This window comes from Pteronotus mesoamericanus, unplaced genomic scaffold, assembly GCF_021234165.1.
Source record: "Pteronotus mesoamericanus isolate MK-2021 breed Mesoamerican mustached bat unplaced genomic scaffold, CSHL_Meso_final contig_65, whole genome shotgun sequence".
Classification (NCBI taxonomy): Eukaryota; Metazoa; Chordata; class Mammalia; order Chiroptera; family Mormoopidae; genus Pteronotus; species Pteronotus mesoamericanus.
In genome coordinates this window covers 15,457-159,635 of record NW_026555228.1, presented here as the reverse complement: position 1 = coordinate 159,635, position 144,179 = coordinate 15,457, and the positions used below count along the sequence as shown (strand labels likewise).

General features: G+C 40.0%; 3 protein-coding genes across 5 annotated transcripts; 1 reads left to right on the top strand and 2 right to left on the bottom strand.

The window, feature by feature from the left end:
• Positions 1–52,099: 52,099 nt before the first annotated feature.
• Positions 52,100–59,225, bottom strand: LOC129076885 (odorant-binding protein-like). Its single transcript, XM_054581024.1, has 7 exons — positions 59,082–59,225; positions 57,893–58,032; positions 55,764–55,834; positions 54,645–54,755; positions 53,617–53,718; positions 53,357–53,406; positions 52,100–52,295 (listed from the first exon to the last, which is right to left on the bottom strand). Exons 1-6 carry the CDS (start codon positions 59,151–59,153, stop codon positions 53,387–53,389), a joined length of 516 nt encoding a protein of 171 aa, XP_054436999.1. The 5' UTR covers positions 59,154–59,225; the 3' UTR covers positions 52,100–52,295; positions 53,357–53,386.
• A 28,724-nt stretch (positions 59,226–87,949) lies between these two features.
• On the bottom strand, positions 87,950–93,747 carry LOC129076956 (odorant-binding protein-like). Its single transcript, XM_054581172.1, has 5 exons — positions 93,697–93,747; positions 90,364–90,434; positions 89,257–89,367; positions 88,231–88,332; positions 87,950–88,005 (listed from the first exon to the last, which is right to left on the bottom strand). The coding sequence occupies exons 2-5, from the start codon at positions 90,410–90,412 to the stop codon at positions 87,986–87,988; spliced, it is 282 nt and encodes a 93-aa protein (XP_054437147.1). The 5' UTR covers positions 90,413–90,434; positions 93,697–93,747; the 3' UTR covers positions 87,950–87,985.
• Positions 93,748–113,903: 20,156 nt separating this feature from the next.
• Positions 113,904–123,268, top strand: LOC129076884 (odorant-binding protein-like). 3 transcript variants are annotated; one of them, XR_008529760.1, is made up of 8 exons: positions 113,904–114,054; positions 115,113–115,252; positions 117,290–117,360; positions 118,350–118,460; positions 119,380–119,481; positions 119,702–119,749; positions 119,917–120,202; positions 120,814–123,267. XR_008529760.1 is itself a non-coding variant. In XM_054581023.1 (7 exons), the coding sequence occupies exons 1-6, from the start codon at positions 113,983–113,985 to the stop codon at positions 119,722–119,724; spliced, it is 519 nt and encodes a 172-aa protein (XP_054436998.1). In that variant the 5' UTR covers positions 113,904–113,982; the 3' UTR covers positions 119,725–119,749; positions 120,814–123,268. The 3 variants fall into 3 exon arrangements, 2 of the variants coding, with proteins under 2 accessions (XP_054436998.1, XP_054436997.1); XM_054581023.1 differs by lacking the exon at positions 119,917–120,202 and having other exon boundaries at positions 120,814–123,268; XM_054581022.1 differs by having other exon boundaries at positions 119,917–123,257.
• Positions 123,269–144,179: the final 20,911 nt, after the last annotated feature.

Here is a 144,179-nt window from a genome sequence, read left to right as displayed (position 1 = left end):
ATGCCTTCTATTCAATTATTCAATTCAGTTCAAAAGAGGTTTTGTGAAGTCCAGAGCCTGCACCTAAAACAGCCCTAACCACTAAAACATAACTCTTATCTATTTATCATCTATTTATTATCTATCTGTCTATCATCTATCTCTCTCCCTATGGATCTATCCATCTAACTATTATTCATTTATTCATCCATCCATCTATCTATTTATTCTATGTAATAATTAAACAGCACATATTAACTCTTCAAGAGGTAAGTGTTAAAAAAATAAACAAAAGCAGCAATTAGTAGCTTCTTTTTCATGAACAACCTCATGAGTAAAGTTTAGCTGAAGATTAATCAGCAGTCTATCCAGCTCTTGTGTCTTTAACACATCACATATAGGCTTCGCTGAAGGAAAATTGTGGAATGGCTGGTTTGAAAATGGACTATTTACAAAACGTGTGCCTTGATTCAATAATGATAGAATAATAGCCATGCATCCATGCTGACTGTACATATATGAAAAATCAAAGAATCTGGAGGTGCAGGGAAACCTTAGAAATGAGGTGTTCTGGAATACATACATATTCAGCATGGTGATTATGTTGCACAACCATCCGAGCCACGTGTTGTGAGAGTTCCTGTTGTGGCGTTTTGACCCAAGATTCCGTCAAATCTGGGATCTGCCAGAAACAGCGTGGCTGAACGGCTCCTTCCCGATCACCGATCAGCACAGATGTAAAATTAACGATATGCCTGTGAACACATTGATGGCCTACAATGCAATATGCCTGCCCCACGATCAAATGGAGTTCATTTTAAGAAAACGTGCTAGCCCCCATAATGCTGGAACAGTTTTTAAAAGACAGTTCACCCACAGGGGTAGATCGATGGTTATGTCAGTTTATCACGTTACCATAGATGACAAAAAAGCCAATAAAATTCTGCAAACGTTCAAGAAGGGAGCTCTGAGGAAACTGGCATTAAGAGCTTCCTGGTCAAGGGAACAGACACTAGGTGACCTGCAAGAAGTTGCGTCCTTGAGATATTTGGGACAAATCCCTTGATACCCCCATGACTACCTCTAGTCTGTATTGGGTTGGCTAGAAGAGGCCAGAAACAATGGAGTCATGAATGGACCAAGGAGGAAACTGCCATGCTGCATGAAGGGCGAGGTGCTACACACAGACAGCCCACACGAATCAACAGGTCGTCGGTCACATCAATATGACCATGGGACACTGCTGTTAGATATAATGTAAGCTTATAAAAGTCATTTCCTTCCATGCAACTGCAGTGACCATTGAGAAAATGTAAATAAACATATAATTTATAGGGGCAACGACAGAACATAATTTCCTTGGCATACTATGCCCAAGACTCAATAAATAAGCATGTCGATTCCCTCCTCACTTAGCTTCAAATTCAGGAATTTTGGTTAAAAAGAGGAATTAAGCAGTGTGCCTTTAATTTGCCCCCTCTCCTGCCTCGGAAGCCCTTCGCAGATATGTAGCCCCGGGTCCTGAGGTCAGAAGGACGTCCTGCCTGGTGTAACGACCAGCTGTCTCTGTTGAAATTCTGACAGAGTCCAACTTGGAACTTGTGTTTTGCAAGTGGAGTTCGATGGAAAGTGAAGCCTTGCGTGATCAGACCATACGCGTGTCTGCCACCTCTCCTTGCTCCCTCGCTAGACGATAAGGCCCATGGGTCTTTGGGAACACAGGACTGGCTGAAGCCACAAGCTGTAGGAGTTTGATGACATTCCAACTGAGTGCAAAGTGACTGTGTTCCATCCGGGCTTTCTGTAGGAACAGGAATTTGCTCCTGAGACACACTCACCAAAGAGCGCTATCATGTCTTATATCCTTTCTACTCAGGTTACTTCTCTGACCAGGCAACTGCTTACAATACAAAAAGATGACACAGAAGGAAACAGAGAGTGACCCAAGATTGCTTTTCTTTTCCTCCTCCCTCATTCTTCAGTAAGCTGAGGTAGAGAGTATTGGTTGAACATGTGCGTATCAAGAATGTTGTTGTATGAATGGAATATTTTTGCCGTGGCCCGTGTGGTTCAGTTGGTTGCTATATCTTTCCATAAACCTAAAGGTCACAGGTTTGATTCCCTGTCAGGACATCATGTCTAGGTTGTAGGTTTGATCCCCGGTCAGGGTTCATGGGGGAGGCTACAGATCAATGTGTCTCTTCTCCTCTGTCTCCCTCTCCTTCCCTCTCTCTCTAAGGATCAATAAGCATGTCCTCAGGTGAAGATTAAAAAACAAAAGAATGGGATATTTACTTAAATTCTTTGATTTTGTAATGTAAAATTAGCATTTAGCCTTGGCATGGTGGCTCAGTGGGTTGGAGCATCATCCTGCACGCCAAATGGTTGTGGGTTTGATCTGCAGCTCCGTGTATGCAGGCAACTGATAGATATTTCTCTCTCTCTCTCAAATAAAAAAAAAATCTATCCTTGGGTCAGAATTAAAAAAAGAAAAAAGCTAGCATTGCACACTATAAAGATATAATGGTAGAAATCATGCCAATGATTGGATGTATTAAGCTTTCTTTAATTAGAACCTTAAATTTTTTAAATCATGGCAGGTTGTTAGGAAGTAGAATAATGCAAAAGATTTATATTTTAGTTCTATTAACAGTATGAAGAGGATTGGAACATTTTTCCTGGGAAGGGTCAGACAACAAATGTATCAGCTCTGTGAGTAAAACTCAGGTGCTATTGGCACTAACACCATACACAGACACTATCTAAAGGAATGGATGTGATTCTGTCCCAATAAAACTTTATTTAGAAAAACAGATGGTACACAGGATTTGGTTCATGAACCACACATGACTAACCCTTGGGCATTCTCAGAGAAACAATGTACTATGAAGAGTCCTTATCAATTTGAAGGACACAACGCATGCATCGGACCCTTTCCTCAAAGCCTCGCAGTTACAAAGCGTTTGCACGGTGTTTGATGTTAATGACAGGTATCATACTTGCCCCAATCTGTTCAGGGTTTGGGAGTTATAGATGCAGAGATTGACTCAGGAAGCTCCACTATGGATCATTTAGCCTACCTGAACGCTCATCAGGCAAGGCAGGGGGAAAATAGCGACACCATACCAACCTCCCCCTTCCAATATCTATGGGTTGCAGTCTCCAAGAACTGTTGTCTTTAAAACAGACCTGGGGAATCCGCCCGTACTTATTGCCAGGGGCATGCGTGTTTCTTGTCTTCCAGCAGCAGGTCTGGACCATTTTCTACCTGTTTGTCACTTTGGTTCAATAGCAGTATTGCGTGTGTCGTGCATACCTCACGCAGAGACCACGATTCAGGTCATAAATCTCAAGGCCAAGTACAGTGCCTCCCTCTCACTACAAGCAAGAGCGAAACATGTGGAGGTGCAAAGCTCCATTCACACATGGCGCCTTCTATTTTTTTTTCTCTTTTGAGGAGTTCAGGATGGATGAAAGTTGTAAGGCAGGAATTATGTTTGGAGTCTCCACAAGACTCCAGAACATTTCTTCTGACAACACTGGCCAGTTGCTTCTTTCCTAAAGGATTCTGTTTCTTCAAGGAAGTTTCTGGTTTAACCCATAATTTCTCTACAATCACTTGGGGTTGCAGCATGCATTTTTTTCCCCCAAAGCAGTATACATCTCTCCCAAGAGATGCTGGTTGGGGAAACTCATGAAAAAATAAATTGAGATGATTGTATGGTAGGAGGTTTAAAGGTTGATCATTTCAATAATTGGAACCAAATTTCAATAGCAGAACCAAAACTCCAACACTTGCTAGAAAGTTAAAGAAGACACTGAAATTGATGAAGGGCCCCCAAACTGAGCTTTAAATATGCTGTGTGATGGGGAGACGAGGCATTTATGGTACCAACTTTCCTTTTCAAATGCTGTGGCATCATTTTTCAGTGCAAATACCGTGTGACCTTAGTAAGTTAGTGAAAATAGAAATCTCTCTGAAAAGATGTTCCAGGAATATCATTGTAGAATTTGAAAATGTAAAGACACACACACACACACATACACACGAAATATAGATGGAGGCCACCATCTTTAAATCACATTTTCGTACAGGGACATAACTGTGTTCAGGAAAATGCGTTGTGGTGTGACCAGGGTTCTCTTTCCATGTGTACATTTCCTTCTCTGCAGTTCCGTACTTGAGACCAAAACACCTTATTGAGCTTTTCCTGTTCCAGAAAATAGGTGCGGTGTACTGACTGAAGACCAGAGTGGTATCTGTTTTTTTTGGAAGTTTCAAACTATTTTTTGTCGATCTGAGCCCTCCAAAGGAAAGACACAAGATTCTCAAGGTCCTAACTGATATACAAATCTTGCATTTGTTCCCAAAGACACCTTCTCCTGATACTATTCACTTGGCTTCTGTGAAAATAATTCATTTCGGTCTTGTGTGTCTTATGGAAGCCAAGGGGAATAGAGTGACGTTTAAATACAGAGTGTTGGATGTTGTTATTCTGGAAAATGGTTAAAAGATATGTGCTGCTACTGTAATTAGTATTTCTAAAAAATAAAGTATTTCGCATTTTTAAATTATAAATTAGTCAATTTTTAAAGCCTTAGACCACCGCTCAGGATTTTAAAACTATCACATCTGCTTTTGTTCTTTTCATTTACTCAAATTATCAATACTATCCAAATCCCTCCATCTGTAGAGGTGTTTTGCTTTATGAAATTCTACTGGGATCTTCTAATATCCAATCTTCTATTGTCACCAAAGATATACATATGGCTTAACCATACGTAGTGAATGTTTTCAAAATTTACATTAATGTGCATTAGTATGTGCATCTTTTTGCCAATTATTTTACTCTTCTTTTTGGTAATGCCAAGCTCGAGCCAGTTCTTGGAAACTGCAGTAAGGAATCTTTGTGTGCAAACCCTGAAGTTTACTTCCTCACTTTTCGTGTTAGATCTACGTCATTTCCAGTTTTCCTCACTTACAACAATATGGCCACGGACACATTACATTGTCAGTCTCTTTTTGTAGATGTGTTGGAGCATTTTCTGTTTGGTTTTCTACTGCTCTTTTGAAATATTCATTCTGTTGTCTTTGGAAAAACTCTGTTTTTCCTAATTTAGAAATTGGAATCGAAGGTGTAGTAACACAAGGTTTAAATCACACGGTGAGGGAGTGGGAAAATTAAGAGCAATCTCCGGTTGTCTGTCCACAAAAATCCCTGCCACTAAATTACATTGCGTTCTCACTGAAAGGCATTCCCAAGTCACAGATGAGAATGGAGCTTTTCTATTATATTAGGAAAGACCAAATTTCTCTTCAAAATCTGTGTACAAGTTTCTCTTGGCCACGATTTCCTATCAATGCATACAGGACATATTTAAAGTTTTGCTTAGCTGATGGAAATCACATTTTGTGTGGTTTTAATTCTTCATTTCTTCACTCACTAGTAGATTGGAATCTGGTGGCATGTGTTTGTCGATGTTTTAAATTTTCCTTACTGGGAGAAATTATGCCTGTTTCCTTTCCTTTTGTTAGTTTGTTGGCTTGAAGACCAAGATGCAGGTGTCCCTAGTATCCAACTTAATGGAATGTTTCTAATTAAAGTAAGAGAATCCACAGTCAAATTGACAATGAGGCACACATACTTTTATTTTCTAATTAAATGTTGATATTCCAGTAGGCACTCAACTCTATTCACAAAAGAAATAGTAAAGGTTGGTCAAAATGTGGGAACTGGGCCTGGAAAAGTCTCATTCTGCTTTGTCAAATGCTGGCACAAGATACATCGTCCCTACTTTTAAATTTAATTCCCTTCCTAGTTGTCAGCACAGAACTGTTTTTTATGCTTGAAAACTTTTCTGCTGGAATATGTTATTTATGAAGAAGGTACAAAACTTGTTATAAAGTAGGTTGCTGATTATTATACCAAATAGTCACATTGCAGGAAGAAAAGCTTTAAAATGGTGAAAAGCGACATTTTATTTACCAATTGCATGACTTGAGTGACATAAATTGAAATCATTAATATAGTTCCAAAACTCTTCTACTTTAAACCATTGAATTTGTTTAGTTTATTCCATAAACATAAATGCTATCTAGGAATATTTATTCACAAGTATGTATACAAAAATAAATATATTGAGAAAGAAAAAAACATTATTTTTGGTAACATGCTATTAAAGAAAGGCTTTGCAAACAATTTCATATATGTATACATTTTTAATCTTAATTTTCTGTTGAATTTGACATTTGCATGTGGGTGTTTGTTCCTATTCTATTGCTCCATAGTAAATCAACCCTATTTGAAAATTATTGGGTTGGCCAAAAAGTCTGTCTGTTTTTTTCCCATTAAATAAGACACATTTCTTTTTATTTTCACTAATAACTTTATCGATTGGGATATTTTGAGTATGTTGGCTCTCTGCCCCATGGTATGACATTGATTGGCCTCAATTACTCAGTTTTTTTGAAGTTATCATTTCAAATGCCACCTGGCCATGACTAATGCATTTAAGGCTATTCATATGATTCTAAATTCCTAGGTTCATATATTATGTCTTCCTTGGTGATGATAAAAATGTTATGACTTTATAAGTTCTTTGCCATCAAGTGTTTTCTCTTTCAGGTCACTTACATTGTGCCTTTTGAGCCCAGTGACTGAAAATCACTAGTTAGATAGCAAAAACACAAATCAGCTGCATTTTTATTTATGAAATGTGTGTGAAAGGAGAGACGGGAATGCTACCGGCGTTTCGTCGTTGCTATAAAGCAAATGAACGGCTGTGGCAGCTCTAGACCAACAGAAGAAAAACTCAACTAAACATACCCATAAACAAACAAAAGCAGAGAACCGTAGTGTCGCTAGCTGGGAGCGGAATTACTACTCTGTAAAACTCCTTTGTGATTCTTAACTCATGGGACACAATGTTAAAGCTCTTCGTAGAAATAATGAAAACAATACAAACATGCTGTTTATTGCCCAAAGCAGATCTCTTAACTCTACTAGGAGCTTGTTGGGCTGAGAGGTGACGCACTCAGAGGACAGCCGGTGGGAGCAGACGGGACATCGCTCCATCCCTCCCACTCCCGCGTCTGCTGCTGTTCCCGGCTTTGGGTCCCCACACAGTGACGACAGAAGAATGAGCAGCAAGGATTGAACCGCCTCATGAAAAAATTACCTGGTGCTGTTTACCCTTCTCTCCCAGGACCAAAGGGTTGCCCCTCTTCCAGATTTTCGGGGCCATGTAATAAAGCTCGGCGTCATCACCTGCCCGCGTTACACCTAAGTGCACACACACACACACACACTTAAACACATCTTTCTTTCTTATATTACCAGCACAGATTGAGGTGAGAAGGCCGATGTCGTGTTTTTGTGATGATAATTTCCTCATTCCTCTGCGTGTGTGTTTCTCATTTTTGTTCGTCTGCGTTTGAACTTGTGCCTGGCTCCAGCGCTCTTCCTTCTGATAAAACGCAAGGGAGAGCCTGCTGCCTGCCTCCCGGTCTGAGCCATCGGCGTCCTGCGTGCAGCTAAATCAGGAAAAACGGTGGCTGCCCCGGGGGTGGGGACATGGAGCCTGGCTTTCTCAATGGCACGGCCAAGGGGCCCTTGGTCACCTGCTTCCATGACATTCGGAGGACGGATGCCTGTCTCCTCAGAACTGTTTTCTTCCCTGTATGAAAAGCACTTGGGTCCTCCCCAAGTCCCCAGTAGTTAAATGAAGCTTGTGCTTCTGCCAGTTCTGGGAGACACATGGGACAAAAGGTTGTTAGGAAAGGGCTATGCGATCGCTTCCCCGCAGTCCTGGTCCAGGCCGAATGAATCAGCCACGTGTCCTGAAGTGACCTGGGGCGCGTCCCTGCAAACCCGCACAAGAGCGCAGAGCATCGGGTTGATGTCACCTGCAAAGCTCGCCCTTGGAATCCCTTAGCAGGAACCACAATATCCTCTTGCCTCCAGGAGTTGAATAAGAAGGTACACAAGTAATCACATCACAAAAATCCTCCAGTCCACAAAAGGATACTTGGGGGTAGGGAGGAGAGAAACTTACCACAAACAGTAATGCCTAGAGTATGGAAAGGAACCCAAGCTAGCACCAATTCACAGAGCACGTATTCCGGAAAAACAGGTGCTTTTTACTGAGAACAATAAGCTTTGCGAGGTCTTCAATTGGTTGCACTCAGAACTTGTCCCACATTTGTCGGTCGCCTGGGTGGGCAACATCTCACAATGCTGGGGGTACCCAGTGCGGCCTCACAGCTGCCAGAGAAGCCAGAAGCCCCCCATTCACAGTTGGCTGTCGCTGTGTGCTCCCTCTCCTCCCTCCCTGGAGACCGCTAACTCTGTTGTTGCAAAGGACATCATCTCCCGGATTTCACAGTGTCCACTTTAACGGTGTCACGGGACTCCAAACACACTCTCTTCATCACCACTTGGGGAAATGGCAAATCGGATCCCAGAGTGCCCGTGAATTCTATGTCTACCGCACCTGACATGAGTTGAGACTCATGGCCGTAGAAATGAGACTTGCGTTGCAGAATTAAGCGTAAGTTCTAGGTGACACAAAGTAACAAAATCTCCGTGGATGGGTGGAAAAATCGTTCTTGTTGTCCGCTGAGTGGAAGTGTAATTATATTTAAGAATTCTCCTTGCCTTCTACGCAATCTTGGGAACTCATGGAAGTGAGCCATAGAACGCCTTCCAACGCAGAAGCTTCCAAGGTGTCTTTCAAATGCACCTGATCAGCAGGACACAAATGTGCTGGATTCTACGCTTCAGCTCCTGGACCCCTGAAGCTAGCCGTACCCAATCGAAATCCCGTTTTTTCTTCCTTGACGGTGGGCTGCCATTTTAAAAAGGGAGTTGAAGGCATGCAGCCTCCAAGCAGATAAAACTGCTTTCTCTCTGCTCCCAACTTCCCATACGCAGCTCAGTGCCATTCTTTCTAACATGGTCAGTGAGGAAATAATAAAATTCACTCTTGCAAAGAGACCTGGGTAAGATGACTGGTATTGCATAAATCAATGGGTCGTCTATTCATGGAGTATTTACTGAGCATTGCTGTCTGTTAGTTACTCTGTTAGTGTGTGGGAAAATATATATACACACACATATATATTTTTTCTCCATAAGGAACAGTATCTTTGGCTGAACACACCATCATCTTGCAGCCTCTCTTCAACGAGAGTCTCTTTCCTTCCTCCTTTTTACGGAACATCCAATTCTCATAACACAGACACCAGGGGTAGTGAGAGTTCTTCTGAGATGGGAAAGGAATTGTACCCAGGGACTATTTGTGCCGTGAAGAAAGAGGACAAGTTGTACACATGAGCATTCAATTCCCCCATGCGCACAGGCCCCGGCAAATAAACCCATGGGCTGACCTGCAACAGCTCACTTCTTGTTTACAACAGGCTCAATCTGCTGAGCTGCAAACAGAAATGAACTCAGGCGTCTGAAGATCTCAGCCTGATGTCCTTCTTTGCCTGCTTACTGGTCATCTGGCTCTCAATGAATTATTGAAAGGACTATTTAAATTATTCAAATGCGTATTCCCACATCTATTTGAAAGAAGAAAACATGTGCGGAAGCAGATTGCAAATGGCCATGGGTGTAAGGCAGCCAATGGATTAGAGCTTTGAGGAAATTTAGGTCTTTTAATATTGAAAAGATAATGAAACTCGCAGGGGCCATTACTGCATTGGAGAATGAGAACTTCGAGAATGTGACCACTGCTTGCTGGGTTAGGAGTAGAGCGAGGGGCGTGAGGCATTTGGGGGGTGCACAGCATATGAAGGGGTCCTGAACACTCGGTCATCAGGAGACGCATTTTAAGGCAACATTTCCAAAAAGCACAATCAATGAGTGAAACCCATGGGGAGTGAAATCAACCAAAATTGTAAATAAAGAGTGGATTTCGCAGGGCTTGGGTGAGGGTAGGGGAACAGGCCGGGCCGCGTGTAATAGCAGGGACGGTGTGCCTCGCCACTCTCGCCTGGCTTTCAACACTCTCACCTGTGTTTTATCCTATGGATGGGAGTCCAAAGGGTGGGGAGGTGACCCCCATGGAACCCAGAAACACCATCCCACCTGCTGGATCAAGTCCTGCCTGGACTCTAAAGCAATGACGTCCCCAATGTATACTAAGTTTTCTCCAAGTAGCCAGTGAGATGGGATTATGGGTTTCATTGGGTCCCCCACAAAAGACACAATGAAGTCTGAAAATCTATGAATGTGAGCTTTTTGGGAAATAGAATCTTTGCAGATATCCTTTGTATTACCTAAGATGGCATCATTAGGGTGGCACCCTTAGCCAATAGGGTTACTCTTTTAGAGAGAGAGAGAGGAGGGAGACAGGGAGAGAGAGACATTGATATAAGAGAAAAGCACTGATCGCTTACCTCTTTTAGGCGCCCCAACTGGGGATTGAATCCACAACTTTTTTTGGTGTATAGGAGGATACGCGAACCAACAGCCAATGCTACCTTGGCTTTTCAAAAGGTTCCTCCCTTTTCCACTGCTGAAATCTTCACAAGAACACACGTGCAACGAATAGACCTCTGCATTATGTTTCTACAAACACCGAAAGTTGAACACTACATTGCTAGGTGAATGGGTTTACGTCTTTCTGTCGTAATGCAATGGGAAATTTTTTTTTTTTAAATTTTCTTCCTGTATAATTTCTGAACGTGTGTTTTAAGTTAACTTTCCAATTAAGCATTTTTTTTTCCCAGTCAGCGGCCATGCGTTTGGTGGAACTTCAGCAAGCTAACTGATGTTAAATATAATAGACCGCTCCCAAGAAATGGTGCAGACACAATTATCATCAGACCGCTACGAGGGAATGCTAATGAGGTATTTTCACTTTAAAAGTGTGACCTTTTATGCATCAAATGTAGAGGAACGCATGCGTGGAGGCTGTGTGCGGACTTTTTTTTTTAGCCAACCTTCAACATAAAAATATACCCTGTTCATTTCCGCATGCCTATTTTTAAGTCTCCTCTGGTGTCACAGTCTAGTTCTGCGGATGTTTCATCGGGAAGCAGAGAAATTTCTAATCTGTAAAGCCCAGGAGAGATAGACGTCTCAGGATATGTTAATGGATTTTAGAGAGAAAGAAAGGAGGGAGACAGAGAGAGCGAAGAACTGAGACATTGATCTCTTCCTTCCCATACGCGCCCCAACCAAGGATCGAACTCACAACTGAGGGAATACTATTACCATCATGAATATGAACAAAAAGGATGCTGAAGTATCAGTTGGGAGTATGAGGTAACCCAGGACTTCAACACAGGAATTCCAGGTAAACTCAATTTTGTTCGTGAACATGGGTAGACCATAGGGCTTTCGTTTCAGAAGCCTCTAAGAGTTTTCTCACATATTGAGCCTTGTCATGAATTCGTGGTCTGACTGGCAAATTCTCTGTTGCCTGGTGCATGGTCCAATGAAGTAAGATGCCTGGATGACGCAACATAGAGTACTCCTGATGAGAAAGCTTCACGGGTACTCAAAAAGCGTTTAGCTTTTATAATAACTAGTTGGCCTCTCTTCTCATAGTTCATGGGTCCAAAATGGAAATCCCCCAAGATTATGACTTGCACACTGTTCTTCTCTCTTCACGCCATCCATTCTGGTGATGAATGAGCTCATGGCATCCATGATAACATTTAGCCCTAAGTGAATATTTCGGAAACTATTGGATTTCAAAAACTTTGTGTGAAAATACATGTCCAATAATAAACACCAAGTTAGCTCCCTTTAAATCATCTGTCTACCTGTTTCAGGGTGAAAAGAAGCCCCAGTTGACTTACTATGGCAACAGAATGATGTGTGTAAATGGAATCCATGACATGTAAGAGACATTTGTTTTCTAAACCGTTTATGGGAAGATTTCATAAACACAAAGAGAGCTGTACTCCATGAAGATTTTATTTCAATATTTTGCTGAAGTCTTTTTCTATTATAGCATTGAGATATGATTGTCTGGCATTGTGTCAGCTGGATTTTAAAAGAGCTGACTGAAGTCAGAAACCATATCTAAACATGATTAACAAAGGGTGTGAAGAAAACGGCAACAGCTTTGCTTTAAAAACACAATAATTATCTGAGGGAATACTATTATCATGGTGAATATGAAGAGAAAGGAGGCTGAAGCATCTGTTGGGACTATGAATTAATTCAGATAAATTTAAACTTAACATGAGCAATAATAATTCTTCATTTCTATGCCTTACTCATTTTGTAAGAATCAGTGAGGTGTGAAACACAGATATTTCAGTATAAAAATGCTATACTCTGTTATTTTCCTGCTTTATTTTGAATTAAGCCAAGATAATTTATCAGGAACCATTGGTAAGACAGAACATGGATACATTAGCCTTCTCGGGCTGCCAGAACCAATACCCCAGACTGAGATGCTTAAGCACCAGACATTTATTCCTCTCCATCCCGGAGACTGGAAAATCCAAGGTCAAGGAGTGAGCAGTGCTGGCTCCCCCTGAGGCCTCTCTCCTGGGCGTGGGGACGGCCGTCTTCACCCTGTGTCCCCTCATGGCCTTCCCCCTGTATCCCCATCTCCTCTTCTTATAAGGCCCTATGTCCTAGTTGGTCATGGCCCACCCTCGGGACCTCCTTTCACCTTAATCTCCTCTTTAAAGGTCTGACTCCAAATGCACCCACATTCTGAGATCCTGGGGCTAGGGCTTCAACATAGGAGTTTTGGGTAGGCACCGGTCAGTTCATTCAAATGGGTGCATGGTATAGTTTTCATTTCAAACCTCACTGTTTTCTGGCATACTGAGCATTGTGATAAAAATATTGATGTTTTGCTCTCCAAACTTAATAATTGCACCTTAGCGTATATGTAAAAATGTAAGAGGTGGGCGAGGCACAAATCGACTACCTCATGACGCTTCTCTGAGAGGCTCCCCGCAAATTTGGAAAAGGAAATTGAGTAACTGTTGCATCAGAAATGGCATTATTTTCAAACTGGGGATATCAGAATAACCAGGAATTTGCTTGTTAATGAACTATGTCAGCAAATATTTTTTAAAAGATTTTGCTGATTTATTTTTAGAGATAGGGCAAGTGGGGGGAGAAAGAGGGAGAGAAGCATCGCTGTGTGTGGTTGCCTCTCGTGTGTCCCCACTGGGGACCTGGCCTGCAGCCCAGGCCTGTGCCTTTATTGGGAATCGAACCGGCGACCTTTTGGTCTGCAGGCCAGCACTCAGTCTACTGGGGCATACCAGCCAGGGCAGCACATATGTTATTAAGTATGTATGGACTTAGAATATTTAGATAGGTAGAATCCTAGACAGTTGGTTACCTAACATTATGAATTGTGAGGGATTGTATTGATTGAGAGCTTTGTGCTTCATCTTCCAATTTTTAGTGGTTCCCAATGAAATTATTTTGTCCCTCAAGATGCAGTTGGGCATGGTTTTTGTTGTCGTAACTGGGGGAGACGGTGCTTGTGACATCCAGTGCGTGAAGGCCAAAGATGCTTCTGTGTCCCCCCCAATGCACAGAGCAGCCCCCACAGCAGGGTTGTAGCTGCCCCCTCCCACGAAAACCCTAGTGCCAAGGCTGAGAAGTTCTGCACAGATTCTGCAACAATTTCTGCTCACTTGACATGTTGCCTCATCCACGGGAAGTCATTCTTTTTCCCTTTCTCTTTTTCCAGCTTTCCCGTTTCTTGCCCAATTCAAATGTACCATGAGGAGGCTGCAAAAATCCCTGTCACCCATGGCAGGGCAAGAGAGAAGTGTCCTCTGGTAAGGTGCTATTATGTCATTACCGCACCTTGTCATTATGTGGATCCATTTTCCGTTGCCCTGTTCCCATCGGCGTGTCCTTCTGCTTCTCGGGTGCAGAGCCTGAATGCACCTTCTCCAATTGCACAATGATGCCCTGTCCTGTTCTACCCTTTTCCATAGCACCTGAACGGATTTAAATGTCAGCTGGCACAGTGACTGTAAGAGGTGGATTGCATTTCAAAATTGCTCCTGCTATTATATTTTAAATAATGTCTAAAGGGAAAGGAGTTTAAATGTGTCCTATAAAAGCACATAATAAGAAGTTTCTCTTCCCTCCTGCCTCGTTATTACCGTGATTTATAGTCCGGGCTCCAATCTAATGAATAATAAATGGTGTCACTACACTTTCTTTTCAATTAGAGATGGGACACAAACCTACTTGTAAAATATTAGGATTTTGGAAATGACTTTGTAACTCCTGACTGGTTTTCCAAAACTTATTTCTCTGAGTTATGCTACGCAATAAACCTTGCGGTTAAATTGATGAAATCAAACCATATAAAAGATATTCCTTTGGGAAGCAATTTTGGCAGTTCTTCCTTTCCTTCTTTTCACTTTTTGAATTTTCTTTTTCTTTTCAATTACAGCTGACATACAATATTATATAAGGTATACAACAGAGTGATGAGACATTTATACAAATTCCAGAGTGATCACCCTAATAAGTCTAGTACCCACCTGACATTTCATGACCAAGTAAGCTGATGACAAAATATATCCAGTATGTTTTTTAGAGAGACAGGGGAAGGAGGAGAGAAGGACATTGAGAGAAACATCGATGGGAATCGATTGGTCACCTCTTGTAGGTGCCCCAGCCTGCAACCTAAGCATGTGACCTGAACAGGAATTGAACCAGCGACCTTTCACTTTACAGGACAATGCCCAACCCTCTGAGCCACGCTGGTCAGGGCTGTGGCCAGTATTTTTACAAAGGAAAGTTCCCCTGAATCATGAAGGATGGAAGCAGGTCAACAGCAAGCAAGGGAGTCTGAAAACAGCAATGGGTTATGGGGTCCCCTGATTAGCTGATAGGGCAGTGTACACATCAGAGTGAGCAGTGTTGTGAATGGGATGAGTCAGACAGGTAATCAAAAGAAGGAGGATGGAGTGGGCAAAATGTCATCCACTGTCCAAGGGCGTTGAGTATGTGCTGTTGTCGAACCCCTCCCCTTAGTCCTCTGTCTCGTATTGTACAGCTGGGACAGTGTCCTCAATAAGCAGGGTTGGGGTTGGGGCATCCTCTGGGCCATGGGTCCAAGTTATGGTATTTGTGTTCATCATGAGAAGAACTCAGGCTCCATCACTGAAGCACATTTCTGGAGCTTATGGGGGCATAAGAGGCAGCTTATGGGGGCACCATTCTTAAAAACGGTTAACACATCGTTTACATTCCAGCAAATACGACTAATTTGAATGGCTGTTGATGCTCCCAGAAATCTACTCTTTGGGAGGGGCATGGCTTCTTACCCTTGTTTGTTTCTCTGACAGGACATGTTGTGAGTCTGTCCGAATGCTGGGCAGTGGGCAACAGCTAGCTGAGTATTTAGCTTTTGCTGTCACACAATGAGCTGTGGTGTATACAGCAGCGTGTGGTCCAGATGTAGATGCATGTCTTCCTTTTCCAAAGGGGTTCAGAAACGCGGGTTCTTGTTCTTGTTTGCGATCTTGTGGCTGTTACCGGGACCCAGCTAATGAGTGCACGCATCCTTTAAAAGGAAATGGAAGGAAACAACGGCTGACAAGGAAACCGCAATGTCCCAGGTGAAATGCAGCCTCTGCCTGGGTCTGGAATTTTTATGATCATGATTATTCTATTTCAGTGACAGAAATGCATCTTGGGGGGGAAAAATAATGTTTCAGATGTTTTCCCCCAGAGGAAGAGAGATTATGCTCAAGTCAGCCTTTTGAAAAAAATCTCTTCTGCATAAATGAACATCTTTCCCACTCTGATCCGCTTGTCTCCAAAACAGCCTATTTTCAACTGAAAATTATGAAAATACAGGGTGATTTTGGTGCAATTAGAATCATCCAGAGGCTTCAAAGTTGTAATTTGTCCTACACAGAGACAAGTATCTCATGTCAAATATTTGAATCTTTGGGCTTCAAAACAATTTTGTAATAATGATACAGACATGGGGATATATCTATTTATATCTCAAGAGGAAAATGGTTTGGAGACTCTTTTATATACCCATTGCGAATTGTTTATAGAATCCATGTTTGCATATTGGCCAACTTGCTGATTCCTTGTAACCGCAAAAATGACACTCTTTTTTCATCAGTCTGGAGCATGCTTGGGAAGAGGTCATAGTTTATAAAATATGCTAGCACCTCTTGCCAAGCATTTGAAAGTCCAAATTTTTTCCTTTTAAATAGAAATCCATTTTATAAGGCCAGTACATAGACATCTCATTGTTTATTTGACAACAGTACTCACTGTACCCTTAATATGGATATAAATTACTGAACAAAATAAGAAGGTTTTCTGTTTACCCAATTGACAAAGCTACTTTCTGTAAGGTTTTGTTTAAGGTGACTAAAATGAGGTGAGGGATACCCATTCCATTCTGTCCTTGAAAAGACAAAGGAGCAAATGGACCAGATTTGTGGTGTCACTTTAGCTATTTTTGAAGCAACCAGGACATAGTCACGTCCCAGAAAAATTAGAGTTGATAATGACACAAAATGCAACGTTCAATCTGTGGTATTTTATGACCATCGAAACGGAGTGTGAATGGCCCAGAATGCCATCTGGAAATGCACCATTCACGGCCCAACTTTCGTGGACTTTCTGAACCTGGTGTACCTTTCGGGCTCAGGCATCAGCAAGAGGGGCTGAGGTGTAAACATGCCCAATGGCTTCTTTCAGCAGATTCCCTCATGGTCTGCATTGGTCTCAGGCATTTTATGGCTTTCGTCACTAACCAAATAAAGATGGCACCCTAGCACCTGCAGACACACAGCACATGCACACACACCATGAGAGGAAAACCAAGCGTTGCATCCTTGCCAAGACTTGGCCTAGGTCATCTTCACCAGATGTCTCTTGGGCTCTTGACAGCCAGTAGCGATGGGGTCTGGAGAGACATTGGGCAGAAGAGAAGGATGTGCGCCCTGCGCTCTGTGTGCCCAGGAAGACAGAGGGAGATGGAGAGCAGAATGAATCAGAACCTCCCCCCCCCCACCCCTACCCCCCATCGGCCTCAAAGGCACGGGCATCCTCTCTCACCCGCTTAATCCCCTGCCTGCATCCCTGGCTACCACACAGGGTGTGGTCCTTAGTTCTTCACCTTTTGCTTTTAAATACTCTCCATCCACATGACCTTTCCCCTCAGAGGGAAGGCATTACTATTTGAGAATAGCCTTAATTTCAGCTAGTTAGAAATATTCTTATTGGGAAGAATGAACACATGTGCTTTCTTCCTCTCTCCGTCCCTCCCTCCTTCTCTTCTTTCCTTCCTTTCCTTTTTTGTGTTCTTACTTCTGTTTCATGAAACTTTATGAGAAAGTGGCTGTCCCCCCAATGGACTACATTTCCCAGAATGCTTTGCATCTAGATATGGTCCTATGATTAGTTTTCACCAATGACTAAGCTACAGCTGATGGTTGGGAATGTGAGAACACATTCAGTTTTCTGTCTCTGAAAATCACACAGCTTCTTGGACAGTGGATTAAACTTTTCTATAAAAGATCTAAGCACAGTTTTTGGACACCCTGGATAGCCATCATATGTTTTTCAATGAAAGTGGGATGAAATAAGTCATATTGTTTTTTAATTTATGGAGTGATGATCATTAATGTAGTAGCCAGGCTTTCTTTGGAAAAAATTTACTTCAACAGCATTATTACGCTTAAGGAAGAAAGCAATCTCCTTATATTAATATGGTTATATTATATATTGAACACTTAATCTCTGTTTTATAAAGGAGAAATATAGTTACTAATACTGCACACAGTTTTAATAGACTTATTGGGTCAAATAGTTAGACAACATTAAGAACAAACATTTTAGACAACTTTTATCCACCAATGAATTTTGCCTGCCTTTACTTCTTCTGCTTCACACCTTTTCAGGGATAATAAATTTGCCTGAATTATTTTTTTACCGTCATTAGGGACCTCTTCTTTAGTCCAGTAGAATTCTAACTATTCAATTCATTCCATCTAGTTTTGATACATTTTCCATCAGTCTCCTATTTTTCAACTGATTGAAAAAACAGGACAGCTTGTAATTTCACATTTCTCTAAAACTTTTATTTCTTTGAAAAAACAGCTGGAATGTGTTATCTCTTTATTTAGAAGTTAAAATGTTTCTACAGCAATGATTTAATTTTGCTTTTTCCTAATAAAAGTCTCACATTTGGTAAATCAGTTGTCATTAAATATCTACTTACTTGACATATTTTGAATCTGATAGTCACTCAGTATTTGTGGCATTACAAAAATAACGAACAGCTTGGATGGAACATTAGAACGTCAAACATGAAATCAGGTGACCTTCACAGTGAATTCTGCTTCTATTTCTGATCTTGCCTATCTTTCCGCATCATTTCGTGTGCGGGTCAGGGTGTATGCAATTGTACAGACCTTCTAACTATCTTTACTGACAAATGGGAAGCCCCTCAAATTATTAAAATCACAGTTTTATAAATAATTACATATGAAGAGGAAAAATTAATAGAGACAGACATTAAATAAGGGGCATTATGCAAAGTGGCACACATGTGTTACTTGTAATCTTCACAATAGCCATGGCAGGACATACTATCCTTCCCCATGAGAAGATGAGGAGACTCAGGGATCTAAAGTGGTTGAGCCTCTCATGTTTGAATCCCATGAAATACAGGCAAAGTTTGTATCCAAGCCATTACCCTCTTGAGTAATTCTGTAGACATACGTCGCTGGAAGTGTGAACAGTATACCAACTTGTACACTCACAGACCCATGAACTTTCTGGAGACCCCACTCAAAGCTGCATTTGTGTTGCATTTGAAAAGCATGTCGCTAACAGGTGGGTATGCTCTGATTGCCCCTGGCATGGAAAGCGACATGCTGTTGATTACAAAGCAGATGGTTTCCTCTGTGCATCGTCCTGGTTAGATCATCCTAACTAAGGGGAGGGTGGGTCTCTACATACCCCAGTTGGTGTCTGCACGGGATGACTTGTGTTTTGTTTCACCCAGAGTTCATTTGTAAAAGATGGAAGGCTGAACGGGGAACTCTCCCATGCAGAAAAAATAGAGATGATTTATGATGTTTCTTTGTCCTTATAGTAATGGCGCTCACTGCGTCTACCCCAAGTGTCCCTTTTTTAAAGAGGACTTTATGGGAAGGAGGAAAGGAACACCCTGCATCCATCTGGGATGGGAGGGGATCCTGCCCAGCGATGTCTCATGAGTGGCTGTGCTCACATAAGGACAACTCGCCTCTCTCATGTTCTTCCCCAAACCCACTGGACCACTCCCATCTGGGAACACATCACGCAAAAACCAAGTGAGAGCCATGAGACAGATACAGGACTCCCACACTCTCCATACAGCACCTCCAGACTCTCAAGACCGTGAAAAACAAGGAAATTGTGAAAAATAGTCAGGGGGGATGTGTCTGCTTTGTGGGGTTGGAGAGTCTCCCAGAACTGTACCTTGGAGGGAAATGAATAGAGTTCTTGCCTGCAGAAGCCATGGACCAAATCAAGCAGAATGTACACAGAAGTTTCAGATGCTATGGCATGTTTTTAGAGATGTATCTAAACACTTGGAGATATATCTAACTCCATATAGTTCCTCTAACTTTCCTACCTTGCCCTAAACACGATATAATGTGTGTAGACCGTCTTTTTGTTAGTGTTGGCTAATTTAATTGCTCAGAAGATCAGAGCCTCATGAAGCAATATAGAATATTTCTCTATACTTCCACATATCCTTTAGAGCTTCCCTGGGTCATTCAGTTCTCTTTTCCCTTTATGAGACTCCAGTTTATCCTCGCAGGTAGAAAAGGTAGTCGGTCACGAAAGCACAGAATTCAAGGTGATCTGGTAACAGAACTTATTGACACCTGTTTGTGCAGGACGCTGGCCATGTGTACCTGTCCCTCATTTCCACACTCATAAGCCTCTTGTTTCTAAGTTTCTGTGCAGTTTGGGGCCAGCCCCTTGTGGTACAGCTAATGCAGGGGTTCTGTGAAACCCCTTAATCTCTCACATGGCACCCACCTCAACGACTCAGTCTCTTGACTGCATCTCCACGCCTTGGGTGCCCCTGAGACGCTCTGGCAATTTCAGCTTCTTGCTGTCTGTTCTCAGCCCTCACATTTAAACCCCCTTTAACACCCTTTTTCCAAGTTCAGCTGTCTCTTGGCAAGAACTAAAATCAGTTATTCGTGGCTCTCTGATAGTAGGCTGCATTTTATTCATCCCTGTTTTATTACATCCACCCAAAGAGGGCAATTTGTTGGATGAAATCGTAAACTCCAAAGAGGATCCAATAAACTCTGTGTCTTCCACATCCCCCTTGTGCGTAGAAACAACCTTTAAAACAAGAGCGTGGTGTGCATTTGTGTTTTAAAAGCCTATGTATTTATAGCTTCTGTCCACGGGACAAGCAGCAGGGTGGGCCCCCAAATTGAAATCCTCGACTGATCCCCAGCGCCCTGTTCACTGGCACTCTGCCTTCCCAGCCTGGACTGGCCAAATCCTGGTCAAAGGAGGACAGAGTCATTTGTTCATCTCTCCACCGGACGAGTCTGTTACAAGCACATTGTTCTCAGTGACCAGAGACAGCTTGCAGTGGGTTTTCCTGGCCGAAGAAAAAGAGGCGATGTTGAAGTTTGTATGGCGATTGTCAGAGAGACTTCCCTGGGTGAGGTGACATTGTGGCAGAAAAGTGGCGACCTTGCTCTTTTGACGGTGGCTTCTAAGCACTGCCGTTGGGTGCCATGTTACAGACACACAACCTTGTGAACTTGACAGCCAGCTGTGCATTCTGAGTCACAACATCTGCCTGAGGGATGTCTGAAGACATAGCGTGTGTGTAGAACATGGGAGGTTGCACCAGGCTGACAGAAATTGCCTAAAATGTTTTCTCTACTGTTGTCCAACTATTTGGTCCTATATGTCTATGAAGCCTGTGTACAGTGATAGGAACTTCACTTCTCCTCTATGAAACAGAGATGAATGAGCAAATATATCACATTTGCGTACGCCTTTGTAATCAAAAGAAATCTCCAAAGCCTTAGAGAAAATAATGGATTGATAGAACTGTGATAAAAACTGTTTTGAAACTTCCTCCATGTCCCTAGACTCCAAATTAATCTCAAAAGCAAATAGGACACCCTCATTAAGATGATGATTTTTTTGCCCTGGGCAAGATAGTAAATGTTTTAGAATTTCCAGGCCACAGCTTTCCTGTAACCAGCTGAATGCGTTACTATAGTTTGAAAACACTCAGAAATCCTGTGTAAATGAAGGGGTAGAGGAGGGGACACATCGCCACACCATGTGGGGTCCCACGCGGAAATGCAAGCATTGGACAGGAGGCAGAAGCAGAGAGATAAAGGTGGGCCGGAGCCTTGATGGTGGATGTCCATGCGAAGGGATGTGTGAGGCAGGTGGGCAGCCATAGGGTGGACTAGTTTAAGTAATTCCTGGGAGCACAGGGACCCAGGACTTTGTCCCTGGCTGTGGGGTGACCGGAGTAGATGCTTGGTGACCCCAAGCGTGAGAGCCAAATAAAGGAAGTGCTTGGAGGACAGCTCCCTCCTGCCGGTTTAAAGGTTTCTCCTTGCAAACCAATTTGCTGAATGGACTGACATTTCTATCTTCATAAAGATAACACTTTGGGGCGAACCTGTTTAATGTAACAGAGTATTGTATGTAGGTTACAGTTAAATAGCACACTGCCAAAAGCAGTAAATAACTGTTAAAGGGATTGAGTTTTTACATCATGTTAATGACTATGGTGCCATGTAATTAATGGATAGACATGACTATTACACTTGTAGCTTTAAAAAAGAAATTATGTGGCCACCTATATATTTCACTGCCCAGCTGCCTAATAATGGTAATAGCTCTTTTAATTCTTTTTCCTTTTATTGTTCACTTGCATTCTCTGAGGGACAAGAAAAGATGGTTACACTCTGACCACCGTGCTGAAATCCATGCTGAAGCACTAGAGTGGAATCGGTAGGGAAGGGTGTTTGACTGTGTCTGGTTTTTCATTTTTCCTAGTTGCTGTTAACAAAAGTTGAGTCTTTTTTTTTTTTTTTAAAGAAAAGTTTTTCTTTTTTATCCTGAGCGGAGGACATTTCTCATTGTGCTTTGGAGAGAGAGGAAGGTAGAAAGAGAGAAAGGGAAACATCCATGAGAGAAAGACACATGGATCAGTGGCCACCCCATATGCACCACACCAAGGATCCGCCCCCCACCTATGTGCCCTGGCTGGACCAGGAACCAAACCCATGACTTTTCTCTTAAGGGGGTGATGCTCCAACCAACTGAGTCACCTGGCCAGGCAAGAGTTGATTTTTCCTATCTACTAAGAAGTAGCACGTGATCTGGCTGATCAGCCAACCGGTGCACTGTTCAGAACGCCCATCTATTTAGGCGTTCTAGTGCTAGTACCCTTCCTTTAAGGTCCCGTGAAAGGATCACTTAAAATGTTTATTTACGCCGTGATGAAAGGCGCATTCCCCCTGCTAGAAAATGTTTGCCTACAGAAAGAAAAGGAACTGTTGTATGAAAGACTCCAAGTTACAAAAATGCACGGTTGATGGTGATCTAGGCTAAGCTGCCTTCAGCAGAAATTTCCTTTGTCCCGCAGACGTGGACGTGGCTATTGGATGACGCATCCAGCTGCTGCTGTGACAGCGGGACTGATTTTTCTGAAATCAGAGCAAAAATAACAGCCTGGAAGACTCAACATTTTAGGCGTTGGTTTACCGAAGCAGCTAGGTCTTGGCAGGTCCATTAAAGCTGAAAGTAACTAAGAGCAAATGGTAGGAAAAGGGAAAAAATACATTAGTTGGCACAAGAGATCTAGTCCGTGTTTCCTGACATTCACCCGACTGAGAAGTTAAAATACATATTGTTCTGAGTATTCTTGCATATATTTAAAGTATGAAATATTTATAGATAAAAAATAACTCACAAATACCTAACGCGTGTCATCTGCTGATATATGTATTGGATCAGTTTTTAAAATTTCCTAGACTATTACTGGTATTTATCCATTGCTTTATACCTGTTATGAACACTTTATTCTTAATGAGAGATCAGCAAACTATTGCCCCTTCTTTTGGTACATAAAGTTTCATGAGAACAAAGCTCTACCCATTCATTCACACATTATTTGTGAATGTTTTCTCTCTCTTTTTTTTTTTAAGGGTTTACTTATATATTTAGAGAGAGGGGGAAGGAGGGAGAAGGAGAGGGAAACATCAATGTGTGAGGGATACATTGATCGATTGCCTCTCACATGCACCCATGTGGGGACCTGGTCCACAACCCAGGCATGTACCCTGACCTGGAATTGAACTGGTGACCTTTGGGTTCTCAATCCACTGAGCCACACCAGCTAGAGCTATTTTCAAACTATAACAATTGTGTGTGGTTGCCACAGAAAACATGAGGCCTGCAAATTCTAAAATATTTACTACCATGCCTTTTAAAGAAAAAATACCTTAACCCTAATGAGGGTGCCATATTTGGTTTTGAGTTTAATTTGGGGCCTATTGACATGAAGACAATTTTAAATTAGCTTTTTATATAGTCATGTAAATCATTTATGTTCCTTATGGCTTCTCAGATTTCTTTTGATGAAGAAGGCCTACCCAAATATGATTACCTAAATATTATTAATAATTATATTCCAATATACTTTAGTCATCTGGTGATATAAATATGCATGGGTCTGGCTTTTATTTGAAAGGCATTCCCTGGATTGGGATTTTATATATACATAATTCATCAGTCTTTGTGTATATTCGTATTTCATGATACATACACATAAAGTCATTACTGCATATTTTATTACTAATCCTGAGACATAGTATAAAGGACAGTCAACGAGCTGAATAAAGATTAAAAAGGAACAGTTAAAACCATCATTCATTGCAGAAAAGCTCTTCATCTCCATGAAGAAAGAATACATATATAAACGTTTGTGACTCCGATAATAGAGAACCCAGCAAGACTGCCAGATGAAAGGTTAACTTAAACCTTCTGGTGGTGTTTTTCTACTCTGCAATAATGAAGTTCTAAGTAGAATGCAAATAATATTTATTGCAATATCAATTTGAAAGTATTAAAAACCTGAGAATTAACTTATGTCTAAGAGCATACAGGTGAGCAAAGGAAAAGGAAGTAAAAAAGATAACCCTGTGGGTCTGGGAAATTAATATATTAATATATTAATAGACATTTGCCTCCAAATTAAATCATGCTATCAAAGCAATGCCTATCTGAGTTCCCGTTGGTTCACTAGAAACACCAGTAACTTATCCTGATGTTTATATGGAGAAGAGAAAATACAAATGAGCAAAGTCAACACTAAAAATTTAGAATGAACAGAGAGCTACCTGTGCAATAATTATTTCACAAAGCCATATACTATATGTATGTATGCATACATATTTTGATACATATACATTCATGAAGATATACAATATGTACGTATACCCGTATGTGTGAAATATAAATATAATGAATTTGTAATACCATTTTTTGTGATTCTTTACCCTTAAAGTGACTAAATACTAGACTTTCTTTTCCAAAATCATATTGCAAAGGCATTAATGTGCTTTCAAGGACCCTGCATCAGGCCGACAACCTCAAGGTTGCCATGGAAATAGAGAAGGGTCCTTGATTATGAGTCCCGGAAGGAGGGTGGCTCCCTCCTGCCTCCTTACTTGCTAACGCAACCTCCCTGGCTCCTGGAAGCACTGCCGCACGGCATTGTGGGAGAGCTCTTTGCGTGCTGGCTCCATCGTTGAGTGGGGGGTCAGCACAGGTGGTGCTGACATTCCCCCGGGCACGGTGGGGTCAGGGACTGTCTGTTACCAAGTATTCAAGTGTCCTCTGAATCATTCCCCATGGCTGGGTGGGAACAGCTTCATGCCTGGAGGAAGCAGGCATCCTCCATCTGTTTGGGAGGCAAATGACAAAAGCTGAACTCAACCTGGAAAGAGAGAGAGAATGAGGGAGAGAGATTCAGAGACAGAGACAAAGACAGAGCATCTCAGAGACAGACAGACACACAGGCAGACAGAGAGGGAAAGAGACCAAAAAAGACCCAGAGACACAGAGAGAAACGTGGAGAGAGAGAGAGAGAGAGAGAGAGAAAGAGACGAGGCAAGGAGGCACTCTGAGACAGAGTCTCTGCAGGCTGAAACGTATACATTCACCAGCTGCAGGCGTGGCTCCCTGCAGTGGCACCCAACATGCTCCCCACAACATTGTCCACACTTCTCGGCCTCCTCAACCCATGTACTCCCGTGGTTGGCTTTACTTTTAGGTGGGTTCTTCTTCGGTGGCTGTGAGACCGCCTCTGGCCTTGTATCCTCCAACGCAGCAGCTTGGGTGCAAAGAAAATCTTGATGTACTCGAGTGTCCCCAATGTCTAGGAACTTACAGGGATGGCCCAAGGCCATCCAGTGGCTCAGTTCTGGATCCAGCCTAGAAGATACACTTTGAGCAGATGGCCACTCTTTTGTCCAATGGAGACTCACCCGTGACGATCATAGGCTCTCATCTTGGTTGGTATCCAATGAAAAGTCAAATCTGTATGTGAAGGCAGGTAGGGTGTGAGTGGCAAGCAGGCAGCGATACCCCGTGACCTCTGTAGATGACAGTGAGATTCAACAGCATCCACTGCTGACTTGGTCTTTCCTTCTGTGTCATGGGGGACCCTTCGCCACCCGGGGGACATCTGGAGTGCATCCGTGGCACTACCTTCTTACTGAGCTTAACAGGAGGTTCTGCCAGACTCAGGTCTGAAGACACCTGTCTCAGGCTCCTGGCATTGCCTTAGCCAGCTGTTATCTTCTGGCTCTTATAATAATTCAGGTATAAAATACCGTTTTCACAATATTATTTGTCTTCATCTCTTTGAGCTGCTCTAACAGGATATGACAGATGGGGGGTGGCATATGATTTATTTCTTATGGTTCTGCGCGCTGGAAGTTCAAGATCAAGGACACAACAAATGGAGCGTGTGCTGAGGGTCCACATCCTTGTTCCTAGGTGGCCAACTTCCTTTGTCCTGTTCTCACATGGTGAAAAAAGTAAGGGAGTTCTGGGGGTCTCTCTTATAAGGGTACTGATCACTTTCATGAGGGCTGCACCCCAATGTCCGGATCACCCCCAAGAACCCACCCTCTCGTACCATCTCTGTGGGAGTTAAGATTTGACATGAATTTTGGGGGCACACATGTACTCCATCTATCGTGCTGTATTTCTTCAAACTTTATATTCATTCTGATTACTGAACAGTAAACGTACCAACCTTATTTACCATTAGTTTATTACGAACATTCAACCAAATTCCATTTTCATAACCTTGGTTCTCGTAGTTATAAAATTAAGTACCTAATCTCTCAGGGAGTATTTCAGAGTTTTCAAATAAAAGGGATTAGTAATCTTTCATCATCGTATGCCAGACTTCACAGATTTCCCTTAAAATAAAAAAAAAAAAAAATTATGAGAAAAAGTATGATAATCCAGCACTATGGAATGCAAATGTGGGCCAGATGATACTTTCTTCCGTAGGAGTTAGGGCACTTTTCTCATTCTGTCCATGGCTGATGATATTACTGAATTGTCCCTTTTGTCTTCACGCCCTTCAATGTGAGGCCCACAGGATTAGCTGTCTCCTGCATTTTGGCTCACTGATGTGCCCTAGTTTTTAGCCGTGTTGGGGATAGTCTGTAGTGTTGGTTTTGTTCACTGAATGAATGAACAGGCCAGTAAAAGAAAAATAAATCTAATAAAAAGCTTTTTTAGGCTAGAGTCATTGTATTTCCAACAAAACTTCAAGATATTCATGATGACGTCAATACACAAAAGATAGTTCAATTTCACTGACTCCTACACATTTGCTCAAAATTTAGGTCAAAATGGTAGGAAGGTAGACTAAAACCCCCCACAAAGGTGACTGAATAGAATGAGTCATAAACAACTCCTGAGAGAAAATAGCAATTGAATGCACTGCTAAAGAAGATCGTCTGGTGGACAATGAATAATTTCCAGTAAATTGATGTTCGGAGAAGCTCTCTCTATATTTTTCCAAAAGTACATTTTGTGGGCTGGCTCCTCTGTGGCAACAAGAATGACCGATACAGAAGGATGGACCTTAAATGAAGGGGCTCCCTGAGAAAGGTCCGATGCAACGGAAAGAGAGTCACCTGCTATTGGCTGTGGCATGAAAACTCTTTCAGAGAAGTTAGGTTACAGCCGCACTCAAAGCACCAGCTGCAAAATCCAGGACCCAGCCACACTGCTAGGGCTGCAGAGAATGGGCTGGGATATCCATGCAGCCCCCCGACAGGACCCTGACTCCCCACCAGCCTTGGGTGTCTATGAAATTAATGGGCACACCATCTGCTTGTCTCTGAGAACACAGCGGATCCCTTGGAAGAAACCCCTGTCCCCCAATTTCCTGTAATAAGCTAGTGAGCGCTTTTACGTTGTTCCATTTTCTATATTTCTTTTCACGCTCAGTTTTTAAAAACCTTGTCCGGCACACGTGCAAGCACATTTACATATCCTGAGTGTGTTCTATGTTATGGGCCCTTGAGTCGGCTCCGACTTCTGGGGACCCTGGGCATGACAGATATGCACAACATTGTCATGGTCGCCTCTGCCCAGCTGCACTCCACTCATGCGCTGGCTTCTCTTTATAGGGTGTACCCACCGCACACTTGCATTTCTCTTTCCCTGCTGCCTTCTGTTTATGCCAGCGGTATCGTCTTTTTAAAGGAATCCTGCCTTCTCATCATAACGCCCTGCGCTTATGATGGAACAGCTTCCGTTTGTCATCATAAATGTCTTGTGTAATGAATGTGTCATGAAATAAAAGCACCCAAGCTGTGGAATAAAGTGATCCCCAATGAAGAAACAGGACATGAACACCGTCTGAGGAACCCTCCTCTTCCCTCCCTCAGTGACTGCCCTACTCTAGTCTTACCTCTGATACGGACCATTGGAGCTGTGTCTTGCTAGACTAGACAATCATCCATGTCTTTCTACGTAAGTTTTTACTTCATTTTTTGCTGATTCATTCACTTTGCTGGCATGAATATACATAACATTTAGTTGTACCTTCTTGGGAGATGGACACTCAGGTTGGTCCGTTTGGGGGTATTTTGGATAATCCTGCCGTGATTATTTATGTATGTGTGTTTCCAGAAATCACATGCTCATGCCTGTTATTTCCCTGCATTTTAATCTCATCTTTTAATGGCCTGTTTGAAAGAGGCAGATTGCAAATGTAATATATATACGTATTCTGAAAATGTTGTCAGAGAACTCATAGCTATGCATACTAATTATTCCTGTTACAAACCGAGAATATTGTGTTTGGGCTCAAATTCATAAAATCCCCTCTAAGACCAAGGCCCAGAAGTTTAGTACCTATGGTTTCTTCTATATAATTTATTGTTTTGGGCCTTGTATTTAGGTCTTTGTTTCATTTTGAGTGAATATTTGTACATGGGGACAAACAGAAGTCTTGTTTCATTTATTTTTTAATGTAGCTTTCCAATTCTCCCAGCACCATTTATTGAAGAAGAATTTCTTTTCTCCATGATGTGTTTTTGGCTTTATGGAAAGTTATTTGCTCACAGACATGTGGGTTTATTTCTGGGCTCCCAGTTCTGTCTCATTGGTTTGCATGTCTGCTTTTCTGCCAATACATCCGCTAAGGAATCAATCAGCATCTATTTGCAGGGGACACATGCTAGGGAAAATGAAAGCTAGAGAAGTCACAGGCATTTTACTGGGGAAGAGGGATGCGATGTACGTAGAAGATAGAAGGTGGAATTGGGGTAAATCCATGGTGTCCATGTGAGAAACACCCAAACCTGCAGAGAATTTTTATGAGTGCATTTGAGCTAAGCTGATGAAAATTGCCGGGAAGCAAATGAAGTAAATGGAGAAAGCAATGTCAAGGGAAACCTGTGAGACTGGATACAAAGTAAAATGATAGGCACATACCTCTTTTATGCAGGTGGGTATAGGCTAATTAACAGTCGACAATTAACATGCTAATAACAATGCAGGGATTTGTGGGTTCCCCGTGGGGCGGTGCCTGGGCTTTGAGGGGTCTAGGGATAAAAGGCAATGTGACGTTCCCAAGGTGTGTTACCACAGATGCAGAAACACAACAGACAGGCTCAGGTAAGGGAGAGACGGAGTATTGTTAGGGAAGATGCTGGAGTAGGACAGGAACGCTTGCCATGGCATGCTCTTACTTAAGAAGTTTCCATTACAGACCATCCCGTGTGGTTCCTTCGGTCTCTGCGTGTGCCCGAACCCCACGCAGGGCCCCCTGAGCCTCTCAGGTTGAGTGTTGCCCTCTTTCCTTGACCAGGGCTGGGGGCTGGCCTGGCAGATGTCCATGGGACCGGGGCTCCAGGGAGCATGTCGACAATGCCAAGGTTGCTACCGTGTGTAATGCAGGTCCCAACGGAAGGAGGAGGAAAACTGTTACTTATACTGAGCAATGACTATCCTATAAACTCCCTCAGTTCTTAGCATTCAGCTTTATTCTTTTACTAGTTTTCAGCCAATTTTTTATAAAAAGAATGGGCAGGAAGACAAGGCAAAATTTTTTTCTCCCTATCATATGTATATGTAACATTTACAATTTGTATAATTATGTGTAATATATAACATAGTATAGAACATATGTCACACATCAATGTGACATAGTTATATGTAATGTGTATTACATATAAATCTAACATAATTATGTTATTCACTTCATAGATCCTATTTAACAGTTCATTATCTATAATAAATAACAATAACAATATCGGCTTAATCATACATTACATTGTTAGACAGATATATACATTTGTCTCTAGAATGCTCATTATATTTCATTGATTTACTTGATTATTTCTGTGCTGGTGTCATGTTGGTTTAATTGCTGAGACTGCATAATGGTTTTAAATTTTTAAAAATTTTACAATTAACTTTGACATTTAAAAAATAAATAAAATCAATCTGCATTTAAGAAAAAGAAAGAAAGAAAGAAAGGAAGAAAGAAAAAAAAGAAAGGAAGAAAGAAAGAAAGAAAGAGATGGAACTCCTACCTTTTGTGACAACATGGATGGAACTGGAGACTATTAAGCTAAAGGAAATAAGCCAGTTGATGAAAGACAAATACCATATGATCTCACCTATAAGTGGACTCTATTTAACAAGATAAACTAACAAACAAAATAAACCACAGGCAAGGAAACATGGAGCAGACTGAAAGTGACCAGAGGGGAGGGGGAAAGAGGACAATGGTGGAAAGAAGGGGAAGGGACTAGACAAAGAACATGTATGAGTGACCCATGGGCATGGACAACAGAGTGGGAACTGACTGTGGGAGCGGGGGGTGGGGGTGGGATGGGTGGACAGGGGTAAAGGGGGAGAAATTGAGACCACTGTAATAGAATAAATATGATTTAAAAATTAAAAAAAGAATAACCACAACAGGCACTATGGGTGCAGCTATGGAAATCCAAATATGGATTGTATAATAGAAATAATTGCATCAATATTAAATTTCTTGAGTGTGATGATTGAAAACCAAACAATATAGAAGACATTTGATTATGCTTAATATATGATATATGTTGATGTTTAATATATAAATATATAATACTGTAAGTAGATACTGTAAATACAATACATTACATTATCAATATTAATAAAAGTAATATAATACATAGGATGCATATCGTATGTACTGTTGCAATATATGCAAAACATACCTATGCATATTCTTAAATCTTTATTTTCTTCCCAAATAGTTTTTCACTATTAAATAGTTTTACAAAGTCAAAAGTATTCATCCTTCTTTACCCATGGTGATTGGGGTTAATGCAATTTTTTATTAAACAAACAACACAGAATTCATGTTTCTCACTTTTGTTGTCATAATAAAAGGTTTTTAAAAATGTGGACCAGGAAATATATATTGGTTTTATTTAATCTATTTTTAAAAGTGAAATGTCTATGACGAAGACAGATGACTATTGACTAAGATTCAACATGAAGGTTTGGTACTCATGATTACTAAAAGTGATGAGGGAACTCAAGAGCCAGACAATTTTAGTTTAAGGATATAATGAAGAGGCTTGGTAGTTAACGCATGTAAGTGGCTATTGTTTCAAGAAGTGAAGGTACGGCTCATGCTGGAGACCACATGCAATTCCACTTCTCCAGGCGAGACCATGAGCAATCGAGGTGGCATCTGAGCCGTTGTGTTCCAGGGAGAGACGTCCTGCCTCCCAGGACACAGGACACAGGACTGAGAGAAAACCACCGGCCAACAGGTGAGAGGATGTTGGGGAAATTGCTGGACTGCAGCTTTCATCTGATTAACTTTCTCCTGAGGTCCAAATCCCTTGCCTACCCTTTTTTTCCCCTTGAATTCCAAATCCCATGCATACACTTTTTCCTCCTTTTAAAAAACGCTGGCTCGAAAGGACACCTAAAACGGTCTGTTAGGGTACAAACCTGCCATCTTCTCAGATCTCTGGCCTTTGGAATAAAGTGCCCACAGAGATACAACCCCTGTCTCTGCTTATTGGGTCTGCAGGGGGCAGGCAGCCTGAAGGTTGGGTTTTCTGGTTTCAAAAGGGGTTCATTTCAGCCTCCCAAAGAAAGTAATCAGCTCACATCTCCCTTACAGTTAAAGAAAATGGCTATGAAATAAGTTTGTTTGGCCAAGAGGCTATTAGCAAGCCAATTACTTTAACATATCAAGTCCGTGATAGAATATTATTATTTTAAAGCTAAAACGTATTAGAGAATTAGCTGCTTTTCATGATTCCCGGAAAAGAAGAATTTCTCCTGTTGAGTGGACAGAAGGAAGAGCCCTGTACAGAGAAGTTTTGTTTTATCCAGTGTGGTTAAAAGTGACTTTACACTCTAATTTCTGCTAAAAGAACAACGTGAGCCTTGCAAGGAGGCAGAGAGCTCTTGGAAAGCATCCTTGTCCTCAGGAATAGAAAAATAACTCCGGAGTTGAATGCTCAAACCTGGAGAAATAAGAACAGTAATAAAAGAATAGAAATGACCAAAAATTTCTACTGAAATAAGCGACCATTACTTTAACAGCTCCGTTCCCCACATTAAAATGGGACGTCAGACAGAACTGGGGTGGAATCGCCCACCGGGTGCATTTCCTGGGTTGGGGAGATCATAATGATGTAAACATCATGTTCTCTGCAAATCCAGTGTAATCGCTTTGTACCACATGCCATGCTGAACTCACCAAGGCTCTTGTCTTTTGGCAGGAAAACATAGAAATCTGTGCCCTTGCAAAGCCAAATGAATTTGGGAAGCCTGCGTGGCGGTCTTACAAACTCATAGACCTAAAGAAACTGCCAAAGAAGATCTGAAATGAAAACTTACTAACTCAAAGCAGGTCTCTGGCAGCCAGTCCTGGCCCCCAGGTTAGAATCTGCCGCCACTGAAATCAGCCTTGAGCTTAGCTGAGCCTGTCTATTGTCTCTTTGCATCTGTGATGGCTCACCTTTGGAATATCAGGTCACTTGCCTTTTGTCTCATCCCCTGGGGTACAACCACCCCCTCCCACAGAGCCGCGCCTGCGGGTCCGTCATTGTTATTGTCATCCTGTTAATTGTCGACTGTGCGCTGCCCTGTGCCCGTCTGGGTAGAAGAAGTGCATGTCGATCATTTTCTTTTTTATCCAATTCCATAGGTTCCCCCTCTTTGCTTTCTCCTGCCTCCCCCATCGATCCCCCATAGATTTCACAGACCCGACCCCCCTTTTTGCTTTCTCTTCTGATTGTGATGTTTAATGTCAGGTGCAAAACTGCCATTTTCAGGAGCATTTCTCAATTTGTTGAGATTTGGCCTCCTGACAAGGGGCGCCAGTTTGGGGTCAATAAACTCACCAAAAGGTCGCTGCAGGTTGGAATGTTTCTGATGTTTGACAAAAAATAAAAATAAGAATAATTGTCATGACCTCTGAGTTTAGAAATTAAATGTAATTCAATGTGTAACAAATGTGTAATAAAATCACATTTCTTCTAAAGTCCTATTTTTTGTTAGTTTTTTTTGGGGGGGGTGTTCATTTTCTATTTTGTTAGCTTTCTAGTGGAAGTAGCAACGATTTCAGGATGCAAATTTCCAGGTTATTCTAGTGACGAGCGGCGTTTTAATGGGCTCATTCTCCTCTTCGAGGAAAAAAAGTCTAGCATAGGGAATTATGCTACTATAAATGAACAGAATTTGAAGTGGAAAGAAATAATGCATATTTCGCATACATCCATAAGATCTGCATGAAAATGAGCTAAGGTTTAAATATAGACGTGCTTCTCTCATTTAAAATTAATTCGGGTAAAAGGGTGCGGCCTGATAGCTTTCTGACTTACCCGCTCACGTCGGGACTCCAGAGGCAGCAGCTGTGTTTCGGTGAGTGTGGAGCAGCGGACACACGTGGGTTCCTTTAACAAACAGGCTCAGAAGCAGAGGCTCAACCCTCTTACCATGTAGAGAATTCTTGTTTTAGAAAGTGTGTCTTATCTGCAACGGCTTGTTCTCCAACGGGGCCCTTTTCCTGTTGTTGACGAAATTAGAAACACCAGTCCTATTGGTTGCCGATGAATTGACGTGGATTTGGGCAGCGGGCGATTTTAAGGTCCTCTGTTCCTATTGCCGATTCCATATAAGATGTTATATGAGATCCTGTCAAACCCTGTGCTGCAGGAAGGTTAAGAGCCAGTGAATGGACTTTGATAATGTTTTGAAATGAAACTCAAAGCTGGAAGATCACTTCCTTTTTATTTCTTTTTTTTTCCCCCTCCCCTCCAGGCCTGAGATTAAAAGCGGGAGAGGGAGGGAGGGAGACAGCAAGGAGAGACAAAGAACAGGGACTGAAAGTTGTTAATGGTCCCTTTGTCCCTGGCCGGGGGACGCCTGGGGGAACGGCACTCCCGCAGAGCAGCCGATCGGCGCTGAGGGCTGGGGGCGAGGAGACCCGGCGAGCGAGCGCACCTGCGGGCAGGTGTGCAGTTCCTGCTTCTGGCCCCCTTCAGTCAGTTCCTGGGCGAATTCTTCTCCCTGTGGACTTGGCGGGTCGCGGTAGATACAGAGCCTTTGTCGCGCCGATATTAACGACCACTGCGCTCCGGAAAAGGATGCTAAATGTGTAGAGTCATCCTTTTCTCTTATCAGAGACCACGAGATGAAAGTTGGCCACGCTTAACGACAGGAATGCCCGAAGAGGAATGGGACATCGCCCGAGCTCCCTCAAACTGGGCCCATTTTCTACACAAAAACATCTCTTAAACAAACAAACAAACATAGAGCTAACACGCGGCGGGGTCGGAGGGCTTTGTATGTTCCAACCAAGCCTATGACTCTGCAGATTTTATATAGAGATGTGTGTGTGTGTGTGTGTGTGTGTGTGTGTGTGTGTATAAAAGCCCTCAACAGTTCTAAAGACACACCTTTTAAAGAACGAGTCCCCATATAAAATTTAGAATAAACAGGAATTGTAAATGGTGGTTCTCATTATGTTTGGCTTCTCGCGAATTCTCTTACATACATGAATATAGGTGAATTTAACTTTATGGTAAAAGAGTATCTTTATTTCGAGCAGAAAAATATTTATTTATTTACTTATTTATTTATCGCCTGAAGACACCTTTTCATAAATTTTAGAGAGAGAGAGGAAGGGACACAGGGAGGGAAAGAGAAACATCAATGTGAGAGAGGAACATTGATCGGTTGCTTCCTGGGACACAGCCCAACTAGGGATGGAACCTGCAACCCTGGTATGTGCCCTGACCAGGGATCGAACCCACAACCTTTCAGTTACAGAACGAGACCCAACCTACTGAGCAGCACCAGCCAGGGCCAGAAAATCATTTTCAATATTAAAATAAATATTATAATCTCATAGCAAAAACAAAAGGTTAAGGAAAAATAAGGCAGGCTTGTACTTGTTTTTCAAATACCAAGACTATAGACAAACAGTTCTTTTGGAAAACTAATTGAATGCTCTCTGATCTTTCTGATGATGTCCCTAAAAACTCCAAAGAAACCAACACTTACAAAAAAGAAAGATTTGAACTCATTCCAAGTACATTTCTTATAAAACTGATGGAATGTACAGACTTTATGGCATCTCATGAATTCTAGCAGGAGAAGTTGCTTATTCATTGGAAACAGTAACAGACACGTACTTGCAATGAGAAATGCACACCCATGTGTTTGGCCCCAGCCATCTGGGGGAAAAAATATTTTGTTTTAATTTTGTAATTCAATTATTTATTTACTTCTACGTAGAAACAAAACTGATGATCATATCCCAGGATATTATTTAGCATATGTATATTGTTATCACTCTCTAGAGTTACCCTTTTAATCCACCAATGTGAATAAAAGAATGAAAAACATCTCTATAGATATGGAATTCGTCCTACCCATGTGTGACACGCATCTTAATTTTTCCCTTACAAATTTGGGCAAAAAAGTGTACATGGTACACTGCAAAATATGGCAGTATTTGTTAATGAAGATATGCCCTTTCTCTACCTCCTGTCCCCATCTGCATGCATGTCCCAGGTGTTCAGGAATCCCTGCTTTCTTTGGGTCTTCCTCATCCTTGGAGCGTCACAAGGGAGACAGTACATGCTCTTTTCCGATTTTCTGCCTCTCAAGAGACATTCCACAGAGGTCCCAAGACTAGCACCCCACAGACATGCTCTCTCCTTCTATAACTTTCTCAGCTTCAACCTCATCACTTCTCTTGAGGAGACATGGCTGATGCCTTGACCCCTTTTTAAAAATCTTCACTTCAAAAAATGAATAAAAGAAATTAAATAAAAAACTAAATAAAAATCTTCAGTCTCCCCTTATTCCCTGTTGCTCTTCCAAATTCTCTATTTACACAATGAAACACCTGCATGAACATTATGAGCCAAAGGACCATGAAAATACACTGCATTAATTATTAAAAACACCCTGGGTTTAGGACAACCTACATGCAAAAATCAATGTTTGTAACTAACTGCTAGTCAGTGGTTCCGTAATTGGATTACATTTCTTAATAACCACATAAAAACTGTTGATCTTAAGGGAAGTTAATTAACGTTGGCTCTATCTTGTGGTGGCACAAACTTTTGGTAGCTGCAATTTCTTGCCAGAGTAACTCAAAAATGTACCAGTGACCCATGCAGTCCTTGCACGGGGAACCATTCAGCCATCTTCTAAAAATCATTTGACGCACGGTGGAAGAGGCGGGTTGCTAGACTATAAAATTGACAGTTAGCTTGTTCATTCTCATTTGCAATCGCTTGGAAATACCAACGAGTGCTTGTAAACAGAAAGGTTTACCTGTAAGATGCTGAAGGTTCTATCTGCGTCTGATCCTCACTGCAGTTTTGCGAAGACAAACAGATGTCTCTGTGTTGAGCCCATGAGCAGGTGGGAATGAGACAGGGGATGGAATAAGAACAAGTCTGCAGCCAGTGGTTTGACCCCCATGAGCAAGTCACGGGGACACAGCTATTTAACGGCAATGTCGCTATATTCCCTCTTAGATATTGCAGAATTGCATGTTATCGATCTTCTACTTTTAACAATACACTAGAAAAATGTAAGTATGGCGCCCTTCGTCTGTTCATCAACAATTTTCATTTTAATTAGAAACCAAAGGCATTTTTCGTGGGGCCCAATAATGCCAAAACACCTTCTGCAGACCCCTTGTTCAATGATATTGCTACCTTCTGCTTATTTCCCCCTCATTAGAAATGGGCCGATAAAAGGTCAGGAGCATTTCTGGTTTTTCAAGCAGGTACCCCGTCAGCCATTATGGATGTTCTGTATTTATTTTCCTAAGAATACATTGTTATTAAAAAAAAAAACATCATCTTAATAATTGAGTACATGTATATAATACAAATATGTATACACATACATATACATACACATATATGTATACAGGGTCTGGCAAAGTAATGTCACTGAGTGTGTTTGGTAGGGCACGTGAATGTCTTGCACGAGGCTGACAGTAATCTGAACGTTTCACGTAAAATGCTCAGGTATGCTGTGCCTGAGCGTGATATTGCTATGTTACAGAATGACAAGCATATGATTAGTAATAAAAGGATTTTTCTGAAATAAAAAGCGGCTCCCATGGTTGCCGAAGAATGTTGTCCTTGCTCCACCCGATCCCCTCCGTCCACTTCCCAAGGCTCACACAGTCAAACTCCCTTGCAGGATTTCTTCTTCTAAAAATCTGTCATCTCCTTATGAGTCTTTATACCCACAGGATTAGCTTTCTAGGGCTGCCGTAACAGACCCCCCGGATGGGGTGGATGCCTGAAACAAGAGACACTTCTCTCTTCCCGTCCTGGAGGCTGGAGGCGGAGCCCCAGGCGGGGGCAGGGCTGGCTCCCCCCCCGCCCCCCCGACCGAGGCCCCTCTTCTGGGCGTGGGGACGGCCGTCTTCCCCTGGGTCCTCCTACGGGCGTCCCTCTGGGTGTCTCTGGGTCCCCGTATCCTTGTCTTCAAAGGACCCCACTCCTATGGGATCGGAGCGCACCTGAGTGACCTCATTTTACCTCAGTCCCTCCTTGAGAGGCCACCTCTCCCAACACAGTTCCATTCTGAGGTCCTGGGCCTTAGGGCTCCAAAATAGGAAATTGGGAGGGTGTACCGTTCAGCCCATCCTGCCCAACCAGTGATTGAAAAAACCTCATGGAATATCATGATTTTCTACATCTACCAGAGAAAGGGCTCCAGTTCATATTGTACCACGTTGTCCCTTATCACTAAAGCGCAAGACACAGAAACAGAGTCTAGATAAGATTTCAAAGCAGGGCTAGAAGAGAAAAAAATATTTCTTTGAATTCCCTGACAGTTATTTTGTATAGTATACACACGATGGGGCAAAAGTAGGTTTACAGGTCTTGAGTGCATGAAACACAAAGTTTTTTCTTATATTATTATTTATTCATTATTTTTTCCCATACCAACAGCTGTAAACTTATTTTTCTCCCACCTTGTATGGATATATGTGCCTATGTATGTGTATGTTTTCTCATGTATACCTATGCTCTTAGAATCTACATAAAATATATGTAGGTGCTAAACTGAAATAAGTGCCTTTTACATTGTTAGTGAGTTATCTACGTTTTGGAGATTGGTATTCACCCGTATGTACATATTATGCCAAGGGCTCATGTCCTCCGTTACTCCATGCTGAGAAGTTCTAAAATAGTTTCCAATTTAATGGCATGATCGAAATCCTTTAACCAGATGTCGTTTAAATTGAATGGTGAAGAATGAAAATCCAGCGAACTTCGTGTCTTTGGAAGCTAATTGACTTAAGCTCCAAGTTCAGAAAACATAATGTATTAAAGGAATGCTTCTCAAAATGTTTTCAGATGTTTATCAATGTTGCAAGAAAAAAAATTAGCATACAGGAATTTAAAAAGGTCTGAGAAACACAGGTTCCAGCTGTGACGGTCCGCAGACCTGCTTTGTGACACCCAGGCCCCCAGCTTTGCTGTCTGAAGGTATCCTGACTCATTGAGGATGGGATGTTGAGTGGCGTGATTGTAGAGCGTAGCTATCCCATTTTCCCCATAATGCACCTGCTGAGACAACGAGTCTGTGCAACCCATTTGGAAACTCTTGTATAGCTTCTGCTCGAGCGTTTCTTGGTACCAGCTCATCAGGTGCAGCCCTGCACGCCGTTTGCACCCGCTTGTGCCTGCCTTGGTTGTCCTTTGACCATGTCAGGAAAGCCTTTTCTGCATGCACACAGGCCTGCTTGCCCTGGTGCTCTGTGTTGAACTGTGTTTCCATTCTCTAGGTTCCCATAGGTGGGGGTGTCCATCAAAGCACAGGAACACATTGCTTACCATAGTCCCACGCGTGACCTGTTTATCTGGGGCTGCGCATCATACTCAATGTCTCGTAATTACCCAAGAGTAGAATTGGTAATACGCACCAATTTTGCAGCTTGACACTGAGAAAAAAAATAAAATATGTGTCACATAAATTATCTCATTTGTACTGATCAGGAAAGGAGTTGGAATAAGTGTACCTAATTGATGTAGTGGAAATTACATACATTATACTTGCTTTGTGAGGGTAAATTTAGATTTTTATTGAAGACAACGATGTATGCAGATTTCTTCCAATTCACCTGAACTTCTACTCCTGAAATTAGTCTAATCAAAGAAAAATCATCTTGGTATAGCAAATATAAATGCCTTATCTTCTAATTTAAATCATAATTGTCTCTCTGCTTTTGCATACTCAGTATCAAACTGAGTTAATCAAACTGAGAATCTCTGAGAATTTATGTGTCTATAAATATTAAATATTAACAGTGTATGCTTGATGTTTCATTTTTTTTTTTTAGAAATAAAGTTCATAAATACCTACTTCTTGGTGTACAGTTGTCAGGAGATAGTTATTTCCCTTTCATTATGAATATCCTCCATTCTACATCTACCATGTTTGACATATTTTGTACACCCAACACAAATAATTATTCATAAAAGATAGTAGATACGATATTGTAGAGAATTAAAAATGAAAGCACTTCAACCTAACATATGACCACATTTTCCAGTCACATGTCTAAATGCACTTTAATCTTAAATCTAAAATATTCATTCAGTACCCAAATCAGAAACCAATCTATAATTTTGTTTTATGTCTCGTCTGTCAAATGCAAGATTAAAGTAGTTAGAATGGAGAAAGTTGCTCGCTTTTATTGTTAAAAAGGTGTGATAAAAATCTTATAATAAATTTATGGTGTAGCCTTCTTTAAGTCATTTGAAGAACACCATTAAACTGCAAAGGATTTAGCTCTTTGGTTCAAAATTTGTTCTCCTCCATCTTAGCATTAATGCTCATACAGGAAGTCGTTTGCACTTCCTGGTCACTGAGAAACAAATGTTAGAATGTTGCTGAATATCTAATTTGGGTCTGCTGAGGTAAGTTGGTATTCAATATTTTTTTAAGGCACATATAGTAAGTCTAGGTGCTCACAGGTATGAGCTACATGTTCTTTGGGGGAAAGTCCCTCTCAAGATTTCTAAAGGACACGCTATTTTCTGAAATTGGTCAATTCAGTTTTAACACATGCACGAAAGGGGACTGGAGAAACTTCTGTCTTTGCGCACGGTATTGGATTCCACCCTCTGGACCCCCAAGGTTCCCTCAGGGCAATATCAAGCTGAACTAGAATCCCACTGCCATTCTACCTTAATATTCATTTGACCTATTAAAATGAAAGTTATTGAAAAAATAGGTGCTCCTTTATAACTTTATGTGTTTCATGGCTTGTAACTTTATCATCTATTCCAGATCTGCACTGATTGCACGGAATAACATATCATCTATCCCATCACTCTTTCATTGACGACTTTGACAGACGCATCCATTTCAACTTCTCTTCTTTCAGGTCTCCTGAGGGTCCCAGGCTCACTGCTACTGCCTTTCAAGTTCACATGTTTCTTAGAAATGATCTTCACTGCTCTGCTTCCTGACAAACCTCATTGGGAAATTTCTTACCATCACTTCTCTCTGGCTGCATCTGCATTGTGTGAATGGTGAGGTGGGGAGAAGGGAAATCATTCAACCTATATCTGTAGAAACTTCAATTTAGATATCTTTCAGTTTCTTCATATATATACCTGACATCTATACTTATTTATATCTATTTAATCTGTATCTTCAGTGATACAATAAACAACTAAACTGTTGTAGGTAGTTGAGAAGGTTACAGTCGGGGAAGATTTTTGTTTGTTTGTTTACAATGGCTTGTGTTCTATGTTCATGTCAAAAACAGCACAGTGAATAAGAAAGGAACAACGTCCAATATAAGGTAATATAACTGTTTGAATAACTGGTAATGGGAAAAAAATACAAGTAAGATTATATTAAGAAAATGTCATATTCGTGTTATGGTAGTAGTATCCATAAAACATATAACTTGTGTTCTAATGGTGTATAAATAAGTCATATTCTATAGACATTTTGTAAATATGATCTAGTTACTTTAAATCAAGAATTTGGAGTAGGGAATGACAATGTTATATGAATGAGTAATATTGGTAGGAGTTTATTTCACAATATTATAGCTTTTATTCCAGGAAATAAGAAAAATATACGTGTATTTAAAAGTGTAATTTATTTCATGAACTAGAAAACCTGTACAACAATTTTTACTTATATAAGGGTCTTGATAGATAAGTGAAAACAATTAAAAATTTTAGGCCTATACAGATATAGGTGGCTTACATTTCTTAACTGTAGCAAATGATTGATAATCATATTCATAATAATTATGTTATTTTAAGTAATATTTATAATTTTTGACATGTGATTTAATTATCTGTGCTTGGCAAACTGTAGCTTGTAGGGTAATTTTATTTTGATATCAGACTTTTGTTGCAATTTTTCATGTTCCAATTTTTTCCCAGTTTCTTTGTTTGCATAGACCTTTATAAGGTACAGTTACTGAATAAATACAAGAATCTGTTTGACTCTTTGATACTTTCTCCCTCTCTCCATTTCTTTTCTAAGATTCCTTGAAACACAATTCAATTAAGTTTTGCTAGAGGTGATTTTAAGAATGTATCCATCTCTAAAAGGAGTAAAATGAAAGATTTATTTATCAAGCTTCGTTCCCTACCAATATTCTGGCTTTTTAAATATAATTGTTTCTGGAATCACATGGGTTTCCTGTTCTGCACTCCGGTATCAGCAATAAAGTTTTTCCACCATTTAAAAAGAAAATCAGGACTTCAATAAAGATATATTAAAAATTAGCATCCAGGAAAAGAAAACAAGAATGTTCATATTTTAATACCAGGTGTCTAGTTTAGTCCTTTTATTTTTGGTTGGTTTGTTGGTTTTCCCTTTACTAGTACCCTGGAAAGCGATGGTTCTCCCTAGAGATTATAAATTACCAAAAAAGAAAAAAAGAGCTTGTCAGTTTCTTTTACACTTGTATTAAAAGGCTACTCAAAGACTTACAGACTTGGGGGGATTTTCTTAATTTAATTGTTGAATTGCTTTCTCTCTGGGTGACACAGAAGATAACTTGTAGGAGGTCACCAAATGCACTTGGACAGAGTCTGATTTGCTCTTGAACTACACAAGCAGTTAAGGGCTGGGAGAAAACAATTTAGTCTGGGAGGAAACATTTTCTAATGAGCCTGGAACACGTTTAAATGGGATATTTTGTAATTAAGGGTCTTCGGTTTGTTGGAGTAGAGAGCTAATGTGTCAGGGTCTCGACCTCCAAAATGGATCCGTGAGCCCCATCCCAGAAAATATTTATTCAGTGCAAGCCTTTAAGCGGAAAGCACGAATTTCCTGAGACTTGCCAAGACTAGTCTTCAACAAATTAGTGGTAAAAAGCACAAAGTGTTTACAGTTCATTAACTTGGGAAAATACTGACGTTGGTAATTTTATAGATAATTACAGAATTACGTATTTCTACTGTGTTTTCCCAAAGAGATAGTAACATTAAGACATCATTTTGGCTCAGTGATGGACCCAGGTTTAAGGCCATTCTCATCCAATCTAACATGAGATAATTCATCCCTGGATGGCTTTTTGTTATCTCATCCCACTGAAGTTCTGTAAACAGTGAAAGGAGAGAGCTTTGTTGACAATGCCGGCCTAGAGTTGCACCTGAACTCTCTGCAAGTCTAACGAGCCACCAGCAGGTGCCATTGCTTCCAATCTTGAGATCAGTCTTTTCAGGGCAAGAGACAGAGCCATCTCTTTACAGTAGTCCTAGGTGGGGTCCCCTGGGGAACTGATAATTTCACTTGTTGTCTTCTACCAACATACCAACATACCAAAAGCTTTATCCAAGCGTGCAGCCTAAGGTGCCTCATTTAAAAAAGTTGGACCCAAACATACTTGATAAAGGGTCTTCTGCAAGATTCCTACTGTCCAGTGTTTGATCCACGTGTGGAAAACACAGATTTAGTGCGTATCATGTGTCCACAGCTGCCGAAGACTCACAATTCAGCACGAGCAAGACACTTTGGTTCCTGATCCTGGGAGGTTATCTTCCAGTAAAAGGAAACAGAACAGAAGCAAGCTACCCAGGAACTCTATCACCTGTTTCTAAGTTACAAGATGGAAAATAAAGTAATGTAGAGACATACAGTGTTCATGGGATTCTCTTTTTGAAGGAGATACCATTTCTATGGACTTGGGTTTTGAGAAAAGTTTGACAACTGTTGGAAGGGCACATTAGATGTATGTCTGTGGGATGGACATGTGGGGAGAACAGAGCACATGTGTTTTCAAAAGTCACTTAGTAAGCCCCATCAAAAATCCTGAACATGCATTGCTTCAATAAACCATTTCTATTCGTAGAAATTTTAAAATAACTGGTACATATATAAATGGTGTCATGTTGAAATGTTTTAAAAATAAATTTAACTGCCTAGAAGCTTATTCCTTGAATGGCAGCCTCACGGTACAGCAGGGAATACGTCCACAGCCCTTTTCCTGGCGAAGCTGGTTTATATCTTTCCCTGCATCTGCCCTGTAGGCCTCCTCTGGTCAACGCTCCTCAGAACTGATGCTTCCGTAGCCCTGACAAGATTGAAGACATGTTTTCTTACCGCTATTTACAATGGATAGTTGTATGTTTTCTAAGTTAAGCAACGTGCTGCACAGACACACGTGGACAGACTTGCTCTGAAATCAACTTTTTGAACTCTCAGAAATGCAGTAACACAACACAGGCTCTGAATGGTGACGGGCAGGGAGGCTAGAGAGCGAGCTCATGGAGAGAGACAGACGATGTTGGGCAGGAACGAGGGGAGGATTCTTCATACTGTTGATCAGGTTCCATGAAGAAGACATGCCTGGTTCTCAGGACACAGTCTATGGGAGAGGAAAAGAGGACCAAAAGTTAGCTGAGTTGACAGGGTGACACTTTGACTGGGGAAACCGTAGGACATGGGGTGAGAAGGGTTGGGAGTGACCATAGTGAATCCCATGGACAAATTCCAGGCTGCACTGGATCCTTCCCATCTCTGTGATGTGGGGCGGGGGGCGGGGGGAGCCTTTGGAATCTCTCTAGGGTGTAGGTTTGGTGGACCTTCCCACTCAGGAGTTTCATGATCTTAAAACACGTGTTCATGGGGATGGTCTTTCTAAAAGAGATTTGCAGGATCTTTGATGGAGCTACAAGTCTGTCCTCTACTTCCTAAAGTTTCTGAGCCTTCAAACATTATATTCATCCTGGAAGGTAACACTGTGGATTGTGTCTTTCCAAATAAAGAAAAAATAAAACATGTTAACCTGGACCTGTGTGATCTCAGAAGCTATGTCACTTTAGGAAGTTTCTAAAGACCACAGTTTAATCAAATCCCCGGCTGAAGCACCACGTGTCTGATAATATGGCTGGAAAATCTCCCTGTGGCTGTCACAGTTATGTAAAAAGAGACTCCGTCTTTGCAGGAGTGGGGGTCTCCTTCAGCCCACGTTCCCTGGAGAACTGATCTATGCGGACAGACCGTGAAGTCAAGACCAAGTGGAAGACTCATGCTTTTCCGTCTTCAGTACCGACTCCTGGTAGTTCCTGCTTCTCCCTCAAGACCAACTTTTCTGTTTGACTCTCCTGTGTTAATGCTTTGAAAACACAACTCTGCCAGTATTAATCCACAGTAATTAATGCCCAATTAGCCATTTCATGGGGCTCAGAAGAAACAAAATATGTGATGTCACAGGAACAAGTCATCTAGTGGCAGAATTTCCTTGTTGGGAGAGAACGTAGTTACGTAACACACACAGCACATGCGAAATTCAAGGTGTGCTTTTTAAATTGCTTGAGAGAACAGATTAACAACAGCTCATTGGTACTTATTTCTTGTGAGATTCAAAGACTGTCTTCATCAATTTGAGGACAGTTGTCTGGGGACAAAACAATAAAAACAGGAAATAAAGAGCCAGCCAGTCAATACCTTATATTGTGATGGATTTTTAATTTATTTTGTAAAACACCACATTTTATAAAAGGTGATTTATGGAGGAGGAAATTTAAGATAAGTCAATTTGTTTCCAGAGAGAATATTTTCATATCAGTTAAATGACATATTCAGAAAAAAAATGTAGTCATATTACCTAAATTGGTTAAGTCTACAATATTTGGTTCTGGAATATTTTTTTCTGGTTTCAGCTCCTTGAACTTCTCAAAATCTAGCTCATCCACTTGGTTTCCTCTGCCTAATAGTCATGACACAAGAAGGAGAAATTTGCTCGTTAGAAGTCCTAAGTATTTCTGTATCCACAAATGAGAAGAAAGCATGGAAGTCAGGTCTTCCAGTGGTAAAATGTAAAAGAGCTGGAGGTCATATGTAGCTCCTTACAACCTTAGCCTCCTCATTAGCCCCAGAAGCAGAACCCAGCCCAGACCATCTGTGTCACTACGCCTGTTCCTGCCCCAGCTGGGGACTCCAGAGACAACCAGGGGTGTCGGGAATTTGGGGCCCCTTCTTCTAGAACTTCTACCTGCTTTCTAGAACCTCTGTCTGACACCTCTGCCTTCTTTGACCAAATATACTGTAAACATGGTCCTCACCTTCCAGAGAACCAGCCCTGTCTTCATGGTTGAGCCAGGCTAGGTGGTCTCTTATTAGACCACTTTTCTCCCCATCATTTATGCAAATAAAAGCCCATTAGCAACATGACTCACACACATGTCTCAGTGACCCTATGTCCTTTCTCAGTAGTAGAGAAGCTCAACCTTCAACGAGATGAATGTGTTGGAAGTGGTAAACATGGTGAAGGTTTATTTACAAAGCTTCCAGTCCAAGGCTGAGAATGTATCTGAAAACCTGTTTCAAAATGGAGGGAACAGGGTCTGCTTGCACCGAGCCAGGGCTTAAAAATGTGTTGACCTGTGAAGAATTTACACCTAATAAACTCAATTTCTACAAAACGTTAAGAGGCAGGTATTATTTCCAAGTGCCTGAAGATCCGAATGTCCCGCTTCTACCTGCTCCTCTTTTCAGCATCTTTGTAGACTAGATCCCATGTTCCTTCACTCAGTGACTATATAGTCCTCCTAACAACAATGAATAATGCCTGTGCAAATAGATTTTGTAGCTATAAATAGTGACAATAGAAATGTGAAACGATGATGACAAAGGGGATCATACTTACTGAACAGTGCAGTTATTGTGGAGACCACATTATTCTCATCCACGTTGATGGAATACACCACCAGTGTTATTTCAGATGCATGAATAGGTTCAAAAAGATTTCTACCCTCATCTGTGTGGGAGAGAGCATAGATAGGCTGATGGAGAGTGAGACACAGTTGCCTTAAGTTATGGTAAATTCGTTTATAAAAGCTTATTTAACATATTAGTAACAATACTTCCTGTTTTGATCTCTAACTCCAACGGTACATTAAATATTAAAGTTGAATGATAAAATGTTAAAAAAAAGGAACGAGCTTTCTTTAATTCCAACTTTTATACAATATAACTTTTCACATCTTCCAGTCTTACTAAAATGTTTTCTGAAACCTGTGCTCTCGTGAAGCCAACATATTCTTTAAATACCATGAACCTGTTATAACCATATTATCAATGAGAAGAATATAAACTCCCTGTATTTCTCCTATCCCACAAACAGGATTGATTTTTCCTTGGCATGGAAATCAGTTTATCATTGATAAAATGTGAAATTTTGGGTGTATGCCAAGTGTCATTTAGCTATTGAAAGCTTGGAATGTTCTTTAGGACCATTAGAAATAATTTGAAAAGAAAGACATCCTAACAAACATGCCCATTGCATAGAACAAACACTTTGCTTATTGAAAAGTGTGCTTGGTGTTTCAAATAACTAGGAGTTGTTTAAATTTAATTAAATCAACATTATATTGGAAAGATGAAGGTGTTTTAAGATTGTCAAAATTGTATTCTTTTAATGCAAAACGACACCGATAGATAAAGTTCAGAATAGCCTATTGGGCTTGACTCTGCAGGTCATTTGGAATGATCATGAAGCATTGAAACGTACAAAAACAATATTATATAGAAGAACCTTATATATATATATGAATATATATATACATATATGCATATAAATCCACACTTATACCTTCCCATTAATATCATAAATAAAAACTAGAGCTTTTACTTCCTCTTGTATGTGTTTTATTTCAGATAACAAAATATTATTTCTTTCATTCATGCATTCTTTTAAATATTTATTTATGTTGTTTAAGCTATTACAGATGTTCCCATTTTCCCCATTGCACACTTTTATTCATCCCTCACCCCCTTCCCCTAGTCCATCACCACACTGTTGTCTGCGTCCATGGGCCAGGTACACAGGTGTTCTCTTGCTACAGCCTTCCCCTTCTCTCACTCATTTCTGTTTCCCCCCTCTCCTCTGACAGCTGTCAGTCTATCCATGTGTCAGTGCCTTTATTTCTATTTTGTTCATCATTTTATTTTGTTCATTGCATTTCCCATATAAGTAACACCATATGGTATTTTTCTTTCACTAGTTGGGCTATTTTGCTTAACATAATATTCTCCAAGTACATCCATATTCTTGCAAAAGGTGAAAGTTTATTTTTTCTTTTTCTTTTCTTTCTTTCTTTCTTTCTTTCTTTCTTTCTTTCTTTCTTTCTTTCTTTCTTTCTTTCTTTCTTTCTTTCTTTCTTTCTTTCTTCTTTTTTTTCACTGCTGAGTCATATTCTCTTGTGTAAATGCACCACAGGTTTTTATCCACTCATCTGCGGATGGGCACTTGGGCTGTTTCCAAGATCTTGGCTTTTGTAAATAACACTATAATGAACACAGGACTGCATCTATCCTTTCCGATCATTTTACCGGGTTTCTTAATATACTTCCAGAAGTGGACTTGCAGGGCCAAAAGGCAATTCTGGTTTTAAATTTTTGAGAAAACTCCATGCTGCTTTCCACAATGGCTCTACCAGTCTGTTGGCCAGAAAGGATTGTCATGAAATAGTCAATGTGATGAAAAGAAAGTACTTGCAACCAAGACTTTTTTAGCCAGCAAAGCTATCACTTAATATTAAAGGCGTTCAGTGAGAAATGAAGAGCTTTCCAGGCAAGAAAAAGCTAAAAGATTTTGTTACCACCAAAGTAGCATTATAGGAAATATTAAAAGACCTGTTTGAAGGGGAAGAAAAACAGAAGAAGAAGCAGAAGGAGGAAGGGGAGGAAGATGAGGAGGAGGAGGAGAACGGGAAAAGGAAGAAGAAGAACAACAACAACAACAATGAGGAGGAGGAGGAGGAACAGGGTTAAAATAATAAATTGATAATTAATACGTACCTATCAATACTCACTTAATTTGTGAATGGCTCAAATGCACCAGTCAACAGACATACAGTAGCTGAATGGATAAGAAATCAAGATCCATACATACAGTGTCTCTAAGGAACAAACTTCAAAATGAAAGATACACACAGACTAAAAGTAAAGAGATGGACAAAGATATTTCTTGCAAGTGGAAATGAAAAAAAAAAAACACTGTGGTAGCAATACTTATATATGGAAAAACAGAGTTTGAAACCAAGCGTGTAGTAAGAGACAAAGAAGGTCACTACGTATAGCTAAAGGGACCAATGCAAGAAGGGGCTAGAACTGCTGTAAACATCTATGCACCCATGCTAGAAGCACTTAAAAGTGTAAAGCAGATTCTGATGGACATAGGGAGAGAGACTGAGAGGAATAGAGTCAACATTTTTTCATGGAAAAGATTTTAGCCTGTGAGAATGAACATTAATTTAATGGGTTGATGAAATGATTCGGGATGAAGACTAAGGTAAACACAGATCCCTGGGGGTCTGACATATGTAGGAGGTTGCCCAGAGGAATGTTGGTCTTTTCTGGTGGTGTTTTGTCCATGGGTGTCGCTAATTGTGACAAAAATTCTCTTATGAAGACCGTAAGCATCACTCAGAGGGGAAGGGGATGCATCTGAGTTGCTGACAGCAGCTTTGGCAGAATCAGGAGACAGGGCTCTTGCGTTGAGGAACCCATGGACTGTGTTGTCATTGCATTTTGCACAATGGAACCCTTCCTTTGTTGTGCAAGAGCCTCTTGGTTTGCTGTCCTCCCATATGTTCAGGTTTCCTATTGTTCCCCTTGCCCAAGGGCCTGTAGACGGGCGTGGGGAGCATTATAATGATTGAAAGAAGCCAGTCACAGAAAGATAAGCTCCACGTGATTTCACTTAGATGTGGAATCCAATGAGGAAAACCTAGAAACAGCCTGTGGACAGAGAGAACAGACCGACAGCTGCAGAGGGGAGGGGTTAGCAGGCTGCATGAAAAGGGCAGAGGGATGAAGTGAAAAAAATCAAGAAACACAGACAACAGAGTGGTGATCACCAGAAATAAAGGAGGGATGAAGGGAGGTAGAAGGGGGTAAAGGGGGATACATGGTGTTGGAAGGAGACTTGACTTGGGGTGGTGAGCACACAATAGAGTATGCAGAGAATGTACTATAGAATTGTATACCTGAAACCTCTATAATTCTATTAACCAATGTCACTGCAATGAATTCAATAACACTTCCAAAAGAAGCTCCTTGCAGTGCCCAGAATACCCATTCGTTTAGGATAAAGCTGGGAGGGGAGGGTTTACAGTGACTGTCATTGGAAATGCGGTCACAGAGCCGAGCTGCCCACCCCAGAGGCCACAGCGGGTCCCCTCATCCCCACATGTCCTTGCTAACCCCAGGCGTGCTCAGCCCGGTGTCTGTCGCCGAAATCTCTTCCCAGCCCCAGTTCCTGCTCAGGTGTGATAATAGTCAAAATCTTCCCAGGGGTTTTGCTTTCAATCTCAGAAATAGAATCAGGCAGAATACTAAGACCTACACAAACTAATAGTTGTAATGAATGTATCAACATAAACACTAGAAAAATAACATCCACTGTTTTTAAAACAATATTAAAGGATGAGAAAAATGTTATTCAGCAGAAAGAACACTGGGTGTAGAGTTGAAAATGGTTTACATTGTGCACACATCTATTATTTTCCCCAATACAAAATTTCCTGCACATAAATAGCAATTACATATTATGTATTTCCTTCTGTATGTGTGTTGCTTTTACATTTTTCAGTCACAAGCTTCCAGTACCATATTTCAAGATATAAATATACATGGAAGGTAAGAAATGGAAACTGTAACCCTGGTATTATCATACATCTCATCACTTTGACACTAAAAAAATTGAAAACAGTGAGTTTTCATTTTCTCAGTTTTCCATGAAATGAAACAGCACATTTTTGTTGGTACCAATAAGTAGTGACACCAGGGTCCATAGCTAAGACTAAATAAAGGCCTTGGTTTTCATGAAAGTGTTTGAAAGTATCTTCTTCTTCAACACTGTTTTACAATAATAAGAGCAATGGTCACCCTGTGGGGATAGTTGTCTACAATTGAGAGTAGAAGCTCAGTTTCCATGTTCATATACTAAGGCAGGTGCTAAAAAAACAGTGTCAGTGGAGAGGTGGTATCTATGTACAATATGTTACACTTATTTAGAATTGTGAAGTATATAAAACTTCTTAGTATGCTTTTATTCAGTTAATTGTGATATCAACCAGATGGCATGTATGGATGTTATGTGTAGGTGTGTGTATGTGTGTGTGTGTGTGTGTGTATGATATTCTTCTAAAGAATGTACTTTATATGAAGAATACTGTTCTTCTGCATAATAGCTGCAATATGAAGGAAGATTTTAAAAGGTCAAAGATAAAAATTAATTTTATTCCATACATTTATACTACATAATAGCCACAGTATAGCCACCAGTTCCCTTTGCTTCCGTTACCGTATAGCTGTTTTTCGGTTGGATTCAATTTGTTCTTTATTTTACTTTTAGCTTGTGTGTTTGCTTTAGCAAATGATGGAAACTCTATTCCTCTGGAAATATGTCAGTCAGCCTCTGGGCATAGCTCTTTAAAAGAATGTTTATTGTGCATTAAGTACGAATTGTTGCCTCTCCCTGGCCCCGTCCATGTTGTGGGTGCACATCATCTGCCTTGTTTGAACAAAAGAGCAGTGAATCACAGAACAGGCTCCTCTCATCATAAGCTCCCTATGGCAAAACAAGGCTTAGGTTCTGCACAATGACAAATTCTCTTGTTGTCTTCTACCAACATGCCACCGTATTAAACACATTTCATCAAGTGTTCAGCCTAAAGTGCCTCATACAATAAAGATGGACTCAAGTGTACATGAGAAAGTCTTCTGCAAGATGTCTACTGTGCAGGGCTTGACCCATGTTCGGTAAACACACCTTTAATGGATGTCACCTGTCCACACTGCCTAAGACTCTCAACTCTGCACCAGTGAGACACTTCGGTTCATGTTTCTGGGAGGGTACCTTCCAGTAAATGGGGACAGAACACAAGTGAGCTACCCAGGAATTGCCAACTTGATCACCTGTTCAAAGTTCCAGGATGCAAACAAAGCAATGTAGAAGCACGGAGTGTCTGGGGGTTCTATTCTGAAGGAGACTCTGTTGCTAAGACTTGGGTTTTGTTAACGCTTTGACAGACATTGGGAGAGCGTATTAGAAGTCTGTCTGTGTGAGGACCATGTGGGGAGAAGAGAACACAGCACCCACAAATGTTTTCAAAGGTCAGTTTGTTTGCTGCTGTCAAAAATTCTGAATATGCACTCCTCAGATAAGTCATTTCTGTTTACAAAAGTTTGAAACTAATTGGTGCATATATAAATGGTGTCATGTTGAAATATTTAATAAATAACTTTAACTGCCTAACAGATGTTTGTTGACTGACGGCCTCACAGCTTTTTTGTTGACTGAAGGCCTCACTGCACGGCAATGAATTTGTCCACAGCCCTTTCCCTTGTGAAGCTGGTTTACACCTTTCACTGCAATTCTCCTGTAGGCCTTCTCTAGTCAATGCTCCTCAAAATTGATGGTTATGAGGCCCTGAGGCTATTGATGACATGTTTTCTTAGACTGTTCTATTTCCAATGGATATTTGTGTGTTTTTTAAGTTAAGCAACATGCTTCACAGACACACATGGACACATTTGCCATGAAATCAGTTTACTGAATACTCAGAAATGCAGTAATGCCACACAGGCTCTGAAAGGTGACTGTCAGGGAGGATAGAGAGCGAGCACGTGGAGAGAGACACATGATGTTAGAGAGGAACAAGGGGAGAATTCTTCCTACTGTTGACTGGGTTTCATGGAGAAGATGTGCCTTGATTCTCAGGACATAGTCTATAGGAGAGAAAAACAAACCTGAAGGTTACCTGAGTCAATAAGGTAACACCATGACTGGGGAGACTGCAGGATGTGGTGCGTGAAGGGTTAGATGAGGTGATAGTGAATTCCTTGGGCAAATTCCAGGGGGCACTGGGTCCTCCCCATCTCTCTAACATGGAAGGGTGTCTTTGGAATCTCTGCAGGATGCAGGTTTGGTGAGACCTTCCTACTCAGGAGTTTCATTATCCCAAGACACGTGTCAATGGGGATGGTCTCTCTAAAAGAGATTTGCAGGGTCTCCGACTGAATTACACTTCTGTCCTCAAATTCCTAAAGTTCCTGAGGCTTCAAATTTATATCCATCCTGGAAGCTAACATTGTGGATTGTGTTTTTTAAAAGATAGAATAAAGTATATGTTTTCCTGGACCCATGTCATCCCAGAATCTATGTCACATTAGGGAGTTTCTGAAAATCTCAGTGTATGTAATCATATGCAAAGCAGCACATGTCACACAGAGTGGCTGGAATATCTCCCAGTGGCAGTCACAAGGAATTTGCCCCTCGTTGATGCCCAATACAGTCTGCACCTCTTCATAAACTCAGCCTCTTTCCTTCCTGTCACTTCCCATTCAGAACCTGTGTGCAGTTAGTGGGTTTTGTAAAGAGACTGTTTGCCGTAGTCGGGGTTCTCCTTCAGCCCACTTTCCCTGGAGGACTCATCTATGTGGACCAACCATGGAGTGAAGACTGAGTGGAAGATTCGTGCTTTTTCATCTCAGTACCAACTCTTGGTAGTTCCTGCTTCTCCCTCAAAACTAGCTTTTCTATGTGACCCTTCTGTGTTAATGCTTTGTCACCACAGCTCGATCAGTATGAATCCACTTTCTCAATTAGCTATTTCATGGTGCTCAGAAGAAACAAAATGTGTAACATCGCAGGAATGACTCATCTAGCGGCAGAATTTCCTTGTTGAGAGAGAACTTAGTTACGTAACATATACAGCACATGTGAGCTCCAAGATGTGCTTATTAAATTGTTTGAGAAAATAGGTTAACAACAGCTCATTGGTACTTACTGCCTGTGAGAATTGAAGACTCTGTTTTCATTAATTTTGAGGACAGTTGTCTGTGGACAAAAGAAAAGGAACAGGAAATAAAAGGGCAGCCAGTCAGTGCTGCTTCCCACTATGGCCATGGATTATTATTTTTTTTTTAACAGTTTAGTTTGTAAAAAGTAATTTACAGAGAGGAAATTGAAGATAAGTCAACTTGTTTCCCAAGAGAATTTTTCCACACCAGTTAAATGAGATATTCAGAAAACAGGTAGTCACATTACCAGAATTGATTACATTCACGATATTCTCTTCTGGAATATTCATTTCCTGAGTCAGCTCCTTGAACTTCTCGAAGTCTTCCTCATTCACCTGGGGTCCTCTTCCTGCAAGTCACCAGACAAGAAGAAGAAATTGGCTCTTTGGAACTCCTAGGAGTCTCTGAATCCACGAATGAGAAAAAGAAATGGAAGTCAGGAGTTCCCGTGGTGATTTTAAAAGTTGCAGAGGTCATGAGTTCCTTCCAGAGTCAGCTGCCTCATTGAGGTCCAGGAGCACAATGCAGCCCAGTCCATCTCTGTCACGACATGCACTCCTGTGCCAGCTGGGGGCTCCGGAGACAACCATGGGTGCCAGGAAGTTGGGCCCCTGTGTATAGGACCTATACTTTCTGGCATCCCTGGCTTCTTCAGACCAAAATACACTGGGAATGCGGTCCTGACCTTCCAGAGAACCAGTCCTGTCCTCATGGTCATGGGAGGTAAGTGGTCTCAGGTTGGACTACTCTGCTGCCCGCACTTTATCCAAATGAAGGCTCATTAGCTGCATGGCTAATGCACATCTCTTAGTGTCCCTATGTTGTTTCTCAGTGGTTGAGATTCTCAACCTTCACGAGACCAATGTTTGGGAAGTGGTACCCATGATGCAGGTTTATTTACAAAGCTTCCAGTCCCAGGCTTAGAAAGTATTAGAAACACTGTTTTAAAATGGGGGGCGGGGGCGTTGGGGTCAACTTGAACAGAGCCGGGATTTCAAATCTTTTCATCTGTTAATAAATTTTCTGACAAAGCTCAATTCTTAAAAGTAATTTAAGAAGCAGACATTATTTCCAAGTGCCTGAGGTCTTAATTTCCAGCTCTACCAGCTTCTCTTTTCAGTATTTTTGTAGATGGGATTCCATGTCCTAGGAATATTGACTAGGTGATAACGGCCTCCTATCAACGATGAATGTTTCCAGTGAAAATAGATTGTGTGATTATAAATACTGACAACAGAAATGTGAAATGACAATAACAAAGGACATGATACTTACCTAAGAACTCAAGTACCTTGGTGACCTTATTATTTTCATCCAGGTTGACGTTATACGCCACCATTGATGTTTCTGATGCATAAATAGGTTTAAAAAGATCTGCAACTTCATCTGTGAGAGAGAGAGAGTATAGATAGATAGAATCAGAGTTAGAGACCGTTGCCTTAAGTTATCATAACTTCATTTATTCAACCTTAATTAACATATGGGGAACAATGCTCCCCATATTTTTCTCTAACTCCAATGATATAATAATTGTTAAAATTGAATATAAAATCTTAAAAACATAAAAACAAACTTTCTTTAATGCCACCTTTTTATACTATATAACATTTCTCTATTTTCAGTCTTACTGAAACATTGTGTCAAACCTGGGTGTCATGAAGCTAACATATGCCTCAAACAACATGAGCCAGGTGTTTTATGCGTATTATCAAACAGAGCAGTAAAAACTCCTTGTATTTCTCCTGTCCCACAAACAGGATTGATTTTTCCTTGGCGTGGAAATCAATTTACCTTTGGTAAAATGATGGAGTTTTGGATGGAAGCAAATTGTCATTAGGCCTAGAAAATTTGGAATGTTCTTGAGGTCCATTAGAAATAATTTAAGAGAAAGATTTCTTAACAAACATCCCCACTGCTTAGAACAAACACTTTGGTTATGGAAAAATGTGTTTGGTGTTTCTAACCACTAGGAGTTGTTTAAATTTTACCTAAATCAACCTTATATTGAAAGTAGAAAGTTGTTTTAAGATTATCAAAAGTGTGTTTTTAATTCAAAATGACATGGATCTCTAAACTGCACATAGGTCTATTGGGCTTGAATACTTCAGGTTATTTGGAATGATCAGGAAACCTTTTGTGTACCTAAGAGCCTTGTGAAAGAAACATTTTCTGAATGGGATCTTACTTTCAACTGAGAATCCGTCAAAATTGGAAGGGTTATCCAAAACAATAATATCATGTAAATATTTGAGCAGGATGACATTAAAATATGGGATAACTGAGGGATCCTGATTATTGGTAGATCTTGAATTCACATTTATGAAGGTCTTGTCAAAAACCGAGAGCAATATTTCAATGCTAAAATCCTTGTAGCGCAAAGTCAACTGTACTTACACTCAATAGCAAAAACATTGCCATGGATCTGTGTCCCAGTTGCAGTCTTTGGCACACATTGCCCATTTTCCCTTGAAAGGAAAGCATTCTCAAGTTGGGTGATGGTGAATAACAATAATTTCCTCTATAAATAGGATTTTCACTGTACACCCTCGTGTGACCCTATGTCAGGTATACTTTAGGGCCTACAGTCAATATGACGTTAATAAGAGAAAGAACTTGTCATCCAAGGCTACACGACATTCGAGGGATAAGGATGTCATTGTCTACACTGGAAATCACAGAGTACTTCCAAAGGGATGGTACCTACCAAGAGGAACAATTATCACCAAATGGATTCCACTTGTATCTTCAAAAATTATACCATCAGAAATAAACTTCATGGAGCTCCTTATATTGACAATTCTTAAAATTTGTGCTCTACTCTTTATCAGAAAAAAATATTGGTCACTCAATTGAGTTTTATTTCCTTCCCAATTCCCAACAGATGTATGGTTCTCTCTTGTATTTCCAGACCTTTCCTCATAACTTTCATTTGTCAAGGTATTTGCAAGTGTGGAAATATTTCAGTCAAATCTTTTTCTTCCTATTGATGCCCCTTGCACTTTCCTCTTTGTTTATGTAGCAAATCTGTTTTGTAAATGTCAAGTTTACTGTACATCCCAATGCAATTATATATGGATATGAAGAACTGTAACACATAAAACTTGACAATGTCATTTCTGTCAATAACATACATATGTGTTTTAATCTTGTGAGGAACGCGTCTCTCAGTAAGAATGGATGTTTTTTGATACCCTGCATGTCTTTGTTTTCAATCATTTCTTCTGTTCATTTATTTAGGTTTTTTTTCTTAAATCTAAATTTTGGTGTGGCAATAATTGTCTTGGAGAAAAATGATTAAAGTATGTGAACTGTAGGTATTACTTATTTAGTAATAAAAATGCAGTTTGTGTGTGTGTGTGTTTGTGTGTGACAGAGAGATAAGAAAGACAGAGACAGCAGACAGAGAGTGAGTGAGAGAAGAGAAGGTTGTGTAATACCTACAATGTACTTATTTGCTTAGAACGCTCTCTTGATTCACATGATGAAATTGGGAATGAAGAAGAGATTTGAGAATTGAACTTTGTTTTTTTAATATGTCATGAGTCCATAGAAAACATCAGAGTAAAGTAGACTCTTTCAACTTCTTTATAATTCAGGAGACATCCATATCGAGTAGGGGGCACTTAAAACTAATAGTTGGAGAAACAAGACCCTTCATGACCAAGTACAATTCTTCCTGCCACCATCTGCTTCTACAATTCCTTCCACATGTCTGCTGTGCAGGTTCCTGGCCCTGCTCCCTATTTCCCAACATGTGATTTTACATTAGTAGCTGTCGCTGACTAGAGGCATATTTTTTTGCTACTCCTCCTTCTTTCTCTGAAATTTCAATCCCACCTTCAAGTTCATCCTAAACCTGTCATATCACCCCTGCTACTATTCAGACTCACAAGACTATAATCATTTCCCACTTCAGGATGGTAACTTTCACATTGTCCACACCATTATTGCAGAGTTTCACACACAGTGTCATTACTAGTTTCAACACCTGTCTTACTTTCACTGTTTGACCATTGAAGGTTAACCGGAAACCTTCTTTATGTTCCATCTTCTTTTTCTTAACAACATGCCAGCAGTTTGCTAAACAACCAGTCCTCTTAATCAGATGAGTGATTCATTAGATATTGATATTCATTCATTCATTATCTACCTGCTAACACTGCTCTGGACCACTATGCCCTTAATGTGAACCATCAGTAGCAATTTCTACATGGGCCACTCAGGTTCAAGCCAGGCACTGTAGGAACTGAGAAGTCCAAACCCTTGTGGCTGCCGTTGTTCCTCTTTTTCAGTGAGGTGTTTCCTGGTGGCGCTTCCGAGCTCTTTATTGCCTAAGCAAACGCTGCAGGACCTTGTCTAGAGGGTCATTCTAGACCTGAGGGACATCTCCAAAGTTCTTGGTAAGCACAAAACTCAGTCCCCCTCTTGAACATTACATAGATATTCTAGAGCCAATGGGGGAGTCAGACCCTTTTTCCACCTTGATTTTGATACAAGTTTTGTCCTTTGTTATTATTACTTACGTGACATAAAATTTGAAAACAGCATTGTCATTTGCTGTGTCAAAATTAATTGCACGCTTAAAAAGCCAGAATGGACCATTCTCACTTGTCTTTTCTGGGTTACTGGCGACAACATAAAGGGTCCTCCATTCTCCTGAAAGCTAAAAGCAAACTCCCATCAGAAATTGTCATCAAACCTTATTAAAAAATTTTCTCTGACTTCACTCATGGAGAGACTCTCATCCCTTGCATTACAAAACCATCCATCCTTACCAAAGGAGGTGGAATTTAGAGAATCTCTTCAATACGCAATGTAACAGACAAACAGGAATTGAGATATTGTTGAAATACCTTAAGCTCAGTTATCACATGCAAAAATTCCCACTCAACATTTCTTTAGCTGAGCACCTTCGGTTTTACATTTACAGATGAAATATATAACTAGTCACTTTGTAGACTCTACCAACAACACAGCATCAACATCAGTCAGGTGCAGTGGAAATGTGTGGATGTTTAAAAAGTTCATTTACTTTTTTCAGTCCCTGGCTTTGGTGGCACTTGCTTCTCTTTATTTTCATTCAAAACTATCTTCTTACATTGTATTTTGACAGCTGGCATACCAGCATGCAGATAAAAAATTTTTTCAAAGCCGGTGAATTTTGGTGTAACCATTTTAGTATTGAAACCTCCAAGAGATATGCTACGTTCTTGAAGTAACAAAGCAAAGCATTATGCTTTATTATTTCAAGTAAGGGAAAACGCAACTGCAACGGAAGAAAAGATTTATGCAGAGTATGGAAAATGGACTGTGACTCATCAAACGTGTCAAAAGTGGTTTGTGAAGCCCCTTGGTACAATTGTCATTTTACCAAAAATTCTTTTCCGAGGAGCTACTTTATGCCTTGGAAGATGATTCACAGCATCCATGGCCTCTACCCAGTAGAAGCCAAAGTGAGAGATGCTGACACAGTCAAAATTTCCAAATTAATGGGGTTATTGATGAAAATGAAAAGTGTGCTGGATATCACAGAGAAAAAGAAGGCCAAGCAGACTTTTTAGCAAAACCAACTGGAGGATTTGATTAACAGCTACTCTGCACTGGAGGAAGATGGCTGGGCTTAGGAGCACAAAAATTGGATACACATGTAAGGACTTGAGAAAGGACAGACACACAGACACACATACACACACAAGACTTTTTCTGAGGTACCTGTGAGAGATCCACTGGAGCCTGGTCAGCATAAACCAGACTGAGTACAAGTGTCAGCAGCAGACCCTTCATCCTTGGCTTCTTGTTGGTTCTTCTCTCAGAGGTGTTCAGAGTGGGTTACCTGTTGGAGAGACTCGGAACCTTTGGCTCTTTATATATTGTTTGCCTATAGGGGTGGCATATGGTAAACCCACCTGCCATTCATTGTAAAAGATTGTTATGGAACAGTGAAAATAAACATCCTGGTGTACTGCGATGTTTCTTGATGTTCTTCCAGATACTGGGCACATTCCCCATTTTCCTCTTGCTTCTAGAATACTCGTTTGAAGATATCCTCCATTGTAGGATAATAACCTGCCCCTGACCTTTCATTGGATGACTTTCAAAGAAATCACTCTGTTGGACCCAGTGCCTCTCTTCCCTGCTTCCTGAGAAAGACAGGAATATCTACATTGTGTGCTTTGGACGTCATGAGCTCGGAGAAGGGAATGCCAAGATTCCTGGGTGCAAAGGCTTGGTCTAGGCTAATGCCCAGCTCAAATATGGGTGAGGTTCTGTTTTAGGTTGCTCCATTTTGTGGGCCACTTATGACAAGTCTTGTAGGGTCCTGAGAGTGTGTTTCCCCTCTTGCATTGTTTTGACTATTTCATCATTACATTCATATGGAATCTGATGGCAGAGTGCTTACTTAGCAGGGAGGAGTCATCTGAATCACGTTATTATCTTTTAGGAAATCAAGATGTCTGTCCATAAAACAGGGCCATCTTGGAAGATGCTAAAATTATTAATTTCTTCAAAATGACATGAAGGTGCTCATCATTTTCCCAATGTCATACATTGTAGAAAATTTTATTTCTTTCCTTTTTGTGTTTCCCAGGGTCCTCTAAAGTTCACATATTCAAAAAAACCATCATATTCCCTACCCAGGCAAATTGTGAAATCTTTTTGTATACCAGTTGGTAATTCACGAAATCTTAACACTACAAATAACTCTCTATGTGGTTGTGCATACTGGAATGTGTGTTTTTTCATCCCATGAAAACCATCTTTTTGTGCCAATTATAGGTACAATCATGCCCCCACTAAAAATGTCCGTCCTCAAAAATTTCCACCAGATTACAATGACTTGGATTACAGTTATCGCTGTCCTGTTTAAAGGAACTTGGTAGTTAGCTCAGTGTCATACCCAAAGTCACAGCTCTCAATAATTACTTATTATTTCCTAAGTAGCTAGTTATTATTATTAATCATTACTCTCAGTGTTGTTATTTAGATTCAACCTCAGTGATGTTGGGGACCAAGCAGTGGTGGTAACGGCTCAGACAGAGAAGGGACAAACCTCACATCCCCCATGACACAGCAGCTCTGGGCTCCTCCCCTTTCCTCTGGCACTTTTTCTCCAGAAATCCACTCTTCTATTGGCTTCCCCTAAGTCTATAAAGCAAAAGAAAACCCTACAAGCATATCCACATAGACCCCAAGATGCCTCTGAGAGTCACACTAACTCCAAAAAGTACATGTGCAAGTGTAAGTGGGGTAAACAGGTAGGGACAGGAATGGAGGCCATATCACAGCAATTATGCTAAGGCAGGGGAGGCTGAGCTCACAGGGATCTCAGGGAGGTGACCATGTCATAGGTAGAGCCAGGGACTGTGGAATCTCACTTGTCCCCTCGAGTCTGTAAGAGCCTTGCAGGTGAGCAGGGAAGTAGCTATGCATGCCACTGTGACGAAAGCACTATTCGGCAAGTTAGACATAAATTCATACTTGTAAAAAAAGCCCAGTGCTTTCACCTGGGTGAGTGTGTTAGTGTGTGTGTGTGTGTGTGTGTGTGTGTGTGTGTGTGTGTGAACACTTTCATTTTGAGACTAAAAATACCAAGTGGCCAAGATATTTATGTGATGAAATTGCTAATAACCATTGTTACCTGAGGAGCTCTAGTTTCCTTTCTATGCTGCTTTAGAAAGAAACTTCATTTCATACCCTCTTATTTCAGAAACTCTACATGAGTACACCACCATAATGTCAACTACAACACAATACAGTGAAGCAAAAGAAAAGAATTATTCTTAAGAGCATAATTTTAATTAGAAAAATTGGGAATTCACAAAGTATAAGTGTGTAAATCCTCCATGAAGTGTATTGATTGAATGGAACGGTTTATGTATACGAATGTTACACATTGGTGTTTCTTGCAAGCATTTGTGTGATAATAATAACATTCTCTGTACATTTTGTTTAATCAAATTAAAGAACTTCAAGTGTTAATATTAATGAAATTTCCTTATATTCAGAAAATTGTTTATCTTTTATCCTTTATAAATTTTGTTTACATTCTGGCTATTGTGCAGGTTAATGAACATATAAGAACAGTATTCTTCACAAATGAAATATTGTGTACGAGAACCTCATAGGTATGTGAATATATATATATACACACACACATATATATATATATATAAAAACATAAAACCACAATATGCTTTCCAGTTAATATCACAATTAGAAATGAGAATTCTTACCTTCCTTTCTCTGTATTTGATGTCTGGAAACAAAATTGTATTTCATTCAGTCATTCATTCGTTTAAATATTTATTTATATTGTTTAAGCCATTACAGTTGTCCCCCTTTTCCGCATTCGCTCACCTTTACCCATCCTCCACCCCCTTCCCTGGGTCCATCACCACCCTGTTGTCTGTGTCCATGGGTCAGGCACACAGGTTCCCTGCTACACCCTTCCCCTTCTCTCACTCCTTTTTTTCTCTTCCCCTCCCCTCTGACAGCTGTCAGTCGGTCCATGTGTTGGTGCCTTTATTCTTAATTTGTTCATTAGTGTATTTTGTTCTTTAGATTTCCCATATGAGTGAGACCTTATGCTTTTTACCTTTTGCTGGCTTCGTTATTTTACTTAACACAAAATTGTCCAGATTCATCCATGTCATTGCAGAACTTAAAAGTTAAAATATTTTCTTTAATTTAATTCTTCTTATTTTTTTATTTTTCCAAATACATTTGTCTCTGCCTTCCCCCAACACTTTTCTCTGCCCTCTCCCCCCTCTCCATTCCTCAATCCTTCCCCACTTTGGTTTTGTCCATGAGTCTTTGCTATATGTCCCTTGACTTGCCCCTTCCCTTCCTTTCCCTCACCCACCCCTCCCTCCTTCCCTCTTGTCTCTGTTGGTTTCTTTTTTCTTTCAGTGTTGCTGGTCTTATTTTCCTTACATCTTTGTTTTGTTGGTTAGGTTCCACTTATAAATGAGATCATATGGCATTTGTCTTTCACCCCCCTGGCTTATTTTGTTCAGCATAATGCTCTCTAGTTCCATCCATGCTGTCATGAAGTGTAGTAGTCCTTTTTTTCTTTCTGTTGCATAGTATTCCATAGCATAAATGTACCATAATTTTTTGATCCAATCATCTACTGATGGGCATTTAGGTTGCTTCCAACACTTGGCTATTGTAAATTGTGCTTCTATGAACATTGGGGTGCATAGGTACTTTTGAATTGGTGTTTTGGGATTCTTAGGGTATAGTCCCAGCAGGGGAATCCCTGGATCAAAAGGCAGTTCCATTTTCAGCTTTTTGAGGAAATTCCACACGGCTTTCCACAGTGGCTGCACCAGTCTGCTTTCCCACCAACAGTGGACTAGGGTTCCCTTTTCTCCACAGCCTCACCAGCACCTGTTGTTTGTGGATCTGTTTATGATGGCCATTCTGACCGGTGTGAGGTGGTACCTCATGGTGGTTTTGATCTGCATTTCTCTGATGGCTAGTGATGCTGAGCATCCTTTCAAATGCCTCTGGGCCCTCTGTATCTCCTCCTTAGAAAAGCATCGACCCAGGTCCTTTGCCCATTTTTTGATTGGATCGTTTGTCTTCTTGGAGTAGAGTCGAGTGAGTTCTTTATATATCTTGGAGATCAAACCTCTATCTGATGTATCATTAGCAAATATATTTTCCCATAGGGTTGGCTCCCTTTTCATTTTGCTGATGTTTTCTTTTGCCGTGCAGAAGCTTCTTATTTTGATGAGATCCCACTTGTTTATTCTTTCCTTTATGTCCCTTGCTTTAGGAGACATATCAGTGAAAAAATTTCTGCGTGGGATATCTGAGAGTTTCCTGCCAATGTTCTCCTCGAGGACTTTGATGGTGTTGCGACTTATATTTAAGTCTTTTATCCATCTTGAGTTTATTTTTGTGTATGGTGTCAGCTGATGATGCAATTTCAATTTTTTGCATGTAGCCAAACGTCCAGCTCTCTCAACACCATTTGTTGAAGAGGCTGTTATGGCTCCATTTTATGCTTCTTGCCCCTTTGTCAAATATTAGATGCCCATAGAGACCTGGGCTAATTCCTGAGCTTTCTATTCTGTTCCACTGGTCTATGGGTCTGTTCTTGTGCCAGTACCAGATTGTTTTGAGTATAGTGGCTTTGTAGTAGAGTTTGATGTCCGGTATTGTGATCCCTCCTACTTTGTTTTTCTTTCTCAAAATTGCTGAGGCTATTTGGGGTCGTTTATGGTTCCACATAAATTCTTCAAATGTCTGTTCTATTTCTGCGAAATATGTCATGGTATCTTAATAGGGATTGTGTTGAATCTATAAGTTGCTTTGGGTAGTATGGATATTTTGAGGATATATATTCTTCCAATCCATGAGCACGGTATATGCTTCCATTTATTTGTGTTTTCCTTAATTTCTTTTTTCAATGTTGTATAGTTTTCTGCGTACCTCTTTGGTTAAATTTATGCCTAGGTACTTGATTTTTCTTGTTGCTATATCGAATGGTATTTTTTTTTCTGATTTCTTCTTCTTCTATTGCATTGCTGGTGTACAAAAATGCCTTTGATTTCTGAATGTTGACTTTGTATCCTGCTGTTTTGCCAAATTCACTTATTAGGTTGAGGAGTTTTTTGGTAGAGTCTACAGGGTTCTCTATGTACACTATCATGTCATCTGCAAACAATGATAGCTTTACTTCCTCCTTTCCTATTTGGATGCCTTTTATCTCTTTCTCTTGTCTGACTGCTGTGGCTAGGACTTCCAATATGATGTTGAAAAAAAGCAGTGAGAGCGGACATCCTTGTCATGTTCCCGATCTTAGTGGGAAAGCTTTCCATTTTTGCCCGTTGAGTATGCTATTGGCTGTAGGTTTTTCATATATGGCCTTTATTATGTTGAGGAATGCCCCATTTATTCCCATTTTGCTAAGTGTTTTGATCATAAATGGGTGCTGTACCTTATCAAAAGCTTTTTCTGCATCTATCAAGATGATCATGTGGTTTTTGTCTTTTATTTATGTGGTGTATCACGTTTACTGATTTGCGTATATTGAACCATCCCTGCATCCCTGGGATGAATCCCACTTGATTGTGGTGGATAATCATTTTAAGGTATTGCTGGATGCGGTTTGCCAATATTTTGTTGAGGATTTTAGCATCTATGTTCATCAGCAAAATTAGCCTGTAGTTTTCTTTGTAGGGTCTTTATCTGGTTTTGGGATCAAGGTGATGCTGGCCTCATTGAAAGAGTCTGGGAGTCTTCCCTCCTCTTGGGTTTTTTGGAATAGTCTGAGAAGGACAGGGGTTAGCTCTTCCTGAAATGTTTTGCAAAATTCTCCTGTGAAACTGTCCAGCCCTGGGATTTTGTGTGCTGAGAGTTTCTTGATGACTGCTTCAATTTCCCCAGCTGTTATCAGTATGTTCAAGCTTTCTGTTTCTTCCTCCTTCAGTGTTGGAAGATTATACTTTTCTAGAAGTTTGTCAATTTCACCCAGGTTTTCAAATTTCTTGGCATATGATTGTTCATAATAGTTTCTGATGATCATTTGTATTTCTGCAGTATCAGTTGTTATTTCTCCCTTTCATTTCTGATATTATTAATTTGGGTCCTCTCCCTTTTTGTCTTGATGAGTCTGCTTAAAGGCTTGTCAACTTTATTTATCTTTTCAAAGAACCAGCTTCCGGATTGGTAGATCCTCTCTTTTGTTCTTTTTGTCTCTATGTCATTCAGTTCTGCTCTAATCTTGACTATTTCCTTTCTTCTACTTGCTCTGGGATTTATTTGTTGTTGTTTCTCCAGTTCTTCAAGTTGTAGTGTTAGGTCTTTTATTTGAAATGTTTCTATCTTTTTAAGGTAAGCCTGTATTGCTATGAACTTCCCTCTCAGGACTGCCTTTGTTGTGTCCCATAGGTTTTGGACTGTTGTCTGTTCATTTCCATTTGTTTTCAGAAATTTTTTGATTTCTTCTCTTACCTCATTATTGACCCATTCATTGTTTAATAGTCTGCTGTTCAGTCTCCATGAGTTTGCAAGTTTCTGAAGTTTCTCTTTGAGGTTGATTTCCAGTTTCAATCCCTTGTGGTCCGAGAAAAAGTTTGGTATTATTTCATTTTCCTGAATTTGCTGAGGTTTGCTTTGTGTCCTATCATGTGGTCTATCTTTGAAAAGCTGCCATGAGCATTTGAAAAGAATGTGTATTTTTCTTCTTTGGGATGTAAGGTTCTATATATGTCAGTTAAGTCTCTTTGATTCAGTGTGTCATTCAGCGCCACAATATGTTTATTAATGTTTTGTTTGGAAGATCTGTCCATTTTTGACAGTGGGGTGTTGAAGTCCCCTACTATCAGTGTGTTGCTGTCTATATTTTTTTTGAAGTTATTCAACAATTTCCTTATAAACTTGGGGGCTCCTATATTGGGAGCATATAAGTTTACAATGTTGATGTCTTGACAGATTCTTCCTCTAAGTATTATAAAGTGTCCCTCTGGGTCTCTCTTTATGGACTTTGTTTTGAAATCTACTTTGTCTGATACAAGTATGGCAACCCCAGCCTTTTTCTCATGCCCATTTGCTTGGAATATTTTTTGCCATCCCTTTACTTTCAATCTGTGTAGGTCTCTTGCTCTGAGGTGGGTCTCTTGTAGGCAGCATATGTGTGGGTCATGTTTTCTTATCCATTCAGCTCTCTTGTGTCTTTTGATTGGGGCATTTAGTCCATTCACATTGAGAGATATTACTGATAGAAACTTACTCATCTTTTCTCTTTGTACCTGTGTTCCTCTCTTTCTCATTCTTTTCCTTCATCTTCTTAAACCAGTCCCCTTAGTATACCTTGGAGTGCTGGTTTGGTAGAGGTGTATTCTTTTAGCTTTCTCTTCAATTCAGAAACGGTATTCTTCATATCCTCTTGTGTCTTCTTGATAGTTTCTATGTCCTTTTCTAGGCTGATATAGTTTGCTGTAAGATTCTGATAGTTTCTCTGCAGTTTCTCATAGTTCTCTTTGAGCTGGCTGAGCTCATTGAGCTTCCTTAGAATCATTGTTTTGAATTCAATATCTGATAGTTCCCTTGCCTCTATTTCATTTAGTGGGAGTCTCCTTTTCCACTCACTTGGGAGGAACTTCTTTTTCTTCCCATTTTTGTGAGAGTCTGTTAAGTATTTTTGTCCTTTACTTTTCTTCCTGGGCCTGCCCCTGATGATGTCTGTTGTTGACCTATATGACCTTGTGTTGTCTTCCAGGAGTATACTGTCTGTGTCTGACTCCTGCTTGGGGCAGCTCTGTGACCCCTTTGGTCAGGGCTGGACTGTTTTAGGGGATCGCTCTGCACTCTCAATGCCGGCTCCTTGAGCGCGCTCCAGGGGCGGCAGGAACCCCTGCCGCCTGGGCTCGCATGTGCTTGCCCCAGACCAGGGGGCTTATTTGCGACCTCGTGTACTCATCTGGCCCCCCTGGCCGGTGAGTTCCCTGGCACTGGTCAGTTTAGGGTCTTCTATTCTGTGTTTTCCCCGCTTTTGACTCTTTGGGTGCATTGCTTGCCCTCGCCAAATGGGGACTACAGAAATGGGAGGTAGTCAGCTCCAAGACTCTCCAGTTAATCCTGTCTCCAATCTCTCCTCCAGGGACTCTGGGCAGCTCTGTGACCCCTTCGGTTGGGGATCTACTAATTTTGTGGGCCGCTCCTCAATCGCGGGCGGGCGGATCAATTTACACCTGCCCTTGCTGCTCTGTGCACTCCGTCTCAGGCCATATTGGTACCAATCTGTGGGAGGCCTTGCCAGCCGGTGCAAGTGTTCGCCAACCCTCGCCGGTCACTCCGCGCAAGTGTGAATGCCTGCACTGGGTGTTTCTGGGTGTCTATGTGTGCTTTTTGGCTTTTGGCTCTTTGGGGGTGTGGCCTCTTCCCGCGCAATGGTGACTATGGCAAGGAGAAGGAGTCGGGACTCTCCAGTTCCTCCTCCCGTTCTTTCCCCAATGCCTCCGTATCTAGTCTCTCCTCAGGGGTCTCTGGGCAGTTCTGTGACCCCTTCGCCCAAGGATCCACCACCTCTGCAGCCTGCGTTTCAATAGCAGGCAGTCTGGTTCCTGCACGCCCCTCTTCTGCCTCTTTGGGGGCCCCCCTTTCCAGCCCACAATGGAGACTACGGAACGGGGAGGGAGTCGGGACTCCCCGGTTCCTCCTCCTGTTCTTCCCCCAACGCCTGTGTCTCCAGTCTCTCCTCAAGGCTCTCCCAGCCAGTCTGCACTCAGTCCCCCTGCTCACATGCACAAGCTGTGTGCGGAAGGCACAAAAGGCAGGTTCATTGATTCCCTTATGCCTGAGCGAGATGGTAGCTGCAGAGTGGGAGGTGCATTATCATCCAGGCTCCACCGGCTGCTGTGTCAGTTCTCTTCACAAAGTTTTCCTCCCCAGTCTTTTCCCAGGCACCAGCCCACCCTGCTGCTGTCTCTACCCAGAGATCAAGGAGGGTGGCTGCCACTGCAATTTTTGCTTTGGCCCTTTAAATGTCTCTTTGCATCCCCAGCCCCCTGTCTCTAGCAGAGAGCACCCCTAAGCTTTTTGGGGTTGTGTTTTGTCTGTATTTTCTTGGTTTTAGCTGCTGTAGTTTAGGGGTTCCTGTTTATGATTCAGACCCCGTTCTTCTCGGGGGGACGCTAACTGGCCGTTTCAATGTTCCTCTGGTGCCAGTGCCCGTGGGCACTCAGCCCACCCTCTCGAGCCTCCACTGCACTTCTCACCCATTGGGATGTGTGAGAGTCGAATCCACTGTCCGGAGCTCCAAGGCTCCTCTCCCACTATCGTTCCATTGTTTTCCAGGTGATTACTCCACTATTGAGTCGCAATTCCAGTTTGGTCTTGGGAGGAGGTCAGCGTGACTCCCATTCACTCCTCCGCCATCTTTGAAATAATCCTTCAGAAGAAAAACAACAGAGTCCGGGGCTCGGCTGGGCAGGCCTCCCCCGGGTCTCAGCACCATCCGCTGCATCGCCACGATCTCCAGCTCTTAATCCATAACCATATGGCACCTTCTCATGGCCCACGAGCAAGAGTCTTTTCTCCCCTCTTTCTTTCCCAATTGGTCTTAACACTGTTCACTCCCCAGGGTCTATGTCCCTTTGTCTCTCCTGCAGGCCCCTGTCTCTCCTCTTTCTCTCCCAGTTACATTCTGTGTAAGTCCCCAGCTTCTAATTCATGCAACCTTAACACTACAAATAACTGTGTATGTGATTTTGCGCATACAAGAATGTGTGTTTTTCCACCCCATGAAAACAATCTTTTTGTGTCAATTATAGGTACAATCATGCCCCCACTAATAATGTACATCTTACACAAATTCCACCAGATGATAATGACTTTGAATACAGTCATTACTCTGTCATTTCAAAAGGACTATGGTAGTTAGTTCCCTGTCATAGCCAGTCACAGCCCTCAATAATTACTTTTATTATCTCAATAATGAGTTATTATTATAGATCATTACTTTCATTGTTGTTATTTAGATTCAATCTCAGTGCTGTTGGGGACCAAGCAGAGGTGGTAAAGGCCCAGGCACAGAAGGACAAAGATCAGAATCTCCCCGATGACACAGCAGCTCTGGGGCTCCTCCCCTTCCCTCAGGCACTTTCTCTTTGGAAATCTACTTCTCTCTCAACTCCCTGTAAGTCTCTAAAGGTAAAGAATAGCACACAAACTCATCTACATAAGGAGGGAAATATAAAGTGTAGTCCCTGAGATGCTTTTGTGAGCCACTGTAACTGCAAGAAGTACCTGTTCAGGTGTGAGTGGGGCAAACAAGTGGGGACAGGAAAGGAGACCATATCGCAGTGTTTGTGCTAAGGCAGGGGAGGCTGCGCTCACAGGGGTCTCTGGGGTGTAACCGTGATGTAGGAACAGCGCAGGACTGTGAAATCACACTTGTCCTCTTGAGTCTGTGACAGACATGCAGGTGGACAGGGAAAGAGCTGTGTATGTCATTTTGACAAAGGCACTCGTCAGCAAAGATAGTGAGAAATTCATACCTGTGAAAAACCAGTGCTTTGACCTGGGAGCATGTGGGATGTGCATCGTTGCACAAGTGCATCTGTGAGACTAAAAATACCAAGTAGCCAAGATATTTATGTGAAGAAATGCTAAGGTCCATTGTAACTGTGGAGCTCTTATCAGCATTCTATGCTGCTTTTGACAAAAGCATCATTTTATACCCTCTCTTTGCCAGAAACTCTACTTGACTACAAGTCTGTAATGTAAACTACAACACAATAAAATGAAGTAAAAGAAAACAATGACTGTTTAAGGACATAATTTTAGTTAGAAAAAAATCAATTCATAAATACAAATGTATAAATCCTCCATGAAATGTCTTGATTGAATTGACTCATTAATGTGTACAAATGTTACACATTGGTGTTTCCTGCAGACTACATTAAAAAAAAAAGTAATGTTAAAAATAGCATGCTCTGCATATATTTTTAATCAAATGGAAGACTGAAAATGTCAATATTACTTAATAAAACTTCCTTATAGGAAATTTCAAAACATTGTTTGTTTTCTTTTATCTTTTATATTTTTTGTTTACATTCTGGCTGTTATGTAGCAAAATAAACAAGTAAGAAGAGCATTCTTCACAAAAGCAATGTTATATAGAAGAATTATGTACATATGAATATATATGCATATATACACATAAATCCACACATCTTCCAGTTCATATCATAAATAAAAATGAGAGCTTTTACTTTCTTTTGTAAGTGTTTGTTTTCAAGTAAAAAAATTCTTTCTTTCATTCATTCATTCATTTAAATATTCATTTAAATTGTTTAAACTATTACACACGTCCCCATATTCCCCATTTGCACACATTTACCTACCCCCTACCCCTGTCCCTGAGGCCATCACCACACTGTTGTCTGTGTCCATGGGTCAGGCACATGTGTTCTCTTGCAACAGCCTTCTCCATCTCTCACTCACTTCTTTCTTCCCCTTTCCCCTCTGACAGCTGTCAGTCTGCCCATGTGTTGGTGCCTTTATGTCTATTTTGTTCATCATTTTACTTTCTTATTAGATTTTCCATATAAATTAGGCCATATGGTATTTGTCTATTACTGGCTGGGTTACTTTGCTTAACATCATATTCTCCAGGTCTATCCAAATAATTGCAAAAGGCGAAAGTTTCTTTTTTTATTGCAGAGTCATATTCCTGTGCAAATGCACAACAGGCTTTTATTCGCTCATCTGCTGAGGGAGATGTGGGCTTTTTCCAAGATCTGGGCTTTGTAAATAACACTACAATGCACATAGGGGTACATATATCATTTGTAATCATTTTGATGGTTTTTTTTTTCATATATTTCCAGAATAGGGCTTGCTGGGAAAAAAGGCAGTGCTGTTTTTTCAACTTTTGAGGAAACTCCATAGTGTGTTCCCTAATGGTCATACCAGTTAGCTGGCCAGAAATGATTTTCACGAAATATGCAAAGTGATGAAAATCAAATAACTGCAACCCACTACTGAACCCAGCAAATCTATCATTTAAAAAACAGGAAATTGCATGAGGAATGAGCAATTTTCCACCTGCCAGCAACAGCCTAAGACTCTCAATTCAGAAAGAAGACACTTCAGTTCATGGTCCAGGAAGAGTACCTTCCAGTAAAAGGAGACAGAACGCAAGCAATCTTCCCAGGAATTGTCAACTCAATCGCCTGCTTCTAAGGTTTTCCAAGCAGCTACATTGGTCTGACTCAGGTAAAAATGCCTGGATCCCAATAAATGCCATGTGGTTTGGTTGAAAGCAGGTTGGGGTGGAGGGGCAAGCAGCTCAGGTGAAGATCAGGTCAACACGACATGTAAATACAAAGGGAGCATGGGCACCGTATTGCAAATATTGATTGTAAAAATTCTTACCCTGGGTGCCCTTAAGCACCGTGCTTGCCACTGAGAGTCTCTCACACTGTCCACATGGAGAATAAAGGAGAGCTAATTAAAACAAAATTTACTTAATGATCTACCTAAGACTTCTGAAGACTTCTGGGGTACTCTAAAAAATTTAAAGGGTACTAAGAATTATGGGCAGGACTGGATTTAATGTCACAAGAATGTCAGCAAGATCCCCTTCCAAAAAAAAGGGTCCTGTCATCCCTATGCATCGGTTACCTTTGCTTTCTATTTCAGTATAACTGTTTTTCAGTTGGATTCTCTTTGTTCTTTATTTCAATTTTAACACATGTGTTTGCTTTAGTAAATGATGGAAACTCTGTTCCCCTGCAGATATGTCAGTCAGCCTCTGGGCATAGTACTTTAAAAGAATGTTTATTGTGGATGAGATAGGAATTGTTGCCTCTCCCTGGCCCCTTCGATGTTATGGGACACATTGAGTGCCATGTTTGAACAAAACTGTCAGCAGCAGTGAATTTCAAGCAAGCTTCTCTCATCGTATGCTCCCAACAGCAAAACAAAGCTTAGGTTCTGCACGATGACAACTTCTCTTGTCTTCTGCCAACATACCACCATACCAAACACGTTTGTCCAAGTGTGCAGCCTACAGTGTCTCATACGATACAGGGTGACCCAAGCAAACATGGAAAGTGTCTTCTGCAGGATTCCTACTGTGCTTGACCCATGTTTGGGAAACCCAGCTTTAGGGAATGTCACCAGTCCACACTGCCTAATACTCTCAACTGTGCACCAGTGAGACACTTCATTTTGTGATCCAGGGAGATTACTATCCTCTAACAGTAAAAGGGGACAGAACACAAGGGAGCTACCAGGAATTACCAACTCTATTACCTGTTTAGAGTTCCAGAATGGAAAATAAGGCAACGTAGAGACATGGAGTGTTCTTGGGGTTCATTTCTGAAGGAGAAAGCATTTCTACCGAGTGGGATTTTGAGAAAGACTTTGATAGACATTGAAAGGGCACATTAGCTGCATGTCTGTGGGACGACCGTATGGAGAGAAGAGAACTGAGCACACACAAGTGTTTCAAAGGTCACTTTGTCTGCCGCTGTCAAAAATTCTGAACATGCACTTCTCAAATAAGTCATTGCTATTTACAAGAGTTTTAAACTAATTGGGACACACGTAAATGGTGTCATGTTGAAATATTTAATAAATAAATTGACCTGTCTGCAGCTTTTTTCTTGACTGAAGGCCTCACTGCATGGCAAGGAATATGTCCACAGCCCTTTGTCTGGTGAAGCTGGTTTACACCTTTCCCTGCATCTCTCCTCTAGGCCTCCCCTAGTCAATGCCTCTTGGTATTGACTCTTATGTGGTCGTGAGACTATTGAAAACACGTTTTCTTAGACAGTTCTATTTTCAATGGATATTTGTGTTTTTTAAATGAAGAGATGTGCTTCACAGACACACATGGACAGACTTGATTTGAAATCAGTTTGTTGAACACTGAGATGTGCAGTAACACCACACAGGCTCAGAATACTGACTGGCAGGGCGGATAGAGAGAGAGAGACAGACAATGTTGGGCAGGAAAAAGGGGTGAGTTCTTCCTGCTGTTAATCATGTTCCATGGAGAAGATGCCCCTGGTTCTCAGGACATAGTCTATGGGAGAGGACACCAGACCTGGTTTGATGAGTTGATAGGGTGACACCTTGAGTGAGGAGACTGCAGGATGTGGCATGTGAAGGGTTAGATGAGGTGATAGTGAATTATGTGGATAAGTTCCAGGTGACACTGGGTCCTCACCATCTCTCTGACATGGGAGGGTGCATTTGGAATCTCTCCAGGATGTGTGTTTGGTGGGACCTTCCTACACAGGAGTTTCATGATCGCAAGACACGTGTCTATGGAGATGGTCTCTCTAAAAGAGAGTTATAGAGTCTCTAATTGAGTCTCACTTCTGTCCTCCAATTCATAAAATTTCTCAGGTTTAAAATTAATATTCATCCTGGATGCTAACATTGTGGATTGAGTTTTTCAAAAGATAGAGTAAAATACGTTTGCCTGGACCCATGTCATTCCAGAAGCAATGCCATTTTACTAAGTTTCTAAAAATCACAGTGTAATCTAATCATCTGCAAAGCAACACATGTCAGATGGTGGGGATGAAATATCTCCCGGTGGCTGTCACAAGGCACTTGCCCCTTGCTGATGCCCAATATCATCTGCACCTCTTCAGGAATGCAATCTCTTTCCTTCCTGCCACTCACCATTCAGAGCCTGTGTGGAGGGAGTGGGTTTTGTAACATAGACTCTGTGTTTGTCAGAATGGGGGTTCTCCTTCAGCCCTCTTTCCCTGGGGAACTGATGTCCATAGACCAACTGTGGAATCAAGACTGGGTGGAAGACTCATGCTTTTCTGTCTCAGTACCAACTAGTGGTAGTTCCTGCTTCTCCCTCAAAACCAGCTTTTCTATATGACCCTTCTGCATTAATGCTTCATCAACACAACTCCATCAGTGGGAATCCACTTTCCCAATTAACCATCTCATGGTGCTCAGAAGAAACAAAATGTGTTACATCTCAGGAATGACTCATCTAGTGGCAGAATTTCCTTGTTGGGAGAGAACGTAGTTACATAACACATACAGCACATGTGAGGTCCAAGGTATACTTATTAAATTGTTTCAGAGAACAGCTTAAAAATAGCTCATTAATACTTACTGCCTGTGAGAAGTGAAGACTCTGTTTTCATTAATTTTCAGGACAGTTGTCTGTGGACAGAAGAAAAGGAACAAGAACCTGTATGCAGAAAACTATACAACATTGAAAAAAGAAATTAAGGAAGACACAAATAAATGGAAGCATATACCGTGCTCATGGATTGGAAGAATTAATATCCTCAAAATGTCCATACTACCCAAAGCAATTTATAGATTCAATGCAATCCCTATTAAGATACCAATGATGTATTTCACAGAAATAGAACAGACATTTCAAAAATTTATATGGAACCATAAACGACCCCGAATAGCTGCAGCAATTTTGAGAAAGAAAAACAAAGTAGGAGGGATCACAATACCGGACATCAAACTCTACTACAAAGCCACCATACTGAAAACAATCTGGTACTGGCACAAGAACAGACCCATAGACCAGTGGAACAGAATAGAAAGCTCAGGAATTAGCCCAGGTCTCTATGGACATCTAATATTTGACAAAGGGGGCAGAAGCATCAAATGGAGCAATAACAGCCTCTTCAACAAATGGTGTTGGGAGAGCTGGATGGCTACATGCAAAAAATTGAAATTGGATCATCAGCTGACACCATACACAAAAATAAATTCAAGATGGATAAAAGACTTAAATATAAGTCGCAACACCATCAAAGTCCTTGAGGAGAACATTGGCAGGAAACTCTCAGATATCCCACGCAGCAATTTTTTCACTGATATGTCTCCTAAAGCAAGGGACATAAAGGAAAGAATAAACAAGTGGGACCTCATCAAAATAAGAAGCTTCTGCACGGCAAAAGAAAACATCAGCAAAATGAAAAGGGAGCCAACCGTATGGGAAAATATATTTGCTAATGATACATCAGATAGAGGTTTGATCTCCAAGATATATAAAGAACTCACTTGACTCTACTCCAAGAAGACAAACGATCTAATCAAAAAATGGGCAAAGGACCTGGGCCGATGCTTTTCTAAGGAGGAGATACAGAGGGCCCAGAGGCATTTGAAAGGATGCTCAGCATCACTAGCCATCAGAGAAATGCAGATCAAAACCACCATGAGGTACCTCCTCACACCGGTCAGAATGGCCATCATAAACAGATCCACAAACAACAGGTGCTGGCGAGGCTGTGGGGAAAAGGGAACCCTAGTCCACTGTTGGTGGGAATGCAACTGGTGCAGCCACTATGAAAAGCAGTGTGGAATTTCCTCAGAAAGCTGAAAATGGAACTGCCTTTTGATCCAGCGATTCCCCTGCTGGGAATATACCCTGAGAACACCAAAATGCCAATACAAAAGAACCTATGCACCCCAATGTTCATAGCAGCACAATTTACATTAGCCAAGTCTTGGAAGCAACCTAAATGCCCATCATTAGATGATTGGATCAAAAAATTATGGTACATATACACAATGGAGTACTACGCAGCAGAAAGAAAAAAAGAAGTACTAAACTTTGCGACAGCATGGATGGAACTGGAGAGCATCATGCTAAGCGAAATAAGCCAGGGGGCGAAAGACAAATACCATATGATCTCACCTATAAGCGGAACCTAACCAACAATGCAAAGATGCAAGGCAAATATGACCAGCAACACTGAAAGGAAAAGAAATCAACAGAGACGAGAGAGAAGGGGGGGGCAGGGAAAGGGAAGGGAAGGGGAAAATCAAGGAACATATAGCAAGGACTCATGGACAAAACCAAAGGGGGAGAGCTGAGGGAGGGAAGGTGGGAGGGGGCAAGGGAAAGAGGTGGGGGGGGAGGCAGAGACAAATGTATTTAAAAAGTAAATAAATAAAAAATAAAGATTAATTTAAAAAAAAAAGAAAAGGAACAAGAAACATAATATCAGTCAATAAGTGCCTGTTCTCAATATTGCCATGGAGTATTAATTTATTTTAAACAGCTTGATTTTTTAAAAAGTGATTTACTGAGAGGAAATTTAAGATAATTCAATTTGTTTCCCAAGAGAATATTTCCCTGCCAATTAAATGGGATGTTCAGAAAACAGGTAGTCACATTACCAAAATTGATTGGATTCACATAATTCTCCTCAGGAATATTCCTTTCTCGAGTCACCTTCTTTAAACTTCTCAAAATCCACATCATTTTCATTGTTCCTTTTGCCTGATGTAACCACACAAGAAGCAAAAATTTGTGTATTAGCAATGCTAAAACTTAATGAATCCACAAATGACAAAAATCAATGGAAGTTAGATCTTCTTGAGGTAAAATGCAAGTTACCAGACGTCATTTGTAGCTCATTCTAATGTCAGCTGCCTCAATGAGGTCCCAAAATAGAACCCAGCCCAGGCCATCTGTACCACTACTCCTTCCTCCCTTGCTGACTCCAAAGACAGCCAGTAGTGCTGAGAATATGGAGCCCCTTCATCTAAAACTTCTACCTGCTTCCTGGAATCTCCAATTTACATTGCTCCCTTGTCCTTACCAACATACAGTAAAAGGTGCTCCTGACCTTCAAGAGAACCAGCCTTGTCCTTATGATTGAGGCAGGTTAGGTGGTCTCTTCATAGACCTCTTTTCTCCCCATCATTTATGCAAATAAATATCCATAGCTACGTGTCTAATGCACACCTCTTAGAGCCCCAATGCCATATCTTAGAGGTTGAGATCCCCAAGCTTCATGAGACTGATGTATGGAAAGTGGTAACATGATGAAGGTTTATTTACAACACCTCCAGTCTGAGGCTGGGAATCTTCTGAAAAACTGGTTTAAAAGAAGAGATTGGGTAACATGCAATGAGCCAGGGCATAAAATCTGTTGATATGTTTAAAAATTGTGCATGATGGAGCTCAATTATTAAAAAAAATTAAGAGACAGGCATTATTTCCAAGTGCCTGAAGACCTGAAAGCTATCCCTCCACAGATGTTCCCTTCAGCATCTTCACAGATTGGATGCCAAGTTCCTTCACTCAGTGAAAATAAATCCCTCCTAACACTAATGAATAATGAGAGTGCCAGTAGATTCTGTGAATATAAATACCAAGAACAGAAATGACAATAACAAAGGGGACGATACTCATTGAGTAACACAGTTATGATGGTGACCTCATTATTCTCACTGAGGTTGATGTTGTACCTCACCATCAATGTTTCTGATGTGTAAATAGGTTCAACAAGATTTGCACCTATATCTGTGTGTGAGAGAGAGAGAGAGAAGAGATAGATAGATGCAGAGTTTGAGACAGTTGCCTTAAGTTTTCATTACAGTTTATCAAAGCTTATTTAACATATGGGGAACATGGCTTCCAATATTTATCTCTAACTCCAATGATACTTTAAATACTAAAATTGAATATTAAAACCTTAAAAAAATAGGAATGAACTTCCATTAATGCCACCTCTTTACAGTATATAACATCTCACAATTTCCAGTCTTGCTAAAATGTTTTGTAAAACTTGGGTGTCATGAAGTGAACATATTCCTATACCAACATGAGCCTGTTGTTATATGCAGATTATCAAATAGAAGGGTAAAAACTCCTTCCTATTTCTCCAATCTCACAAACAGGATTGATTTTTCCTTGGCATGGAAGTCAATTTACCATTGGTAAAATGGTGGAATTGTTGGTGTATGCCAAGTGTTTTGGGCCATTGAAAATTTAGAATGTTCTTGAGGACCTTTAGAAATAATTAAAGAGAAAGATACCCCAACACACATGCCCACTTCTTAGAACAAACACAGAATTGTGGTTATGGAGAGGTGTGACTGGTGTTTCTAATCACTAGGAGTTGTTGCAATTTTACCTATGTCAGCCCTATATTAAAATAATAACGGCGTTTTAAGATTATCAAAAGTGTATTCATTTAGTGCGGAATGACATGGATTTCTAAAAAGAAAGGCCTATTGGGCTTGACTTCCTCGGGTCATTTGGGAATATCATGAAACATTTTTATGTACCTGAGAGCCTTATCCAATAAACATTTTCCACACGTGGCCTTACTCACCTTCTCAGGAGCAGTCAAAACTGGCAGAGACTTGAAGGCAATATTATGTAAATTTTGAGCAGGAGGAAATTCAAATACAGGATAATTGAAGAATCCTGATTACTGGTAGATATAGAATTCAAATTTATGAAAGTTTTGGAAAAAACTGAAACCTCATTTCAATCCTAAAATCCTTGCAGACACAAGGCAACTGTACTTACAGTCAACAGCGAAAATGTTGCCATGGATCTTTGTCCCAGTTAGAGTGATGGCAGACATTGTCCACTTTCCCTTGAAAGGAAAACATCCTCAACTTGGGTGATGGAGAGTAATAACAACTTCTGATCTAAATAAAATTTTCACTGTCTCTGCTTCCCACAATCCTGTGTCAGATATCCTTTGGGGACCAGAGTCAATATAATGTTGACAAGAGAAAGAAATTCTCATCCAAGTTTAAATAACAATCTAGAGTCAAGGATGTCATTGTCTACACTGGAAATCACAGAGTACTTCCAAAGGGGCTGTGTCTACCAACAGGATACATTTCTCACCACATGGATTTCACTTGTATCTTCAGATATACCGTCAGAAATAAACTTTATTGAGCTCCTTTTATTGATGACTTCTTAATTTGTGCTTAACTCTTATCAGAAAAAAATGGTGCCCCTTCAGTTCAGTTTTAATTCCTTCCCTATTCCTAACAGATGCATGGCTCTCTCTCCTTTTTCCAAACCTGTAGTTGTAACTTTCTTTTGTGAAGCTATTTGCATGTGTAGAAATATTTCATTCAAATCTGTATCTGCCTATTTTTGCCCCTTGAACTTTTTCTCTTTATTGATGCAGCAATTTTTTTTTTGTAAATTCAAGTTAAGAGTTCTTCTCAAATTAATTATTTATGGATATGAAGTACCATAGACATAAAAATTAACAATGTCATCTCTACCAAGAATGTAAATATTTGTTTTAATCTTATGGAGAATATATCTCTCAGTGCAACTAGATGTTTTTGGATACCCTGCATGTCCTTGATTCCAATTATTTGTTCTGTTCATTTACTTAGGGTTCTTCTTCTTAAATCTAAATTTTGGTGTGGCAATTATTGTTCACCTGAAAAAAATCATTAATGTACGTGACTATAGGTATTACTTATTTAGTAATAAAAATGAGAGAGAGTGTGTATGTGTGTGTGTGTGTGTGTGTGTGTGTGTATGACAAAGAGAAAGGAAAGACAGAGAGAGAGGACTAAGAGTGACTAAGAGAAGAGACAGTGATGCAATACCTACAATTTTTTTTTAAGGCATATCTATTGGCTACAATGTCAAATTGAGAATGAGGAATTTAATTTGAGAATTGAAGTTTTGTTTCTCTGATATGTCATGATTCATGGAAAGCATAATTGTAAAGTGGAATTGTTGGCTTCTTTATATTTCAGGAGATATTTATATTGAGTAGAATGCTCTTCTAAGTAATAGATGGAAAAAGAAGACCCTTCATGGCCAAGTACAATTCTTCTTTGCTACCATCTGCTTGCACAATTCCTTCCACACATCAGATGCGCAGGTCCCTGGCCCTGACCCCTCTGTCTTAACAAGTGATTTTAGATTAGTGGTTTCTGGTGACTAGCAGAATATTTATCATTATTTGACCTTCTTTCTTTGTATTTCCAATCCCACCTTCAAGTTCATCCAAAATCTGTCACATCACCCCTACCACTATTCAGACTCACAGACTGTATTCATTTCCCATTTCAGGATGGTAACTTTCACATCCTCTACAGCATTATTAAAAAGTTTCAAACACAGTATCATTACTAGTTTCAACATCTGTCTCATTTACTCTGTTTGACCATTGAAGGTTAACAGGAAGCCTTATTTATGTTCTCTTCCTCTTTTCCTTAACAATATGCCAGCAATTTGCAGAACAATCAGTCCTCTTGTTGAGTTCAGTAATTCATTAGATATTGATATTCATTCTTCAGGGTAGGGATTATTCATTATCTACCTGCTAAGACTGCTCTGGACCACAAGTTCCTTAAGGTGAACCATCATTTGCAGTTTCTACATGGACCATGCAGACTCATGTCAAGCAATGTAGAGTTAGAAGACTAAACCTTTGTGGCCGCTTTTGTTCCCTTTTGTTTAGTGAGATGATTCCTGGTGGAGCTTCCTTGGCTCTTAATTGTCTAAGTAAATGTTTCAGAGATTGTTTCTAGAGGATTTTCGTAGACCTGTGTGGACATCTTCAAAGTTCCTGGTAAGCACAAAACTCATTCCCATTCTTGAACATTACCTGTATATATTAGTGCTAATGCACTCTTTCAGCCTTGGATGTTGATACAGTTTTGTCCTTTGTTATTATTACTTACTTGCCATAAAATCTGAAAAGAACATTGCCATTTTCTGTGTCAAAATTATGTGTACAAGTAAAAATCCTGAATGGATCATTGTCAAGTATCTTTGCTGGATTACTGGCAGCTACATAAAGGGTCTTCCATTCCCTTGAAAGCTAAAAGCAAAGTTCCATCAGAAACTGTAGTCAATCCTTATTTAAAAATTTTGCCTGACTTTATTCATCATGAGTTTCTCATTCCTTGTTGACCATCAGAAAACCATCCATCCTTACCAAAGGAGGCAGAATTTAGAGAATCTCAATACCCAAGGTAGCAGACAAACAGGAAATGGGATATTCTTGAAATAGATTAAGCAATATTATCAAAGGCAAGAATTACCTCTCAACCCTTCTTTAGCTGAAGCACCTTGAGTCGACAAGCACAGATGAAATATACAAATAGACACTTCGTAGACTCTACCAACTACACAGCGTTAACATCAAGTGCAGTGGAAATGTGTTGGATGTCCAAAAAGTTCATTTACTTTTTCCATACTATGGTTCTAGTGGTGCTTATTTTTCTTTATCTTTGTTCAAAACAACTTTTTTAGACTGTATTTTGACAGCTGGCATACCAGCATGCACATAAAACAATTTTCAAAATGGGTGAATTTTTGAGTAGCCATTTTAATATTTAAAACTCGAAGAGATACACAACATTCTTCTTATAAGAAAGAAAAGCATTATGCTCTATTATTTCAAGTCGGGAAAAACGCAATTGCAATGCAAGAAAAGATTTATACAGAGTATGAAAAATGGGCTGTGACTCATTGAATGTGTCAAAAGTAGTTTGTGATGCTCATTGGTACTGTTGTCATTTTACCAAAAATTCTTTTCTGAGGGGCTGCTGGATGCATTGGAAGATGATTAGCAGCATCCTTGGGCTCTACCCAGTGGAAGCCAAAGCAGGAAACAGCTGACACACTCAAAATATCCAAATCCATGAGGTTACTGATGAAAATGAAAAGTATGCCTCTTATATTACAGAAAAAAAATAGAGAGACTCTTTAGGAAAACCTATCAAAGGAGTTGATTAACAAAATGATTCTACATTGGAGGAAGGTGGTTGAGCTTAGAGGCCCAGGAATTGTGTACACATATAAGGACTTGGGAAAGGAGAGAAACAGAAACACACACACACACACACACACACACACACACACACACACACACACAGAGGACTTTTCCCAAGTACCTGTGACAGGTCTTCTGTTGACAGGTCAGTACAAACCAGACCAAGAAGAAGAGTCAGCAGCAGGGCCTTCATCACTGGCTTCTTGCTAGTTCCTCAGAAAGGGGTGTTCAGGGTGGGCTACCTGTTGGAGAGACTCAGAACCTTTGTCTCTATGTAGTGTTTTCCTGTTGGGTGGCTCAAGGTTATTCTGCCTATCATTCATCTTAAGAGATCCTTTTGGATCAGTGAAAATAAACATCCTGGTTTAATGCAATGCATGCTGGAGGTGTTCCAGATCTTGGGCACATTTCCTGTTTTTCTCTAGATTCTAATCTACCCCTGCTTGGACATTCCTGTTCCAGATAAATAACATGTCCTTGACCTTTCACTGGGTGAGTTTCAAGGAAATCACTCTCTTGGCTCCAACACATCTCCTCTCTGCTCCCTTTGGAAAGACAGAATGATCTACATTGTGTGTTTTGGAAGTCACGAGATCAGAGATGTGAATGCCAAGATTCTGGAGTGTAAAGGTCTTGTCTTGGATTACACCCAGATCAGACATGGGTGAGGCACTGCTGTAGGTTGCTCCATTCTGTGGAACCCTTAAGACAACTCTTGGAAGGTCCTGAGAGTGTGTTTCCCTCTCCCATTGTTATGACTATTTCATAATTTCATTCACATGGAAAGCTGGTGGCAGAGTGCTTACTAAGTGAGGAGGACACATCTGAATCAAGTTATTATCTCTTAGGAAATCATGATATCTGTCCATTAAACAGGGCCATCTTGGAAGATGTTAGTACTATTAATTTCTTCAAAATGATGTGAAGGTGCTCATCATTTTCACAATATCATACATTGTAGAAAATTTTTATCTTTCCTTTTTGTGTTTCCCAGGGTCCACTAAGTTCACACATTCAAACCACCATCATACTCCTTACCCAGGGGAATTGTAAGATCTTTTTGTGAAACAGCTTCTAATCCATGCAATCTTAACACTACAAATAACTGTCTATGTGGTTTTAAGCATAAAGGAATGTGTGTTTTTTCCACCTGATGAAAACCCTTTTTTTGTGCCAAGTATAAATATAGTCATCCCCCCCAGTAATACTGTATGTCCTAGAAAAACTCCACCAGATAACAATGACTTGGGTTACAGTCATCACTGTGTGATTTAAAAGGACTTGGTAGTTACCTCACTTTCACAGCCAGAGTCACAGTCCTCAATAATTACTTATTATTGCCCCAATAATTAGTTATTATTATTAGTCATTACTCTCAGTGTTGTTATTTAGTTTCAACCTCAATGCTTCTGGGGATCAAGCGGAAGAGGTAACAGCTCAGACAGAGAAGGGACAAACCTCACATTCCCCATGACACAGCAGCTCTGGGTCCCTCCCCTTTCCTCTGGCTCTTTCTCTCTAGAAATCCACTCCTCTCTTGGCTTCCCCTAAGTCTGTAGAGCAAGAAAAAGCCCTACAAGCATGTCCACATAGCTCCCAAGATGCTTCTGAGAGCCAGGCTCCCTCTAAGAAGTACACGTGCTGATGTGAACAAGGTGAAAGGGGGGGACAGGAATGGAGGCCATATCAGAGCAATTGTGCTAAGGCAGGGGCGGCTGAGCTTACAGGGGTCTCTGGAAGGGATTAATACATAGGTAGAGCCCAGGACTGTGAAATCTCACTTGTCCTCTCGAGTCTGTGACAGCCTTGCAGGGGAGCAGGGAAGGAGCTATGCATGCCATTGTGACAAGGCACTAGTTGGGAAAGATAGACATTAATTCATACTTGTAAAAAAAGCCCAGTGCTTTCACCTGGGTGAGAGAGAGAGAGAGAGAGAGAGAGTGTGTGTGTGTGTGTGTGTGTGTGTGTGTGTGTGTGTGTATGTGCTTGAACACTTTCATTTTTGAGACTAAAAATACCAAGTGGCCAAGATATTTATGTGATGAAATTGCAAACAATCATTGTAACCTGAGGATCTCTGGTCACCATTCTATGCTGCTTTAGAAAAAACTTCAATCTATACCCTCCTTATATCCGAGAATCTACTTGAGTACACCACCACAATGTAAAGTACAACACAATATAGTGAGACAAAATAAAAAAATGTCTTTTCAAGAGCATAATTGTAGTTAGAAAAATGGGAATTTACAAGTATAAATATGTAAATCCTCTAGGAAGTGTATAGATTGAATGGAACGGTTTATGTAATGAATGTTACACATTGGTGTTTCTTGCAAGCATTTGTTATGATAGTAATAACGTGCTCTGTACATATCGTTTAATCAAATTAAAACTTTAATGTCAATAAAACTTCATGAAACTTCCTTACAGAATATTTCACAATATTGCTTATCTTTTATCTTTAAATTTTGTTTATATTATGGCTATTATGTAAAGTAATATACATATAAGAAGAGTATTCTTCAAAAATGCAATATTGTATTGAAGAACCGCATAGGTATATAAATATCAATAAGTATATATAAATATATATATGCATAAATCCACACATATGCCTTCCAGTTAATATCATAATTAGAAATGAGAGCTATTACTTTCTTTTCTGTGTGTTTGATTTCAGGTAACAAAATTTCATTTCATTCAGTCATTCGTTCTTTTAAACATTTATTTATATTGTTTAAGCCATTACAGTTGTCCCCATTGTCCCCATTTGCACACCTTTACCCACACCCCGCACCTTCCCTGAGTCCATCGCTGCACTGTTGTCTGTGTCCATGGGTCAGGCACACATATTCTCTTGCAACAACCTTCCCTTCTCTCCCTCCTTTCTCTCTCCTCTTCTCCCCTCTGACATCTGTCAGTCTGTTCATGTGTTGGTGGCTTTATTGCTATTTTGTTCAGTGGTTTATTTCGTTAATTAGACTTCCCATATGTGACACCTTAAGGTTTTTGTGTTTCGCTGGCTGGATTATTTTGCTTCACACAATAATCTCCATGTCCACCCATGTCATTGCAGAAGGTAAGAGTCTTTCTTTACCTTTTTATGTTATTATTGCTGAATCATATTCCATTGTGACAATGTACCACAAGTTTTTATTCACTCATCTTCTGGTGGACACTCGGTCTGCTTCCAAGATCTTGGCTTCTGTAAGTCCAAGGCACATAGGGGTGCGTATATTGTTTCTAATCATTTTATTGTGATTCTTAATATACTTCCTGAAGTGGGCTTCCTGGGACAAAGGACAGTTCTGTCTTTAAGTTTTGAGGAAACTCCATAATGCTTTGAAAAATGCCAATACCAGTAAAGAATTGTGATGAAATCTGCAAAGTGCTGAAAAGCAAGTACATGCTACCGAGACTAGTCTACCCAGCAAAGCTGTCATTGAAAATGGAAGGAATTACAGGAGAAATGAAGAACTTCTCAGCATCCAGCAACAACCTAAGACTCTGATTCATCAGGAGGAAGACACTTCAGTTCATGATGCACAAAGGTTATCCTCCGGTAGAAGGAGAAAGAATCCAAGCAAGCTTCCCAGGAATGGCCCACTCGATCACCTGCTTCTAAGTTCTTCCAAGGAGCTTCATTGGTCTGACTGAGGTAAACATGTCTGGATCCCAATAAATGATTTGTGGTTTGGATGCAAGCAGGAGGGGGGCGGCAAACAGCTCAGGTTAAAGAGAGGTGAACACATCATGTGGATACAAAGGCAGCATGGGCACCATATCTCCAATATTGATTCTCCAAATTCTTACCCTGGGAGCCCCCTTAAGCCCCATGCTTGCCACTGAGAGTCTCTCATGGTGTCCACATGGGGAGTAAAGGAGAGCAACACAACCTGAAGTTATTTCGTGACTGACCTAAAACTTCTGGGGACTTCTGGTGCCCTCTAAAACTTTTAAAGCATGCTGTTATGAGCGCGACTGGATTCAAAATCCCGAGAATGTCAGCAAGACCCCCTTCCCAAAAGAAGGGTCCTCTCATCCCTGTGCACCTGTTACCTTTGTTTTCCTTTCCAGTGTTGCTGTTTTTCCGTTGGATTCTCTTTGTTCCTTATTTCCATTTCAGCGCGTGTGTTTGCCTCAGTGCGTGATGGAAACTCTATTCCCCAGGGGATATGTCCGTCAGCCTCTGGGCATAGCTCTTTAAAAGAACGTCCACCGTGGATTAGGAAGGAATTGTTGCCTCTCCCTGGCCCATCAATGTAATGGGGGCCCATTGACTGCCTTGTTCGAACAAAACTGTCAGCAGCAGTGAAAAGCGACCAGCTTCTCTTGTTGTACGCACCAAACAGCAACACAAGGCTTAAGTTCAGCACAGTGACAATTTCTCTTGGTGTCTTCTACCCCAACATACCACCATACCGAGCACCTTTGTCCAAGTGTGCAGCCTACAGTGCCACATACGACGCAGGTTGCCCCAAGCTGACATGAGAAAATGTCTTCTGCAGGATTCCCACTCTGCTGTGCTTGACCCATGTTTGGGAAACCCAGCCTCAGTGAATGTCACCAGTCCACACTGACTGATACTCGCTATTTTGAACCAGCGAGACACGTCATTTCATGATCCAGGGAGGTTACGATCCTCTAACAGTTAAAAGGGACAGGATACAAGCGAGCTACCCAGGAATTGCCAACTCTATTACCTCTCTTAAGTCCCAGGATGGAAAATAAGGCAACGCAGAAGCACGGAATTTCCTTAGGGTTCTTTTCTTAAGGAGGCACTATTTCTACAGACTGGGATTTTGAGAAAGGCTTCGACAGACGTTGGAAGGACACGTTAGATGTATGTTGGTGGCAGGACCACATGGGGAGAAAAGAACTGAGCACACACAAGTCTTTCAAAGGTCTTTTGGTTTGCCTTTGTCAAAAATTCTAAACATGCAGGGATTACATTATTTATTTCTGTTTATGAGTATTGTAAGCTAATTGTGACAAATCTGAATGACTTCATGTTGAAATAGTTAATAAATAAATGGAACTATCTAACAGCTTTTTTTTCATGACGGAAGGCCTCACTGCCTGGCAGTGAATATGTCCACAGCCCTTTCTCTGGTGGAGGTGGTTTCCACCTGTCTCTGCCTCTCTCCTCTTGCCCTCCTCTAGTCAATGCCGCTCTATGGTGAAGCTCATGTGTCCCTGAGACCATTGAAAACCCATACTTTTAGACAGCTGTATTTACAACAGTGTGTTTTTTAAGTTAAGCAACATGCTTCACAGACACACATGGATAGACTTGCCCAGAAGTCAGTTTATTGAGTACTTAGAAATGCAGTAACACAACACAGGATTTGAACTTTGATTGGCAGGGAGAACAGAGAGTGAGCTCATGAAGAGAGACAGATGACGCTGGGCAAGAACAAGAGGTGAGTTCTTCTTACGGTTGATCAGATTCCATGGAGAACACGTGCCTGGTTCTCAGGATTTAGTCCATGGGAGAGAAAAATGGGCCTGAATGTTAGGTGAGTCTATAGGGTGACACCTTGAGTGGGGAACTTGCAGGACATGATGTTGAAGGGTTAGACGAGGTGGTAGTGAATTCCTTTCACAAATTCCCAGAGGCACTGGGTCCTCTCCATCTCTCTAATGTGGGAGGGAGTGTTTGGAATCTCTCTAGGATGTAGTTTTGGTGGGATCTTCCTATGCAGGAGTTTCGTGATCTCAAGACATGTCTCTATGGGGATGGGATGGTCTTCCTAAACGAGATTTGAAGTGGGTCTGATAGATTTACAGTTCTGTCCTCAAATTTCTAAGGTTTCTGAGGCTTCAGATTTATAGTCATCCTGGAAGCTAACATTGTGGGTTTTGTTTTTCAAAAGATAGAAAGAAGCACATGTTAGCTTGGACCCATGTCATTGTAGAAGCCATGATACTTTAGGAAGTTTCTAATAATCAGAGCATAATCAAATCATCTGCAAAGCAGCGCATGCCTCATAGTGTGGCTGGAAATCTCCTGGTGGCTGTCACGATGAACTCAGCCCTCATTGCTGCCCAACATCCTCTGTCCCTCTTCATGAACTCAGCCTCTTTCCTTCCAGCCTGTCACCCTTCAGAGCCTGTGCGGATTTGTGGATTTTGTAAAAGAAACTTTGTGTTTGCCTAAGTGGGGATTCTCCTTCAGATCACTTTCCCTCCGGAAATGATCTATGCGAGTCAAATGAGGAGTCGAGCCCGAGTGGAAGACTCATGGTTTTCTGTCTCAGTAACGACTCCTGCTAGTTCCTGCTTCTCCTTCCAAACTAACTTTTTTGCATGACTCTGCTATGGTAACACTTTGAGAGCACAACTCCATCAGTATGAGTCCACTTTCCCTCTTAGCCATCTCATGGTGCTCAGAAGAAACTCAATATGTAATATCACAGGAACAGCTATCTAGTGGCAGAATTTCCTTGTTGGGAGAGAACGTGGTTAAGTAACATACAGCAGCTGCGAGGTCCAAGGGGTGCTTATTGCATTGCTTGAGAACAGCTTAACCACAGCTCATTGGTACTTACTGCCTGTGAGAATCGAAGACTCTTTTTGTTAATTTTCAGGACAGTTGTCTGTGGACAAAAGAAAAGGAAAGCAAATAGAAGCGCAGCCAGTCAGTGCCGGTATCCAATATTGCCGTGATATTGTTAATTGGATTGTTAATTTTGTTTCTTGAAACAACTTATTATTTAAAAAGTGATTTACAGAGGAGGAAATTTAAGATAACAACTTGTTTCCAAAAAGATTTTGTCCACACCAATTAAACTGGTTATTGAGAAAATGTATAGTGACATTACCAAATTTGATTATATTCACAATATTCCCTTCCGGAATATTCCTATCCCGAGTCAGCTCCATGAACTTCTCAAAATCTACCTCAGTCACATGGTTTTCTCTGCCTGAAAGTAACCACAGAAGATGCACAAATTTGCACATTAGAAATAATGAAAATTTCTGAATCTGCGAATGACAAAAATCAATGGGAGTCAGGCCTTCATATGATAAAATACAAGAACCAGAGGTCACTTGTAGTTCATTCCAATTTTAGCTGCCTTAAAAGAAGCTCAGAGGCAGAACGTAGCCTCAGCCTTCTGTGCTGCTATTCCTGCCTCTCTTGCTGAGGTCGGAGACAGCCAGGAATGCTGGGAATTTGTGGCCCTTTCATCTAGAACCTCTACCTGCTTCCTGGAATCTCTGCCTGTCATTGCTGCGTTGTCCTGACCAACATAAACTGAAATGTGTTTTTGACCATTGAGAGAACCAGCCTTGTCCTCATAATTGAGCCAGGCTTTGTGGTCTCTTGTTAGACTACTTCTTTCCCCATAATTTTTGCAAATAAAAGCCCATAGGCTACATGTCTAATGCACACTTCTTAGAGCCCCTCTGTCATTTATTAGAGTTTGAGATTCTCAAGCTTCATGAGACTGATGATGCATGGGGAGTGGTAAACATTATGAAGGTTTATTAACAAACTTCCAGTCCGAGGCTGATAATCTTTTGAAAAACTTGTTTACGATGGTGGAGTGGGGTCAACTTACCCTGAACATGGGCTTACAATCTCTTGATGTGTTAAAAGAAATGTTTCTGTTGAAGCTCAGTTATTAAAAAATTAAGAGGCAGACACTATTTCCAAATGCCTGAAGATCTGAAAGCCAACCCGCAACTGATCTTCCCGTCAGCATCTTTATAGATTGGATTCCAAGTACCTTAGCTTGGTGATGATAAAACCCTCCTAGCAATAATAAATAATGCCAGAGCCAATAGATTCTGAAACTATGAATACCAAGAACAGAAATGACAATAACAAAGGAGATGATACTCACCGACTAAAGCAGTTATAATGGTGACCTCATCATTTTCATCCAGGTTGATGAGATATACCATCAGTAATGTTTCTGATATGACAATAATTTCATAAAGATTTGCACCTGCATCTGTGAGAGACAGAGAATATATAGAGAGATGCAGAGTTAGAGACTGTTGTCTTAAGTTATTGTAACTTAGTTTATCAAAGCTTATTTAACATATGGGAGCAATGCTTCCTATATTGATCATAACTCCAATGATACATCAAATGCTAAAATTGAATCTAAAATCTAAAAAAAATAGGAACAAACTTTCTTTAAGGCCATCTTTGTATGCTCTTTAACATCTCACCATTTCTAGTCTTCCTAAAATGTTTTGTCAAAACTGGTGTCATGAAGCCAACATACTGCTCTAACAACATGAGCCTTTTGTTACATGCATGTAATCAAATGGAAGAGTAAAATCTTCTTGTATTTCTCCTATCTCACAAACAGGATTGATTTTTTCTTGGCATGCAAATCAATTTACCATCAGTACAATGGTGGAATTGTAGGTGTATCCCAAGGGTCTTGAGCCATTGAAAATTTAGAATGTTCTTGAGGATCTTTAGAAATTATTAAAGAGAAAGATATCCTAACAAACATGCCCACTGCTTAGTACAAACACCGAAGTGTGGTTATGTAGAAGTGTGTTTGGTGTTTCTAATCACTAGGAGTTGTTTCAATTTTACCTACATCAACTCTATATTGAAAGAATAAAGGTGTTAAAAGATTATGAAATGAGTATTCATTTAGTGCGAAATGACATGGATCTCTAGTGCACGTAGGCCTTTTGGGCTTGACTTCTTTAGGTTGTATGGAAAAACCATGAAACATTTTTACATACCTGAGAGCCTTATCTAATAAACATTTTCCACATGTGACCTTACTCATAACCAGTCAAAACTGAAGGAGACTTGAAGGCAATATTAAGTAAATTTTATGAAGGAGCAAATTAATATACCAGGAAACTGAAGGGTGCTGATTATTTATGGATTTTAATTCAGATTTATGAAGGTCTTGGAAAAAACTGAGAGCAACATTTCAATCCTGAAATCATTGCAGCCACAAGGCAAGTGTACTTACAGTCAACAGCAAAAACGGTGCCGTGGATCCTTGTCCCCACTGCAGTCATTGGCACACATTGTCCATTTTCCCTTGAAAGAAAAACATCCACAACTTGGGTGATGGGGAATAATAACACCTTCCTGGCTAAATAGAATTTTCTCTCTATCCCCCTCCCATGACCCTGAAGAAGGTATCCTTTAAGGTCTATGGTCAATACTGTTAACAAGAGAAAGAACTTCTCATCCAAATTAAATGACAATCAAGGGACAAGGATGTCATTGTCTCCACTAGAAATCACAGAGTACTTCCAAAGGGACAGCACCTATCAGTAGGACACATTTCTCACCACATGGCTTCCACGTGTATCTTCAGAAATTATATCTTCAGAAATAAACTTCATGGAGCTCCTTTTATTGATGACTTCTGAATTTGTGCTTAATTTTTATCAGAAAACTCTGGTGCCCCTATAATTCAGTTTCAATTCCTTCCATATTCCTAACGTGCATGGCTCTCTCTCCTATATCTAAACCTGTAGTCATAACTTTCTATGTCTGGGTATTTACAAGTGTAGAAATATTTCATTCATATCTGTATCTTCCTATTGCTTTGGCTTGCATTTATCCTCTTTATGTAAGCAGCAAATTTATTTTTTTTAAAATTTCAGTTACGCGTTCTTTGCAATCCAATTATACATGGATATGAAGTATGGTAACACATAAAAATTGACAATGCCATCACTACCAATAATGTAAATATGTGTTTCAGTCTTATGAAGAACAGGTTTCTCAGCACCACTTGATGTTTTTGGATACGCTGAATGTCTTAGATTTCTATTATTTCTTCTGTTCATTTACTTGGGATTCTTCTTCTTAAACATAAATTTTGGTGTGGCAATTATTTTTCTATCTGAAATAATTTATTAACATGTGTGACAAGATGTAGTACTCTTTTAGTAATACAAATGAAGAGTGTGCGTGTGTGTGTGTGTGTGTTTGTGTGTGTGTGTGACTGAGAGATAGGAGCGCCAGAGAGAGCTGACAGAGAGTGAGAGACGAGACAGATATGTAATACTACAGTGTCCTCATTTGCTATGAAGGCTTGTCTATTGATCCACATCATCAAATTGAGAATCAAGAGTGAAATTTGAGATTGAAGCTTTGTTTTTCTGATATGTCATGAGTTCATAGAAAGCATAAGTGTAAAGTAGAATTTGTCAGCTTCTTTATATTTCAGGAGACATCCATATCGAGTATGGGGCACTTAAAACTAATAGTGGGAGAAACAAGACCCTTCATAACCAAGTACAATTCTTCCTGCTAACATCTGCTTCCACAATACCCTCCAACATTTGATGTGCTGGTCCCTGGCTCTGCCACCCATGCCCCAACATGTCATTTTAGATTAGTGGTTGCTGGTGACTAGGGGAATATTTCTCATTATCCTGTCTCCTTTCTCTGAAATTCCAGCCCCACCTTTAAGTTCATCGTAAACCTGTCACATTGCCCCTATTGCTATTCAGACTCACAGGACTGTATTCATTCCCCGTTTCAGGATGGTAACTTTCATATCATTTACACCATTATTACAGAGATTCACACAGAGTGTCATTACTAATTTCAACATCTGTCTCATTGAATCTGTTTGACCATTGAAGGTTAACAAGGAAGCTTTATGTTCCTTCTCCTTTTTCTTAACAACATGCCAGCAATTTGCAAAACACCCAGTCCTCTTAACGAGTTGCACAGTTCATTCGATATTGATATTCATTCTTCGGGGTAGAGATCATCTGTTATGTACCTGCTAACATTGCTCTGGAATACAAGTTCTTCAATGTGAACTATCATTTGCAATTTCTACACGACCATGCAGGCTCATATAAGGCACAGTAGGGACTGAGAAATCGAAACCCTTGTGGCCGGTTTTGTTCCCCTTTGCTTAGTTAGATGATTCCTGGTGTTGCTTCCATGGTTCTTTATTGTCTAAGCAAAGGCTTCAGGATGATTTCTAGATTTTTTTAGACCTGTGTGGACATCTCCAAAGTTCCTGGTAGGCACTGAACTCTTTGATGCTCTTGAACATTACCCATATATATTAGTGCCAATAGGGAAGTCAGACCCTCTTTCAAACATTTATACATGTTTTGTGCCTTATTATTACTTACTTGACATAAAATTGGTAAAGAATATTGCCATTTTCTCTGTCAAAATTAACTGCACGAGAAAAAATCCTGTAAGGACCGTTGTCTAGTATCTTTGCTGGATTACTGGCGGCTACATAAAGGGTCCTCCATTCTCCTGAAACCTAAAAGCAAAATCTCATCAGAAATGGTAGTCAATATTTATTTAAAAATTTTGTCTGACCTCATTCATCATGAGTTTCTCATTCCTTGTTGACCATCACAAAACCATGCATCCTTACCAAAGGAGGCAGGATTTGGAGAATCTCTTCAGTTCCCAAGCTAGCAGACAAACAGGAAACGAGATATTCTTCTAATAGATTAAGCAATGTTATCAAATGCAATAATTCCCACTCCACACTTTTTTAGCTGAAGCACGTTGGGTCTACAAGCACAGATGAAATATATAACTATTGACTTTGTAGACTCTACCAACAACGCAGTGTCAGCATGATTCACGTGCAGTGGAAATGTGCTGGATGTCTAAAAACTTCATTTACTTTTTCCATTCTCTGGCTCTTATGGAACTTACTTCTCTTTATTTTCATTCAAAACAGTTTTCTTAGGTTGTATTTTGACAGCTGGCATACCAGCATGCACATAAAAAATGTTCAAAACTGGTGAATGTTTGAGTAGCCATTTTAATATTGAATACTCCAAGAGATACGCTACATTCTAGAGGTAAGAAAGCAAAGCATTATGGGCTATTATTTTAAGTAGGGAAAAATGAAACTGCAAAGCAAAAAAAGTTTTATGCAAAGTAGGAAAAATCAGATGTGACTTACTGAATGTTCCTAAAGTGGTTTGTGATGCAAATTGGTACTCTTGTCATTGTACCAAAAATTCTTTTCTGAGGGACTCTCCTATGCATTCTAAGATTATGAGCAGCATCCTTGGCGTCTACCCTGGGGAAGCCAAAGTGGGAGATAGCTGACACACTCAAAATTACCAAATCCACAAGGTTACTCATGAAAATGAAAGGTGTGTCATTTATATTCCAGAGTAAAAATGAGACTATTAAGGACAACTTCTCAAAGGCGTTGATTTACAGAGCGATTCTACATTGTAGGAAGGTGGCTGAGCTTAGAGGTCCAGAAATCTTGTACACATATAAGGATTCGAGAAGGAGAGAAACAGGGACACTCTTACACATACAGAAGGCTTTTCTCAGGTACCTGTGACAGGTCTTCTGTTGACAGGTCAGCACGTACCAGACCGAGAAGAAGAGTCAGCAACAGGACCTTCATCCTTGGCTTCTTGCTCTACCTCTGATGGAGGTGTTCACAGTGACTACCTGTTGGGGAGGTTCTGAATCTTTGCCTCTTTATGTACTATTTGCTTGTGGAGGTGACATGTGGTGAATCTGTCTATTGAATCTGTCATTGTAAGACACCTTTTTGGCACATTGGGAATAAACATCCTGGTGCACTGTAATGCATGCTAAAGTTCTTTCAGATCTTCACCACATCCTTATTTTCCTTCCTGCTACTGGTTTACTCTTGCATAGATTTCCACCCATTTTTGGAAAATAATGTGCCCTTGACCTTTCACTTGACGATTTTCAAGGAAATTACACTTGTGACTTTCACATTCCTCCTCTGTGCTCCCTGTGGAAAGGCAGAATGGTCTACATTTTGTGTTTTGTGAATCATGAGCTCAGAGATGTGAATGCCAAGATCTGGGGTGCAAAGGCTTGGCTTTTGCCTGGGCTCAGACATGGGTGAGGTGCTGCTGTAGGCTGTTCCACGAGGTGAGTCCCTTAGGCCAAACTTTGGAGGGCCCTGAAATTGTGTTTCTCTGTCACTTTTGGTATGAATATATTCTCTTTTCAAACATATGGAAAGCTGGTGGCAGAGTGCTTACTCTGGTGGGAGGACACATCTGAATCAGGTCATTATCACTCAAGGAAATCAAGATATCTGTCCACAAACAGGGGCATTTTAGAAGATGCTAATAATATCAATTTCTTCAAAATGACCTCAAGGTGCTCATCATATTCACAACATCATACAGTGAACAAGAATTTCTATTCATTTCCTTTTGTGTTTTCCAGGGTCCACTAAACTTCACACACTCAAACTACCATCATGCTCCCTACCCAGGGGAATTGTGAGATCTTTTTGTAAGCCAGCTTCTAATTCATGCAATGTTAACACTAGAAATAACAGTCTATGGGGTTTTGTGCATAGAGGAATGTTTGCTTTCCCACCCCATGAGAACCATCTTTTTGTGCCAAGTGTAAATACAATCATAACCCCACTAAGAATGTATATCCTAGAAAAACTCCACCAGATTACAACGACTTGGATTACAGTTATCACTGTGTCATTTCAAAAGGACTTGTTAGTGAGCTCACACTCAGAGCTGAAGTCACAGCCCTCAAAAAGTACTTATGATACTTCATAATTAGTTATTAGTATTAGTCTTTACTCTCAGTGTTGTTATTTAGATTCAACCTCAGTGCTATTGGAGACCGAGCGGAGGGGGTAATGGCTCAGACAGAGAAGGGACAAACCTCACATCCCCCATGACACAGCAGCTCTGGGGCTCCTCACCTTTCCTCTGGCACTTTCTCTCTGGAAACCCACTCCACTCTCATCTTCATGAGTATCAGTAAAGTGGAGGAAATATCCACAAACTAGTCCATGTAGGTCAGGAGACATAGAGTGTAGCCCCTGAGACGCCACTGAGAGCCACTCTAATGCCAAGAAGTGCATGTGCAGGTGTGAGTGGGTAATTAGGTGTGTATAGGATGGAGGACACATGGCAGTGGTTCTGCCAAAGCTGGAGAGGCTGAGCTCACAGGGGTCTCAGGGAGGTGACCATTACACAGGTACAACCCAGGACTCTGAAATTTCACCTCTCCATTGTGGCCATAACAGCCTTGCAGGTGAACAAGGAGGGAGCCACACATGCCACTGTGACAAAGGCACTGGTCAGCCAAGATAGCGATTAATTAATACGTGTGAAAAAACCAGTGCTTTGACCTGCATGACAGTGTGTGAGAGTGCGTGAGGTTGAACATTTGCATTTGGGAGACAAAAATACTGGGCGGCCAAGACATTTCTGTGATGAAAGTGCTAACGTCTATTGTAGCCTTCGGAGCTCTAGCCACCTTTCCATGCTGCTTTTCTTAAAAGCTTCATTTTATACCCTCTCTTCTTCAGAAACCCTACTTGAGGACAGCACCATAGTATAAAGTAAAACACAATATAATGAAGTAAAATAAAACAATGACTCTTTAAGAATATGATTTTAGTTCAAAAAACTGGCAAATCATAAATATCTGTGTATAAATACTCCATGCAATGAATTGATTGAATTAGTTTCAGTGTACAAATGTTACACATTGGTGTTTCTTGCAAACTATATTAAAAACCACAGTATGTTAAAAACATTGTTTAAACTATGTTATGTTAAAAATAACATGCTCTGCATGCATTTTAATCAAATTAATGAAGTCCAAGTGTCAATATTCTTTAGAGAAACTTCCTTAAGATAAATTTCCCAAAATTGTTTGTTTTCTTTTATCTTTTATAATTTTTGCTTACATTCTGCCTATTAATAACAAAATAAACATACAAGAATAACATTCTTCACAAAAGCAATGTTATATTGAGGAACCACAAATCAACATAAATAAACATATGCACACATATGTCTTCCAGTTAATTTCATAATTCAAATGAGAGCTTTTATTTCTTTTATGTGTGTTTGTTTTCGAGAATAAAAAATGTTTTTCATTCACTCCTTAAATATTTATTCCTATTGCTTAACCCATTATAGATGTCCCCTTTTCCCCACTCACTCACCTTTACCCATCCTCCCCGCTTCCACGATTCCATCACCACTCTGTTGTCTGTGTCCATGGGTCAGGCACACACAGTCCCTTGCTACACCCATCCCTTTCTCTCACTCATTTCTCTCTTCCCCCATCCCCTTGAGAGCTGTCAGTCTGTCCATATGTTGGAGCCTTTATTTCTATTTTGTTCATTATTTTGTTCATTAGCCTTTCCATATAAGTGAGACCTTATGGTATTTGCCTTTGGCTGGTTGGGTTATTATGCTAACACAATATTCTCAATGTTTTTTGTTAATTAATTAATTTATTTTTTCAAATAAATTTGTCTCTGCCTTTCCCCCACCACTTTTCCTTGCTCCCTCCCACCCCAACCCCTCCCCTTTGGTTTTGTCCATGAGTCCTTGCTACATGTTCCTTGACTTGCCCTTTCCCTTCCTTTTCCCCCTGCCCATCCCCCTGCCTTCCGTCTTGTCTCTGTTGGTTTCCTTTCCTTCAATATTCTCAAGGTTTGTCCATGTTATCATAAGATGAGTTTTTTTTTTTAAATTCTTCATTGGCGAGTCACATTCCATTGTGAAAATGTACCATAGGTTTTTATTTACTCATGTACTGGTGGGCCCTTGGTCAGTTTCCAAAATCTTGGCTTCTGTAAATAACACTGCAGGGCCCATAGAAGTGCATGTATAGTTTCTAATCATTTTATTGAGTTTCTTAATATATATCCAGAAGTGGGTATGCTGGGACAAAAGAGAGTTCTGTTTTTCAATTTTTGAGGAAACTCCATACTTCTTTCCCCAATGGCTGTACCAGTAAAGGATTGTCATGAAATCTGCAAAGTGATGAAAACCAAGTACCTGCTACCAAGACTACTCTACCCAGCAAAGCTGTCATTAAAGGGAAGGGATTGCAGGAGAAATGAATGATTTCCCACCTGCCAGAGAGAAGGTTTGTGAGTCCTGTGTGTGTTTTCCTCTGACATGACTATCAATATTACATTCTTCCTCATGTACTGAACTGGGGAAGAATGCTTACTTAGCTGGGAGGATGCCTGAATCAGGTTATTATCTCCTAAGGAAATCAAGTCTTAAGTCCATGAAACACTGGTCAGTTTGGAAGGTTTTACCAAGATCAATTTCTTCAAAATTAAGTGAATGTGCTCATCATTTTCACAATGTCATGCAATGAATATAAATTTTCTATTTTCTTACTTTTTGGGTTCTCCTTGACCTAGTCCACTTCAGACATAAAAACTACCTCATACCCCTCCCCAAGGGGATATTGAGATCCTTTGTAAACCAGCTTCAACTGCCTCCAATCTTCATACTAAAAATAACTGCCTGTGTGGGTTTTTGAATACAGGAATGTGTATTTTGTTTTCACGCAGTGACAGCCATTTTTTGTGCCAATTATGAGTACAGTCATTCCCCCCGGAAAAATGTCTGTCTAGGTAAACTTCACCAAATGATAATGACTTGGATTATAGTTTTCACTGTGACATTTCATCAGAACTTTGGTAGGTAGTTCCTCTTATAGAGAAAGTCATAGCCCTCAATAATTGCAGTGATTATTAATTGTCATCTATTATTTTCCCCAATACAAAATACATTTCTCAGTCTCCAGATTACAATACCATATTTCAAGGTACAAATATACATGGAAAGTAAGAAATGGAAACTGTGATTCTGGTATTATCATACATCTCATCACTCTGACAGTCAAAAAAATTGAAAACAGTGAGTTTTCATTTTCTCAGTTTTCCATGAAATGAAACAGCACTTTTTTGTTAGTATCAATAAGTAGTGACACCAGGTTCCATAGCCAAGACTAAATAAAGGCCTCAGTTTTCATGAAAGTGTTTGAAAGCATCTTCTTCTTCAGCACTGTTTTACAATAATAAGAGCAATGGCCACCCTTGGAGGATAGTTGTCTACAATTGAGAGTAGAAGCTCAGTTTCCATGTTCATATACTAAGTCAGGTGCCAAAGAAAAAGTATCAGTGGAGAGGTGGTATCTATGTACAATATGTTACACTTATTTAGAATTGTGCAGTACATAAAACTTCTTAGTATGCTTTTATTCAGTTAATTGTGATATAAACCAGATCGCATATATGGGTGTTATGCACAGGGGTGTGTGTGTATGTGTGTGTGTGTGTGTGTGATATTCTTTGAAAGAATACACTTTATATGAAGAATACTGTTCTGCATAATAGCCAGAATACAAATGAAGATTTTAAAAGGTCAAAGATAAAAATTAATTTTATCTGAACATTTATACTGCATATTAGCCACGATATGAATGAGGATTATAATAGATCAAAGATAAAAATTAATTGTATTAAGAATATTTTTCTTAAAGGTTTTCAAACATTTGTTTTTACAATACTAATGCTGACACTTTTCTATAATTGCAAAATTATATATTTCTACTGAGATTCCCAAGGGGATAGTTTGTAACATTAAGACATCATTTTGGCTCAGTGATGTACTCATGTTCAAGGTCATTCTACTCCAATCTAACATGAGATAATTGATCCCTAGATGGCTTTTTGAGATCTGAATCTGATGAAGTTCTCTACACAGTGACATGAGAGAGCTTAGCTGATATTGCTGGCCTAGAGTTGCACCTGAACTCTCTGCAAGTCTAACAAGCCACCAGCAGGTGCCATTGCTTCCAATCTTAAAATAACTCTTTTTAGGGTGAGGGACAGAGCTGTGTCTCCACAGTAGTTCTGTGTTGGTCCCCTGGGGAACAGGTTCTTCCTTGGACCTCTGCTTGGGCCAGAGAGGGGAAAGTTTCCTCAATCTGCATGGAGGGTCTTGGCTCTCAGCCAGGGGTCACTGTGCCTCCTCAGTGAGACATAATTTGTAGGTGTCACAAGTGGATGAGGGGGTGTCTGCGACTCCCTTCTGGTGGGTAGAGATCAAGCATGAGGTGGAACACCTTTCAACAGAGAACTGCCTGTTCAACGTGCCAGTCGCCAGTCATTCTGAGGTTGAGAAACCCAGTTAATGTGTGTCCATACCATGCTCTCCCACAAGGTAAGCCTCGGTGCCCTCAGAACCTGCCATTTGCTGTGTGGTTTGCTGGTGTTTCTGTCAGCCACCTGACACCATCAACCCAGTACTTTCCTTTTAGTTTGTTCTCTCCCTGGTGGGTGTGCGGTGAATCTGATGGTTGTTCTTGCTCCTTCCTAATGCCTAGCGACCTCTAGCCCCAACTAAGTATTCTTCTGTTCCCACCATGCATATGTAACATATATCAATAACATACATATATATAAAAGATATATATGTATAAATAGGTATACATTTATATTTATATTAAGTACATGTTCACTTACAGGGAATTTTCATGCACTATAGAGTTTATTTTGCAATGCAACAGTCTTTACCCTTTTGGTTTTGGCTGTGTGCCCAGTGTTGACAACTGATAAATAAAAGTGTCCTTGTGTGGCTCTGGTTGATTTTTTTTTTCCATTGGGCAAATTTGGGAATGCTCACTATTTAATAGGAATACTTCCTGGTTAAAAAAAACAACTAAACAAACAAACAAACAAAAAGGAAACAGAATAAAAGAAAGTTCCAGTGAAGAACCTATAATCCAGACCATGTATGAGAATGATTCAGTTAAAGTCACTGGATAAGGGGAGGAAATGGCAGATTTTGTAATAATGTCCACGATAAAAGTAGAGAAAAAATGGAAGCAATTCATGCACACACAGAGGGGTGGCCACACAACAATACCTAGAGGCCAGGTGCGCTGGAAGGGATGAGGGTCTTGAAGCATCCACACATGATGAGTGGTGCGAAGACACACAAGGAGAGGACAGCCAGTCATACCAGATTCAACAAGACCAATGAGAAATATGCCAAGGGAGACATGCAGACTGTCACCAATCTAAGGAAGTCTCGGACTGGAAACCCATGCACAGAGCAGAGGGAGATAGATCCCTATGAAATAATTACCCAGGTTATTGGTTTGAACACATCTTCCAAGAAGCTTCATTGGTCTGACTCAGGTAAAAACACCTGGACTCAATAAATGTCATGTGGTTTGGATGCAGGCTGAGGGGCCAAACAGCTCAGGTGTAGGACAGGTCAGCATGAAATGTGGACACAAAGGCAACCTCAGCACCATCTTGCAAATATTGTCCCTCAAAACTCTAACTCTGGGATCACCTTAAACCCCATGCTTGCCATTGAGAGTCTCTCACACTGTCCACATAGAGGGGAAAAGGCTTTTAAAAAACTGGACTTATTCCATGACCTACCTCAAGCTTCTGGAGAGTTCTGAGGTCCTCTAAAAATTTTAAAGCATATTGTGTTACCAGTAGGACTGGACTCTATATCCCAAGAAGGTCAGCGAGACTGAAAGAAGAGTCCCGTCATCCTTATCTACCAGTTACCTTTGCTTCCTTTGCAGTACTGGTATTTTTCAGTTCGATTCTGTTGGTTCTTTATTTTAATTTAAGCATGTGTGTTTGCTTTAGTAAATGACTGAAACGCTATTCCCCTATAGATATGTCAGTCAGCCTCTTGGCATAGATTTTTATCAGAATGCTTACTGTGGATTAGGTAGGAATTGTTGTCTCTCCCTGGCCCTGTCCATGCTATGGGGGTGCATTGACATCCATTATTTGAACAAAAAAGTCAGCAACATGAATCACAGACTAGGCTTCTCTCATTGTAATCACCCTATGTCAGAGCAAGGCTCAGGATCTGCACAATGACAAATTCTTTTGTTGTCTTCTACCAACATATAACCATTGCACCATACCAAATACGTTTGTCCAAGAGTGCAGCCTAAAGTGCCTCATATGATAAAGTTGAACCCAAGCGTACATGAGAAGTGTCTTCTGCAAGTTTTCCACTGTGCAGGACTTGACCCATGTTCGTCAAACACAACTTTAGTGAATGTCACCTGTCCACACTGCCTAGGACTCTATACTCTGCACCAATAAGACACTTCAGTTCATGTTTCCAGGAGGTTACCTTCCAGTAAACTGAGACAGAACCCAAGTGAGCTACCCAGGAATTGCCAACTCGATCACCTGTTCAAAGTTCCAGGATGCAAACAAAGCAATGCAGAAGCACGGAGTGTCTGGGGGTTCTATTCTGAAGGAGACTCTGTTGCTAAGACTTGGGCTTTGTTAACGCTTTGACAGACATTGGGAGAGCGTATTAGAAGTCTGTCTGTGTGAGGACCATGTGGGGAGAAGAGAACACAGCACCCACAAGTGTTTTCAAAGGTCAGTTTGTTTGCTGCTGTCAAAAATTCTGAATATGCACTCCTCAGATAAGTCATTTCTGTTTACAAAAGTTTGAAACTAATTGGTACATATATAAATGGTGTCATGTTGAAATATTTAATAAATAACTTTAACTGCCTAACAGATGTTTGTTGACTGACGGCCTCACAGCTTTTTTGTTGACTGAAGGCCTCACTGCACTGAATTTGTCCACAGCCCTTTCCATTGTGAAGCTGGTTTACACCTTTCACTGCAATTCTCCTGTAGGCCTTCTCTAGTCAATGCTCCTCAAAATTGATGGTTATGAGGCCCTGAGGCTATTGATGACATGTTTTCTTAGACAATTCTATTTACAATGGATATTTGTGTGTTTTTTAAGTTAAGCAACATACTGCAGAGATGCGCATGGACATACTTGCTCTGAAATCAGTTTACTGAATACTCAGAAATGCCGTAACACCACACAGGTTTGAATGGTGACTGTCAGGGAGGACAGAAAGTAAGCTCATGAAGAGAGACAGATGGGTAGGAACAAGGGATGAGTTCTTCCTACTGTAGATCAGGTTCCATGGAGAAGGCATGCCTGGTTCTCAGGACATAGTCTATGGGAGAGAAAAACTGGCCCAAAAGTTAGTCGAGTCGATAGGGTGACACCATGACACTGGAGAATGCAGGACATGGCACGTGAAGTGTTAGAAAAGGTGACAGTGAATATCAGCTGCATCATTGAGGCCCAGAAGCACAATGCAGCCCAGTCCATTTGTGTCACTATGCCCACTCCTCCCAGCTGGGGACTCCAGGGACAACCAAGGGTGCCAGGAACTTAGGGCTCCTTCACTTAGAACATATACCTTCTTCCTAGGATCTCTGTCTGACATCCCTGGCGTCTTCAGACCAAAATACACTGGGATTGCGGTCCTGACCCTCCAGAGAACCAGCCCTGTTCTCATGGTCATGGGAGGTAAGCGGTCTCAGGTTAGACCACTCTGTTGCCCACACTTTATCCAAATAAAGGCTCATTAGCTACATGGCTAATGTATGTCTCTTAGTGCCCCTATGTTGCTTCTCAGTGGCTGAGATTCTCAACCTTCACAAGACCGATGTTTGGGAAGTGGAAAACATGACGTAGGTTTATTTCCAAAGCTTCCAGTCCCAGGCTTAGAAAGTATCAGAAAAATTGTTTTAAAATGGAAGGATTGGGGTCAACTTATACAGAGCCAGGACTTAAAAACCTTTTCACCTGTTGAGAAATTTTCTGACAAGGCTAAATTCTTAAAAGTAATTTAAGAAGCAGACATTATTTCCAAGTGCCTGAGGGTCTTAATGTCCCACCTCTACCAGCTCCTCTTTTAATCATCTTTGTAGACTGGATTCCATGTCCCGTCACGAGGTGATGATAAAGACCTCCTATCAATAATGAATGATTCCAGTGCAAATAGATTGTGTGACTATAAGTACTGACAATAAAAATATGAAATGAAAATAACAAAGGAGATGATACTTACCTAAGAAGTCAAGTACCTTGGTGACCTCATTATTTTCATCCAGGTTGACGTTATACACCACCATTGATGTTTCTGATGTGTAAATAGCTTTAAAAAGATGTGCAACTTCATCTGTGAGAGAGTATAGATAGATAGAATCAGAGTTAGAGACAGTTGCCTTTAGTTATCATAACTTCATTTATCAAAGCGTAATAACTTATGGGGAAAAATGCTTCCTACATTGACCTGTAACTCCAACGGTGTATTAAATGTTAAAATTGAATGGTAAAATATTAAAAAAAATAGGAACAAACTTTCTTTAATGTCACCTCTTTATAGTATATAACATCTCACAATTTCCAGTCTTACTAAAATGTTTTGTCAAAGCTGAGTGTCATGAAGCCAATATCATCCTAAAACAACATGAGCTTGTTGTTACATGCATATTATCAAACAGAAGAGTAAAAACTCCTTCTATTTCTCTTCTCCCACAAACAGGATTGATTTTTCCTTTGCATGGAAATCAATTTATCATTGATAAAATGGTGGAATTTTGGACATATGCCGACTGTAATTGGGCTATTGAAAATTTAGAATGTTCTTGAGGACTTTTAGAAATAATTAAAGCGAAAGATATCTTAACAAACATGCCCTCTGCTTAGGACAAACAAAGAAGTGTGGTTTTAGAGAAGTGTGTTTGGTGTTTCTAATCACTAGGAGTTGTTTTAATTTTACCTAAGTCAACCATATATTGAAAGAATAAAGTCATTTTAAGATTAACAAAGGTACATTTATTTAGTGTGAAATGACAGGGATCTCTAAAGTGCACATAGGCCTATTGGGCTTGAGTTCCTCATTTAATTTAGAAATACCATGAAACATTTTCATGTACTTGGAGCCTTATCCAGTAAACATTTTCTGTACATGGCCTTACTCATCCTCTCAGTAGCAGTCAAAACTGGTGGAGACATGAAGGCAATTATCATGTAAATTTTGAGCAGGAGGAAATTAAAATACAGGGTATCTGAAGGGTGCTGGTTATTGGTAGATAGTAAATTCAGATTTATGAAGGTCTTGGATAAAACTGAGAGCAACATTTCAATGGAAAATCCTTTTACCCACAAGATAGAAGTTCTTACAATCAAGAGCAAAAGCATTGCCTCGGATTCTTGTCCCAGTTGTAGTTGGAGAATAATGACAACTTCCTGTCTAAATAGAATTTTCACTGCATTCCCCTCCTGTGACCTTGTGTCAGATATCCTTTAGGGACCACAGTCAATATGACATTAATAAGTGAAAGAACTTGTCATCAAAGGCTAAATGACGATCAAGGGAAAGGATGTCACTGTCTACACTGGAAATCACAAAGTAGTTCCAAAGGGAGGGCATGTAGCAACTGGACCCCTTGCTTGCCACATGGATTTCACTTGTATCTTCAGAAATTATACCTTCAGAAATAAACTCCATTGAGCTCCCTATACTGAGGATTTTTTAATTTGTGCTTAACTATCAGAAAAAAATGATGTCCCTGCAATTCAGTTTTAATTCCTTCTGTATTCCTGACAGATGAATGTCTCTCTCTCCTTTTTCTAAACATGTTGATGTAACTTTCTTTGTCAAGGTATTTACATGTATAGAAATATTTCATTCAAATCTGCTTCTTCTTATTTTTGCCCCTTGAACTTTTCTGCTATATTCTTGCAGCAAATTTTTTTGTAAATTTCAGGTTAAGTGTTCTTTTCCAATGCAATTATATAAGGATATGAAGAACCATAGCATAAAAATTGACAATATCTTCTCTACCAGTAATACCAATATGTGTTTTAATCTTATGGAGAACTGGTCTCTCAGCCCAGCTATGTTTTTGGAAACCATGCATGATTTTGATTTCAATTATTTCTTCTGTTCACTTATTTTAGATTCTTATTCTTAAACCTAAATTTTGGTGTGGCAATAATTGTTCAATCTGATAAAAATGATTAATGTATGTGACCATAGATATTACTTATTTAGTAACAAAAATGCTCTGGGTGTCTCCGTGAGTTTGAGTTTGAGTGTGTGTGTGTGTGTGTGTGTGTGTGTGTGTGTGTGTGTTTGTGTGACAGAGATATATGAAAGCCAGAGACATAAGACAGAGAGTGAGTGAATGTTGTGTAATACATAAAATGTCCTTATTTGCTTTGAAAGCATGTCTTTTGATCCACATCACCTACTGGAGAATGAAGAGTTAAATTTGAGAATCTAAGCTTTGTTTTTTTTTTATGTCATGAGTTCATGGAAAGCATAATTGTAAAGTGGAGTTTGTCTGCTTCTTCATATTTCAGGAAATATCCATATCGAGTAGGGGGCATTTAAAACTAATAGCTGGAGAAATAAGACTCTTCATGACCAAGTAGAATTTTTCATGCTATCATCTGCTTGTACAAGTCCTTCTACACATCCAATGCACAGGTCCCAGGTCTAGCACTCTCTTTCCCAACACGCGATTTTACATTAGTGGTTGCTGCGGACTAGGGGCATCTTTCTTACTGTTCTGTCAACTTTCCTGAAATTCCTATCCAACCTTCTTGTTCATTCAAAACCTGACACATCATCCTTGCCACACATCAGACTCACAGACTGTATTCATTTCCCATTTCAAGAGGGTAACTTTCACATCCTCTACACCATTATTACAGTTTCATACACAGTGTCATTACTAGTTTCAACATCTGTCTCATTTACTCTGTTTGACCATTGATGTTTAAAGGCACACCTGTTCATGTTTCTTTCTTTTTCTTAACAAACATGCCAGCAATTTGCTGATCAACCACTTTTGTTAATGAGTTGAATAATTCATTAGATATTGATTTTCATATTTTAGGGTAGAGATCATTTGTTATCTGCCTGCTAATACTGTTCTGGACCACAAGTCCCTTAATGTGAATCATCAGTAGCAATTTCTACATGGACCACTCAGGTTCTTGCCAGGCACTGGGGGGACTGAGAAGGCTAAACCCTTGGGGCCACTTTTGTTCCCCTTTGTTTAGTAAGATGATTCCTGGTGGCACTTCTGAGCTCTTTATTGTCTAAGCAAACACTGAAGGACCTTGTCTAGAGTATTATTATAGACCTGAGTGGACATCTCCAAAGTCCCTGGTAAACACAAAACTCAGTCTTGTTCTTGAACATTACACAGATATTTTAGTGCCAATACGGAAGTCAGATTCAGCCTCGGGCATTCATACAGGTTTTGTGCCTTGCTATTATTACTTACTTGACATAATATTTGAAAACGATATTGCCATTTTCTGTGTCAAAATTAACTGCATGAGTAAAAGACATGAGTGCACTGGTCTCACGTATCTTCTCTGGGTTATTGGCAGCCATATAAAGGTTCTTCCATTCCCCTAAAAGCAAAGTCCCATTAGAAATTGTAGTCAAGACTTATTTTAAAATTTTGCCTAACTTCACTGATGAATAGTTTCTCATCCCTTGTTGATCATCAGAAAATTATCCATCCTTACCAAAGGAGGTAGAATTTAGAGAATCTCCTCAATACTCAATGTAGCAGACAAACAGGAAATGAGATATTCTTGAAGTAGATTAAGCAATATTATCAAATACAGGAATTCCCACTCAACAATTCTTTAGCTGAAGCACCTTCAGTTTTATAAGCACAGATGAAATATATAAGTTGTCATTTTGTAGACTCTACCAACAACAAAGCATCAACATCAGTCAAATGTAGTGGAAATGTGTTAATATCTAAAAAGTTCATTTACTTTTTCAATAGTATGGCTCTAGTGGCACTTATTTCTCTTTATCATCATTCAAAACAATTTTCTTACATTGCATTTTGACAGCTGGCATACAAGCATGCACATAAAAAAGATTTTCAGAACTGGTGAATTTTGGTGTTGATATTTAATGTTGAAATCTCCAAGAGATATACTGCATTCTTGATATAAGAAAGCCAAGCATTATGCTTTATTATTTCAAGTAGGGAAAAATGCAACTGCAACACAAGAAAAGATTTATGCAGAGTATGGAAAATGGGTTGTGACTCATCTAATTTGTCAAAAATGGTTTGTGAAGCTCATTGGCACTATTGTCATTTTACCAAAAATTCTTTTCAGAGGGGCTGCTGAATGCATTGGAGGATGATTAGCAACATCCTTGGCCTCTACCCAGCAAAAGACAAAGCAGGAGATGCCAATACAGGCAAAATATCAAAATCAACAATGTTATTAATGAAAATGAAAAGTGTACCTCTTATATTACAGAAAAATAATAAGTAAACTTTTAGGAAAACCAATCAAAGGAGCTGATTAACAGAGTGATTCTTTGTTGGAGGAAGATGTCTGGGCTTAGGGGCACATAAACTGGATACACATATAAGGACTTGAGAAAGGAGAGACACACAGACACACACACATAAGACTTTTCTCAGATACCTGTGAGAGGTCTGTTTTAGACAGGTGAGCACAAACCAGACCAAGTAAAAGAGTCAGTAGCCTGACCTTCATTCTTGGCTTCTGTTTGGTTCCTCTGTTAGAGGTGTTCAGAGTGGGCTACCTGTTGGAGAGACTTGTATCCTTTGCCTCTTTAGGTACTGTTTGCCTGTGGGGTTTCTCGTGGCAAATCTTCCTATCATTGATCACAAGAGATCAATTTGCATCATTGAAAATAAGTGTCCTGGTGCATGGTGATGCATCCTGAAGGTCTTCCAGATGTTGGGCACATTCCCCCTTTTCATCTACTTGACAAAATCCATTGCTCCTGGGCCTGCTGAGTGCATGGATCTAGCCTGGGGGACTTGGATGGCACAATCCTGCTTGGATACCTCTATTGTGGTAAAAAAAAAACACCAAAAAAACTGTCCTTGATGTTCTATTTGGGTGAGTTTCAAGGAAATTACCTCCTTGGCACATGGTCCTCCCTGTGCCCTGTACAAAGACAGAAAGATCTACATTCATTGTGTGTTTTGGAGAGGCATCAGCTAAGAAATGTGAATGCCAAGATTCTGGGCCTTGCAAAGGTCTCACCTTGGTTTATGTCTGGACTCAGACATGAGTGAGAGGCTGTCCTGCAGGGCGCTCCTCATGGGTGCCACTTAGGATGAGTTTTCGAGTGTCCTGCATGTGTTTCCTTATCATATTGCTGTGAATATTTCATCATTTCAAACATATGAAAAATTGGGGGCAGAGTGCTTACTTAGGTGGGAGGACACCTCTGAATGAGGGTATTGTCTGTCAAGGAAATCAAGATATCTGTCCTCAGAACAGGGGCTCCTAGGAGGATGCTAATACCATGAATTTCTTCAAAATTAAGTGAAGTTGCTAATGATTTTCAATGCCATAGGATGAACATTAATTTTTATTTCTTGGTTTTTTTAATATACTCGGTCCAGTAAACTTTAGACATTCAAACCACCACCATACTCCTTATGCAGGGGTATTGTGAAAATTTTTGTAAGCCAGTTTCTAATTCATGCAACTTTAACACTACAAGTAACTCTATGTAGTTATGTGCATGCAGGAATATGTTTTCCATCCCAGGAAAACCATCTCTTTGTGTCAATTATAGGTGCAATCATGCCCCGACTAATTTTGTACATTGTCGGCAAATTCTACCAGATGATAATGACTTGGAATACAGTTATCACTGTGTCATTTCAAAGCCAAAGTCACAGCCTTCACTAATTACTTATATTACCTCAATAATGAGTCATTATTTTTGATCATTACTCGCAGTGTTGGTATTTAGATTCAACCACAGTGCTGATGGGGACGAAGCAGGGGTGGTAAGGCCGCAGGCACAGGAGGACAAAGCTCAGACCCCCCATGACACTGCAGCTGCGGGGCTCCTCATCTTCCCTCTGGCACTTTCTCTCTGGAAGTCCACTCCACCTCTAGACTCCCTCAAAGGCTCTAAAGCCAAAGTAAGCACAAAACCCTTTCACATAAGGAAGGAAATATAAAATATAGTCCGTGAGATGTCTCTGAGAGCCACGCTCATGGCAAGAAGTACTTGTGCAGGTGTGAGTGGAGCAAACAGGTGGGAACAGGAACAGAGGCCACATGGCAGTGATTCTGCCATGTCAGGGGAGGTTGAGGTCACAGGGGTCTCTGGGAGGTGACTGTGACATAGGTAGGTACAGCCCAGGACTTTGAAACTCATTTGTCCTCTTCAGTCTGTAATATCTCCACAGGAGAACAGGGAAGGGGCTCTGCATGCTATTGTGACAGAAGGGCCAGTTGCCAAAGAGAGAGAGAAATTCACGCTTGGGATAAAGCCGAGTGCTTTCCCCTGGGTGACTGTGTGGATGCCTGTGTGAGGGCAAAGACTTGCATTTGTGGGAGTGGACATAACAAGTGGCCAAGACATTTATGTGATGAAATTGCTAACGTCCATTGCAACCAATGGAGCTCTAGGCATCTTTGTAGGCTGCTTTTGGAAAAAGCTTCATTTTATACCTTTTCCCCAGAAACTCTACCTGACAATGACACCATAACGTAAACTACAGTACAACGTAATGAAATAGAATAAAACAATGACTGCTTAAGAATATAATTTTAATTAGAAAAAATGAAAATTCATAAACATAAGTGTATAAATCCTCCATGAAACATATTGATTGACTTGAATAGTGTATGTGTATGAATGTTACACATTGGCATTTCCTGAACACTATGTTAAAAACAATATGATGTTAAAAATAGAATGCTCTGCATTGATTTTAATCGAACGAAAGGCCTGCAAGTGGTAATATTACTTAATGAAACTTCCATATAGGAAATTTCAAAATATTGTTTGTTTTTATTTATTTTTTATGTTTTTTATACATTCTGGCTGTTGCATAACAAGATAAACAAGTAAGAAGAGCATTCTTCACAAAACCAATGTTATATAGAAGAACCTCATATATATGAGTATATATACATACACACACATAAATCCACACATATGTCTTCCAGTTCATATCATAAATACAAATGAGAGCTTTTACTTTCTTTTGTATGTGTTTGTTTTCAGGTTAAAAAATTTTATTTCTTTCATTAATTCATTATTTTAAATATTCCTTTAAATTGCTTAAATTATTAGAGATGTCCCCATGTTACTTATTTTCACTCCTTTACCCATCCCTCACCCCCTTCCCTGGGTCCGTCACCACCCTGTTGTCCATGTCCATGGGTCAAGCAGACACATACTCTTGCTACACCCTTCCCCTCCTCTCACTCTTTCTCTCTTCCCCCTCCCCTCTGAAAGTTTTCAGTCTGTCCATGGGTCCTGGCTTTTGTTTCTACTTCATTCTTCAGTTTATGTTGTTCATTAGATTCCCATTTATGTGAGACTATATGATATCTGTCTTTCACTGGCTGTGTCATTTTACTTAACATAATATTCTCCAGGTCCATCCATGCCATTGCAATGTTAAAGATTTTTTTACTTTCTACTGTTAAGTCAAATTCCATTTTGTAAATGTACCAGAGTTTTTTATCCATTTACCTACTGGTGGGCACTTGGGATATTTTCCAAGATTTTGCTTTTCTTAAATAACACCATAAAGGGGTTCACATATCCTTTGTTCTTTTTTTTTTTTTGAGTTTCTTAATACATTTTGAAACCTAGGACTACAGGGATAAAAATCAAGTTCTGTTTTTAAATTTTTGAGGTAAATCCATATTGCTTTCCACAATGGCTGCATTAGTCAGCTGGCCAGAAAGGACTGTTATGAAATAAAGTGATGAAAAGCAAGTACCTGCAACCAAGTCTATAGTACCCAGCAAATCTATCATATAAAATGGAAGAAATTGAATGAGAAATGAAGTACACTTCATGCGTCAATAACAGCCTAAGACTCTCCAATCAGCAGCAGGAAGACACATCAGTTCATGATCCAGGAAAGTTCTCTTCCAGTAAAAGGAGAGAGATATAAGCTGCTACCCAGGAATTGAAAACTTTATCATTTGTTTCTAATTTTCAGGATGGAAAATAAATCAATGTAGATTCAGGGAGTTTTCTCAGGGTTCTATTCTGGAAGAGACACTATTTCTACAGGCTTTGGTTTGAGAAAAGTTGACAATTGTTGGAAGGGCACATGAGATGTGTATATGTGTTATAAAGGGTAAAGGTGTGCAAATGGGGACAATGGGGACAACTGCAATGGCTTAAACAAAACAAATAAATATTTAAAAGAATGAATGACTGAGTGAAATACAATTTTGTTACCAGAAATCAAACACACAGAAAAGAAAGTGAGAACTCTCATTTCTAATTATGATATTAACCAGAAGGAATATGTGTGGTTTTATGTATGTGTGTGTGTATGTGTAGGTGTGTGTGTGTGCATATATACATATATATATATTCATAAACCTATGAAGCCCTTGTATACAATATTGCATTTGTGAAGAATACTGTTCTTGTATGTTTCTTTCCCTACATAATAGCCTGAATGTAAACAAAATTTACAAAAGATAAATAATAAACAATTTTGTGAAATGTCCCATAAGAAAGTTTCATTAAGTTTTATTGACACTTGAATTTCTTTAATTTGATTAAACATTATGTACATTATTATTATCATAACAAATACTGGCAAGATACACCAATGTGTAACATTCATAACATAAACCATTCCATTCAATCACTACACTTCATGGAGGATTTACACACCTATACTTTATGATTTCCCATTATCCTAACTAAAATTATGCTCTTAAGAAGACATTCTTTTATTTTGCTTCACTATTTTGTGTTGTAGTTGACATTATGGTATTGTAGTCAAGTATACTTTCTGAAAGCAAGAGGGTATAAAAAGAAACTTCTTTCTAAAGCAGCATTGAAAGGTAACTAGAGAGCCTCAGGTTACAATGGTTGTTAGCAACTTCATCACATAAGTACCTTGGCCACTCGAAAGTGGTGGGGGTTAGGCAGAGACAAATGTATTTGAAAAAATAAATAAATTAATTAAGAAAGTAAATAAAATGCAAAAAAAGAAATAATTTTTAATATAAATAAATAATGTTCAAAACCTCCAAAAAAAATGAAAGTGCTAAAACACACACACACACACACACACACACACAGACACACAGACACTCACACACTCATACACTCACCCAGGTGAAAGCACTGGGCTATTTTACAAGTATGAATTAATGTCTAACTTTGCCGACTAGTGCCTTGTCACAATGGCACACATAGCTCCTTCCCTGCTCACCTGCAAGGCTCTTACAGACTCGAAAGGACAAATGAGTCTTCACAGTCCCAACCTCTACCTATATCTTGGTCACCTCCCTGAGACCCCTGTGAGCTCAGCCTCATCTGCCTTAGCACAATTGTTGTGATATGGCCTCCAATCCTGTCTTCCACTTTCCCCTTGTTCACACCAGCACGTGTACTTCTTGGAGGGAACATGACTCTCAGAGACATCTTGGAGGACTATGTGGACATGCTTGTAGGGTTTTCTTTTGCTTTACAGACTTAGGGGAAGCCAAGAGAGGAGTGGATTTCTGGAGAGAAAGTGCCAAAGGAAAGGGGAGGAACCCAGAGCTGCTAACTAAAATTATGCTCATAAGAAGACATTCTTTTATTTTGCTTCACTATTTTGTGTTGTAGTTGACATTATGGTATTGTAGTCAAGTACACTTTCTGAAAACCCTGTCATGGAGGATGTGAGGTTTGTCCCTTCTCTGTCTGAGCCGTTACCACTTCTGCTTGATCCCCAGTAGCACTGAGGTTGAATCTAAATAACAACACTGAGCGTAATGACTGATAATAATAACTAATTATTGGGGCAATAATAAGTAATTATTGAGGACTGTGACTCTGGCTGTGAAAGTGAGGTAACTACCAAGTCCTTTTAAATGTCACAGTGATGACTGTAATTGAAGTCATTGTAATATGGTAGAGTTTTTCTAGGGCATAAAGTATTAGTGGGGGTATGATTATTTCTATACTTGGCACAAAAAGATGGTTTTAATGGGTGGAAAAACACACATTCCTATGTGCACAAAACTACATAAACAGTTATTTGTGGTGTTAACATTGCGTGAATTAGAAGCTGGTTTACAAAACATTCTCACAATTCCCTTGAGTAGAGAGTGCGATGGTGATTTGAGCATGTGAACTTAGTGGACAATGGGAAACACAGAAGGGAAAGAAATAAAAATTTTGTACAATATATGACATTGTGAAAATGATGAGCACCTTCACATCATTTTGAAGAAATTGATAGTATTAGCATCTTCCAAGATGACCCTGTTTTATGGACAGATATCTTGATTTCCTAAGAGATAATAACTTGATTCAGATGTGTCCTCCCCACTTACTCTGCCACTAGCTTCCATATGAATGAAATGATGAAATAGTCATAACAATGAGAGAGGGAAACATGCTCTCAGGACCCTCCAAGAGTTGTCTTAAGGGTTCCACAGAATGGAGCAACCTACAGCAGTGCCTCACCCATGTGTGATCTGGGTGTAATCCAAGACAAGACCTTTACACTCAAGAATCTTGGCATTCACATCTTTGAGCTCCTGATGTCCAAAGCACACAATGTAGATATTCTTGTCTTTCTTCATGGAGCACAGAAGAGAGGGATTGAGGCCAATAGAGCGATTCCCTTGAAACTCATCAAACGAAAGGTCAAGGAGAGTTAATTTTTCAGTGGAGGATGTCCACATAGAAGCACCCTAGCAGCAGGAGAAAAATGGGAAATGTGCCCAATATCTGGAAGAACTTTAGGATGCTTCATATTTCACCAGGATGTTTATTTTCACTGTTGTATAACAATCTTTTACAATAAATGATAGGTGGATTTACCATATGCCATTCCCATAGGCAAACAGTATATAAAGAGACAAAGGTTCTGAGTCTCTCCAACAGGTAACACACTCTGAACCCCTCCGACAGAAGAACCAACAAGAAGCCAAGGATGAAGATCCTGCTGCTGATACTTGTAATAGGTCTGATTTGCGCTGACCAGTCTCCAATAGACCTCTCTCAGGTACCTGAGAAAAAGTGTTGTGTGTGTATGTATTTCTGTGTGACTGTCCTTTCTTGAGTACTTATATGTGTACACAATTTTTGTGCTCCTAAGCCCAGCCATCTTTCTCCAACGCAGAATAGCCTTGTTAATCAAATCCTCCAATTGGTTTTGCTAAAACGTAGGCTTAGTTTTTTTTTTTTTTTTCTCTCCATGATATACGGGCACATTTTCCATTTTCGTCAGTAACCCCATTAATTTGGAATTTGGACTGTGTCAGCATCTCCCGCTTTGGCTTCCACTGGATAGAGGTCAAAGATGTTGCTAATCATTTTCCAATACATAAAGCAGCCCCTCGGAAAAAAAATTTTGGTAAAATGACAATTGTACCAAAGGGCTTAACAAACCACTTTTGACACATTTGATGAGTCACAGCTCATTTTCCATACTCCGTATAAATCCTTTTTTGCATTGCAGTTGCATTTTCCCTTATTTGAAATAATAAAACAATGCTTTGCTTTATTATGTCAAGAATGTAGCGTATCTCCTGGAGTTTTTGATACTAAAGTGCCTACAAGAAAATTAACCGGCCTTGAAAATTGTTTTTATGTGCCTGGTGGTATGCTACCTCTCAAAATACAATGTAAGAAAATTGTTTTGAATGCATATAAAGAGAAGTAACTGCCACCAGAGCCAAGGAATGGAAAAAGTAACTGAACTTTTTAGACATGCAACACATTTCCACTGTCCTGATGTTGATGCTGTGTTGTTGGTAGAGTCTACCAAGTGACTAGTTATATATTTCATCTGTAAATGTAAAACTGAAGGTGCTCAGCTAAAGAAATGTTGAGTGGGAATTTTTGCATGTGATAAATGAGCTTAATCGATTTCAACAATATCTCAGTTCCTGTTTGTCTTTTACATTGAGTATTGAAGGGATTCTCTAAATTCAGCCTCCTTTGGTAAAGATAGATGGTTTTGTAATGGTCAACAAGGGGTGAGAAACTCTTTATGAGTGAGGTGAGAGAAAATTTTAAAATCAGGTTTGACGATAATTTCTGATGGGACTTTGCTTTTAGCTTTCAGGAGAATGGAGGACTCTTTATATCGCCTCCAGTGACCCAGTGAAGACACATGGGAATGCACCATTCTTGGTTTTTAAGCGTGAAATTTATTTTAACACAGAAAATGGCAAAGTTGTTTTAAAATATTATGTCATGTAAGTAATAATAACAAAGGACAAAACCAATATCAATGCTCAAGACTGAAAGAGGGTCTGACTCCCCTATTGGCACTAGAATATCCATGTCATGTTCAAGAGGGGGACTGAGTTTTGTGTTTACCAAGAACTTTGGAGATGTCCCTCAGGTCTAGATTGATCCTCTGGACAAGGTCCTGCAGTGTTTGCTTAGGCAATAAAGAGCTCAGAAGTGCCACCAGGAATCATCTCACTAAAAAAGAGGAACAACGGCAGCCACAAGGTTTTAGACTTCTCAGTCCCTACAGTGCTTGGCAAGAACCTGAGTGGTCCATGTAGAAAATGCTACTGATGGTTCCCATTAAGGGACATATGGTCCAGAACAGTGTTAGCAGGTAGATAACAAATGATCTCTACCCTGATGTATGAATATCAATATCTAATGAATTTCTCAACTCACTAAGAAGACTGGTTGTTTAGCACATTGCTGGCATGTTGTTAAGAAAAAGAAGAAGAGTACATAAAGGAGGTTTCCTTTTAACTCTCAATGGTCAGAGTAAAAGAGACAGATGATGAAACTGGTAATGACACTATGTGCCAAACCCTGTAATAATGGTGTAGACGATGTGAAAGTTTCCATCCTGAAATGGGAAATGAATATAGTCCTGTGAGTTTTAATAGTGGTAGGGGTGATATGACAGGTTTAGGATGAACCTGCAGGTGGGTTTGGAATTTCAAAGAAAAAAGGAGGAGTAGGAAGAAATATGCCCCTAGTCAGCTGCAACCACTAATGTAAAATCTCGTGGTGGGAAATAGAGAGCAGGGCCAGGGACCTGTGCATCAGACATGTGGAGGGAATTGTACAGGTAGGTCATAGCAGGAATAATTGTACTTGGTCATGAATGGTCTTGTGTTTCCAACTATTAGTTTTAAGTGCCCCCTACTCGATATGGATATGTGCTGAAATATAAAGAAGTTGAGAGATTCTACTTTACTGTTATGCTTTCCATGAACTCATGATATATCATAAAAACAAACCTTCAATTCTCAAATTTCTTCTTCATTCCCGATTTGATGATGTTGATCAATAGAGGCTTCAAAGTAAGTAAAGACATTGTAGGTATTATACAACCTTCTCTTCTCTCACTCTGTCTGTTGTCTCTGTCTTTCGTATCTCTCTGTCACACACACACACACACAGACATCAACAACATTTCTATTACTAAATAATACCTACAGTTCACATACTTTAATCATTTTTATCTGAAACAACAATTATTGCCACATCAAAATTTAGATTTAAGAAGAAAATTCCTAAATAAGTGAACAGAAGAAATAATTGAAATCACAGACATGCAGGGTATCAAAAACATCCATTTGTGCTGAGAGACCCAATCACCAAGAGATTAAAACACATATTTATGTTATTGACAGAGATGACATTGTCAAGTTTTATGTGTTACAGTTCTTCATATCCATATATAATTGCATGGGGATGTACAGTAAACTTGACATTTGCAAAACAAATTTGTGGTATAAATAAAGAGGAGGTGCAAGGGTCATCAATAGGAAGGAAAAGATTTGACTGAAATCTTTCTACACTTGCAAATACCTTGACAAATGAAAGTTATGAGGAAAAGTTTGGAAATAAGAGAGGGAGCCATGCATCTGTTAGGATTGGGAAGGAATTAAAACTGAATTGAAGGGGCACTGTTTTTTCCTGATAAAGAGTAAGGCACAAATTAAAAAGTCATCAATACAAGGAGCTTAATAAAGTTTATTTCTGAAGGTATAATTTTTGAAGATACAGTGGTATCCTGTTTGGTGATAATTGTTTCAAAAGTACTCTCTGATTTCCAGTGTAGACAGTGACATCCTTGTCCCTTGATTGTCACGAAGCCTTGGATGACAAGTTCTTTCTCTTGTCAACGTCATATTGACTGTAGGTGCTAAAGGATATCTGGCATTGGGTCACAGGAGGGAGATACTGTGAAAATCTCATTTACAGAGGAAATTGTTCTTCTTCTCCATCACTCTTGAAGATGTTTTCCTTTCCAGGGAAAATGGACAATGTGTGCCAGTGACTGTAACTGGGACAAGGATCCAAGGCAATGTTTTTGCTGGTGCTTGTAAGTACAGTTGACTTGTGGTACAAGGACTTTAGGGTAGAATTGTTGCTCTCATTTTTTCCCAAGATATTAATAATCTTAATTCAGTATCTACCAATAATCATGACCCTTCAGTTATCCCATATTTCAATGTCATCCTGCTCAAATATTTACATGATATTGCTTTGGAGAACCCTTTCAATTTTGATGGCTCCTCAGTCAAAAGTAAGATCACATTCAAAAAAATGTTTTTTTCTTTAGGCTTTCAGGTGTGTAATATATTTCCTGATCATTCCAAATAACCTGAAGTAGTCAAGCCCAACAGGTCTATGTGCAATTGAATGATCCATGTCATTTTGCACTAAATAAACACACATTTGATAATATTAAAACAACTTTCTACTTTCAATATAAGGTTGATTTATGTAAAATTGAAACAACTCCTAGTGGTTAGAAACACCAAACATATTTTTCCATAACCAAAGTGTTTGTTCTAAGCAGTGGGGATGTTTGTTAAGATATCTTTCCCTTAAATTAGCTCTAAAGGACCTCCAAAACATTCCAAATTCCCTATGACCTAATGACAATTTGTTTACATCCAAAATTCCACCCTTTGACCAAACTTAAATTGATTTCCATACTAAGGAAAAATCATTCCTGTTTGTGGGACAGGAGAAATACAAGGAGTATTTATTTTTCTATTTAATAATATGAATATAACAACTGGCTCATGTTGTCTTCATGACACCCAGGTTTGATAAAACATTTTAGTAAGACTGGAAATTGTGAGATGTTATATACTATAAAGAGGTGGCATTAAAGAAAGTTTGTTCTTATGTTTTTAAGATTTTATATTCAATTTTAACAATTATTATATCATTGGAGTTAGAGAAAAATATGGGAAGCATTGTTCCCCATATGTTAATTAAGGTTGGATAAATGAAGTTATGATAACTTAAGGCAACGGTCTCTAACTCTGCATCTATCTATCTCTTCTCTCTCTCACACAGATGCAGGTGCAAATCTTTATGAACCTATTTATGCATCAGAAACATCAATGGTGACGTATAACATCAACCTGGATGAAAATAATGAGGTCACCAAGGTACTTGACTTCTTAGGTAAGTATCATCTCCTTTGTTATTGTCATTTCACATTTCTATTGTCAGTATTTATAGTCACACAATCTATTTGAACTGGAAATCATTCATTATTGATAGGAGGTCTTTATCATCACCTCGTGACAGGACATGGAATCAGTCTACAAAGATGATTAAAAGAGGAGCTGGTAGAGGTGGGACATTAAGACCCTCAGGCACTTGGAAATAATGTCTGCTTCTTAAATTACTTTTAAGAATTTAGCCTTGTCAGGAAAATTTTTTTAATAGGTGAAAAGATTTTAAGTCCTGGCTCTGTACAAGTTGACCCCAATTCCTTCATTTTAAAACAGTGTTTCTAATACTTTCTAAGCCTGGGACTGGAAGCTTTGTAAAAAAACCTGCATTATGTGTACCACTTCCCAAACATTGGTCTCGTGAAGGTTGAGAATCTCAACCACTGAGAAACAACATAGGGACACTAAGAGATGTGCATTAGCCATGCAGCTAATGAGCCTTCATTTGGATAAAGTGCGGGCAACAGAGTAGTCCAACCTGAGACCACTTACCTCCCATGACCATGAGGACAGGACTGGTTCTCTGGAAGGTCAGGACCACATTTCCAGTGTATTTTGGTCTGAAGAAGCCAGGGATGCCAGAAAGTATAGGTCCTATACACAGGGGCCCAACTTCCTGGCACCCATGGTTGTCTCCGGAGCCCCCAGCTGGCACAGGAGTGCATGTCGTGACAGAGATGGACTGGGCTGCATTGTGCTCCTGGACCTCAATGAGGCAGCTGACTCTGGAAGGAACTCATGACCTCTGCAACTTTTAAAATCACCACGGGAACTCCTGACTTCCATTTCTTTTTCTCATTCGTGGATTCAGAGACTCCTAGGAGTTCCAAAGAGCCAATTTCTTCTTCTTGTCTGGTGACTTGCAGGAAGAGGACCCCAGGTGAATGAGGTAGACTTCGAGAAGTTCAAGGAGCTGACTCAGGAAATGAATATTCCAGAAGAGAATATTGTGAATGTAATCAATTATGGTAATGCGACTACATGTTTTTCTGAATATCTCATTTAATTCATGGGAAAATATTCTCTTGGGAAACAAATTGAATTATCTTAAATTTTATCTTCTGTAAATCACTTTTTTAAAATAAGTTGTTTTAAAACTATTAATACTCCATGGCCATATTGGGAAATGGCACTGACCGACTGTCCTTTTATTTCCTGTTCCTTTTGTTCCTTTTCTTCTGTCCACAGACAACTGTCCTGAAAATTTATGAAAACAGACTTCACTTCTCAGAAGTAGTAAGTATCAATGAGCTGTCATTAAGCTGTTCTGGCAAACAATTTAATAAGCACACCTTGGACCTCACATTGATGTATATGTTACATAAAAACGTTCTCTCCCAACAAGGAAATTCCGCCACTAGATGAGTCATTCCTGTGATGTTACATATTTTGTTTCTTCTCAGAACCATGAAATGGCTAATTGGGAAGGTGGATTCATGCTGATGGAGTTGTGGTGATGAAGCATTAACACAGAAGGGTCACATAGAAAAACTGGTTTTGAGGGAGAAACAGGAACTATCAGGAGTCTCTACTGAGATGGAAAAGCATGAGTCTTCCACCCGCTCTAGACTCCATAGTTGGTCCGCAGAGATCAGCCCTCCAGAGAAAGAGGGCTGAAGGAGAACATCCACTCTGGAAAACAGGAAGTCTATTTCACAAAATCCGCTAACTGTACACAGGCTCTGAATGGTGAGTGGCAGAAAGGAAAGTGGCTGAGTTTATGAAGAGAGACAGACGATGATGAGCAGCAATGAGGGGCAAGCTCCTTGCGACAGCCACTGGGAGATTTTCGGCCACACCCTCTGACATGTGCTGCTTTGCTGATGATTTGATTACTCTATGATTTTTAGAAGGTTCCTAAAGTGATGTATCTTCTAGGATGACATGGGTCCAGGAAAACATGTGTTTTATTCTATCTCTTGAAAAACACAATCCACAATGTTAGCTTTCAGGATGAATATAAATTTGAAGCCTCAGAAACTTTAGGCATTTTAGGACAGAAGTGTAGCTCAATCAGACATACTGCAAATCTCCTTTAGAGAGACCATCTCCATAGACATTAGCCTTGAGATAAAAAACTCCTGCATAGGAAGGTCCCACCAAACCTGCATCCTGAAGAAATTCCAAGCACAGGCTTCCATATCAGAGAGATGGTGAGGGCCCAGAGCCACCTGGAACTTGTCCAAGATATTCACTATCACCTCTTCCTACCTGTCACACCCCATGTCCTGCAGTCTCCCCAGTCAAGCTGTTATCCTATCGACTCAGCTAATCTTTAGGCTTGTTTTTCTATCCCATAGACTATGTCCTGAGAACCAAGCACATCTTCTCCATGAAACCCAATCAACAGTAGGAAGAATTCTCCCCTTGTTCCTCCCCAACATCATGTGTCTCTCTCCATGAGCTCACTCTCTATCCTCCCTGACAGTCACCATTCAGAGCCTGTGTGGCATTACTGCATTTCTGAGTATTCAGTAAATGGATTTCAGAGCAAATCTGTCCATGCGTGTCTGTGAAGCATGTTGCTTAACTTAAAAAACACACAAATATCCATTGGAAATAGAACAGTCTAAGAAAACATGTCATCAATAGTCTCAGGGCTTCATAAGCATCAATTTTGAGGAGCATTGACTAGAGGAAGCCTACAGGAGAATTACAGCAAAAGGTGTAAACCAGCTTCACAAGGGAAAGGGCTGTGGACAAATTCATTGCCGTGCAGTGAGGCCTCCAGTCAACAAAAAAGCTGTGAGGCTGTCAGTCAACAAACATTTCTTAGGCAGTTAAAGTTATTTATTAAATATTTCAACATGACACCATTTATATATGTACCAATTAGTTTTAAACTTTCAAACTTTTGTAAATAGAAATGACTTTTTGAGGAGTGCATATTCAGAATTTTTGACAGCAGCAAACAAACTGACCTTTGAAAACACTTGTGGGTGCTGTGTTCTCTTCTCCCCACATGGTCCTCACACAGACAGACTTCTAATATGCTCTCCCAATGTCTGTCAAAGCGTTAACAAAACCCAAGTCTGAGCAACAGAGTCTCCTTCAGAATAGAACCCCCAGACACTCCGTGCTTCTGCATTGCTTTGTTTGCATCCTGGAACTTTGAACAGGTGATCGAGTTGGCAATTCCTGGGTAGCTCACTTGTGTTCTGTCCCCATTTACTGGAAGGTACCCTTCTAGCAACATGAACTGATGTGTCTCACTGATGCAGAGTTGATAGTCCTAGGCAGTGTGGACAGGTGACATCCATTAAAGTTGTGTTTATCAAACACGGGTCAAGTCCTGCACAGTTGGAATCCTGCAGAAGACATTTTCTCATGTTTGCTTGGGTCCAACTTTATCGTATGAGGCACTTTGGGCTGCACTCTTGAAGAAATGTGTTTAATATGGTGGTATGTTGGTAGAATTTGTCATTGTGCAGACCCTGAGCCTTGCTCTGCTGTAGGGTGCTTACGACAAGAAGCGTGGCCTGTGATTTATGTTGCTGACTCTTTTGTTCAAATAATGGACATCAATGTGCCCCCATAACATCGACAGGGCCAGGGAGAGACAGCAATTCCTACCTAATCCACAGTAAACATTCTTTTGAAGAGCCATGCCCAGAGGCTGACTGACATATCTCAGGGGAATAGAGTTTCCATCATTTACTAAAGCAAACACACATGCTTAAATTAAAATAAAGAACCAACAGAATCGAACTGAAAAATACCAGTACTGCAAAGGAAGCAAAGGTAACTGGTAGATAAGGATGACGGGACTCTTCTTTCAGGAAGGGGTCTCGCTGACCTTCTTGGGATATAGAGTCCAGTCCTACTGGTAACCCTTAATATGCTTTAAAATTTTTAGAGGACCTCAGAACTCTCCAGGAGCTTGAGGTAGGTCATGGAATAAGTAGTTTTTTGGCTGCCTTTTCCCCTCCATGTGAACAGTGTGAGAGACTCTCAATGGCAAGCATGAGGCTTAAGGTGATACCAGGGTTAGAATTTTGAGAGACAATATTTGCAAGATGGTGCTGAGGTTGCCTTTGTGCCCACATTTCATGCTGACCTGTCCTACACCAGAGCTGTTTGGCCCCTCAGCCTGCATCCAAACTGCATGATATTTATTGGGTCCAGGGTTTGTACCTGAGTCAGACCAATGAAACTTCTTGGAAGATGTGTTCAAATCAATAACCTGGGTAATTATTTCATAGGGATCTATCGCCCTCTACTCTGCACATGGGTTTCCCTAGATTGGTGACAGTCTGCATGTCTCCCTTGGCATATTTCCCATTGGTCTTGTTGAATCTGGTATGACTGGCTGTCCTGTCTTTGCATGTCTCAAACACCACTACTCATGTGTGGGATGCTGCCGGTCCCTCATTTCTTCCAGAGCACCTGCCCTCTAGGCATTGCTGTGTTGCCTACCCCTCTGTGTGTGCAAGATCCGCTTCCATCTTTTTCTCTATTTTTGTTGAGGGCATTATTATGAAAGCCCCCATTTCCTCCCCTATTCCAGAGACTTTAACTGAATCACTCTTGCACATGGTTTGGACTATAGGTTCTTCACTGGTACTTTCTTTTATTCTGTTTTTATTTGTTAGTTTGTTTAGTTTTCTTTTTTACCATGAAGTATCCCTGTTAAATAGTGAGCATTCCCAAATTTTCCCAATGGAAAAATCAACCAGGGCCACACAAGGACACTTTCATTTATCCATTGTCAGTACTGGGCATGCAGCCAAAACCAAAAGGGCAAAGACTATTGCATTGTGGAATCAACTCTATAGAGAATGAAAATTCCCTGTAAGGAAACATATATTTAATATAAATATAAATGTATACCTATTTATACATACATATCTTTAATATATATGTATATATGTTATATACATATATATGTGTATATTATATACATATATGTATATATTAATATATATACATATATTAAAGATATATATATAATTGATATATGACACATATGTATGGTGGGAACAGAAGAGGACTTAATGGAGGACAGAGGTTGCTAGGAAGTAGGAATAGGCAAGAACGACCATCGGATTCACTGCATACCCACCGGGGTCTGGCGGGAGGGATAGACTAAGCGGAAAGTACTGGGTAGTCAGTGTCAGGTGGCTGGGAGGAACACAAACTGCATAGCAACTGGCAGGTCCCAAGGGCCCCGAGGCTTATCAAGTGGGAGAGCAACATGTGGACACACATTAACTGGGTTTCTCAACCTCAGCTCCACCAGCGACCGGCACATTGGCCAGGCAGCTCTCTGTTGAGAGGTGTTCTGCCTCGTACTTGACCTCTACCTACCAGAGGGGAGTTGCAGACACCCCCTAATCTACTTGTGATACCCACCCCTTACGTCTCTCTGGGGAGGCACAGTGACCCCTGGGTAAGAGCCAAGACCCTCCATGCAGATTGAGGAAGCTTTCCCCTCCCTGGCCCAAGCAGAGGTCCCAGGAAGAACCTGTTCCCCAGGGGACCAACACAGAACTACGGTGGAGAGACAGCTCTGTCCCTCACCCTAAAAAGAGCTATTTTAAGATTGGAAGCAATGGCACCTGCTGGCAGCTCATCAGACTGGTAGAGAGTTCAGGTGCAACTCTAGGCCAGCATTATCAGCAAAGCTCTCTAATGACACTGTTTAAAGAACTTTAACAGAATCAATCTCAAAAAGGTGTCCAGCAATGAATTATCTCATGTTAGCTTGGAGGAGAATGACCTTGAACCTGGGTCCATCACTGAGCCAAAATGATGTCTTAATGTTACAAACTGTCCCCTTGGGAATCTCAGTTGAAATATATAATTATGCAATTATAGAAGAGTGTCAGCATCAGTATTTTAAAAACAAATTTTTTTGAAAAACTTTAATAAAAATGTACTTAATAAAATTAATTTTTGTCTTTGATCTTTTATAATCTTCATTTACATTGTGGCTATTATGCAGAACAGTATTCTTCTTATAAAGTACATTCTTTAGAAGAATATCATATATATTCTTCTGGACTATGTATATATATATACACCTACACATAAACACCCATACATGCCATCTGGTTGATATCACAATAATTGATAAAAGCATATTCTGAAGGTTTAAGAAGTGCACAATTCTAAATAAGTGTAACATATACATAGATACCATCTCTCTACTGACACTATTTTTTTAGCACCTGACATATGAACATGGAAACTGAGCTTCTACTCTCAATTGTAGACAACTATCCCCACAGGGTGACCATTGCTCTTATTATTGTAAAACAGTGCTGAAGAAGAAGACACTTTCAAACACTTTAATTGAAAACCAAGGCCTTTATTCAGTCTTGGCTATGGAACCTGGTGTCACTATTTATTGGTACCAACAAAAATGTGCTGTTTCATTTCATGGAAAACTGAGAAAATGAAAACTCACTGTTTTCAATTTTTATTCCTGTCAATTTGATGAGATATATGATAATACCAGGGTCACAGTTTCCATTTCTTACTTTCCATGTATATTTGTACCTTGAAATATGGTATCAGAAGCTGGTGACTGAGAAATGTAAAACCAACATACAAACAAGAGGAACTGCATCATGTGTAATCGCTATTTATCTGCAGGAAATTTTGTATTGGGGAAAATAATATATGTGAGCATAATGGAAGCCTTTTTTAACTCTACATCCTGTATTCTTTCTCCTCAATACCATCTGTCTCATTCTTTAATATTAAGAACTTTAAAAAGCAGTCGGTGTTATTTATCTACTGCATGTGTTGATATATTTACTAGAACCACTAGTTTGTGTAGGTCTTAATATTCTGCCCGATTCTATGTTTAAGATTGAAAGCAAAACCCTTGGGCAGATTTTGACTATTTTCACACCTGGGCAGGAACTGGCCCCGGGACATCATGCACTTGGGTCATGTTTCCTTATCCACTCCGCTACCCTCTGTCTGTTGCTTGGAGTGAGTGAGCCGGTCACATTTAAAGTGATTATTGACATGTATGTATTTATTGCCATTTTATCCTCTTATCCCTATTCCTCCTCCTCCTCCACATTGTTGCTGTTGTTGTGTTCTTTTCCCTTTCCTCCTCCTCTCCTTCTCCTTCCTCCTCCACCTCTCCTCCTCCTCCTTCTCCTTCTTCTTCTCCTTCCTTCTTCTCTTCTTCCCCTTCCTCTTCCTCCTCCTTTTTCTATGTTTCTCTACCTGCATGGATGGAATTCTGGGGTTTTCTTTGGTTTTACTGACTCACAGGAAGCTGATAGAGGAGTTGATTTCAAGAGACAAAGTGCCAGAGGAGGGTGAGGAGCCCCAGAGCTGCTCTTACATGGGAGGATGTGAACTTTGTCCTTCTGTGCCTGAGCCATTACCACCTCTGCTTGGTCCCCAACAATACGAAGGTTGAATCTAAATAACAACACTGATAGTGACAATTAATAACAACTGCAATTATTGAGGGTAATGACTTTCACTCTGAGGGGGAACTACTTACCAAAGTTCTGATGAAATGTCACAGTGAAAACTATAATCCAAGTCATTATCATTTGGTGAAGTTTACCTAGACAGACATTTTTCTGGGGGGAATGACTGTACTCATAATTGGCACAAAAAATGGCTGTCACTGTGTGAAAAAAATCACATACATTCCTGTATTCAAAAATCCACACAGACAGTTATTTTTAGTATGAAGATTGCAGGCAGTTGAAGCTGGCTTACAAAAGATATCAATATCCCCCTGGGGAGGGGTATGAGGTAGTTTTTATGTCTGAAGTGGACTAGGCCAAGGAGAACCCAAAAAGTAAAAAAATACAAAATTTATATTCATTGCATGATATTGTGAAACTGATGAGCACATTCACTTAATTTTGAAGAAATTAATCATGGTAACACCTTCCAAAATGATCAGTATTTTACGGACTGATGACTCAATTTCCTTAAGAGATAATAACCTGATTCAGGCATCCTCCCAGCTAAGTAAGCACTCTTTCCCAGTTTTCAGTAGATTAGGAAGAATGTAATATTGATAATCATGTCAGAGGGAAACACACACACAGGACCCTACAAACCTTCTCTCTAAAGGGCCCACACAGTGGAGTGCCCTGCATCAGCCTCTCACCCACATCTAAGCCCAGACATAAGACAAGACCAGAATTTTGTATCCCAGAATCTTGGCATTCATGTCTGTGAGCTCATGACTCCCAGAGCATACATGTAGATGTTTTAACCTTTCTACAGGGAAAAGGGAGGAGATGCGTTGGAGCCAAGAGGATGGTTGCTTCGAAACTCATCCAATGAAAGGTCAGAGACAGGTTTTTTTTTCCTATGATGGGTGGATATGCACGCAGGATTGCACCATCTAAGACTGGCAACCTAGACCCATGTAGTTCTGGAGGCCCAGAGCAAAAAATTTAGAAGTAGAGGAAAATGGGGAATGTGCTCAAGATCAGAAGTCCTTCAGAATGAATTGCACTTACCTGGATGTTTATTTTCAATGTTGCAAAAGAATTTCTTATGTTTAATGATAAGTGGATTCACCAAGAGCCACTCCCACAGGCAAACTGTCTATAAAGAGGCAAAAGTTCTGAGTCTTTCCAACAGGGAGCCCACTCTGAACACCTCCAGCAGAGGAACCAACCAGAAGCCCAGGATGAAGGACTCTTGTACTTGTCTAGTTTGTATGGACCTGTCCACAACAGACTTCTCACAGGCACCTGAAAAACAGTCATGTGTGTGTGTGTGTGTGTGTGTGTGTGTGTGTGTGTGTGTGTCTGTTTTTGGGGGAGGCATTATATGTGTGTTCAACTCATGTGCACCTAAGCCTGGCCATCTACTTCCCGCTCAGAATCACTTTATAAATCAGTTCATTCTATACACTTACTCTATTGGTATTGTCTCTGCATTGTTCGTAGAGCCGACAATGTGACTAGTTATATATTTCAAGGGTGTTTGTAACACAGAAGGTGTTTCAGGGAAAGAACTATTGGGTAGAGCTCTTTCATTTGATAATAGAGCTTAATCTATTTCAAAAAAATACCTCCATTTCCAGTATTTCTGTTACATTGTGTTTGAAATTATTTTATAAGTTCTCCCTCCTTTGGTAGTGATCACTGCTTTTGTGTTGATCAAAAAGGGAAGAGAAACTCTTGATGAATGAAGTCAGAGAAAATTTTTAAATAACGTTTGATTATAGTTTCTGATGGGACTCTGATGGGAATGGAACACCCTTTATATGACCACCAGTGAACCAGCAAAGATAAGTGAGCATGGCTCAGTCAGGACTTTTAGTCATAGAATGAATTTTGACATGGCAAATGGTGAAGTTTCTTTTATATTTTTGTCAAGTAAGTAAAAACAACAGGGGAAAAGAACCTGTATAAATGCCCAACCCTGATAGAGTGTCTAACTTCTTAACTGGCACTAAAATATCTGATTAATGCTTAAGAGTGGGACTCAGATATGTGCTTCCAGAGAACTTTGGAGATGTCCACTCATGTGTAGGAATATCCTTTAGAGATGATCCTGAAGCATTTGCTTAAACAACTAAGAACCATGGAAGTGCCATGAGGAATCATCTCATCAAAGAGAGAGGAACAATAGCAGACACAAGGGTATAGACTTCTCAGTCTCTACACTGCCTGACAGGAGCATGCATGGTCCATGTAGAAATTGCAAATGATCACTCACAGAAAAGGGAATGGTCTTCCAGAGCAGAATTAGCAGGTTGATGACAAATGATCTCTACCCTGAAGAACGAATATCAACATCTAATGAATTACTCAACTCATTAAACCTTCATGGTATGGAGGGTTATTTATGGAATGGTTCTTGGGCAAATTGCAGGTATGTTGTTAAGAAAAAGAATAAGAGAACATAAAGAAAGTATCCTTTTATCATTCCATGGTCAAAAGAGAGTAAACAGAGAGATGTGGAAACTAGAATCAACACTGTCTGTGAAACTCTGTAGTAATGGTGTAGATGAAGTGAAAATTATCGTCCTGAAAGGGGAAATGAAGGCAGTCCTGTGAGTCTGAAAAGTGACACAGGGTACACGGCAGGGTGAAGATGAACTTGAAGGTGGGCGTGGAAGTTCAGAGCAAGAAGGAGGAGCAGCGATAAACACACCCCTAGTCACAGCAACTGCTAATGTAAACGCGTGTGTTGGAAAATAAGTAGGAGGGCCAAGGCCTGCTCATCGAATGTGTGGAGGGAATGGTGCATGCACGTGGTAGCAAGAACGAATGCGCCTAGTCATGAAAGATCTTGTATGCCCAAGTATGAGTTTTAAGAGTCCACTACTCGATATGGATAGCTCCCGAAAACAAAGAAGATGTCCAACTCTACTCTCCATTATGCTTTCCATGAACTCCGGATGTATCATAAAAACGAAGATTAGGTTCTCAAATTTACTTCTTCTCTGTAATTTGATGATGCTGATCAATAGTGATGCCTTTAAAGCAAATTAGAAAATTGTAGAAATTATACATTTCTCATTCTTTTGCTCTCTCTTTCCTCTCTCTCTGTCACACAGACGAACACAGAACAATATTGTTGCTAAATTAGTAATACCTATAGTCACATATATTAATCACTTTTCCAGAAAAATCAATTATGAACACACTAAAATTTATGTTTAAGAAGATAAACCTAAATAAATGAACAGGAGAAATAATTGCGATCAAAGAAAAGCAGGATGTCCAAAAATATCAAGTTGTGCTGAGAGAACTTGTGCTGTTCCCTATAAGATTAAATATTTTTGTTACTGGATGAAATGACATTGTCAATTTTTATGTATTACAGCTCTCCATATCCATATATAATTGAATTGGAAAGAAGGGTTAACTTGAAGTTTACAAAAAACTTTTGCTGTATAAATAAAGAGGAAAAGAGCAAGGATGAGACAGATTTGAATGATATATTTCCTCATGTGCAAATACCTTGAAAATGAAATTTATAAATAAAGATTTGGAAATACAGAGAGATAGCTACCAATTTGTTAGGACCTGGGGAGGAATTAAAACTGAATTAAAGGGGTGCATTTTTTGGGGGGGTAAAGACAAGCACAAATTATAATATTGTAATTTTAAGGAAGTAATGAAGTTTATTTATTTTCTTATCGGTTATTTAATCATGTTTATTCCATTACAGTTGTTTCAATTTTTCTCTCTTTGCCCTCTTCCACCCATCCCACCCCACTGCCCTCTCCTACAGTCAACTCAACCTCTCTTGGTCATTCCATGGGTCATTCATACATGTTCTTTGTCTAGTCCCTTCCCCTTCTTTCCACCACTGTCCTCTTTCCCCAATCATTCTGGTCCATTTCAGACTGCTCCATGTTTACATGCCTGTGGTTTATTTTGCTCATTAGTTTATTTTTATGAATAGCTTTCACTTACAGGTGAGGTAATACGGTTTTTGTCTATCACAGACGGGCTTATTTCACTTAGCATAATATTCTCCAGTTCCATCTGTGTTGTCGCAAAAGGTAGGAGTTTCTCCTTTCTATTTTTTTAAAATGTAGATTGATTTTATATTTTATTTATTTAAATGTCAAAATCAATTAAAAATATTAAAAATTTAAATCCATTATAAAATCTCATCACTAAAACAACATGACACCAGCACAGAAATAACCAAGTAAATCAATGAAATATAATGAGCATTCTCAAACAACCATATATGTCTAACAATGAAATATATGATTAAATTGTTATTTCAAATCAATGGGGAAAATAAGACATTCAACAAATAAAGTCAAATAAAATGCATGGACCACTATTACTTGAAATAAAAAATAGAGAGCCCTATTTCACACATTATACAAAAAATATTATGTGAGTTAAAAATCAATATGTAAAATCTAAGGAGTTTTAGGAGAAAATACAAAATAACATTTTTCTTACCCTGAACTAAAATATTCAGACCCAGAAGATATAAAGTAAAATACTGACAATATGACCATATGAAACATTTAAGACTATACAGTAATATACATATTTAAAAAGTTAAAGGACAAGATATGGAATAGAAAAGTATTAGCAACACATCTAAAAGAAGGTTAAGAGATCTGGGGATTTCCTTGAAAAAAAATTCTACAAACATTTAATTAAAAAACTGGATTAAGAATACCAAAAACCAGATTGTTTTGAGTATAGTGGCTTTGTAGTAGAGTTTGATGTCCGGTATTGTGATCCCTCCTACTTCTGGGACTATACCCTGAGAACACCAAAACGCCAATACAAAAGAACCTATGCACCCCAATGTTCATAGCAGCACAATTTACAATAGCCAACTCTTGGAAGCAACCTAAATGCCCATCAGTAGATGATTGGATCAAAAAAATTATGGTACGGAAGGCAGAGACAAATGTATTTAAAAAGTAAATAAATTAATTAAAAAAATTATGGTACATATACACAATGGAATACTACGCAGCAGAAAGAAAAAAAGAAGTACTAAACTTTGCGACAGCATGGATGGAACTGGAGAGCATCATGCTAAGCGAAATAAGCCAGGGGGCGAAAGACAAATACCATATGATCTCACCTATAAGTGGAACCTAGCCAACAATGCAAAGAAGCAAGGAAAATATGACCAGCAACACTGAAAGGAAAAGAAATCAACAGAGACAAGAGGGAAGGGGGGGGCAGGGAAAGGGAAGGGAAGGGGAAAGTCAAGGAACATATAGCAAGGACTCATGGACAAAACCAAAGGGGAAGAGCTGAGGGAGGGAAGGTGGGAGGGGGCAAGGGAAAGAGGTGGGGGGAAGGCAGAGACAAATGTATTTAAAAAGTAAATAAATTAATTAATAATAAAAAGAAAGAATGCCAAAAACTTTTTAAAATTAATAAATAGGCAAGAAATATACAAAAACAAGTGAAGTTTCAACCAATATCAAAGTAACAATTAAAATAATACATCATGGTCACAATCATATTAATACTTATTAAAAAAATATTGGTAATATCAAGTACTGGTGACCGTGAATGGAACTGGGCATTCATAGACTTTTTTTCCTTTATCTTCATAAAACAGTCTCCTTAGCATAACTTGCAATGCTGGTTTCCTGGCGCTGTATTCTTCGAGCCATCTTTTGTCTGGGAAATTTCTTCTTTGTCATTCATTTTAATTGAAAGTCTTGCTGGGTATAGCAGTCTTGGAGGAAGACTTTTGCTTTTCCTGACTTGGAATATTTCAGGCCATTTTCTTCTGCTTGTAATGTTTCTCTTGAGAAGTCAGCTGCTAGCCGTACCAGGGCTCCCTTATATGTTACTACCTGTTCCTCCCTTGCTGCCTTTAGGAGTCTCTGTTTGTCATTGATATTTGCCATTTTAATTATAATGTGTCTTGGAGTGGGCCTCACTGGGTTCCTCATGAATGGGACCCTCTCTGCATCTTGGACTTCTGTGACTTTTGTCTACTCCAGATAGGGAAGTTTTCCATCATTACTTTTTCAAACAGGTCCACTAACCTTTTCTACTCTTCTTCTCTTTGTGGTATCCCTATTTTATGTAATAATATATATCCCTATTATTATATTGCAGGATGTCCTGTATTTTCCTAAATGCCTCTTCAATCTTTTTCAGTCATTTCTAATTTTCTTTTTCTTTCTGGGAGCTTTTCTCTACCTTGTCCTCCAGCTCTGTGATTCGATCCTCAGCTTCATCTAACCTGCTTTTCATCCTTCCACTGTGTCCTTCCACTCAGAAATTGTATTCTTCATTTCCTCTTGCCTCATTGATATTTTATATGTCTTTATTCAGGCTGATATAGTTTTCACTAAGTTCCTCATGGTTTCCCTGTAGATTCTTGTAATTCTTTCTGAGCTCACTGAGCTCATTGAGCTTCCTTAGAACCATTGTTTTATAGTCAATATCTGATAATTTACTTACTTGCCTGGATTTCATTTAGTTCTCCTTCTGGGGATTCCTCCTTTACCTTTTATTGGGGAGGGGTGTTTCTTTGTCTTCCCATTATTTGTGAGACTCTTCTTTTTTTGCTTCTGCTTCTTAAAATGATCTGTCTTGATTTCCTGACTTTCTAGCGTGAACTTCTATGGTAGAGTCAGCTGATTTTTGTTTCTGGATCTCCCTCTGATGATGTCACATGTTGACTCTATCTTACCTTAGGCATTCTGTTCAAGACTTCCAGGAATTTACCATCTGTGTCTGTCTTCTTCAGTTGTTAATCTATTTAATCTGCACTCAGCAGCCAGGCTTAGACACCATTGGGCAGGGCAGAGTCCCTCCTGAGGGTGGGGTTATTAGGTCCTCTCATGCTCCTGCTGCTCAGGAAAAAGGTCTGCTGAGCCAGATGGCTGCTGTCATATGAGGGAGGCGTCAGCACCAGGATCCCACCAGCTACTCTCTCCACTCTCTCCCAAAAGCCTCCATCTCCACTCTCTCCTCAAATGCCACTAGACCACTCTTCACTCCCTTTAGTCATAGATCAACTATCTGTGGCTGCCACTTTGTGTTTAGCCTTCAGACTTTTCCACCACAGGGCCAGTGCAGAGATCCTCTTGGAGGTAGGGCTATTGTGTCCTCTAAGGTAGTTGCCGTTCAGGGGAGTGGTCTGCCTGATCAAGATGGCTGCTGCCACACAGGGGATGAGTCAGCACCGGGATCCCACTGGTCAGTCTTCCAATTGTCTCCCCAAAGTGTCCTTCTTGCGTTTCTCCTCAGACATTTCTAGCTGCTTCTACACCCAACTATGCCAGAGACCAGGGTAAAAGACAACAAATGAAAATTTATGCAACAGCCTGTTAAAAGGCTCTTTGCATCTCTAGCCGCTTCTTTATGGCAGAGAGCAACCCTGCCACTTTTTGCAGTTGGCTGTTATCTGTGTACTTTTTGTGCTCTGGTGCTGTAGGCTGGAGATCCCCACTTATGGTTTAAACCTCACTCTTCTCAGGGGTATCCAACTGGCTATTTCAGTATCCTCTGTCACTGCTACTTGTGGATGCTCCGCCCACCTTCTCAAGTCTCTGCCACACTCCAAAACTTTTAGGTTGTGCTAAAGCTGCTTCTTTTGTCTGATCAAGGTTATAAGGCTCCTCTCTCGCTATTGTTCAGTTGTTTGTTCCAGCTGATCTCTCCACAACTTAATTGTAATTCCAGATTGGTTTTGGGAGAAAATCAGGTGGACTTCCATTCACTCCTTTGTTATCGTGATGTTCTGAAGTTTATTTCTGAAGGTATCATTTCTGAAGATACATGAGGAGTTATTTGATGATAAATGTGCTTTGTTAGTGGATGCCATTCTTTTGGAAGTACTGTGAGATTCCATGTGTAGACAATGACATCTCTGTCACTTGATAGTCATTTAATTTTAGACACCATATTCCTTCTCTTTCAAGTGTCATATTGCCTGTAGGCCCTGAAGGATATCTGACACAGGCTCATGTGAGGGGGATACAGTGAAGATCCTGTTTAGCTAGGAAGATATTTATATTTCTTCATCACCCAACTTGAGGATGTTTTCCTTTCTAGGGTGAATGGACAATGTGTGGCAGAATATGCCAGTGGGAAGAGGATACAAGGCAATGGTTTCTCATTTGAGCTGTAAGTACAACTGCCTTATGACTACTGGAATGTTAGGATTGAAATGTTGCTGTCATTTTCTTTTCTAAGACCTTCTTAAATTGAAAGTTGAGATATACTAATAACCAGGACTCCTTCGATTTTCCTGTATTTTGATTTTATCCTGCACAAAGATATACATCATATTGCCTTGAAGACCCCTCTGTTTTGACTGTTCCTGGGTAGGTGAGTAGGAGCCCATTCTGAACACATTTATTCGATAAGGCTCTCAGGTACATATCAGTGCTTCATGATCATTCCAAATGACTTTTGGGAGTCAAGTCCAATAGGCCTATGTGCACTTTAGAGATCCACGTCATATTGCATTAAATGCATACACTTTTGATCATCTCAGAACACCTTAACACATTCAATATAAGGTTGATTTAGTAAAAAAGTATTAAACAAGTCATAGTGATTAGAAACACACAGCACTCTTCACGATAACCGAAGTGTTTATTTTCAGTAATGGGTCTGTTGGTTAAGATATCTCTCTCAAGTTATTTTTAATGGTCCTTAAGAATGTATCTTATAGGTCCCAATAATACACATTATAGGTCCAAAATAACACTGCTCTACCAATGGTAAGTCGATTTCTATCCCAAGGATGAATCAATCCTGTTTGTGGGGTTGCAGAATTACAAGGAGTATTTACTCTTTCACTTGAAAATATGCATATAACAACAGGGTCATGTTATTTAAGCAATATGTTGAGATTCATTAGAACCTGCATTTTACACACATCTCAGTAAGACTAGAAAATATGAAACATTATATAGCATAAAACAGTGACATTAAAGAAAGTTTATTCATACTCATTTAAGATTTCAACTTCCAATTTTAACATTCACTGTATTGTTGGTGTTGGAGATCAACATAGGAAGTATTGTTTCTGAATGTTAAATAAGCTTAGATGAACTAATTTATGGTAAATGAAGGCAACGGTCTCTAACCACCTATCTATTCTCTATCTCCTACAGATCCTGGTGTTTTTCTTTATGAACCTATTTACGCATCAGAAACATCTCTGGTGATAAATATTATCACCTTGGAGAATCATAATGAGGTCACCAAAGCTAGTGTGATGCTTGGTAGATATCATGTCCTTGGTCTTCATCATTTCACATTTATTTTATTGGTATTTATAATCACAAAATCTGTTTGCACCAGTGTTATTTATTATTGATACCAGGACTTTATCATCACCAAATGAAGGGACATGGAATCCAATCTTCAAAGGTGCTGAAAAGAGCTGGTAGAAGGGGAAATTCAGGTATACAGGCATTTGGAAATAATTCCTGTATCCTAAATTTTCTTAAGAATTAAGCTTTTTCAGCAATAATTTTTGGACAGGTCAACAGATTTTAAGCCCTGGCTCTTTGCAAGTTGGCCCCAATCCCTCCATTTTAAAACAATTTTTCTAATACATTCTAAGCTTTGGACTGGAAGCTTTGTAAACAAACCTACACCATATTTACCACTTCCCGTGCATCGGTCTCATGAAGGTTGAGAATCTCAACCACTGAGAAACAAAAGAGGGACACTGAGACATGTGCATGAGTCTTGTTGTTAATGAGCATTTATTTGTGTAAATCATGATGAGAAAATTGGTCTAACAGGAGACCACATAGCCTCTCTTAGCCATGAGGACAGAGCATGTTCTCTGGAAGGTCAGGACCAAGTTTCAAGTGTGTTTTGCCCAGACAAAAGCAGGAATGTCTGGCAGAGATTCTAAGAAGCTGGTAGAAGTTCTAGGTGCAGGGTCCCCAAATTCCCATCACCCCTGGTTGTCTCTGGAGTCCCCAGTTGGGCAGGAGCATGTGTAGTTAAACCAGAGCCTGGGCTGGGTTCTTCTTCAGCATCTCAATGAGGCAGCTGACATTTGAACAAGCTACACATGAATGTGGGGACTTATGCATTTTACTGAGTCAACACCTGAGTCCTATTCAGTTTTCTCTTTTGTGGATTCAGAAATTCTTATGGCTTCTAATGAGACAATTTCTGCATCTTGGGTGTTGATTTTCAGACAAATGCAACCATATGAATGAAATAGATTTTGAGAAGTTCAAAGAGCTGACTCTGGAAAAGAATATATCAGAGGAAAATATTGTGAGTCTAATCAATTTAGGTAATGTGACTACATTTTTTTCTGAATATCTCATTTAACTAGTATGGAAATGTTCTCTCAGGAAAAAAATTGATTTATCTTAGATTTATTCTCCATAAGTCCCCTTATATAGTATAAGTTATTCTTATAAAATAAAGGAAAAATCCTCAGAAATATAGGCAAATGACTGACTAGCTGCCCTTTTAAGTTCTGTTTCTTTTCTTTTGCCCCCAGACAGCTGTCCTGAAAATTGTTGAAAACAGAGTGTTCGATTCTCACAGGCAGTAAGTATCTTCTCTCAATCAATTTAATAAGCACACCATTGACTTCATGCATGCTGTGTGTTTAAGTATCTATGTTTTGTCACAGCAAGTAAATTCTGTCACCAGAAGACTTGTTCTTGTGATAATACATATTTTCTTTCTTCTGAGACCCATTAAATGACCAATTAAGCAAGTGGATTAATACTGACAAAATTCTTTTTGCAAACCATGAACATAAGAAAGTCAGGAAGAAAAGTTGGTTTTGAGGAAGAAGCAGGATCTACCAGGAGTTCTACTGAGATGGAAAAGCACATGTCTTCCACTTTATCTTGACTCTATTGCTTGTTTGCAGAGATCAGTCCTCCAGGGAAAGTGGGCTGAAGGAGAACCCCTACTACTGCAAACACAGAGTCTCCTTTGACACAGTCATGACAGCTGCTGGCAGATTTTCCAGCCACACAATCGGACAGGTGGTGCTTCTGCTGAGGATTTGATTAAGCTGTGTATTTCAGGAACTTCCTAATGTGACATAGATTCTGACATGACATGGGTCCAGGCTAACATGTGTTTCTTTTTTTCTTTAAAAAAACATAACCCAGAATATTACCTTCTAGGATGAATATGTTTAGAAGCCAAAGAAAGTGTTGAAGGGCATTAACTGGAGGAGGCCTAAAGGTGAGATGCAGGGAAAGGTGTAAACCAGCTTCACCCAAGAAAGGGCTCTGGACTTATTCACTGCTGTGCAGTGAGGTCGTAATTCAACAAAAAAAAACTGCTAGGCAGTAAATTTATTTTTACATAATTCAACATTACACAATTTATATATGTATCAATTATTTTAAAATGTTTATGAGGCAGAGACAAATGTATTTGAAAAAATAAATCAAAATAAAATTTAAAAAATTGTTTATGAGCAGAAATGACTTATTTGAGGAGTGCATGTTCATAATTATTAACAGAGGCAAAGAGTGTGACCTGTGGAAACACTTGTGGGTGCTCTGTTCTCTTCTCCTGGTATTGTCCCTCCACAGACATACATCTAATGTGCCCTTCCAATCTCTGTGAAAGCCTTTCTCAAAACCCTAGTCTGTAGAACTAACAACTCCTTCAAAATAGAACCACAAGAACACTCCATGCTTCTACATTGATTTATTTTCCATATGGAACTTAGAACAAGTGATTGAGTTGGCAAATCCTGGGTAGCTTGCTTGTATTCTGTCCACTTTTACTGGAAGGTATCCTCCCAGCAACTGAAACCGATGTATCTCACTGATGCAGAGTTGAAAGTCTTAGGCAGCTGTGGACACAGGACATTCACTAAAGCTGTGTTTACCTAACACGGGTCAAGCACCGCATATTAGGAATCCTGCAGAAGAAACTTTCTCATGTAAGCTTGGCTCCAATTTAACTTACGAGGCACTTTTGGCTGAACAATTGAACAGATGTGTTTGGTATGGTGCTAAGTTGGTAGACAACAACAAGAGAAATTGTCATTGTGCAGAACCAGAGCCTTGCTTTGTTGTTGGGTGCGGACAACGACAGAAGGCTGATCTGTGATTCACTGCTGCTGACTCTTTTGTTCACACATGGCAGTCAGTGTGCACCCACATCATGGACGGGGCCAGGGAGAGGCAACAATTCCTACCTAATCCACAGTAAACATTGCGATAAAGATCTGTGCCCAGAGGTTGACTGACATATCTCCAGAGGAATAGAGTTTCCATCATTTACTAAAGCAAACACACATGCTGAAATAAAAATAAAGAACAAACAGAATCCAAATGAAACAGCAATACTAGAATGGAAAGCAAAGGTGACTGCTGCATAGGGACAATGGGACCCCGCTTTCCAGAAAGGGGCCTGGCTGACATTCTTAGGATATAGGATCCAGTCCTACCCATAACTGTTAGTATGCTTTAAAACTTTGAAAGTTGCCCAGAAGTCTCCAGAAGTTTTAGGTTGGTCATGGAATCAGTCTAATTTTATTAACAATCCTTTGTTCTCCATGTTGATGGTGAAAGACACTCTCAGTGGCAAGTATGATTCTAAAGGGGGCTCCCAGGGTAAGAATTTTGAGAATCAATATTTGAGACATGGTACCGATGTTGCCTTTATATCCAAATTTCATGTGGACATGTCCTTTACTTCAAATTTCATGTGGACATGTCCTTTACTTCAAGTGGTCGGCCTTTTGCCCTGCATCTAATCCACATGGCATTTTTTGGGATCCAGGCATTTTTACCTGAGCCAACCCAATGAGGCTCTTTGGAGAAACTTAAAGCAGATGATCGATTTGGCTGTTCCTTGGAAGCTTGCTTGTGTTCTGTCTCCTCCTACTGAAAGATAACCTTCCTGCATCATGAACTAAAGTGTCTTCCTTCTAATGAATTGAGAGTCTTAGGTTGTTGCTGGCAGGTGGGAAATTATTCATTTCTCCTGCAATTCCTTCCATTTTAAATGACAGCTTTGCAGGGTAGAGTAATCTTGGTAGCAGGTACTTGGTTTTCAACACTTTGCAGATTTCATGACAATCCTTTACTGGTAAGCCATTGGGGAAAGCAGTATGGAGTTTCCTCAAAAATTGAAAAACAGAACTCTCTTTTGTCCCAGCAAGGCCACTTCTATATATTTATTAAGAAACTCAGTAAAATTATTAGAAACTATATATGCACTCCTATGGGCCTTGTAGTGTTACAGAAGCCAGGATGTTGGAAACAGACCAAGTGCCCACCAGTACAGGAGTAAATGAAATCCTATAGTACATTTTCACAATGGAGTAAAGAGTTAAAAAAAATTTCACCTTCTGCAATGACATCAATAAATCTGGAGAATATTGTGATAAGCATAATAACCCAACCAGCCAAAGGCAAATACCATAAGGTCTCACTTATATGGAAAGGCTAATGAACAAAATAATGAACAAAATAGAAATAAAGGCTCCAACATATGGACAGACTGACAGCTCTCAAGGGGATGGGGGAAGAGAGAAATGAGTGAGAGAAAGGGATGGGTGTAGCAAGGGACTGTGTGTGCCTGACCCATGGACACAGACAACAGAGTGGTGATGGAATCGTGGAAGCGGGGAGGATGGGTAAAGGTGAGTGAGTGGGGAAAAGGGGACATCTATAATGGGTTAGGCAATAGGAATAAATATTTAAGGAGTGAATGAAAAACATTTTTTATTCTCGAAAACAAACACACATAAAAGAAATAAAAGCTCTCATTTGAATTATGAAATTAACTGGAAGACATATGTGTGCATATGTTTATTTATGTTGATTTGTGGTTCCTCAATATAACATTGCTTTTGTGAAGAATGTTATTCTTGTATGTTTATTTTGTTATTAATAGGCAGAATGTAAGCAAAAATTATAAAAGATAAAAGAAAACAAACAATTTTGGGAAATTTATCTTAAGGAAGTTTCTCTAAAGAATATTGACACTTGGACTTCATTAATTTGATTAAAATGCATGCAGAGCATGTTATTTTTAACATAACATAGTTTAAACAATGTTTTTAACATACTGTGGTTTTTAATATAGTTTGCAAGAAACACCAATGTGTAACATTTGTACACTGAAACTAATTCAATCAATTCATTGCATGGAGTATTTATACACAGATATTTATGATTTGCCAGTTTTTTGAACTAAAATCATATTCTTAAAGAGTCATTGTTTTATTTTACTTCATTATATTGTGTTTTACTTTATACTATGGTGCTGTCCTCAAGTAGGGTTTCTGAAGAAGAGAGGGTATAAAATGAAGCTTTTAAGAAAAGCAGCATGGAAAGGTGGCTAGAGCTCCGAAGGCTACAATAGACGTTAGCACTTTCATCACAGAAATGTCTTGGCCGCCCAGTATTTTTGTCTCCCAAATGCAAATGTTCAACCTCACGCGCTCTCACACACTGTCATGCAGGTCAAAGCACTGGTTTTTTCACACGTATTAATTAATCGCTATCTTGGCTGACCAGTGCCTTTGTCACAGTGGCATGTGTGGCTCCCTCCTTGTTCACCTGCAAGGCTGTTATGGCCACAATGGAGAGGTGAAATTTCAGAGTCCTGGGTTGTACCTGTGTAATGGTCACCTCCCTGAGACCCCTGTGAGCTCAGCCTCTCCAGCTTTGGCAGAACCACTGCCATGTGTCCTCCATCCTATACACACCTAATTACCCACTCACACCTGCACATGCACTTCTTGGCATTAGAGTGGCTCTCAGTGGCGTCTCAGGGGCTACACTCTATGTCTCCTGACCTACATGGACTAGCTTGTGGATATTTCCTCCACTTTACTGATACTCATGAAGATGAGAGTGGAGTGGGTTTCCAGAGAGAAAGTGCCAGAGGAAAGGTGAGGAGCCCCAGAGCTGCTGTGTCATGGGGGATGTGAGGTTTGTCCCTTCTCTGTCTGAGCCATTACCCCCTCCGCTCGGTCTCCAATAGCACTGAGGTTGAATCTAAATAACAACACTGAGAGTAAAGACTAATACTAATAACTAATTATGAAGTATCATAAGTACTTTTTGAGGGCTGTGACTTCAGCTCTGAGTGTGAGCTCACTAACAAGTCCTTTTGAAATGACACAGTGATAACTGTAATCCAAGTCGTTGTAATCTGGTGGAGTTTTTCTAGGATATACATTCTTAGTGGGGTTATGATTGTATTTACACTTGGCACAAAAAGATGGTTCTCATGGGGTGGGAAAGCAAACATTCCTCTATGCACAAAACCCCATAGACTGTTATTTCTAGTGTTAATATTGCATGAATTAGAAGCTGGCTTACAAAAAGATCTCACAATTCCCTTGGGTAGGGAGCGTGATGGTAGTTTGAGTGTGTGAAGTTTAGTGGACCCTGGAAAGCACAAAAAGGAAATGAATAGAAATTCTTGTTCACTGTATGATGTTGTGAATATGATGAGCACCTTGATGTCATTTTGAAGAAATTGATATTATTAGCATCTTCCAAAATGTCCCTGTTTTGTGGACAGATATCTCGATTTCTTTGAGAGATTATAACGTGATTCAGTTGTGTCATCCCACCAAAGTAAGCACTCTGCCACCAGCTTTCCATATGTTTGAAAAGATGAAATATTCATACCAAAAGTGATAGGCAAACACACACTCAGACCTTCCAAAGCTTGTCCTAAGGGACCCACCTCATGGAACAGCCTACAGCAGCACCTCACCCATGTCTTATCCCAGGAAAAAGCATCGACCAGACCTTTGCACCCCATATCTTGGAATTCACATCTGAGCTCATTACCTCCAAAACACACAATGTAGATCATTCTTTCTTTCCACAAGGAACAGGGATGGGTTGTGTGGGAGTCAAGAGTGTTATTTCCATGAAACTCATCCAGTGAAAGGTCAAGGACACATTATTTTCCAAAAATAAATGGATATCAATCAAGGGATAGGCTAGTAGCAATAGGAAAACAAGGATGTTGCCAAGATCCAAGAGGTCATCAGCATGGGATGCAGTGTACCAGGATGTTTATTTCCAATGTACCAGAAAGATCTCTTACAATGAATGATAGATGGATTCACCATGTGCCTCCTCCACAAGCAAACAGTATATAAAGAGGCAAACGTTCCAAGTCTCTCCAACAGGTAGCCACTCTGAACACTTCTGACAGAGGTATCAGTTATAAGCCAATGATGAACGACCTGCTTCTGACACTTGGACTCAGTATGGTTTCTGCTGATTTGTCAGCAAAAAACCTGTCACAGGTACCTGAGAAAAGTCTTGTGTGTGCTTATACATGTGCCTCTCCCTTCTTGAGTCCTTAAACATGTACACAATTTCTGTGCTCCTAACCCCAGCCATCTTTCTCCAACAAAGATTCATTCAGATTATTGACTCCTTTGATTGTTTTTCCTAAAAAGTCTCTTATTTTATTTTTTTCTGTAATATAAGTGACACACTTCTCATTATCATCAATAATATTATAGACTTGGATATTTTGAGTATGTTGGCATTGCCTGCTATGGCTTCCACATGGTAGAGGCCAAGGATGCTGCTAATCATCTTCCAATGCATAAAGAAGCTCCTTGGAAAAGGTTTTTTAGTGAAATGACAGTAGGTATCAATAAATTTCACCATCCACTTCTGACGTATTGAATGAGTCACAGACCAATTTCCATACTCTGCATAAATTTTTTCTTGCTTTGCAGTTGTGTTTTCCCCCTTGTAATAATAAAGCATAATGCTTTGCTTTCTTGTACCAAGAATATAGCATATCTCCTGAAGTTTTCAATATTACAATGGCTACAGAAAAATTCATCAGTTTCAAAAAAATTTTTATGTGCCTGCTGGTAAGTCAGCTGTCAAAATACAGCCTAACAAAATTGCTGTCAATGAATACAATGAGTGGTAAGCACCAAGAGCCATGGAATGGAAAAAGTAAACAAAGTTTTTAGACATCCAACACATTCCATTGCACTCGACTGATGTTGACACAGTGTTGCTGGTAGAGTCTACAAAATCACTAGTTATATATTTTATCTGTGCTTTAAAACTGAAGGTGCTTTAACTAAAGAAGTGTTGAGTGGGAATTCTTGCCTTTGATAACATTAATTGATCTATTTCAAAAATATCTAATTACTTCTTTGTCTGCTACATTGGGTATTGAAGTGATACTACAAATTCTGCCTCTTTTGGTAACAATGCATAGTGTTTAGATCATCAACAAAGAATGAGAAACTCATGATGAATGAACTCACACTAAATTTTTTAATCAAGATTTAATACAATTGCTCCTTGGACTTTGCTTTTAGCTTTCAGGGGAATGGAGGACCCTTTATATGGCTGCCAGTAACCCAGTGAAGACGTGAGAATGGTCCATTCTGGCTTCTTAAGCATGAAATTAATGTTGGAACAGAAAATGGCAATATTGTTTTAAAATATTATGTCACATAACTAATAATAACAAAGAACAAAACCTGTATCACTGCTCAAGGCTGAAAGAGGGTCTGACTCCCCCATTAGCACTAAAATATCTATGTAATGTTCAAGAGGTGACTGAGTTTTGTGCTTACCAGTGACTTTGGAGACGTCCTTCAAGTCTAGAATAATCCTCTAGACAAGGTCCTTCACCATTTGCTTATACAATAAGGAGCTTGGAAGTGCCACCAGGAATCATCTCTCTAAACAAAGAGGACCAAGAGTGGCCACAAGGGTTTAGACTGCTCACTCCCTACAGTGCCTGATATGAGCCTGCATGGTTCATGAGAAATTGATACCGATGGTTTACATGAAGGGAACTGTGGTCCAGAGCTGTGTTAGCAGGTAGATAACAAATGATCTCTACCCTGAAGAATGAATATCAATATCTAATAAATTACTCAACCCATTAAGAGGACTGGTTGTTCATCAAGTCACTTGCATGTTGTTAAGAAAAAGAAGAAGAGAACATAAAAGAAAGTTTCCTTTTAACTTTCAATGGTCAAACAGAGTAAAAGAGACAGATGGTGGAAGTAGTAACGACACTATGTGTGAAACTCTGTAATAATGGTGTAGAGGATGTGAAAGTTACCATCCTGAAATGGGAAATGAATATAGTCTTGTGAGTCTGAATAGTGGTAGGGGTGATATGACAGGTTTAGGATGAACTTGAAGGTGGGATTGGAGTTTCAGAGAAAGAACAGGAGTAGCAAGAAATATGCCCCTAGTCAGTGACAACCAGTAATGTAAAATTACATGGTGGGAAATAGGGAACAGAGCCAGGGACCTGCA

Excerpts from the sequence above, each read along its gene's own strand:
- LOC129076956 (XM_054581172.1), bottom strand. The coding sequence starts at position 90,412 with ATGACTGCAGTGGGGACAAGGATCCACGGCACCGTTTTTGCTGTTGAC. Across the intron at positions 89,368-90,363 it reads CACCGTTTTTGCTGTTGACT|ATGCAGGTGCAAATCTTTAT; the intron begins GTAAGTACACTT and ends TGTCTCTCACAG. Across the intron at positions 88,006-88,230 it reads TGTGAATATAATCAAATTTG|ACAACTGTCCTGAAAATTAA; the intron begins GTAATGTCACTA and ends TTTTGTCCACAG.
- LOC129076884 (XM_054581023.1), top strand. The coding sequence starts at position 113,983 with ATGAAGATCCTGCTGCTGATACTTGTAATAGGTCTGATTTGCGCTGAC. Across the intron at positions 115,253-117,289 it reads GTTTTAAAATATTATGTCAT|GGAAAATGGACAATGTGTGC; the intron begins GTAAGTAATAAT and ends TTTCCTTTCCAG. Across the intron at positions 118,461-119,379 it reads CAAGGTACTTGACTTCTTAG|GAAGAGGACCCCAGGTGAAT; the intron begins GTAAGTATCATC and ends GGTGACTTGCAG.
- LOC129076885 (XM_054581024.1), bottom strand. The coding sequence starts at position 59,153 with ATGAAGGGTCTGCTGCTGACACTTGTACTCAGTCTGGTTTATGCTGAC. Across the intron at positions 54,756-55,763 it reads CAATGTTTTTGCTATTGAGT|ATGAAGTTGCAGATCTTTTT; the intron begins GTAAGTACAGTT and ends TCTCTCTCACAG. Across the intron at positions 53,407-53,616 it reads CGTGAATGTAATCAATTCTG|ACAACTGTCCTCAAAATTAA; the intron begins GTAATGTGACTA and ends TTTTGTCCACAG.